Source organism: Bos grunniens, chromosome 3 (genome assembly GCF_055505025.1).
Source record: "Bos grunniens cultivar Pamir isolate PY7600 chromosome 3, Bosgru_T2T1.0, whole genome shotgun sequence".
NCBI lineage: Eukaryota > Metazoa > Chordata > Mammalia > Artiodactyla > Bovidae > Bos > Bos grunniens.
In genome coordinates, this window is record NC_141167.1 from 99043749 (window position 1) to 99187927 (window position 144179).

At 40.6% G+C, this 144179-nt stretch overlaps 1 protein-coding gene and 1 non-coding gene across 6 annotated transcripts; one reads left to right on the forward strand and one right to left on the reverse strand.

The window, feature by feature from the left end:
• Window positions 1-39032: 39032 nt before the first annotated feature.
• CHD1L (chromodomain helicase DNA binding protein 1 like) lies at window positions 39033-104619 on the forward strand. 5 transcript variants are annotated; one of them, XM_086392217.1, is made up of 23 exons: window positions 39033-39193; window positions 58264-58376; window positions 60979-61085; window positions 61651-61765; window positions 62358-62389; window positions 67106-67187; window positions 70162-70324; window positions 71630-71785; window positions 72429-72521; window positions 75384-75480; window positions 78110-78183; window positions 78454-78564; window positions 81688-81802; window positions 82420-82573; window positions 87710-87875; window positions 92075-92223; window positions 92958-93121; window positions 93671-93867; window positions 95247-95345; window positions 102229-102299; window positions 102406-102520; window positions 103255-103363; window positions 104248-104619. In XM_086392217.1, the coding sequence occupies exons 1-23, from the start codon at window positions 39061-39063 to the stop codon at window positions 104324-104326; spliced, it is 2694 nt and encodes an 897-aa protein (XP_086248343.1). In that variant the 5' UTR covers window positions 39033-39060; the 3' UTR covers window positions 104327-104619. The 5 variants fall into 5 exon arrangements, 4 of the variants coding, with proteins under 4 accessions (XP_086248343.1, XP_086248339.1, XP_086248341.1 ...); XR_015160867.1 differs by lacking the exons at window positions 39033-39193; window positions 58264-58376; window positions 60979-61085; ... (2 more) ...; window positions 67106-67187; window positions 70162-70324 and adding exons at window positions 71321-71518; window positions 97492-97657; XM_086392213.1 differs by lacking the exons at window positions 39033-39193; window positions 58264-58376; window positions 60979-61085; ... (2 more) ...; window positions 67106-67187; window positions 70162-70324 and adding an exon at window positions 71321-71518.
• Window positions 104620-109429: 4810 nt separating this feature from the next.
• Window positions 109430-109536, reverse strand: LOC147376236 (U6 spliceosomal RNA). Its single transcript, XR_015161761.1, has one exon. It is a non-coding gene; the product is annotated as a U6 spliceosomal RNA (small nuclear RNA).
• Between the last annotated feature and the right edge of the window lie 34643 nt (window positions 109537-144179).

Below are 144179 nucleotides of genomic sequence, written 5' to 3' on the forward strand. Positions count from 1 at the left end.
TTCCAGGCAAAAGTACTGGAGTGGGGTGCTATTAGAAATACTATTAATATTTATATATTGACTTTGTATCACATGGCCTTGCTAAATTCACTTATTCTAGTAGTCTGTATGTTCCTTGGATATTCTATGTACATGATCATGTCATTTATGAGTACAGTTTTACAATTTCCTTTGCAATTAAATTTTTTTCTCTCCTTATTATGCTGACAGGCACTCCAATACAGTGTTGAATAGAAGTGGTGATAACAGATAACCTTGTCTTGTTAGGGGAAAACTTTCACTATTTCACCATTGTGATGTTATTTGTAAGTTTTAGGTAAATAATTTTATCAAATTGAGAAAGTTTCCTTCTATTTTTAGTCAGCTAATAGTTTTTTATTATGAATGGGTGTTAAATTTTATAAAATGCTTTATCTTTTTTGGTTGTTGTTAAATTTTAACTAATTTATTTGTATTTTGACTGCACTGGGTCTTCATTGCTGTGTGGGCTTTCTCTAGTTTCATCGAGCAGGGGCTAATCTGATTGTGGTGCATGGGCTTCTCATTCTGGTGGCTTCTCTTGTTGCAGAGCACAGGCTCTAGGGTGCAGGGGCTTCAAAAGTTGTGGTATATGAGCAATGTGGTTATGGCACATGGACTTAGTTGTTCTGCAGCATATGAAATCTTTCTGGACCAGGAGTCAAACTCATGTCCCCTTCATTGGCAGGCAGATTCTTAACCACTGGACCACCAGCAAAGTCCTTTTCCATATCTTTTAAGATGATCACATTGTTAAAATTATATTGAATGATTTTTTTAAGTGTTAAGCCAGTTATGTCTTTCTAGAATAAACTCACAAAACCATGATATGCATCATTCTTACATAACACTGTATTTGATTTGTAGTATTTCATTTGGAATTTTTTTCCATCTATATTCTTTCTTTCTTTCTTTTTTAGTTTGGCCATACTGGGTCTTCACTGTGGCGCAAGGGCTTCTCTAGTTTTGGTGCTTGGGCTATAGAGTGCATGCTGGATCGTATGACTCAGTAGTTGCCGCTCACTGGCTTACTTGCCTCAAGATAGATGGGATCTTATTCCCCTTGTGTGTGTGCCAAGTCACTTCAGTCATGTCTGACTCTGTGCGACGCTATGAACTGTATAGCCCACCAGGCTCCTCTGTCCATGGGATTCTCCAGGCAAGAACACTGGAGTGGGTTGCCAGTGCCTTTCTCCAGGGGATCTTCCTGACTGAGGGATCCAACCCACGTCTCTGATATCTTCTGCATTGTAAGGCGGATTTTTTACTATTGAACCACCAGGAAGTCTCCAGGGATATTAGTCTGTAATTTTTTTTCTTGTAATGTCTTTGGTAGGTCTTTGGTATTAAGGTTTGTTGGCTTCTCTGAAAGATTTTTTCTAGAATTGTTCATCACTTTCCTTAAAGTTTGGTAGCATTTACCAGTGTAACCATTTGAATCTGATATTTTTGTTAACGGAATGTTACAAATTATGGACTTAATTCATTAAAAGATACAGGATTATTCAAAATTTTTGTAAGTTGTATTTTTCTAGAAAGTTTCCCATTTCATCTAAGTTGTCAAATTTATTAACATAAAGTTATTCATGAATCCTCATATAATTTTTTAATGTATGCAGCATCTATAGTGATCTTGCCTCTATCATTCCTTTTTTTAAAAAATTAATTAATTTACTTTAATTGGAGGCTAATTACTTTACAGTATTATGATGGTTTTTGTCATACATTGACATGAATCAACCACAGGTGTACATGTGTCCCCCCTTCCTAACCCCCCTCCCACCTCTCTTCCCACCCCATCCTTCTGGGTTGTCCCAAAGCACTGGCTTTGGGTCCCTACTTCATGTATCGAACTTGCACTGGTCATCTGTTTTACATATGGCAATATACATGTTTCAGTGCTATTCTTTCAAGTCATCCCACCCTTGCCTTCTCCCACAGAGTCCAAAAGTTTGTTCTTTACATCTGTGTCTCTTTTGCTGTCTTGCATATAGGGTTGTCATTACCATCTTTCTAAATTCCATATATATGCATTAGTATACTGTACTGATGTTTCTCTTACTGACTTACTTCACCCTATATAATAGGCTCCAATTTCATACATACACCTCATCAGAACTGACTCCAATGAGTTCTTTTTTTATAGCTGAGTAATATTTCATTGTGTATATGTACCACAACTTCCTCATCCATTCTTCTGCTGATGGACATCTAGGTTGCTTCCATGTCCTAGCTATTGTAAACAGTGCTGCAATGAACATTGGGGTACATGTGTCTCTTTCAATTCTGGTTTCCTCAGGGTATATGCCCAGCAGTGGGATTGCTGGGTCATATGGCAGTTCTATTTTCAGTTTTTTAAGGAATCTCCACACTGTTCTCCATAGTGGTTGTACTAGTTTGCATTCCCACCAACAGTGTAAGAGGGTTGCCTTTTCTCCACACCCTCTCCAGCATTTATTGTTTGTAAGCTTTTTAATGGCAGCCATCCTGACCGTTGTGAGATGGTACCTCATTGTGGTTTTGATTTGCATTTCTCTGATAATGAGTGATGTTGAGCATCTTTTCATGTGTTTATTAGCCACCTATATGTCTTCTTTGGAGAAATGTCTGTTTAGTTCTTTGGCCCACTCTTTTATTGGGTCGTTCATTTTTCTGGTATTGAGCTGCATGTGCTGCTTGTATATTTTGGAGATTAATTCTTTGTCAATTGTTTCATTTGCCATTATTTTCTCCCATTCTGATAGCTGCCTTTTCACCTTGCTTATAGTTTTCTTCATTGCGCAAAAGCTTTTAAGTTTAATTAGGTTCCAATTGTTTATTTTTGTTTTTATTTCCATTACTCTGGGAGGTGGGTCATGGCCTTGTCATTTTTGATATTAGGTATATCTGTTTTCCCTCTCACTCTTTTCCTTATTAATTCTGTCAATTTTATTAATCTTTTTAAAGAACCATCTTTTGCCTTCATTGATTTTCTCTATTTTATATCTGCTTTCTGTTTCATTAATTTCTGATTTTCTTTCTATCCTCTTTTTGCTTGTTGAGATCGTTAATTCATCAAGTTTCCATTGAAGAACTACTGCAGCTGCATTTCACAAATTTTGATATGTTGTATTTTCAATACTGTTACTTTCAAAATATTCTGTAATTTATATTGTAATTTCATCTTTGATGGATGAGTTATTTAGAAGTAAGTTACTTAATTTCCAGATGATTTGGGATTTTCTAGATATGTAACCAAGCAGGACCCTATGGGTCGTTCCTCTGACAAACCCCTTCCCTATATCCTCTGTTTTAGCTCCTCTGAAGTATTTAGATAATCATATCTGACACACATTTCCCAAGTTGCTTTACAGATGCTAAAACTCCCACCAAATGGAAGAAATTAACTTGATGACCATAAGCCTGTAACCTGCAGACCTACTGGGGCCTAAGGATTGATAATGTTAACCCCTGTGACACCACCCTGTTACCTCACCATCAGCCAATCAGAGAATTCTGCAGGGGCTGGTCATTTACCCTGGGTTGCCACTCCCTCACCTTGTCTTTAAAAATACATTGCTGAAACCCATCAGAGAGGTCAGGCTTTTTGAGCACTAGTCCTCGGTTCCTTATGTGCGTGCATGCTAATTAGGTTGCTTCAGTCGTGTGCAACTCTGTGAGCCCATGGACTGTAGCCTGCCAGGTTCCTCTGTCCATGGGGATTCTCCAGTCAAGAATACTGGAGTGGGTTGCCATTTCCTCCTCCAGGGTTCCTTATATGGCACCTTACAATACATGCTGCACTTTGCTTCATCACAACCTGGTGTCAGTAGATTGGCTTTCCTGTGTGTAGGCAAGTGGACCCAAATTTTGGTTCCATAACAGATATCTTATTGTTGTTGATTTCCATTGTAACTTTCCTGTGGCTAAAGAACACATTTCATGTGATTCTAATGCTTTGAAATTGACTACTAGTTTTATGGCTCAGTATATGATATATTTTGTTCATTGTTCCGTATGCACTTGGAAAGATGATGCAATCTACAACTGTTGAGTGCAGTTTCCTACAAGTATCAGTTGCTTGGTATTGTTACTCAAATGTTCTATATCCTTACTAATATTTTGTCTGTTTGTTCTATTGATTACTGGGGAGGTATGTTAAAATCTCCAACTCTAATTCTAGGCTTGTCTTTCCCATACAATTCTGTCAATTGTTTGCTTAATAAATTTTGAAGTTATATTATTAGGTGCATACACATTTAGGGTTATGTATTTCTTCTATGGAATTTACGTTCTAATTATTATGAATTTCTTTTTTTCCCTCTGTTACTTCTTCCTTAACATCTTCTTTGACCATTAATAATATAACTGCATTAGGTTTCATATGGTTGCTCTTTTCACAGAGTATCTTTACCCATGTTTTATTTCCAGTTACTTATATTTAAAGTCTCTTGTACTCAGGATATTTCTGGGTCCTTTAAAAAAATAGTCTGACAATCTTTTTCTTTTAAAGAGCTATTATTGTTGTTTAGTCACTAAGTCATGTCTGCTTCTTTTGTGACCCCATGGACTGTATTCCACCAGACTTCTCTGTCCATAGGATTTCCTAGGCAAGAATACTGGAGTGGGTTGGCATTTCCTTCTCCAGGGAGTCTCCCTGACCCAGGGATGAAACCCGTGTCTCCTGCACTGGCAGGCAGATTCTTTTACCACTGAGCCACTTAGGACGTCCTAAAGAGTTGCTGCTGCTAAGTCGCTTCAGTCGTGTCCGACTTTGTGCGACCCCACAGATGGCAGCCCACCAGGCTCCCCCGTCCCTGGGATTCTCCAGGCAGGAACACTGGAGTGGGTTGCCATTGCCTTCTCCAATGCATGAAAGTGAAAAGTGAAAGGGAAGTCACTCAGTCGTGTCAACTCTTAGCGACCCCATGGACTGCAGCCTACCAGGCTCCTCGGTCCATGGGATTTTCCAGGCAAGAGTACTGGAGTGGGGTGCCATTGCCTTCTCTGTCCTAAAGAACAATTAGTCCATTTAAATTCGCAATTACTGATATGGTTGGCTTAAAGTATACCATATTTGCCTTTTAATTTTTTCCATCAGTTACTTGTTGTTGTCTCTCCTTTTCAGCTTGCTTTCAGGTTAGTCAAGTATGTTTTAGTTCTCCATTTTCCCTCTTTTATTGTCTTTTTACGTATAATATATACTTAGTATTACTCTAATGATTACAACATGCATCCTTTATTACTTTCTATCTTGAAATGGTATTTAATCATTTGGCAGTGCACTAAAGCCTTACAATAGTATAATTATAATTTTATTGATCTTTTCTGAATATTGTGTTATCAATGTCATATATGTTATATCAACATGTTATGAACCCCATAATATATTGAAAGTATTGTTTTAAGCAGCAAATAGTCTTTTAAAAAGAGTATAAAGTGAAGATTTTGAAATGTTACCATTTATACCATATGAAAATATCAAATTCCTGGGGATAAACCTAACAAAAGACATACAAATCCTCTATGCAGAAAGTGGAAAAAATATTGGAAGAAATTACAGAGACCTAAATTAGTGGCATGAGATACCATGTTACGAGTCAATATTGCAAGGATGTCAGGTCACCGCAATTCAGTCTTCAGATTCAATGCAGTTCCAATCAGAATCTCAAGGTGTAGAAATGTGTGTGTGTGTCTGTAGCTGATTTTAAAAACTTAACCTAGGCACCTCAAAAAGAGCAAGGCTCACCAAAGAAGTTATGGTGTGAGTTGAGTGCTCAGTTGCTTAGTCATGTCCAACTCTTTGTGACTGAAGGACTGTAGCCCACATATCTCTGTTCATGGGATTTCCCAGGCAAGAATACTGAAGTGAGTTGCCATTTCCTTCTCCAGGGGATCTTCCTGACCCAGGGATCAAACTCAGATGTCAAATAAGCATATGAAAAGATGTTGTACATCATATGTCATCAGTTCAGTTCAGTTCAGTTCAGTCGCTCAGTCGTGTCCGACTCTTTGCGACCCCATGAATCACAGCACACCAGGCCTCCCTGTCCATCACCAACTCCAGGAGTTCACTCAGACTCACATCCATCGAGTCAGTGATGCCATCCAGCTATCTCATCTTCTGTCGTCCCCTTCTCCTCCTGCCCCCAATCCCTCCCAGCATCAGAGTCTTTTCCAATGAGTCAACTCTTCACATGAGGTGGCCAAAGTACTGGAGTTTCAGCTTTAGCATCATTCCTTCCAAAGAAATCCCAGGGCTGATCTCCTTCAGAATGGACTGGTTGGATCTCCTTGCAGTCCAAGGGACTCTCAAGAGTCTTCTCCAACACCACAGTTCAAAAGCATCAATTCTTCGGCATTCAGCTTTCTTCACAGTCCAACTCTCACATCCATACATGACCACAGGAAAAACCACAGCCTTGACTAGATGGACCTTTGTTGGCAAAGTAATGTCTCTGCTTGTGAATATGCTATCTAGGTTGGTCATAACTTTCCTTCCAAGGAGTAAGCATCTTTTAATTTCATGGCTGCAGTCACCATCTGCAGTGATTTTGGAGCCCAAAAAAATCAAGTCTGACACTCCTTCCACTATTTCCCCATCTATTTCCCATGAAGTGATGGAACCAGATGCCATGATCTTCGTTTTCTGAATGTTGAGCTTTAAGCCAACTTTTTCACTCTCCACTTTCACTTTCATCAAGAGGCTTTTGAGTTCCTCTTCACTTTCTGCCATAAGGGTGGTGTCATCTGCATATCTGAGGTTATTGATATTTCTCCCGGCAATCTTGATTCCAGCTTGTGCTTCTTCCACCCCTGCGTTTCTCATGATGTACTCTGCATGTAAGTTAAATAAGCAGGGTGACAATATACAGCCTTGACGCACTCCTTTTCCTATTTGGAACCAGTCTGTTGTTCCATGTCCAGTTCTAATTGTTGCTTCCTGACCTGCATACAGGTTTCTCAAGAGGCAGGTCAGGTGGTCTGGTATTCCCATCTCTTTCAGAATTTTCCACAGTTTATTGTGATCCACACAGTCAAAGGCTTTGGCATAGTCAGTAAAGCAGAAATAGATGTTTTTCTGCAACTCTCTTGCTTTTTCCATGATCCAGTGGATGTTGGCAATTTGATCTCTGGTTCCTCTGCCTTTTCTAAAACCAGCTTGAACATCTGGAAGTTCACGGTTCACATATTGCTGAAGCCTGGCTTGGAGAATTTTGAGCATTACTTTACTAGCGTGTGAGATCGGTGCAATTGTGTGGTAGTTTGAACATTCTTTGGCATTGCCTTTCTTTGGGATTGGAATGAAAACTGACCTTTTCCAGTCCTGTGGCCACTGCTGAGTTTTCCAAATGTGCTGGCATATTGAGTGCAGCACTTTCACAGTATCATCTTTCAAGATTTGAAACAGCTCAACTGGAATTCCATATGTCATCAAGCAAATGCAAATTAAAATCACGATAAGATAATACTACAAATCTGTAAGAATGGCCAAAAACCAAGAACATTGATGACACCAAATGCTGGCAAGGCTACAGTGCTACAGATAAGTTTTCATTGTTGATGGGAATGTAATATGGTACAACCACACTGCAGGTTACCTACAAACTATGCATATTCTTACCATGTGTCTGGCAATTATGAGTCTCAGTATTTACTTGAAGGAGGTGAAAACTTTCATCCATACATAAACTTGCACTCAGATTTCCATGCTGTGCCCCCAGCGTAATTGATGTATGTGTGTGTGCTTAGTTGCTCAGTCATTTTGGACTCTTCGCCACCCAATGGACTGTAGCCCACCAGGCTCCTCTGTCCCTGGGGATTCTCCAGGCAAGACTACTGGAGTGGGTTGCTATGCCCTCCTCCTTGGGATCTTCCCAACCCAGGAATTGTACCCAGGTCTCCTGCATTGTGCGTGGGTTCTTTACTGTCTGAATCACCAAGCAAATGAGGTATAATTGACAAATCCAAAGTTATATATATTTAAAGTATATACCATGATGATTTTCTGTATTTATACATTGTGAGATGATTACCACAATCAAGTTAATTAACACTTCCATCACCTAACATAGTTACTTTATGTGTGTGCCTGTGTGTGTGTGTGTGTGTGGTGAAGAATGCTTTACATTTACTTCCTTAGAAAATTTCAAGTATCCAATACAGAATTATTAATGATTACATATATTATATATATATATATTTATATATTACATATATATATTAATATTACATATTATATATATATATATATATACACACCATGCTGTAGGTTAGATCCTCAGGACGTATTCATCTTTTAAATGAACGTTTATGCCCTTTGACCAACATCTTCTCATTTCCTCTATGTTCTAGCCCCTGGAAACCACCGTTCTATTCTATTTGTATGAGCTCAACTTTTTTTTTTAGATTCCACATATAATAATTCCACATCACATTGTATGTGATAGCATACAATATTTATCTTTCCCTTCTGGTGTATTTCACCTAGCATAATGCTTTCTAGGTTCATCTGTGTTGTCACAAATGACAGGATTCCCTTTTTATGGTTAAATAATACCCTATTGTTATGTGTATATAACATAGTTTCTCCATTTATATGTTGGTGGACACTTAGGTTGTTTTCATACCCGGCCTATGGTAAATAATGCTATCATGAATATGAGCGTGCATGTCTCTTCCAGATACTGGTTTTACTTGCTTTGTATACATATGTAGAAGTGGAATTTCTGGATCTTATCATAGTTCTATTTTTAATTTCTTGAGGTGCTTCCATACTGTTTTCCATAATAGCAGTATGAATTTACATTCCCACCAACAATGTGCAAGAATTCCCTTTTTCCACAACCTGGCCAACACTTGTTATTTCTTACATATATTTCTTTTGATAATAGCCATTATAACAGGTATGAGGTGATATCTCATTATGGTTTTGATTTGCATTTCCCTGATGGTTATTGGTAATGAGCACCTTTTTATGTATCTGTGTGGTATTGGAGAAGACTCTTGAGAATCCCTTGGACTGCAAGGAGATCCAACCAGTCCATTGTGAAGGAGATCAGCCCTGGGATTTCTTTGGAAGGAATGATGCTAAAGCTGAAACTCCAGTACTTTGGCCACCTCATGTGAAGAGTTGACTCATTGGGAAAGACTCTGATGCTGGGAGGGATTGGGGGCAGGAAGAGAAGGGGACGACAGAGGATGAGATGGCTGGATGGCATCACTGACTTGATGGACGTGAGTCTGAGTGAACTCTGGGAGTTGATGATGGACAGGGAGGCCTGTCATGCTGCTATTCATGGGGTCGCAAAGAGTCGGACATGACTAAGTGACTGAACTGAACCAAACTGAGCTGACCATTTGTATATTTTCTTTGGAAAAATGTCTACTCAGGCTCTTTGCCTATTTTAAAAATGAGATTGTTTGCTTCCTTGCTATTGAGTTGCATGAGTTTCTTATATATTTTAGATATCAACCCCTCATCAGATACATGGTTTGCAAATGTTTTCACCCATTCTGTAGATTGTCTTCTCATTTCTTGTTTATTTCTTGCTGCATAGCTTTTTGGTGTGATGTAGTCCCAGTTTATTTTTGCTTCTGTTGCTTGCACTTTTGGATTATCTAAAAAATCATTGCCAAGACCTTCTCCCTATATTTTTTTCTAAGAGTTTTATGATTTCAGGTCTTACATTTCAGTCTTGAATCCATTTCAGGTTAGTTTTGTGAGTGATATAAGAGAGGAGTCCAATTTCGTTCTTTTGCAATGTGGATATCTAGCTTTCCCAGCACCATTTATTGAAGAGAGTATCCATTTCCCATTTTATGTACTGGGCACCCATGTCAAAGATTAGTTAACTGTGTATATGTGAGTTTATTTCTGAGCTTTCTATGCTCTTCCACTGGTCTATGTGTCTGTTTTTATGCCATTACCATTGTGTTTTGATTACTGTAGGTTTTTTAATATAGTTTGAAATCAGGACATGTAATTCCTCCAGCTTTGTTCTTTTTCCTCAAGGTTGTTTTGGCTATTTGGAGTCTTTTGTGAATACAAGTGTTTATAGCAGCTTTATTTGTAGTTGCTGCAACTTGGAAGCAACTTGGATGTCTTTCAGTAGGCAAATGGATAAATTGTAGTGCATCTGGACAGCAGAATATTGTTTAATATTAAGAGGAAATGAAATACCAAGCCATAAAAAAGACATGGAGGAAACTGAAATGCATCTTACTAAGTGAAACTAAAGTGAAAGACTACTGTGATGGTTAACTTTATGTCAACTTGACTGGACTAAATAAGGTATACCCAGATAGCTGGTAAAACACTATTTCTGAGTGTGTCTGTGAGGGTGTTTCTAGATGGGATTAGCATTTGAATTGGCAGATTGAGTAAAGAAGATCACCCCTTACCCATGTGGATGGGCATTATCCAATTCATTGAGGTCCTGAATAAGACATAAAGGTGAAGGAAGGGCAAATTTGCTCTCTCCTTGAGCTGGAATATCCATCTTTTCTTGCCCTCACACATGGGTGCTTCTTGTTCTTGGGCTCTTGGACTGCACTATGACTTAAATCACTGGGGCTTCCCGGGTTCTCAGGCTTTCAAATTTAGAACTACACCACTGGCTTTCCTATGCTCCAACTTGCATATGGCAGACATTGGGATTTCTCAGATTCCATAGTCAGTGAACCAATCCCTCATTATAAGTCTCTTACTATCTCTCTCTCTCTTTATATATATATATATACACACACATACATACATATATATGTATATTATATACATACGATTAGTTCTGTTTCTCTGGAGAACCCTGGCTAAAACAGCTACATACTATATGATTCTGACTATATAACATTCTGGGAAATGCGAAAGTATGAAGATACTTAAATGACCTGTGGTTGTCAGGGGTTTGAGGGAAAGAGGGATGAATGGGTGAAGCACAGAGGAGTTTTAGGGTAGTGAAAAGACTCTGTGTGATACTATAATGGTGTATCCATGTCATTATATATTTCTTCAAACATATAGAATATACAACACCAAGAGTGAGCCCTAATGTAAACTATGGACTTTGGGTGATAATGATGTGTCAATGTAGATTCTTTGATTGTAACAAATGTACCACTCTGGGGATGGTGATGATGAACTAGGCTATGCTTGTATGGGAGCTGGGAGTATAAGGGAAATCTCTATACCTCTTATCAATTTAGCTATGAAGCTAAAACTTCTCTAAAAAAGTAAAGTCTGAAAAAATGGAATCTTAAAAATATTTTTTCAGTAGTTCTCTGTTTAAAAAAAAGAAGACATGCTGTACTAAACTACAGTTATGTTGTGTTGGTGTAAGAATAGTCAAATAGTTGAATAGGACACCATAGAAAATCCAGAAACTGGTTCATGCACATAAAGACATTTGATTTATGATGAAGTTATCACTAGAAAGCAATTGGAAAAGTAGCTATCAATAAATGGTGCTGTGTGGAAAATACCCACAAAACTTGATTCTTATTTCATATTCTACAAAATATTGATTCCAATTTAGAAATCCTAGAAATATTAGAAATCCTAGATGGTGTAACAAAATAAGAAAAAGAAATGAGAGGTATTTAAACTGGAAGGAGGAAATGTCCCTACTTGCAGAGAATACATTTGTCCATGTAGAGGATTCCAAGGAATCTACACAAAAAGCTGCTGGAATTTACAAGTGATTAGCAAGGTCACAATATTAAAAAGGTCAACATATGAATATATAGAAATGCAGGTTGATTTTTGTTTATAAATGATTGGAATCCCAAAGTCAAAAACAGCACCAATAGCTCTTCATAAATGAAACAGGTATAATTATAATAGAATATGTAGGATCTTTATTTTGAAAATAAAAAAACTTGATGAAATAAATCAGAAGACCTTAATGAATGGTGAGACATTGAGGCATACCATTTTCAGTGATTGAAACATTCAGTATAGTTAAGATGTCCATTCTCCCTAAGTTGATATACTGATTTAATGCAATCCCAACTAAAAGCCCAGCAGGATTCTTTGCAAATCTTTACAAAAGATAATTCTAAAGTTCATGGAAATGTGAAGAAACTAAAGTAGTCAAAACAATTTTGAAAAGCAAGAACACAGTTGGAAGACTCACATTAAGATATATCATGAATCTAAATAGAGAAGACAGTGGTATTGGTAAAAGGATAGACACATAGATGAGTGGAACAGAACAGATTCCAGAATTTGACCTTTTATAGTGGGAATTTCTAATAATGTACTTTCACAGCCTTGAGAAATTTCATAGAAATAACACCTGGAAAAACAGCATATATCAAGAAACTGTATTGATTATTATTATTTTTCATGTTTTTCTTAGAATAATAGCCTTGTTACAGACCCCAAGGCCAGACCCAGAAGGAGTATGACGGGGATCATGAAAGCATGGAGCTTGGTTCATACCTAACGCCAACACTGTGTTGGCGTTAGGTACGAACACTGCCTACGCACTTGCTGATTGTTCCCAAGACTATCCCAGAAGAAAACAGCCTGGGGTAAAAACAAGGAGATCTGGACTATGTCAATGTAGCGTCTTGGGAAAGATGGATCAAAAAAAGTTTTGTAGTCTGCCATTAGGAATAAAAGCTGGACTCAGAGTGGACTCTGAACCTCAGCCCAATAGAGGCTGCTGGTCCGCCACCCAATGCACCAGATTTCGTGTTCTGTTTTCATTCTCATTGCTCACTCCTGGACCTTTAGGGCAACAACCTTTGTAAATTCAGTCTATTGATTTTTAGTGAAGGCATAGGGGCAATTCAATGGAGAAAAGACAGTCTTTTGCACAAATGATCCTGGAAAAATGAGACATCCATATGCAAAAAAAAAAAAAGTGACCCTTGACCTATGTCTCATAACTTATATAGAAAATGAATTCAAAATGGATAGTAGACCAGATATAAGATATAAAACTCTTAGAGAAAATATCGAAGAAAATCTTCATGACCTTGGATAGGGCAAAAATTTGATTTTGTTAAAACTTTTTCTCCTCAAAAGACATTGCTGCTGCTGCTGCTGCTGCTGCTAAGTCGCTTCAGTCGTGTCCGACTCTGTGTGACCCCATAAACGGTAGCCCACCAGGCTCCCCCGTCCCTAGGATTCTCCAGGCAATAACACTGGAGTGGGTTGCCATTTCCTTCTCCAATGTGTGAAAGTGAAAAGTGAAAGTGAAGTCGCTCAGACATGTCCGACCCTCAGCCATCCCACGGACCGCAGCCTTCCAGGCTCCTCCATCCCATGGGATCTTCCAGGCAAGAGTACTGGAGTGGGGTGCCATTGACATTAAGCGAATGAAAAGCCATGGACTGGGAGAAAATGTACTGATCATCTATTTGACAAAGAACTTTTACATGCAATATATAAAGAACTCTTAAAACTTGAAAAAAATACAATTGAAAAAAAGAGGGCAAAAGATTTGAACAGACACTTCCTGAGAGGGCTTCCCTGATCTCAGTTGGTTAAGTCTGCCTGCAATGCAGGAGACTCTGTTTCGATTCTTGGGTCGGGAAGATCCGCTGGAGAAGGGATAGGCTACCCACTCCAGTATTATTGGGCTTCCCTTGTGGCTCAGCTGGTAAAGAATCTTTCCGTAATACAGGAGACCTGGGTTCAATCCTGGGTTGGGAAGATCCTCTGCAAAAGGGAAAGGTTACCCACTCCAGTATTCTGACCCAGAGAATTCCATAGACTGTATAGCCCATGGGGTCACAAAGAGTCGGACATGACTGAGTGACTTTAACTCATTCACTTTCACCAGAGGAGATACACGGATGGCAAAAAACACATAATGAACCTATTAGTCATTACATAAATGAAAATTGAAACCAAATGGGAAACTCTTGCACACCTATTATAATGGCTAAAATTTTTTTAAATGACAATATCCAGTGCTGGTGAGGATCTATAGCAACTTGAACTCTTCTACCGAGAATGCAAAATAGAGTAATGGTTCTGGAAAATAGAATCTGGTTGATAGTTTCTAAAAAATTACACAAATACCTGCAATGTTACCCAGCAATCCTACTTCTATTAATAAATATTTATTCTAGAGAAATGAAAACACATATCTGCACAAAAACTTGTACACAGGTTCATAGCAGTACTATTCATAACTGCCAAAAACTGAAGACAACTCAAAATGTCCCTCAACAGATGAAAAGATAAACTGTGGAATTGTCATATGATGGAGTGCTACTCATCAGTAAAAAGAAATAAGCTATTAATACACAAACACCATGGATGAATCTGAAATGCATTATGCTAAGTGAAAGAAGCCAGTCTCTAAAAGTAACTTAATGTATATTTCCATTTGCATGATATTTTGGAAAAGATAAAACTATAGTAATAACAAACAGATCAATAGTTTCTAGGGATTAAGGTTGGGTTAAGAAACTGATTAAGGAGTGTTAGAATTGTTCTTTATCCTGCTTGTGGTGGTGGTAGTTATAAGAATCTATGTATTATTAAAACTCAAAAAACAGTTAATGAAACAAAAATCTTTATCCATTCATCTGTTGGTGGACATAAGCGGTAATTTAAAAATCTAGAAGAACAAACTGAATAACTATTTGTACTAAAATGACTTCAATAAAGGGGCAAAATATAAGATAAACATATACAAACAAAAAGAGTGAATTTGCTACATGTAAACTTTAAAACAATTAATAGATAAGTAAGTTGAAATATACTAGAGGTTGGACTCATCTTGGGTCAAACTGAAAGTCTACATAACCTAGAGTTTAATGGGTGGTAGTGCAATAAAATAGGATAGTTGCTATTTATCCAAATATTGTGCCCATATCTTTTATTTGTTATCTATAGTTCTGTTATTCATAGCTGATGCATTCTCACTCTGAAAACAAACTTATTTTACCTTTTAAACCATATACTAAAGATCACACTAACATGTCATAATATTTTTATAAGTGGAATTTTAAAAAATTCATTTTTAATTGAAGGATAATTGCTTTTCAATATTGTGTTGGTTTTTGCCATACAGCAACATGAATCAGCCTTAGGTATACATATGTCCCCTCTCTCTCAAACCTCCCTCACACCTCCTACCCCATCCCATCCCTCTAGGTTGTCACAGAGCCCTGGTGTGAGTTCCTTGGGTCATACAGAAAATTCCCATTGGCTGTCTGTTTTACATATGGGAGTGTATATGTTTCCATGCTACTCTCAATTTGTCCCAACTTCTTCCTCTACTGTGTCCACAAGTCTGTTCCCCACATCTGTGTCTCCATTCAAGAAGTGAAGTTGCTCAGTCATGTGAAACTCTTTGCAATCCGATGGACTGTAGCCTACCCGGCTCCTCTGTCCTGTCCTGCAAATAGGTTCATCAGTACCATCTTCTAGGTTCCTTATATATGCATTGATATGTGATATTTGTTTTTCTCTTTCTGACTTACTTCACTCTGTATAACAGGCTCTAGGTTCATCCACCTCATTAGGACTGACTCAAATGTATTCTCTTTATGGCTGAGTAATATTCCATTGTAGATTCGTACCACAGCACAGCTGCTTTATCCATTCATCTGTTGATGGACGGAAGTGGTAATTTTTAAAATCTAGAAGAAGCAACTGAATAACTATTTGTACTAAAAAGAGTTCAATAAAGGGGCAAAATATAAGATCAACATATACAAATTGGTATTTTTCCTATACATCAATTAGGAAAAGTAAGAGAATAAAAGATCCCATTAACAATAGCAAGAAAAACTAAACATCTCCTAAGAATAAACCAAAAAGTAATATGCAAGATCTATTTGAAGAAAACAGTAAACCTGACTAAAAGACATAAAATATGACTTGAATAAATATCATGTTCCCAGAGAGGGAGTCTTAGTATTGTAAAAATTATTGTTTGCTTGTCAGCATTAATTGGTAATGTCAAGGCAACCCAGTCAAAATTTCAGTGGAATTTTTCATGGGCCATGATGAGTTGATTCTCAAATTTATATTGAATACTAGAAAAGAAAATATTTGAAAAAATTAAAAGAAAGACAAAAACTGAAAAAAAATATTTAAAAACAAACTAACATTATAGTGATTGAAGCAGTGTGGTATTAGTTATATAAAAAGATAGCCTCATGTATAAAAAGGAATTTAGTTTCAATAAAAATGCTATTTCTAATCATTGTAAGAAAAAATAAATTATCAATAAATAATGTTTATTATCTATTTGGGGAAAAAGTTAAAGTTAGGTCCTGATTTTGCACTGTATCAAATTCCAGAGATAGACATAAAATACAAAACTATAGAAAAATGGGAGAACATATAGGAAAATATTTGTATAACCTGGGAGAAAAGAAAAGCATTCATAAACAAGACACAAAAATCTAAGAACAGTGAAGGAAAAGTCTTACACTTTTCCTTCAAATTCAAAACTTCAGTATATCAGTTCAGTTCAGTTCAGTCGCTCAGTCATGCTAAATAAGGAATTCAGGGACTTCCTAGTGGCCCAGTGGCTAAGACTCTGCATTCCCAATACAGGGGGCCCAGTTTGATCCCTGGTTGGGGAACTAGATTTCACCTGTCAGAACTAAGAGTTCACATGCAGTTTTGAGGGGTGGGAGAGCTCCCTTGTATCAAGGTTTTAACAGTGTCTCAGAATACAGATATGTGTGCAACAGGTGTGCTTATTTTTCAAACACAAGACCCAGCTTTGTGGGGTGAGGGCATGAGATGGCTTTGGGTTCTTGTCAACCACAGCAGAAGGTGGTTCTTAGGACTGTAGCTTCAGGTACCAAGTCCACCCTGTCTAAAGTTACTCAGTGTAGGCTGAGTAATGAGAAACATTTGACATCATGACTTTATTACTGAGATTTCTTGATCCTTCTGTGGAAATGTGACAAAAGTTAAATTCCAGGGTTGGAAAACTTGGAAGACTTTGGGGATTAGCTATGCATAAACATTATACTGCTGGGTGAAGAACAGAAAGAGTGAAATCACATGTGACTAATTTGAGGGCAAGGTATGACAGCCAAAGGACATTTATCTATAACTAAAAAGGAAAATAAACACAGTCCTGTCAACAAAAGGTCTGTGGGCAAGTTTTAGTGCATGGCTCAAGTTCACGACCTTTAGATTTTGTTCTCAAAGATTTTTTTAATAATATTTCAGTGTTTTTATGCCCTTACCCTTGATTGTAAAGGCTACCAACAATTTTCTGAAGTGACTGGGCAAGAGTCTTGTAAAGTAGACTTACTTTGTTGATATGCTAAAATGTGAAGCGTCTTTAATCTATTTCTCCCCCTGGAATTCTGGATTTTATTTTTTAAATTTTATTTATTTACTTTTCTAACTTTTTATTTTGTATTGGGGTATAGCCAATTAAGAATGTTGTGATAGTTTCAGGTGAACAGGGAAGGGACTCATACTTATACATATATCCACTCTCCCCCAGATTCCCCTCCCATCCAGGCTGCCACAGAATAGTGAGCAGAGTTCTGTGTGCTATACAGTAGGTCCTTGTTGGTTATCCATTTTAAATATAGCAGTGCATACGTATCCATCACAAACTCTCTAACTCTCCCTTCCCTCCATCCTCCTCCCTCCTTCATTCTGTAAGTCTGGCAGCCTCTTTCTGTTTTGTAAGTTCATTGGTATCATTTCTTTTTAGATTCCACATAAAAGGGATATCATAGGATGTTCCTCCTTTTCTGACTTACCTCACTTAGTATGACGCTCTCTAGGTCCATCCATGTTGCTGCAAATGGCATTACTTCCTTCTTTTTAATGGCTGAGTAATATTCTGGATTTTTTTGTTTACTGTGTGTTATTTGTGTCCCTAGTAGCTCAGATGGTAAAGAATCTGCCTACAATGCGGGAGACCTGGGTTCAATCTCTGGGTTGAGAAGATCCCCTGGAGAAGGAATTGGCAACCTGTTCCAGGATTCTTGCCTGGAGAATTTCATGGACAGAGGACCCTGGTGGGCACAGTCTGTAGAATTGCAAAGAGTCAGACATGACTGAGCCACTAACACACACACACATTTGATCCCAAAGTTGTATAATTACACTGAAAGGCAAAATACGGTATTTCCTTTCAAGGGAGAAAGGAAACCCAGTCTCTATCATCCTAGTGCAGTGATTTTTATTTATTTTTTAGTTACTCACTGACCTAATCCTAATCTGGACCCAAAGGTCTAAGTCCATGTGCTCAGGAAGAGATCTATCCGGACATTGACCCAGGATCACAACTTTCACTCAAGCTCCATATCTGACTCATTAGATGCTGCTAGCTGGTGTACTACTGTGATCCAACAGAGCAGGAAATATCAGACAGCAGACACAACTTTTTCATAACCTGTATTTGATCAAACATGTTTTGGTGGGGTTGGCATATGTGAAAATCCATCACTGGCACAGTTTGAATATCATTAATGTTTATTGGTTAGCTGTTAACAGAGGTTGTGCCTCCATGGTTTAAACAAAGCATTAATAAGCATACTGTGTTTATAGAACCTGAACTTACATAACTTGAATGAAACAGAAACTGGGGTTATACTTTATTCTGGAAGTCAACAAGATCAAACATGTTTTGGTGGGGTTGGCATATGTGAAAATCCATCACTGGCACAGTTTGAATATCATTAATCTTTATTGGTTAGCTGTTAACAGAGGTTGTGCCTCCATGGTTTAAACAAAGCATTAATAAGAATACTGTGTTTATAGAACCTGAACTTACATAACTTGAATGAAACAGAAACTGGGGTTATACTTTATTCTGGAAGTCAACACTGACTCACTGGGAAACATTGCACAAGTTGCCCAAACTCTGTGTGCCTTAGTTTGCCCATTGTGAAAGATCCTCTCTATACCTCACAGTTGTAACAATCCCATGGACTGTAGCCCACCAGGCTCATGCCAGGGATTCTCCAGGCATGAATACTTGAGTGAGTTGCCATGCTCTTTTCCAGGGGATGACAATCCTAGGTCCTGGCTTTTAGAACAGGCACCTCATTCAAACATTCAATAATACTTCTTATGTGCTAGACACTCTTCTGGGTACAGTCACATTTTTAACATATCCAAAAGTGATATCATTATCTTCTCTTCCTCAAACTAGCTTTTATTTCATCTATTTTCTGTCTCAGTGGTGGCACTGACATCCATCCAGTTGCCTGAGACAGAAATGCCTGGGAGTCCGTGTCAGTGTTTCTCTTTCCCTCTGTCCTCTATCCAGTCAATGACAGTCCTCTCAAGTGTACCCTCACCAATTAAAAAAAAATCTTTTACTCCCTTGCTAACCCCACCTCAATGTCTTAGCCCTTGTGGTCTCTCTGCCATGAACATGGCCCTTCCTGATTTCACAGAGCTGGCTTCTCATCATTCAGATCTTAGCCTAAATGTCGTCTTGTTAGTGACATGTTCTTCAACCCTTTCTATACAGAGCTGCTCCTCAGCCCTGCTCTTAATTTCTTTACCTGTTTTCTTAACCATCTTATTAGCACTAATACTACCTGTTAACTCATTTGTAGCCCCCATTTTGTATATCTCCATCACAGAATCTTTCAGGATTTGGAATAGCTCAACTGGAATTCTATCACCTCCACTAGCTTTGTTCATAGGGATGCTTTCTAAGGCCCACTTGACTTCACACTCCAGAATGTCTGGCTCTAGGTCAGTGTTCACACCATCGTGATTATCTGGGTCGTGAAGATCTTTTTTGTACAGTTCTTCTGTGTATTCTTGCCATCTCTTCTTAATATCTTCTGCTTCTGTTAGGTCCATACCATTTCTGTCCTTCATCGAGCCCATCTTTGCATGAAATGTTCCTTTGATATCTCTGATTTTCTTGAAGAGATCCCTAGTCTTTCCCATTCTGTTGCTTTCCTCTATTTCTTTGCATTGATCGCTGAAGAAGGCTTTCTTATCTCTTCTTGCTATTCTTTGGAACTCTGCATTCAGATGTTTATATCTTTCCTTTTCTCCTTTGCTTTTCGCTTCTCTTCTTTTCCCAGCTATTTGTAAGGCCTCCCCAGACAGCCATTTTGCTTTTTTGCATTTCTTTTCCATGGGGATGGTCTTGATCCCTGTCTCCTGTACAATGTCATGAACCTCATTCCATAGTTCATCAGGCACTCTATCAGATCTAGGCCCTTAAATCTATTTCTCACTTCCACTGTATAATCATAAGGGATTTGATTTAGGTCATACCTGAATGGTCTAGTGGTTTTCCCTACTTTCTTCAATTTCAGTCTCAATTTGGCAATAAGGAGTTCATGGTCTGAGCCACAGTCAGCTCCCAGTCTTGTTTTTGCTGACTGTATAGAGCTTCTCCATCTTTGGCTTCAAAGAATATAATCAATCTGATTTCGGTGTTGACCATCCGGTGATGTCCATGTATAGAGTCTTCTCTTGTGTTGTTGGAAGAGGATGTTTGTTATGACCAGTGCATTTTCTTGGCAAAACTCTATTAGTCTTTGCCCTGCTTCATTCCGTATTCCAAGGCCAAATTTGCCTGTTACTCCAGGTGTTTCTTGACTTCCTACTTTTGCATTCCAGTCCCCTATAATGAAAAGGACATCTTTTTTGGGTGTTAGTTCTAAAAGGTCTTGTAGGTCTTCATAGAACTGTTCAACTTCAGTTTCTTCAGCATTACTGGTTGGGGCATAGACTTGGATTACTCTGATATTGAATGGTTTGCCTTGGAAACGAACAGAGATCATTCTGTCGTTTTTGAGATTGCATGCAAGTACTGCATTTCGGACTCTTTTGTTGACCATGATGGCTACTCCATTTCTTCTGAGGGATTCCTGCCCACAATAGTAGATATAATGGTCATCTGAGTTAAATTCACCCATTCCAGTCCATTTCAGTTCGCTGATTCCTAGAATGTCGACATTCACTCTTGCCATCTCTTGTTTGACCACTTCCAATTCGCCTTGATTCATGGACCTGACATTCCAGGTTCCTATGCAATATTGCTCTTTACAGCATTGGACCTTGCTTCTACCACCAGTCACATTCACAGCTGGGTATTCTTTTTGCTTTGGCTCCATCCCTTCATTCTTTCTGGAGTTATTTCTCCACTGATCTCCAGTAGCATTTGGGCACCTACTGACCTGGGGAGTTTCTCTTTCAGTATCCTATCATTTTGCCTGTTCATACTGTTCATGGGGTTCTCAAGGCAAGAATACTGAAGTGGTTTGCCATTCCCTTCTCCAGTGGACCACATTCCCAAATAGGAAAAGGAGTACGTCAAGGCTGTATATTGTCACCCTGCTTATTTAACTTATGTGCAGAGTACATCATGAGAAATGCTGGGCAGGAAGAAACACAAGCTGGAATCAAGATTGCTGGGAGAAATATCAATAACTTCAGATATGCAGACGACACCACCCTTATGGCAGAAAGTGAAGAGGAACTCAAAAGCCTCTTGCTGAAAGTGAAAGTGCAGAGTGAAAAAGTTGGCTTAAAGCTCAACATTCAGAAGATCATGGCATCCGGTCCCATCACTTCATGGGAAATAGATAGGGAAACAGTGGAAACAGTGTCAGACTTTATTTTTCTGGGCTCCAAAATCACTGCAGATGGTGACTGCAGCCATGAAATTAAAAGACGCTTACTCCTTGGAAGGAAAGTTATGACCAACCTAGATAGCATATTCAAAAGCAGAGACGTTACTTTGCCAACAAAGGTTCGTCTAGTCAAGGCTATGGTTTTTCCTGTGGTCATGTATGGATGTGAGAGTTGGACTGTGAAGAAGGCTGAGCACTGAAGAATTGATGCTTTTGAACTGTGGTGTTGGAGAAGACCCTTGAGAGTCCCTTGGACTGCAAGGAGATCCAACCAGTCCATTGTGAAGGAGATCAGCCCTGGGATTTCTTTGGAAGGAATGATGCTAAAGCTGAAACTCCAGTATTTTGGCCACCTCATGCGAAGAGTTGACTTATTGGAAAAGACTCTGATGCTGGGAGGGATTGGGGGCAAGAGGAAAAGGGGACGACAGAGGATGAGATGGCTGGATGGCATCACTGACTCGATGGACATGAGTCTGAGTGAACTCTGGGAGTTGGTGATGGACAGGGAGGCCTGTCATGCTGCGATTCATGGGGTCTCAAAGAGTGGGACACGACTGAGCAACTGATCTGATCTGATCACAGAATCTAAGCTCTCTAAGTGCAGGTACATTTTCTGCCTTTGCTGTTGTTACTCAGTCACTCAGTCATGTCCAACTCTTTGTGACCCCATGGACTGCAGCATGCTAGTATTCCCTATCCTTCACAATTTCACAGAGTTTGCTCAAACTCATGTCCATTGAGTCAATGATGCCATCCAACCATCTTGTCCTATCGTCCCCTTCTCCTGCCATCAGTCTTTCCCAGCATCATGGTCGTTTCCAATGAGATGGCTCTTCCCATCTGGGAGCCAAAGTATTGGAGCTTCAGCTTCAGTATAAGTCATTCCAATGAATATTCAGGTTTGATTCAGTTTAGGATCAACTAGTTTGATCTCCTTGCTGTCCAAGGAACTCTCAAGAGTCTTCTCCAACACCACAGTTCAAAAACATCAATTCTTTGGTGCTCAGCCATCTTTACGGTCCAACTTGCACATCTGTACATGACTACTGGAAAAATCATAGGTTTGACTATATGGATCTTTTTTGGCAAAGTAATGTCTCTGCTTTTTAATATGCTCTCTAGGTTTGTCATACCTTTTCTTTCCAAAAAGCAAGCATTTTTCAATTTCATGGCGGCAGTCACCATCTGCAGTGATTTTGGAGCCCAAAATCACTAAGAGGTCGTGAGCTTAGTTTTTTGAATGTTGAGTTTTAAGCCAGCTTTTTCACTCTCCTCTTTCACCTTCATCAAGAAGCTCTTTATTTCCTCTTCGCCTTCTGCCATAAAGGTGGTATTATCTGCATATCTGTGGTTATTGATATTTCTCAATAATATTTTCCCAGTAATTAAGATTATTTCCCAGTAATATTTTTTTTAATTTTAAAAAATATACACGTGTTCCCCATCCTGAACCCTCCTCCCTGCCCGCTCCCCGTACCATCCCTCTGGGTCATCCCAGTGCCCAGTAATCTTAATTCCAGCTTGAGCTTCATCCACCCCAGCATTTTGCAAGATGTACTCTGCATATAAGTTAAATAAACAGGGTGACAATATGCACCTTGGCATACTCCTTTCCCAATTTTGAACCATCCTTTGTTCCATGTCCAGTTCTAACTGTTACTTCTTGACCTGCATACAGGTTTCTCAGGAGGCAGGTCAGGTGTTCTGGTATTTCCTTCTCTTGAAGAAATTTTCCATTGTTTGTTGTGATCCACACAGTCGAAGGCTTTAGCATAGTCAATGAAGCAGAAGTAGATGTTTTCCTGGAATTCTCTTACTTTTTCTATGATCCAAAGGATGTTGGCAATTTGATCTCTGGTTCCTCTCCCTCTTCTAAATGTAGCTTGTACATCTGGAATTTCTCAGTTCACATACTGTTGAAGCATAACTTGAAGAATTTTGAGCATTATCTTGCTAGCATGTGAAGTGAGTGCAATTTTGTCATAGTGTTAACATTCTCTGGCACTGACCTTGTTTGGGATTGGAATGTAAACTGACTTTTTCCAGTCCTGTGGCCATTACTGAGTTTTCCAAATTTGCTGGCATATTGAGTGCAGCACTTTCACAGCATCATCTTTAAGGATTTGAAATAGCTTAGCTAGAATTCCATCACCTCCACTAGTTTTGTTCATAGTGATGCTTCCTAAGGCCCACTTGACTTCTGAATCCAGGATGTCTGGCTCTTGGTGAGTGATCACACCATCGTGGTTATTGGGCATCAAGATATTTTTTGTATAATTCTTCTGTGTATTCTTGCCACTTCTTAATGTCGTCTGCTTGTATTATGTCCATACAATTTCTGTGATTTTTTGTACCCATCTTTGCACAAAATATTCCCTTGGCATCTCTGATTTTCTTGAAGAGATCTCTAGTCTTTCCCATTCTATTATTTTCCTCTATTTCTTTGCATTGTTCACTTGGGAAGGCTTTCCTATCTCTCCTCGCTATTCTTTAGAATTTCCATTCAGTTGGATGTATCTTTCCTTTTCTCCTTTGCCTTTTGCTTCTCTTCTTTTCCCAGCTATTTTTAAGGCCTCCTCAGACAACCATTTTGCCTTTTTGCATTTCTTTTTCTTGGGGATGGTCTTGTTCACCGCCTTCTGCACAATGCCCTCTTTCGGTTATTGCTCCCTGTTTTCTGTTCCCCTTTATAGCAAAACTCTTTGGAAGAGTGTAATGGTATGGTTAATAACTTAATGTTACTGCACCATTCGGTCACCATTTTGATGAAGCATGCACCAGATGGTGACCTGATGTATTGTGTTCATTGCTTGTACCCAAACAACTTATATACTTAAACATAACTTATACTTAAGCAACTATGTATTTAAACACAATAAAGAATGAGAACATCATGAAAACATCTGCCCAAAAAGGGGGAAAAGGTGTCAAGTAGATAAATTGACATTTGGGGAATACCGTTTTCCTTCTTTGATCTGGCTAATCAAAGTGGGGACCAGGTTATTTTCCACTACCCTCATGCATAAACTCTTTGAACTCCTTTGAGAACAAAGAACATTGTAAGGTATAAAATGGTGGGCCCCCAGACTCATGGCAAGGTCCCCTCCACGCATGGATGCATGTAGTGGATGGTGCTCCCACTGGGACTCTGGTGCACTGACCAGCTGCTGAGAGCCAGATGAAGGAGCTTTCCCCGGGACTGGTGAGATTCATTTACTAAGTGCTATTGTAAATTCACTTCTTTCCTTTAACTTTGATCCTTGATTTGTACTAGGCTAGTTCAGTTCAGTTCAGTTGTTCAGTCGTGTCCGACTCTTTGCAACCCCATGAATCGCAGCACACCAGGCCTCCCTGTACCTGATAAATTGGCATTAGCTACCAACCTGTAGACTATATCTTGAATTCTTTAAAAGAACCACTGAAGCAAAACAAACCAAAGAGGCGTGAGACATTTTGTCTCCACTTTTTCTCCTATTCCCTTTTTAAAAGTCCACTTCAATGTACAGAAATCATTCTTGTCAAGGTCATCAATGTCCACTATATTGCCCAGTCCAATGCTTATTTCTCTCTCCTATCTTTACTCCAGCTCTTAGCTACATGTGACACAATCACTTCTTCTTGAAACTTCTCTTCATTTGGCTCAGGGACACCACATTCTTAGTTCCTATACTATGTCACAGACTGTTCTTCTTAGTCTCTTCTGCTGGTTCTGCTTCATCTTTCAACTTCTAAATATTAGTTGTCCAAGGCTTAATCTCTTTTATAGCTTCAGTCATCTCTTAGGGGGACTTACCTAGTATCAAGGATTAAGGTCTATCCTAAAATGAGGATTTCCATATTTATATTATATATTTAGTTCCAATCTCTCCCTTGAATTCCAGACTAATCCAATTATCTAGTCAAACCCTACACTTGAATATCTAATAACCATTTCATGCTACTATGTCCAAAAACGAATTCTTCATGTTCCTCAAATCTCCTCATTAGCAGTCTTCTTTCCTCCATATATGGAAAATCCATTCTATCATTTTCTTTGACCAAATCCCTGAAATCGCCCTTTATTCATCTTCTCTTAGGTACTCAACGTATTTTATAGGCTCTACCTTTTCAATATATCTAGGATGTCACCACTCCTCATTACTCCACTCCATCACCACCCTGACCCAACAACTATTATCTCTTTCCCAGCCTCCTACAATAGTTTCCTAACTAGTCTCTCTGCATCCACTCTGCCCTCTTCTATAGACTTTTCATACAGCATTCAGAGTAGAACTTAATAGGTGTCATATCACTAAATGACTTAGAGTCTCTCAGCTACCTTTATGAAACAACAGACTGGTTCCAAATAGGAAAAGGAGTTCGTCAAGGCTGTATATTGTCACCCTGTTTATTTAACTTATATACAGAGTACATCATGAGAAACGCTGGACTGGAAGAAACACAAGCTGGAATCAAGATAGTCAGGAGAAATATCAATAACCTCAGATATGTGGATGATACCACCCTTATGGCAGAAAGTGAAGAGGAACTAAAAAGCCTCTTGATGAAAGTGAAAGTGGAGAGTGGAAAAGTTGGCTTAAAGCTCAACATTCAGAAAACAAAGATCATGGCATCCGCTCCCATCACTTCATGAGAAATAGATGGGGAAACAGTGGAAACAGTGTCAGACTTTATTTTTGGGGGGCTCCAAAATCACTGCAGATGGTGACTGCAGCCATGAAATTAAAAGACGCTTACTCCTTGGAAGGACAGTTATGTCCAACCTAGATAGCGTATTCAAAAGCAGAGACATTACTTTGCCAACAAAGGTCCATCTAGTCAAGGCTATGGTTTTTCCTGTGGTCATGTATGGATGTGAGAGTTGGACTGTGAAGAAGGCTGAGCGCCAAAGAATTGATGCTTTTGAACTGTGGTATTGGAGAAGACTCTTGAGAGTCCCTTGGACTGCAAGGAGATCCAACCAGTCCATTGTGAAGGAGATCAGCCCTGGGATTTCTTTGGAAGGAATGATGCTAAAGCTGAAACTCCAGTACTTTTGGCCACCTCATGTGAAGAGTTGACTCATTGGAAAAGACTCTGATGCTGGGAGGGATTGGGGGCAGGAGGAGAAGGGGACGACAGAGGATGAGATGGTTGGATGGCATCACTGACTCGATGGACGTGAGTCTGAGTGAATTCTGGGAGTTGGTGATGGACAGGGAGGCCTGGTGTGCTGTGATTCATGGGGTCGCAAAGAGTCAGACACGACTGAGCGACTGAACTGAACTGAGCTGTATTTTAGATGCCAGACTCAATATACCAACAGAACACTTAGCTTATAGCTAGTATCCTATCTCTGGTATTATAAGAAAACAAATGTACTTTAAGTTAAAAATAACAAACACCCTTTTGTTTGAGCTGCAGGTGGTTGTTATTGCAGCTTTAATGGATAAGTCTATCCACAGAACCTGGAGGGGAAAAAATAAGTCAAACACAGAGACTAGTTTGCAAAAACCACTCAGGAGTAACCACATAGGACAGAAGTTCCTCCAGGGAAGCTGGCAAAGGAGACAGGTCTGTGTTATGGTTTTGAGAAAACACCCAAGTAGGAAATCAATGTAGCCCCATCAAGTGACTCTTGTAAGGAAGGTATAATTCGGGCCGAGGCAGAAAAGAAGGAGAGATGACCTCAACGGAGGCAGGTTACCTTTATTCAGGCAAGGAGGGGTGACTGTTGGCCTAACGACCAGGCTGAGCACGAGAGGGATCAGGGAGGCTTCATATTTAAAGGGAGGTTTGTGGAAGCGATAAGGGAAATGTTACGCGGTTTGGGTAAGATGGCATTTGTAATTGAACAGGGGGTGGGAGGTTTTGGGCAGGGGGTGATAAATCCCCTGGATAGGGGGTGATAAGTCCCAGGCAGATGTAGGGGTGGGAGGTTTCTGGGCAGGGGGTGATTAGTCTCAGTAGATGCAACAGGTCCGGAGCATCAGGGTGGGACTTAAAGTTCGGTTTTGTTTTCTCCAAAGTTAGATGATTCAGCAAGGGCCTTTGAGACCGTTGTTTTCTTTTCTGGGCCCAAAGACTCCTTCATTCTAGACCCTGAAATCACAAAAAATTGGGGGAAAGGGCGCCATATCTCTCTGGCTACTTCCGCTGGTTAGGGGCGATGGTTTTGGGTCTGGAACAGAGGATCGTCCTAGGGCCCAGGGTCTCCTTTTCCTGATGTTGGAGGTGCCAGGCTCTCAAGAAGAATGGTCTTGACCTGGTCTCCAGAGATGGCCTGAATCCGTTCTTGGAGAAACCTTTGAAAGAGATTGAAGAGACAGGGTCCAAGTAAGAGGAATAAAATGATAAGTACCAGTGGTCCCAAGAAAGGGAGCAACCAAGGGAGGGCCTGTTGGAACAGGTTTTGGGAAGTGTAAAGGTTTTGTAACTCATTCCTGTGGCATTCGATCTGTCTCTAAGTTCTTTGACTCTGCCCTGGACTATGCCCGTTTCATTAACAAAATAGCAGCAGTCCTCTCCTAGGAAAAGGCAGGCCCCTCCCTTTTCCACGGTGAGAAGGTCTAGGGCTTGCCTATTTTGTAGGACCACAGAAGCTAATGAGCTAATTTGTCTTTGGACTGAAACGAAGGACTCCACTACCTGCTCCATATCCTCATTAAGTTCTTGGGACAGCTTGTAGTAGAAATGGGCCAAGGTTGAGATGCCCCCAATCCCGGTGCCTAGGGCCGCTGCTATGCCGGTCCCAATCAGGAGAGGGGCTATGGCAGCTTGTTTTTCTTCTGTGAAAAAGTTCCCCTTGGGGGTGAAAGGTTGTTGTTGAATCACACGAAGACACCAGGATTCTTGGCCCCCAGAGAAGAATTCAATCCGGGGCCAGAGATCAGGCTTGATCGCTCAGAGCTTTTGTGTAATAAAGTTTTATTAAGGTATAAAGGAGATAGAGAAAGCTTCTGACATAGGCATCAGAAGGGGGCAGAAAGAGTACCCCCTTGCTAGTGTTAGCAATGAAGTTATATACTCTCCAATGAATCCAAAGAATGTCTGGAGGTTGTAAAGACCTCACCAGACCTACTCCCATAATTTACATTTGAAGATAACAGAATTAGCCAGAAGGTTTAATCCAGAGACTGTCCTCAGGCAGGATACATTATTGTTATATAATCCTAAGGAATGTAGAGAAGGAAAAAAAGTTTGTCCTTTCTTCCTCCTTGAGAATTCCAGACCCCTCTCTCCTTGGGGACCCTAGACTCCTTATCAACCTGCCTAGGAAATGACTCTCTCAGGGGTAGACTATTTGTTCTATCTCTTCTTCTTTAAGAAATGTTAGACCCGGGGTCGGGAAGACCAAAATGCAAGGTCCAGAGGGGTCAAGGGGGAGACATGATTATGCATAGGTCCCGCAGAGAATGAAGATTCCTGAGTTGGTGCAATTATTTGTGTTGTTCCAGAGAACCCAAGTGGAACAGAAGGAGGGAGCGGAGTTTGTAAGACCAGTGTAGTTGGGACTAGAGTAGTTGATACACGTTAGGTTGGAGGAAGCTGAGAGTAGGACATTGTCAGAGACTGGCCCAATGAGTCATGTAGTTTTTTGTTGGGAAGGGGAGGTATAGTTGCCCTATGACAGCCAGGTTGAGGGTAAGGGAATTGCCATGTGTGGTGAGGGAGACTGATATGCATATCCAACACTGGGATGTATGTTGTGTGTACTGAATTGGAAAGAAGAATTGAAGAGAAGAGTTGAGAAGGCGGATAAGGTGTTGGTTGCCAAAGGGAGGTTTTAGGAGAGGCCGTAATTGGGAAAGGAGGTCTAGGCATTTAGAAGGCTCAGGGCTTACCTGTAACCGGGAAATTATGTTCTTTATGACTTGTTTCTTTTCCTGATTTTTAGTACCCCGCCCCAGTCTGAGTACCCTCAGTGGGTAATGGGATAGCAACATATGTTTCTTCCATTTGGCTTATGGCAGGTGCTCACGAAACTCCCTCTCTTTTGTACTTTACCAGTGAATAGGGATTTGGACTCCCCCTGCCCGCCACCTGCCCCAAGGTTCATGATGCATGGTCTTGGAGCCGTATTATAACATGAGGAATGAACACAGGAATAAATGTCTGAGCAGGGGCAGGGAGTAGCCAGAATGCAGGGGAGTGCAACAAGGATAAGGAACAGGGGAGTCATGGGTCTGTTAGTTAGGCAGTGCCGAGGAAATAGCACCCTAGGAGTAGAACACAGCTACCAATGTAGGTGATACCGACAAAGAGATGAAGGATAGGTGACCAGTCCTGAGGGGAGACAGTTACTAGGCCTATAGCAAGGACTAAGATTAAGAGTATAGTTATAGTTAGAGAGATGGGGAGAGCCCAGTCAGGGCGAGGGGCAGAAGGCCCCAAGTTGGTGGTTGCTTGAATATGAGGAGGAACAGTGTTCATAAGGATGAAGAATGACATAGAGAATGAAAATAAAGAAATCAATTTCATCTGGAGTCAGGTTGTAGAAGGTTCCCTGAAGCCATAGTTGAGACACCAGCGTGGTCAGTTCTTCGAAGGAGGTTCCTGTTGTGGCGCTGGTCCAGAGGTCTTATAGTAGTTGGATCAGGAGCAGTTGTAGGTTGAAGAGAGTCCAGGTCATTCAGTGTCCTCTTGGATGGTTGACGGGGGTTGTCACTGGGTGACTTTTAAGGAGGTAGGTCCTGTGAGGGAGACCTGATAGGTGTCAGTTAAGGAGGGCAGCGCAGAATCGGAGGTGACCCGTTTTAGGCGAGAGAGGTGTACCCAGGAGGTGACCTTCTCAGGTTTAGCTGTAGTCGGGGTAAGAAGGATGATTTTGAATGGTCCCTGCCACTTTGGGGTTAGGTCAGCCTGGGGATTATCAGCCAGATAGAGCATGTTCCCAGTTTGTAAATGGGGACAAGTCCCCCCCCCCCCCCCCCAAGGGGAACTTGAGGGTCAGAGGCAGGCTAGTTGTGGTTGACGTATTTCCAGAGGAAATTGCGGAGTTCCACCAGCAGAGGGGAGTGTAGGAAGCTTGGTATGGGAGGAGGTTCGGGGGGAGTCCAGGAGGGAGTGCGGGCCTTCTGTACATCACCTCAAAGGGGCTCAGCTCCAGAGGCTTTCTGGGCAAAGTCTGTACTCTGAGGAGAACAATCAGCAAAAGTTTAGTCCAATCCAGATGTACCTCGAGGGATAGTTTGGTAAGAGTTTGTTTGATTGTTCTATTCATCCTTTCTACCTTTCCTGAGGTCTGGGGATGATATGGAATGTGAAATTTCCAGGGTATCTGTAAGAATTGGACAAATTATTGGGTGACCTTGGAAGTATATTCCAGGGCATTATCAGACTTTAAGTATGAAGGTAAGCCAAACCTGGAGATAATTTCTGTGAGGAGGATTTGGGCCACGGTGTGGGCTCTTTTGTTTGTAGTGGGAAATGCTTCTACTTATCCTGAAAAAGTGTCCACAAGGACCAGGAGGTATCTGCCCTGGTCTATCTGCCAATCCTGTGCTGGGAAGCTGCCTCGCATTTGATGGGTTGGAAAGGATGTAGGTTTAAGGTTGGAATTGGGATAGTACAGTGACATGTCTGACAGGAGCGGGTAAGGTTATCTAAATATTGTTGGTCAGCAGTGGATATGGGGAAAGTGGTTACCGAGGAACTGTTGGAGTGTCTTGGATGAGGGATGAAAAAGTGAGTGTAGATAAAAGTGGATTTCTCTGGTGGTGGGAGGGTCAGATGGAGTCAGGGCTAAGATGACAGGCGACTGGAGAGAGGGATGGGACAGAGCTATCTCCTTTGCCTTCTGGTCTGCAGCATTGTTGTAGGCTGATATGAGACTTCCCTTTTGATGTCCCCTACAGTGGAGGATGGCGGCTTTGTTTGGTAAGAGTGCTGCCTCTAGAAGTTTGTGGATCAGGTCTGAATTAATAATGGGGGATCCCTTTTGGGTTAGGAAACCTCTTTCTCTCCATATTAGGATGTTTGAGTGAAGTATGTTATAAGCATATTTGGAGTCTGTGTGGATGTTAACCCTTAGATTTTTAGCCAGAGTCAAAGCTCTGGAGAAAGCTATCAGTTTGCCTGTTGGGAGGTGGTGTAAGATAGCAGAGGTCAAGCTTCAATTGTCTGGGTCCCGTGATTGTGACAAAGGTCCCCCTGGATGATGGCATATCCTGCCTCGAAGGGTGGGGATTCTTGAGAGCTGCCGTCAATGAACCAGTGTGGGTTGTCTGGGCCTAGGATGGGCTGATCTGTTAAATGTTGGAAGGGGTTTTGGGTAAGATCTACTTTAGGCTGTGGCTATTTAGGAGAGGGTCTGTTGTAGGGGATGAGGGTAATAAGCTGGAGGGGTTAAGGGGAGAGCAGGGGGAGAATGAGAGCTGAGGGTCAAGGAGAAAAGCATGTACCTGTACCCTGGAAGTGGGAAGAGAGAGGAAAGTCCGAAGTGATAGTAAGTCTTGGAAGGTGTGTGGAGAACAGACTGTTAAAGGGGCTTCCTAGAGAGTTTATTTGCTTCAGGTATGAGGGCTGCGATAGCAGCCATGGCCTGTATGCAGGGAGGCCACCCCTTGGTCACCATGTCAAGCTGTTTTGACAGATAGGCTATGGGAGCCCAGGTGTCTCTGGCCTGCTGACATAGAAGTCCCAGGGCGTGTCCTTGGTTGGAATGGTCAAAGAGAAAGGATGGTCAGGTGTGATCTGGCAGGTGGAGAGTTGGCACTCGGAGGAGGCTCTGGGTGAGCTGGCGAATAGGATTGGCCAGCGAGGAGGGGTTAAAGAGGGGCTCATCCAGACATCCTTTAGTTGCCTCATAGAGCGGCTTTGCAACGAGGGAGAAGTTAAGGATCCAGATACGGGAAAAGTTTAGGAGGCCGAGGATAGACAGGAATTCCCTTTTCATTTTTGGAAGTGGACAGTTAATCAGGGCCTGGATTCTATCTGGGGGAATAGTTCTCTGTTGGTGGGATATGGAGAGCCCCAGGTAGGTGACGTTTGTCCATACTTCTTAGGCCTTGGATCGGGACACCTGATAACTCCAGGATTCCAAGGCCCCAAGGAGTTTGGCAGTATGTTGGAGGCAGAGTTTTCAGGCTGGGCTACAAAGGAGGAGGTCATCTACATATTGGAGGAGATGACTCAGGACTAGGTTGAGGGTTTGTAGGTCCTTTTGCAAAGCCTTTCCAAAAAAGTGGGGGCTGTCTCTGAACCCCTGGGGGACAACTGTCCATGTTAGTTGTTGGGAAGCGTGAGTCCCAGGGTCTTGCCAGGTGAAAGTGAAAGGGGTTGGGGGAGGGGGTGGAGGGAGATGCTGAAAAAGGCATCTTTGAGATCTAATACCATGAAGTGGGTTGCAGTCACGGGTATGGCAGACAGAAGGGTGTAAGGGTTAGGGACTACTGGGAAGGTCGGCATGACGACCTCATTGATTTTTTCGAAGATCCTGGACCAGTCTCCAAGAGTTTGGTGCCTTCCTTACTGCCAGAATAGGGGTGTTGTGTGGCGAATGGGTAGGAATTAAGATAGAGTCTTGAAGAAGACAGTCTATGATAGGCTTAAGTCCCTTGTGGGCCTCCGGGGTGAGAGAGTACTGTTGTTGGGTGATTATAGTCTAGGGGTCTTTTAAGGTAATGTGGACTGGGGGATGATGTTTGGCTATGGATGGGTGATTAGTGTCCCAGACTTCGAAGTCTAAGGTGGGGGTAGATCCAAGGGAAGGTCAGGGGTGAGGGATAGGGACCGTCCAGGTGCCATCTGCATGCAGAATATAGAGACTATATTGAGGGGGGATATGGTAATAAAGACCCCCAGTTTGGATAACAAATCTCTCCCTAAGAGTGCTATTGGGCACTGAGGCATTATGAGGAATGAGTGTATGAGGGTTGATTTTCCAAATTGACAGAGTAATGGAGAGCTGATTTTTGGCCTTAGGGGAACTCCAGAGATCCCCTTGATTGTGAGTTCTGAGTCTTGAGTTGGGCCAAAGTAGGAAGTTAAGAGACAGAAAGCGGCTCCAGTGTCTACTATAAAGGAGATCTTTTTCCCGGCCACTATCCTGTCCACCCTAAGTTCTGAGCTCATGTCTGGGACATGGGCCGGGCGGCTGGAACCTGGGCCCCGTCATTGGAACAACTCTTGTAGGGCTGGACTGGGGTTCTGGGGAGAAGTGGAGATCTCCCCCGGTGTGCCAGGGTGTCCCTGTAGACACTCCACTCTCCAGGTCTGGGAGGTGGGGAACTCCCCAGGGGTGCCAGGGCGTCCCTGGAGACAGTCCATCTTCCAGTGTCCCCTCTGGCCACAGGTCGGGCATGCTTTTGTAGGGGGCTGTGGGTTTGGGCAAGTTTTGCCCAGTGTCCTGACTGGTTGCATCGGAAGCAGGGTCTGGCGGGGGAGGGTCTTAAGCCCTGGTCTGGGACTAGGGCGGAGGCTGATCTCTTCCCTTAGTTGCTGCTGCCAAAAAGGCATATTTCACTTTTCTCTCACAGTCTTTTTCTCTCTTAGCCTCCTTCTCTCTATTATTGAACACCTTGAAGGCCACTTCTAGAAGGTCTCTTTGGGGGGTCTCAGGGCCCTTCTCTAGTTGTTGAAGCTTGCATCTAATGTCAGGGGCGGACTGGCTGATGAAGACAAAGGTAGAGTAACCCAGCAGGGGTGGTGATATCTAGGTTGGTATACTTCTGTACTGCCTCTGTGAGGACTGCCAAGAACAAGGCTGGATTTTTGTCTGCCCCTTGGGTGATTTCCCTGACTTTATCATAATTGACATGGATATGAGTATTTTTCTGCATTCCTTCTAGAAGGCAGGTAATCATGTGATTGAGTCTCCTGATACTTGGGTCACCGGGCTGGTACATCCAGTGGGGACCTAATTGAGGCACCGCCTTATCAACAACTGGGCTATCCCAGTCTTGGTTATGCAAGTGATGGGCATGGGCTTTCGCCGCTTGCCAAATATGGTCTTTTTCATCTGGGGTGAGAGATGGCATGTAGGATATAATATAAGTCACTCCATGTGAGCTTATAGGCCTGGGAGAGTCTCAGGAATTCTTTTCTGTATCTGGTAGGATTTTCAGAAAATGATCCTAAGTTTTCTCCTATCTGGCTCATGTCTGAGAATGAAAATGGCACATGGACTCAGGTGGGGCCCTCTGGTCCTGCCACCTCTCTCAGGGGAAATATGTGTTGAGTATGTGACCGTGTGGTGGAGGTGGCGGGGGAAGGGGAGAGGGGGGAGGGAGAGTCGGGGAGATGGGGTAGCGGTCGAGGAGGAGTCAGGAGAGGTTTCAGAGTCAGTAGGTGTGTTGCATGAGTGGGGAGGAGAGGGTTGGCAGGGTGGTGGGTAGGGAGTCGAACTCTGGGGATGCAGAAGGTCGAGATGGGCGGTTAGTTGAAGAAGAGCCCTTTTGCTTGGGAGGCAAGGTGCATAGAAGGACCTCATGGTGGAGCAGGCCTTGCATAGGGGGGGCCTGCTCCGAAGGGCCCAAAACGCTTGGGCATAGGGGACCTCCGACACCACTTGCCATTCTGTTTAAGGAAGTCGGTGAGATTTTGAAGAACGTTAAAGTCAAATGCGCCGAATTCAGGCCAGCGGTCTTGATTGTCTAATTGGTATTGAGGCCAGATCTGTATACATAGTTGTTTTAAGCGGTTACCTTTGAGTTCAGTGAGTAAGAGCGATTTGAAATTTTCGAGAACACAGGTTAGAGGAGAATCTTTTGGGACACATTGGCCAGACCCCATAATTGAAAGGCAAGCAGAGGCTCCTATTGGGAGCTCGAGTCGTCACCCGTAGTCGCAATAGGAGTTATGAGAAGAGAGCTCTGTGTCGAGGTGGAGTGTCCCCCACCGTCACCTACAGAGTGGCCTTAGGCTGGGGGTCCCCAGGACCCGGAAAGGACTGGGTTCTAGAGCGCCTCTAGAACACCGTCCGGATCTTACCTTAATCTAGGGGCTGGCTTGAGTGGAGTGTTGCATGTAGAGCGGTCGAATGGCAAGAGTTCCCTGTTCCAGAGGTCGTCAGAGAGAGAGAGAAAGGGGACAGTGCCGGAGGCCTGGGGGTATGCAAAGCACCAATAAAACCTTAGGACAAGGCTTGCACCGCTCACGAAGGCACTGGGTATCCTCGAGGGGAACTTATGAGCCCTGGCAGAAAGTGAGCTCAGTGGGTGTTCCTGTTTCCAGACTCCAGGAAAAGGGAAAACGATGAGAGGCAGTGAAGAAGGAATTCATAGGGCCTGGACTCCATCTTAGGCCTGTTCATGTTGATCATGCTCGGCCACCTTTCCAATGGACTCTGAACCCTGTGTTTAGTTTAGCCTATGAAAACAACAACAGAAGGATAAGACCCCCTCCAGACAGGGGAACCTTGAAGATCGTATCTAGGTTACTCATCGCCTAAGAGAAAACATACACTAGTCACCCCTTCCTTCAGACAGGCCATAAATTTTTCTGTATCTATCGGAGTGTAACCTTGGGTTTATTGATTATTGGCTAATTGTTTGACTGTTTGAGCACATGAGCACATAGCACGTGAATGATGGGGTTATTGGGATTGTATTTTCCTTGGTTTATGTAAGTCTCGAGGAATTTGGAGTGGTGGGTTCAGACAGGTACACATGGGGTATAAAAGATTTTCACAAATGCTGGTCGGGGTTCTTGACTAAGAGGAGACTCTGCCTTGGGCCCGCCGGTGCAATAAACTGCACTCCACTATCTGCATTGTCCTTCTGAGTGAGTTTGTTTCCCGGAACCCGTGGCTACAACAGGAGGGAGAGTGAGAGAGAATGGGAGAGACGAGTGCCTCGCCCTCTCCGGGTTTCGGCACCAAGAATGTAAGGCAGAAAAGGAGAGATGACCTCAGTGGAGCCAGGTTACCTTTATTCAGGCAAGGAGGGATGACAGTCGGCCAAACGACCAGGCTGAGCACGAGATGGATCAGGGAGGCTTCATATTTAAAGGGAGGTTTGTGGAAGCAATAAGGGAAACGTTAGTCAGGCGGAACGTTTTGGGTAATCTTTGGTTGAGATGGCATTTGTAATTGAACAGGGGGTGGGAGGTTTTGGGCAGGGGGTGATAAGTCCCAGGTAGATGCAACAGGCTGGGAGCATCAGGATGGGACTTAAAGTTTGCTTTTGTTTTCTCCGAAGTTAGATGATTCAGCAAGGGCCTTTGAGACCATTGTTTTCTTTTCTAGGCCCAAAGACTCCTTCAACTCTGTTTCTCTTTCAACTTAACATTTATCTCTACCTGATTTTATTTGCTTACCTCTTATCTCCTCCTTTTAAAACATAACCCCCAGAAATGTCTGACTCTTTGTGACCCCGTGGACTGTAGCCCACCAGGCTCTTCCATCCATGGGATTCTCCAGGCAAGAATACTGGAGTGGGATGCCATTTCCTTCTCTAGGGGATCTTCCTGACCCAGGGATTGAACCCAGGTCTCCCTCATTGCAGGCAGAGGCTTTAATCTCTGAGCCACCAGGGAAGCCCATTCACTTTCACTATCTCCTCCTTTTAAAACATAACCCTAATTTAAAATACAAACAATATAATTTACTTAAATGTTCTATAGATGAAATTAGTGGCCTTTGTCTCCCGGGCCAAAAGAGTTCTTGGCACAAAGATGTTCAGTCAGACATCTTTGAGACAGAATGACTCAACATTAACTTTGCAATGCTTTGAGTATTTTTATGAATAAATCAACTGGAAGGCATGTCTTTTGTAGCAATTTTCACCCTTTATTTATAGGGCGTGGAGATATGGGGAGTGCAACTTTAATCTGTGTTTACTGAAGGTGGAAGCGCCAAGATTAACCTAAACAGGAATTTAGTATTTTCATATTACCCAGAGAATAGTATATGGGTCCAGCTCTGCTGCTGCTGCTAAGTCACTTCAGTCGTGTCTGACTGTGCGACCCCACAGACGGAAGTCCACCAGGCTCCCCCATCCCTGGGATTCTCCAGGCAAGAACAATGGAGTGGATTGCCATTGCCTTCTCCTATGGGTCCTGCTCAGCTTTGTTCAATTACCATTCCAAGTCAGTTTCCTCAGCTGTCATGTAGGGACAATTATGGTACCTATTTATAGGGTTATGGGTGGATTACAGGAGAAAATCACAGAAAGCTCTTAGGGGAGTAACTAACTGCATCAATAAATGCAGCAATTTGTACACTACTAATCATCAGTTCATGGGAAATAGATGGGGAAACAGTGGAAACAGTGTCAGACTTTATTTTTTTGGACTCCAAAATCACTGCAGATGGTGACTGCAGCCATGAAATTAAAAGACGCTTACTCCTTGGAAGGAAAGTTATGACCAACCTAGACAGCATATTCAAAAGCAGAGACATTACTTTGCCAACAAAGGTTCGTCTAGTCAAGGCTATAGTTTTTGGATGTAAGAATTAGACTGTGAAGAAGGCTGAGCGTGGAAGAATTGATGCTTTTGAACTGTGGTGTTGGAGAAGACCCTTGAGAGTCCCTTGGACTGCAAGGAGATCCAACCAGTCCATTGCAAAGGAGATCAGTCCTGGATGTTCTTTGGAAGGAATGATGCTAAAGCTGAAACTCCAGTACTTTGGCCACCTCGTGGAAGAGTTGGCTCATTAGAAAAGACTCTGATGCTGGGAGGGATTGGGGGCAGGAGGAGAAGGGGACGACAGAGGATGAGATAGCTGGATGGCATCACCGACTCGATGGACGTGAGTCTGAGTGAACTCCGAGGGTTGGTGATGGACAGGGAGGCCTGGGGTGCTGCGATTCATGGGGTCGCAAAGAGTCGGACACGACTGAGCTACTGAACTGAACTGAAGTGAATCATAAATTACTACACCTTGCTGCTGCTGCTGCTAAGTCGCGTCAGTCGTGTCCAACTCTGTGCGACCCCATAGACGGCAGCCCACCAGGCTCCTCCGTCCCTGGGATTCTCCAGGCAAGAATACTGGAGTGGGTTGCCATTTCCTTAACCAGTGTATTCAATCAAAGCTAATGCTGAGTCATGGTGACTCGCTAACACATAGCTTCAATTTGCTCTCTGTAATTCACTTGAGAAATCCATTGTGGCCATGACATTCTTCGTATGTTTAATTTACTACCATTCAGAGGTTCCGGCCTACAGACTACAGGGAGCAAGTAAGGATTTCAGGGCTCAAACCAATTTATTAATACTGTAAACTGAACTCTACAATGTTGCCGAAAATCGCTGGGGGGCAGAGCTATAACCCCAGAAGCCAACAGAGCACATTTAATGTTGATTAAATAACAAGTGAATGACGAGCGTTTCAGGTGATCAGTCGCCTAGAGCGGACATAAGCTCAGCCCAGAGACACACGTGTGAGCGGCCCCACATGCACCCAGCTGCAAGCATTCAACAGCGGGTAGGGGACCTTCGAGCACCCTCGGCTCTCAAAACTCAGAGCAGGAGCGCCCTCTGGCGGCGGCGGCGCCCGAGGGTTCTGGCCGAGAACGTCGGGAAGGACGCTCGAGGGGCGGGGCGGCGGCGCGGGGCGGTGCTTCGCCCGACTGGATGGAGCGTGTGGGAGCTGCGACCCCGGAGGGCGACATGCCCGGCTTTCTTATGGCTCTTCAGAGCAAGAGCCGAGCCGAGGCGCTGCGGGCGCGGGTGCAGGAGCAGGACTTGCGGCAGTGGGGCCTCACAGGTCAGTGGCTTCAGGCGAACTTCCGCCCACGCCGGCCGACTCGTTGGGACTCTCCTCGCCCGGGCCTCTGTACCCGTTGCCAGGAACGGTCCGGCGGCGCCGCGGGTGGACCTTCCCGTCGGTTTCAAACCTACAGACACCAGGGCCTTCCTTTCCCGCCCTTGCGGCGGGGCTGGGCGGAGAGGAACTCCGCCTTGTGCCGGGTGGCCTTTGCCCCGCCTGCGCAGCGCGCGCGGCCGGCGGACGCGGGAGAAATGGGATTCCCAGAGGGGAAGCCCGCTGCTCCAGCTACCCGGCGCGCCGGCCCTGGGGAGGGGGAACTTGTTGAGGCCCCAGTCGCTGAGGTAAGACGTTCCTCTCTCTCAAGAGGTGGAGACTGTCCTAGCGCCCCAAGGGTGTGGGTTTCAAGTTTGTGTTCTGGTGGGTTTGGAGGCCTAGCTTGGGGCGTTTAATTGGTTGCTTCTGTAAAACGATCAGAACTCGTCTCCGAGCTTCAGTTTTCTTCTTCGTTTACCCGGCTCGCACAGTGATAGTTCTCCACTGGTTAATTCTCCTCCAACGTTATAATTTGAAATATGAAGCTAAGCAAAGTTCATCAGCGCTTTTCTGCGTGCAACTATTTTATTTGTACTAGCCCTTCCCTAGAATCTTAGAAGCGCAAAGCTTGCATCCCCTTGAGGTCTTCAGGCAGGGAGGCTGATCGTGTTTCTGGATGGAGACCACAGGGTGGAGAGTTGTTGTTTGTTGTTGTTTAGTCGTTAAGTCGTGTCTTATTCTTTTGCGACCCCTGGACTGTAGCCCGCCAGGCTCCTCTGTCGGTGGGATTTCCCAGGCAAGAATACTAGAGTGGGTTGCCATTTTCTCTAGGGGACCTTCCCAACCCAGATATCGAACCCATATCTCTTGCGTCTCCTGCTTTGCCACCCGGGAAGCTCGTAAGGAATGTTATCCATGTTAAATGTGAATTTATGGTCTGATGCTTATGTGTTTGGTGTAAAGTTTATCTGTTTATAAAGCCAGAGTTTATACGTGCTTGTGTGTTTGCCTGTTTCCTTGCATGTGTTTTTGGGTATGATACGATGTGTGAGAGAAGGCTAGATCAAATGTGCACATTGATACTGGACTGTTGATAATTCACCTGGAGAAATATACACATGGACCAGTGCTGTTATAGTAAAATTGACAAGATAGGTACGAGATTGCAGGTTTGCCTGGAAGAATTAGAGTGAGTGAATGAAGAGGTAAATAGACAAATACGGAAGTTTGGTGCTGGGCATGGATAAGTGCGTAGTGTGGAGAAAGGAAAAAGTAGAAAAGTATACTCAGGGGAATAACCATTTAATATTGTAACTTGAAATTCCTATTTCTATTTGAATAAATTAATGTTCTGAGAAACTATTCTTTGGTTAAAAATGCTTACTGAATTTTCATTTTTTCGTTTTTATTTTTTGTATTTAAAAATTATTTGTGTTTTTTTTCCTTCTGATTTTTTCATTTTTAACAGAGTAGTACATGTTTTCTGTAAAACATTTAGGGTAATATTCTATGCATAAAGGAGAACAGTAATATACATAATTCTATGACATACTATTATGTTTCCTGCTAGTTCTTGGCCTTTGCATGCATGCATATGTTTGTATATATCATTTCTTTTTCTCTCTCTTTTCCATGGTGGGGCCAGGACTGAGGGAGAAGTGCAAAAATGGGCTTTCATTTTTATGAAACCATAAATTTTTTCCTTATTGTCATTTATTCTTCAATATATTTAGTGCGTATATGTGTGCTAAGTCACTTCAGTCATATCCAACTCTTTGTGACTCTGGATTGTAGCCTGCCAGGCTCCTGGAGTGGGTTGCGTATTTAGTAGGTACAGGCTGATTTTTTCATTTTTTATTTTTATTTTGGAGATTAATCTCATCATTTATTTCGTTTGCTATTTTCCTCCATTTTGAGGGTTGTCGTTTCATCTCATTTATGGTTTTCTTTGCTGTACAAAAGCTTTTAAGTTTAATTAGGCCCCATTTGTTTATTTTTGTTCTTATTTTCATTACTGTAGAAGGTAGGTCTAAAAAGATCTTGTGGTGATTTATGTAAGTGTTCTTCCTGTGTTTTCCCCTAAGAGTTTTACAGTATCTGGTCTTTAATCCATTTTAAGTTTATTTTTGTGTATGTGTTAGGAAGTGTTCTAATTCATTCTTTTACACGTGGCTGTCCAGTTTTCCCAGCATCACTTATTGAAGAGACTGTCTTTTCTCCATTGTATTTACATGCTTCCTTTGTCATAGATTAGGTGACCATAGGAATGTGGGTTTATCTCTGGGCTTTCTATCCTGTTGCCTTGATCTAATATTTCTGTTCTTGTGTCAGTACCATACTGTCTTGATTACTGTTGCTTTGTAGTATAATCTGAAGCCAGAGAGTCTGATTCCTCCTGCTCCATTTTGTTTTCTCAAGATTGCTTTGGCTATTTGGGGTCTTTTGTGTTTCCATACAAACTGTAAAATTTTTTTCTTTTAATTCTGTGGAAAATGCCATTGGTAATTTGATAGGGATTGCATTGAATCTGTAGGTTGCTTTGGGTAGTATTGATTCTTCCAAGAACATGGTATATCTCTCACCTGTTAGTGTTATCTTTGATTTCTTTCATCAGTTTCTTAATAGTTTTCTGAGTACAGGTCTTTTACCTCCTTAAGTCGGTTTATTCCTAGATATTTTATTTGTTTTGTTGCAGTGGTAAATGTTGTTGTTGTTTTTTTTTTTAATCTTTCCTATCTTTTATTGTTAGTGTGTAGGAGTAATAGAAATTTCTGTGCATTAATTTTGTATACTGCAGCTTTACCAGATTCATTGGCTCTAGTGGTTTTCTGCTGGCGTCTTTAGGATTTTCTGTGTATAGTTTCATGTCATCTGCAGACAGTGACACTTTTGCTTCTTTTTCTCCAGTGTGGATTCCTTTTCTTTTTCTTATCAGATTGCAATGCCTAGACTTCCAAAATTATGTTGAATAATAGTGGTGAGAGTGGACATCCTTGTCTTATTCCTGATCTTAGAGGAAATGCTTTTAGTTTTTCACCATTGAGAATGATGTTTGTGGTGGGTTTTTCATATATGACCTTTATGTTGAGATAGATTCCCTCTATGCCTACTTTCTGGAGGATTTTTATCATAAATAGGTGTTGAATTTAGTCAAAAGCTTTTTCTGCATCTATTGAGGTGACCATATGGTTTTTTGTTTTTTTTTTTTCTTTTCTGGTTGTTTTTTTCTTTAATTATGTCAAAGACAAATGTTCTGGGACAGATGTTACGAGAAATGGAGGGTGTGGTACTTTAAAATACAGATATAAAAACATCACCAGTAATAAAACATATCAACGTCATGTATCTTTCAGATATAATGAACTAAGAAGGGCACAACATCACTTCTGTGGTATTTTCTTCCCTCAAATGTGTAACACCTCAGTCTAACAGAAAACATCAGATAAACCCAAATTGAGGAACACTGTATAAAATAACTGACCAATATTCTTCAAATGTGTCATGGTCACAAAAGAAAGACTGAAGAAATATTTCTAAGGCAATGGAGATCTTACACTGGATCCTGGATCAGACACAGAACATTATTAGGAAAAGTAGTGAAGTCTGAATAAGGTTAATAGATTAATAGTATTTTATGAATGTTAATTTCTTGGTTTTGATAGCTGTATTATGGTTACATAAGATTAACGTTAGAGGAACCTGGGTGAAGGGTATATGAGAACTCAACAATTTTCTACAGAAAACTTACAACTTTAAAATTTTTTCAAAGTAGAATATTTGATATATATATATGTGTGTATATATATATAGTCAAGAAAAAATGTTCTACAGTTCACACAGGCATTGCTAGACAATGTTGTGACTGCATAAACTCTAGAATGCTACATACAGTGTTGGTGCAGAAGAAGGAAGCAAACACAATGCCACCCATCCTACCCTCTCTAAATTCAGAGACAGGGACGCTTTGTTTCATTAGGGAAGAAGCTCACTGCCTACCTCGCTCTGAATCAGAACGATCTGAAGAAATAGTTGATCCAATGCTGTCCATTCGTATTCGTTCCATCTCTTGAGGACCCTGCAGCTGTTCCAGTCGCCGCTTTAAAAATCTCTGTTCTCGTTCCAAATTCTCTAGCTGGTGCTGGCTCTTCCTTTCAGCTTCTTCAAGTTTCTTGATGTGTGCTTTGGCTGACCATATGGTTTTTATTCTTTAATTTGTTAACATGGTATATCGATTTGCATTTGTTGAAGAATCCCTGCATCCCCAGGATGAAGCCCACTTGATCATGATGTATGATCCTTTTAATATGTTGTTGTATTCTGTTTGTTGGTATTTTGTTGAGGATTTTTGTGTCTGTGTTCATCAGTGATATGGTCTGTAATTTTCTTTTTTTGGGATATCTTTGTCTGGTTTGGGTATTAGGGTGATGGTGGCCTTGTAAATTGAGCTTGGAAGTGTTCCTTCCTCTGCAGTTTTTTGGAAGAGTTTGAGAATGAGTGTTAGCTTGTCTCTAAATGTTTGATAGAATTCGCCTGTGAAGCCATTCTGGTCCTGGACTTTTGTTTGTTGTAAGATTTTTAATTATAGTTTCAATTTCATTACTGGTGATTGGTCTGTTTATATTTTCTATTGGTTTAGTCTTGGTTCAGTCTTGGAAGATGGTACCTTTCTAAGAATTGGTCCATTTTTTCCATGTTGTCCATTTTATTGGCAAATAGTTGTTTTAAGTAGTCTCTTTTGATCCTTGGTATTTCTGTGGTGTCAGTTGTAATTTCTCCATTTTTCATTTCTAATTTTATTGATTTGAATCTTGTCCCTTTTATCCTTGATGAGTCTGGCTAAGGGTTTATCAATAACCAGCTGCAGTTTCATTGATTTTTGCTATTGTTTTATTTCTACTGGGTTGGCCAAAAAGTTAATTCAAGTTATTCCATAGTATCTTATGGACAGACTCAAAGGAATTCTTTGGCCAACTCAGTATTTCATTTATTTCTGCTCTGATTTTTATGATTGCTTTAGGTATAAGGTTAGGTTGTTTGAGTTTTTTCTTGTTTGTTGAGGTAGGACTGAATTGCTATACACTTCGTTCTTAGAACTTCTTTTGCTTCATAGGTAGATTTTGGGTCATCGTATTTTCATTTGTTTCTATGTATTTTTAAATTTGCTCTTTGATTTCTTCAGTGATGTCTTGGTTATTTTGTGTCATATTGTTTAGCCTCCTTGTGTTTGTGGGGTTTTTTTGTTTTTTACATCCCCCCCCCCCACCCCCCGTTATTGACTTCTGGTCTCATAATGTTGTGGTCAGAAAAGATACTTGATACGATTTCAGTTTTTTAAAATTTACTGAGGCTTAATTTGTGACCCATGATGTTATCTATCCTGGAGAATGTTCCATGTGCACTTGAGAAGAAAGTGTAATATGCTGCTTTCGGGGAGAATGTCCTATAACTAGCGATTAAACCTGCCTGGTCTATATTGGCATTTAAAGCCGTGTCTCCTTATTTTCTGTCTAGGTGATGATTCCATGTGTGTAAGTTGGGTGTTAAAGTCCCCCACTATTATTGTGTTCCTGTCAGTTTTCCTTTTTATGGCTGTTAGCATTTTCATTATTTATTGAGGTGCATACATATTTATGTGTTATATCTTCTTGGATTTATCCCTTGATCATTATGTAGTGACCTTCTTTGTCTCTTTTAAGTCTTTTTATTTTTACGTCTGTTTTATCTAAGTATTGCTATTCCCGCTTTCTTTTGATTTCCATTTGCATGGCATGTCTTTTCCCATCCCCTCACTTTCAGCCTGTATGTGTCTTTAGGTCTGAAGTAAGTCTCTAGTGTGCTGTGTGCTTAGTTGATCAGTCATGTCCAGCTCTTTGCGATCACGTGGACTGTAGCCTGCCAGGCTCCTCTGTCCATGTTCGAGGCAGGAGTACTGGAATGGGTTGCCATTTCCTTCCCAAGGGGATCTTCCCAACCCAGGGATCGAACCCAGGTCTCCAGCATTGCAGGCAGATTCTTTACCATCTGAGCCACCAGGGATGAACCATACATTCAGATCTTGTTTTTGTATCCATTCAGCCAATCTGTTTCTTTTGGTTGGAGCATTTAATCCATTTACATTTAAGATAATTATCAATATACATGTTCCTATTACCATTTTCTTTATTATTCTGGGTGTGTTTTTGTAGGTCTTTTTGTTCTTTTGTGTTTCCTGCCTGGAGTTTAGCATTTGTTGTAAAGCTGTTTTGGTAGTGCTGAATTCTCTTAGCTTTTGCTTGTCTGTAAAGCTTTTGATTTCTCCTTTGAATCTGAATGAGATCTTTGCTAGGTAGAGTAAAGTAGGTTTTTCCCTTTCATTATTTTCAATATATCCTGCCAGTCTCTTCTGGCCTGCAGAATTTCTTCTGAAAAATCAGCTGATAACTTTGTGGAGATTCCCTTGTATGTTATTTTGTTTTGCATTTCCCTTGCATTAGTATTTTTTTTTTTTAATTTAGTATTTGTTTGATTAATATGTGTCTTGCCATGTTTCTCCTTGGGTTTACCCTGTACGGGACTCTGCTTCTTAAACTTGGATGGCTATTTCTTTTCCCATGTTAGGGGATTTTTCGGCTATAATCTCTTCAAATATTTTCTCAGACCCTTTTTCTCTTTTTTCTTCTGGGATCACTGTTATTCAAACGTTGGTGAGTTTAAAGTCTCTGAGCCTCTCATTTCTTTCCATTCTTTTTCTTTATTCTGCTCCTTTGCAGTTATTTCCACTATTCTACCTTTTAGCTCACTTATTCATTCTTCTGTCTCAGTTATCCTGCTATTGATTCCTTCTAGTGTATTTTTAATTTCATTTTTATTTATTTTAATTGGAGGATAATTACAATATTGTGATGGTTTCTGCGATATTCAATATGAGTTGGCCATAGGTACACTACACACATGTCCCCCCAATCCTGAACCCCCTCCCACCCCTCCCCACTCCACCCCTCGAGGCTGTTCCAGATCACTGGCTTTGGGTGCCCTGCTTCATGCATCAGACTTACAGTTGTCATCCATTTTACATATGGTAATGTATATATTTCAGTGCCATTCTGTCAAATCATCCTTCACTCTCCTTTTCCCACTGAGTCCAAAAGTCTATTCTTTACGTCTGTATTTGCTGCCCTGTATGTAGCATTGATCGTCGGTGTCATCTTTCTAAATTTCGTGTGTGTGTGTGTATGTGTATATATATATACATATGCATTAGTATACAGTATCTGTCTTTCTCTTTCTGGCTTATTTCACTCTATAATAGGCTCTATTGCTATTGCTAAGTCACTTTAGTCGTGTCCGACTCTGCGTGACCCTATAGACGGCAGCCCACCAGGCTTCCCCGTCCTTGGGATTCTCCAGGCAAGAACACTGGAGTGGGTTGCCATTTCCTTCTCCAATGCATGAAAGTGAAAAGTGAAAATGAAGTTGCTCAGTCATGTCCGACCCTAAGCGACCCCATGGACTGCAGCCTTCCAGGCTCCTCCATCCATGGGATTTTCCAGGCAAGAGTACTAGAGTGGGGTGCCATTGCCTTCTCTGATAATAGGCTCTAGGTTCATCCATCTCATTAGAACTGACTCAAATGCATTCTTTTTATAGCTGAGTAATATTCCATTGTGTATGTGTACCACAACTTTCTTGTCCATTCATCTGCTGATAGATACCTAGATTGCTTCCATGTCCTGGCTATTGTAAATAGTGCTGCAATGAACATTGGGGTACATGTGTCTCTTTCAATTCTGGTTTCCTCAGGGTATACGCCCAGCATTGGGCTTGCTGGGTTGTATGGCTGTTTTATTCCGAGTTTTTTAAGGAATCTCCACACTGTTTTGTATAGTGGCTGTACTAGTTTGCATTCCCACCAACAGTGGAAGAGGGTTCCCTTTTCACCACACCCTCTCCAGCATTTAGTGTTTGTACACTTTTTGATGATGGCCATTCTGACCAGCTTGAGATGACACCTCATTGTGGTTTTGATTTGCATTTCTCTAATAATGAGTGACGTTGAGCATCTTTTCATATGTTTATTAGCCATCTATATGACTTCTTTGGAGAAATGTCTGTTTAGGTCTTTTGTCCACCTTTTGACTGAGTTGTTCATTTTTCAGGTATTGAGCTTCGTGAGCTGCTTGTGTATTTTGGAGATTGTCACTTGTTTAGTTTGCTATTATTTTCTCCCATTCTGAAGGCTGTCTTTTCACCTTGTTTATAGTTTCCTTCGTTGCGCAAAAGCTTTCAAGTTTAATTAGTCCCATTTGTTTATTTTTGTTTTTATTTCCATTACTCTGGGAGGTGGATCATGAGGATCTTCCTGTGATTTATGATGGAGAGTGTTCTGCCTGTGTTTTCCTCCAAGAGTTTTATAGTTTCTGGCCTTACATTTAGGTCTTTAATCCATTTTGCATTTTATTTTTGTGTATAGTGTTAAAAAGTGTTCTAGTTTCATTCTTTTACATGTAGTTGATCAGTTTTCCCAGGACCATTTGTTGAAGAGGCTATCTTTTCTCCATTATGTATTTTTGCCTCCTTTGTCAAAGGTAAACTCTGCATAGGTGAGTGGATTTAGCTCTGGACTTTCTAGTTTGTTCCATTGATCTATATTTCTGTCTTTGTGCTAGTACTGTACTGTTTTGATAGCTGTAGCTTTGTAGTGTAGTCGTAAGTCAGGAAGGTTGATTCCTCCAGTTCTGTTCTTTCTCAAGATTGCTCTAGCTGTTCAGGGTCTTTTGTGTTTCCATACAAATTATGAAGTTGTTTGTTCTAGTTCTGTGAAATATACCATTGGTAGTTTTGATAGGGATTGCATTGAATCTATAGATTGCTTTGAATAGTAAATTCATTTTCATTATATTGATTCTTCTAATCCAAGAACATAGCATATTTCTCTGTTTGACTTCTTTCTTCAGTGTTTTAGTTTTCTGTATATGAGTCTTGTCTCTTTGGGTAAATTTATTCTTAAGTATTTTATTCATTTCAGTGCAATGGTGAATGGGTTTGTTTTCTTAATTTCTCTTTATGATTTTTCAATGTTAGAGTATAAGAGTGCAATGGATTTCTGTGTATTAACTTTATATCCTGTGACTTTACTATATTTATTGATTAGTTTTAGTAATTTTCCAGTGGCATCTTTAGGTTTTCTATGTAGAGGATCATGTCATCTGCAGTGAGAGTCAATTCTTTTCCAATGTGGATTCCTTTTATTTTCCTTCTCTGATAGCTGTGGCTAGGACTTACAAAACTATGTTGAATAGTAGTAGTGAGAGTAGGCACCCTTGTCTTGTTCCTGCTTTTAGAGAAAATGCTTTCAATTTTTTGCCATTGAGGATAATGTTTGTTGTGTGTTTATTATATATGACTTTTATTATGTTAAGGTATGTTCCTTCCATGCCTACTTTCTGGAGAATTTTTATCATAAATGGGTATTGGATTTTGTCAAAGGCTTTCTCTGCATCTACTGAAACAATCATATGGTTTTTATCTTTAAGTTTGTTGAGATGGTGTATCACATTGATTAGTTTGCAAATATTGAAGAATCCTTGCACTGGAATAAAGCCCACTTGGTCATGCTATATGATCTTTTTAATATGTTGTTGGATTCTGTTTGCTAGAATTTTTTTGAGGATTTTTGCATCTATGTTCATCAGTGATATTGGCCTGTAGTTTTCTTTTTTTGTGGCTTCTTTGTCTGGTTTTGGTATCAGGGTGATGGTGGCCTCATAGAATGAGTTTGGGAGTTTTCCTTCCTCTGCAATTTTCTGGAAGTTTGAGTAGAATAGGTGTTGGCTCTTCTCTAAATTTTTGGTAGAATTTACCTGTGAAGCCATCTAGTCCTGGGCTTTTGTTTGTTGGAAGATTTTTTTATTACAGTTTCGATTTTCATGCTTGTGATTGGTCTGTTCACATTTTCTGTCTTCCTGTTTCAGTTTTGGAAGGTTATACTTTTCTAAGAATTTGTCCATTTCTTCCAAGTTGTCCATTTTATTGGCATATAGTTGCTGATAGTAGTCGCTTATGATCTTTCGTGGAGAAGGCAATGGCACCCCACTCCAGCACTCGATCTTTTGTATATCTGTGTTGTCTGTCTTAATTTCTCCATTTTCATTTCTAATTTCATTGATTTGAGTCTTTTTTTCCTTGACAAGTCTGGCTAACAGTTGTGTACTTTGTTTATCTTCTCAAAGAACCAGCTTTTAGTTTTATTGATCTTTGCTATAGTCTCCTTCATTTCCTTTTCATTATTTCTATTCTGATTTTTATGATTTATTTCCTTCTACTAACTTTGGGTTTTTTGTTGTTGTTCTTCTTTTTCTAGTTGTTTTAGGATTAAGGTTAGATTGTTTGTTTGATGTTTCTCTTGTTTCTTGAGGTTGGCTTGTATTGCTATGAAGTCCCTCTAAGCATGGCTTTTACTAAATCCCATAGATTTTGCATTGTTGTATTTTCATTATCATTTGCTTCGATGCATATTTCTATTTCCATTTTGATTTCTTCAGTGATCTGTTGGTTGTTCAGAAGCATTTCGTTTAGCCTTCATATGTTTGTGTTTTTTATACTTTTATATTTTTCTGTAGTTGATATCTTAGTTGTAATCAGAAAAGATGCTTGAAATGATCTCAATTTTTAAAAAATTTACCAAGGCTTAATTTGTGGCCCAGGATGTGATATACCCTGGAGAATGTTCCACTTGCACTTGAGAAAAAGATGAAATCCATTGTTTTTGGGTGAAATGCCCTGTAGATACCAATTAGGACCAACTGGTCCAATGTATCATTTAAAGCTTGAGTTTCCATGTTAATTTTCTGTCTGGATGATCTGTCCATCAGTGTGAGTGGGGTATTAAAGTCCCCCACTATTATTGTGTTATTGTTGAGTTCTCCTTTAATAGTTGTTAGCATTTGCCTTATGTATTGAGGTGTTCCTATGCTGGGTGCATATATATGTTTACAATTTTTATGTTCTTTTCTTGGATTAATCCCTTGATCATTATGTACTTCTTTGTCAAAGTGTCCTTTGTCTCTTATAACTGTCTTTATTTTAAAGTCTATTTTATCTGATATGAGTATTGCTACTTCTGCTTTCTTTTGGTCTCCATTTGCATGAAATATTTTTCCTAGCCCCTGACTTTGAGTCTGTATGTGTCCCTAGGTTTGAGATGGATCTTTTGTAGGCAGCATATAAAGGGGTCTTGCTTTTGTATCCATTTGGCCAGTCTCTGTCTTTTGGTTGGAGCATTTAACCCATTTATGTTTAAGGTAATTATTGATAAGTATTATCCTGTTACCATTGTGTTTGGGGTTTGTTTCTATAAACCTTTTTTCTGTGTTTCCTGTCTAAATAAGATCCTTTAGCATTTGTTGAAGAGCTGGTTTGGTGGTGCTGAATTCTCTTAGCTTTTGCTTGTCTGAAAGCTTTTGATTTCTCCTTCGAATCTGAATGATATCCTTGCTGGGTAGAGTAATCCTGGTTATAGGTTTTTCCCTTTCATCACTTTAAGTATATCCTGCCATTCCCTTCTGTCCTGCAGAGTTTTTGTTGAAAGATTGACTGTTCTCCTTTCAAGTTGTTTGGTGCTTTTATTATTTTTTCTTTGTATTTAATTTTAGTTAGTTTGATTAATAAGTATCTTGGCATGTTCTCCTTGGGTTTATACTGTATGAGATTCTCTGGGTTTCTTGGACTTCAGTGGCTATTTCCATCCCCATTTTAGGGAAGTTTTCAACTATTACTTCCTCAAATATTTTCTCATGCCCTTTCCTTTTGTCTTCTTCTCCTGGGATGCTTATAATTCAAATGTTGGGGTGCTTAACATTGTCCCAGAGGTCTCTGTGACTGTCCTCATTTCTTTCTATTCTTTTATCTTTTTTCCACTCTGCTTCATTTATTTCCACCATTTTGTCTTCCAGTTCACTTACCCTTTCTTCTGCCTCAGGTACTCTACTGTTGGTTCACTCCAGAGTGTTTTTAATCTCAGTTATTGCATTGCTCATTGCTGATTGACTATTCTTTATTTCTCCTAGATCCTTGCTAAACATTTCTTTCATCTTCTCAAGCCATGTGTCTAGTGTGCTTATCTGTATCTCCATTTTGCTTTCAAGATTTTGGATCATCTTTACTATCATTATTCTGAATTCTTTTTCAGATAGACTCTATCTCCTCTTTGGTTTGGTTTGGTGGGTTTTTACATGTTCCTTCACCTGCTGGGTATTTCTCTGGTTTTTCATTCTGTTTGCTGTGTTTGCGGTCTCCTTTCTTCTGGCTGGAGGGTTGTAGTTCCTCTTAGTTGTGGAGTCTGCTCCCTATGGGTAGGGTTGGACCAGTGGCTTGTGAAGATTTCCGGACTGGGTGAACTTGTGTGTGTATTCTGGTTGATGGAGCTGGATCTCATCTCTCTGGAGGGCAGTGCAGTGTCCAGTAGAGAGTTTTGGGGTATCTGTGAATTTGGTGTGGCTTTGGGGAGCCTGTCTGTTAATGTTCAAGATTGTGTTCTGTTTTGCTGGAGGATTAGCTTGGGATGTCTTGCACTGGAGCTTGCTGGCTCTTGGGTGGAGCTTAGACTCAGTGTAGGTGTGGAGGGTTTTGGGTGGACTTTGGTGTATTAATGTTCTCTGTTGTCAGGAGTTTTATGATGGTCAGAAGTTCTGGAGTTGAGCCTCCTGCCTCTGGGTTTCAGTCCTGACATCTTACAGTAGCATCAAGACTTCTCCATCCACATAGCACAAAAGACAAAACCCATAGGTTAATGATGAAACAACTCTCCACAGCCAGGAACACCCGAAGGGAGTCACAGAGTTTATATAGAGAAGAGAATAGGGAGGAAGGAGAAAGAGGTGACCAGGAGAAAAAAAGAGTCAAAAGGGAAGAGCAATCAAGCTAACAATCAACTCCCTAAGTGAAAATGGGTACTAAAAATTAGGCTCTTAAAGATACAAAATTAATAACAAAAGATAGAAAAGCAAAAATTAAGAACCTGGAATAAAAATTAGACTCTCAAAAGCACGATGTAAAAATACGGAATTTATTTCAAAATTAAGTTGTTGTTTTTTTTTTAAAGTGAAATTAGGCTATAAAAACTAAAGGAGTAACAAAGAGCTGTATTAGGACAGTATGAGGGGAAAAAAGAAAAATAAGAGGGGAAGAAAGAAAAATAGGAATTGAAATATGAGAAATTAAAAAATAATAAAATTTTTGAAAATTAAAAAAATAATAATAATGAAGAAAAAAGTTTCTTTTAAATATTTCAGTAAGAAGCAGAAGGATATATATGGTGGTAGTGAGATGAATGTTCATTTGATTTCTCTGTGTTTCTGCTAGTTGAGTTGCCTACTCAGAAAGTCCTCCAGTATATCTAGGAATGTCTCTGGAGCTGTTGTGGGCAGTGTGGAGTCAGTTCAGTGTCAGATATTCCCTTATTCCAGCTGTAGTTGTTCCCAACGTGTACAGTTGCCCCTCAAATGCACAGTCTCAGTTTGACTGTGGGGTTTTAATCTGTTGCACCTGCTGCTTCTGGGGGCAGTTCCCCATTCTTTTCTTTGCTTAGGCTGGCCTCCTCTGTTTGCAAGTTTTCCTTCAGTGTCTGATCTCCACCCTGACATGAAGGGGTGAAACTGGCCACTTATTCAGGCTCACTTGTGCTGTGGAGACAGCAAGTGAAAGTGTCAGTCACCAAGTTGTGTCCAACTCTTTGCAACCCCGTGGACTGTACTTCAGACTCCTCTGTCCATGGGATTCTCCAGGCAAGAATACTGAAGTGGGTTGCCATTCCCTTCTCCAGGGGATCTTCCCACCCAACCCAGGGATTGAACCCAGGTCTCCTGCATTGCAGGCAGTTTCTTTACTGATTGAGCCATGAGGGAAGATGTGGAAAGGGAGGGACACTGCAAACAGGCACCACTGGTGTGTGTGGGGAGCCCTTGAAATGGATGGATCACCCAGGAATTGCCATAGTTCAAGGCGGTGTGCACCTGCCGAGTCCAAGTGCTAGGGCTCCCGAGTGCAGGGTGCACCGTGGGGGTACAGCCCCAGGTGGGCCATGCATCTCCTCAGGGGAGTTGGTCTCAGGCTGTGATACCCTCTATAGCTCTGTGGTGTTCAGGATCCTGGGAACACGTGGGTAGCGGCTGGTGGCTTGCTCACAGCTTGGGGGAGATGCGGTGTTTGGGGCTGAGATTGCAGCGGCTCCTTGCTTTCTGCCTCTGGCTGCTGCTCACCTGCCTCTCTGCCTCTGAGGAGAGTCTTCATTTATTGTGTTGTTCATCACTGTCTATTTGTTCTTTAATTCTTTAGGTCCTTGTTAAACATTTCTCGTATTTTCTCTATCCTTGCCAAGAAATGGGTCCAGCTCTGGAGTTTGCAGGCAGTTGGGTGGAGATGGGCCTTGGTGCTAGGATGAAGACCTCTGGGAGAGTTCACATTGATTAATATTTCCTGGATCTGAAGTTCTCTATTAGTCCAATGGTGTGGTGTCAGTTCCCCCACCACAGGGTCTCAGATCCAAGCCCTGGCCTGGGAACCAAGACCCTGCAAGTCATGTGGCATAGCCAAAAAAAAAAAAGCAATAAACAGAAAAAGAGCAGAACAATACCAAAGGACAAAAATAAGGTAAAATTAGAAAAATTAAAAACATATAGAACAAGAGAACCATAAAAATAAAAGTGGAACAAGACAGAACCACAACAGCAAAAAAATTAAAAAAAAATAATATAAAAATAAAAGATAAAAAAGAAAAAGAGTTCTCTGGTGCTTTCTCTAGCCATGTTCTTGCCCCCCATGGTGAGCTGTAGCCTATCCCTGCCTCCCCAGTAGACCTCAACACTTCTCTGGTTAGGTCTCTGGACTCTCTGTGTCAGCCCCACCTTTGCGTGTGTTCCTCTCACCAGCATCTGTTCCTGAAGCTGGCCTGGAGCACACGTGCCCGCACAGGCCTCCATATGCATGCTCAAAGGGTTGTTGAGCATTTTTTATTGAGGTTTGTTTTTGCTTTGTAGGCTCTTGCTTGCATTGAAAAATTAAATATTTGTCATGTATAATGGAAATATGTTTTCTGACGTGTTATTTGTCTTTTGATTTTGTTGCATGTGTGTATGTATATCAATGATGATGTTTAATAATTCTTTGTAGTCAGAACTTTTAGCCTTGTAGCATGTGAGTTTTGCCATTAGCATTCTGCTTAGAAAGGACTGCTATTCTGAATTTGTACTTAATGGCCTAAATGTTTTTCTTCTAGTATAATTATGGTTTTTCATTTTACATTAAAATTTTCATTTCCCAGAAATTTATTAGGAGAGAACTTGACTCTATTCCTTTCCCCCAAATATGGAACAAAGTGCCTGCTTTTTGGAAATTGCTGACTTAAATAAGTATTTTGTTCTGCGGTAAGCAGTCTTCTTCTTAATAGTGTCAGAGATACATCCCATTCATTTGGTGAACTTTAGAAACTCAAAATACATTGTATCATAAAGGTGTGTTTGGATTGCATTTTTTTTTTTTTTGGAATATGCAGAAAGCTGACAGTTGGCCTTCTGGTTTTTTCCTTCTGGTAATTTACGTCATTTGCCTCTGACTGCTTTTAAGATACTTTCTTTTAAGTTTTTAGAAACCTAATTATGATGTATCTTGGTATATATTTCTTTGGGTTTATTTTTTTATTCTCTTTGAAGTTCATTCAGCTTTTTGAATCTGTAGATCTTTTGCCAAATTGTGGAAATTTTTCCGCCATTCTTTCTTTGAGTACTTTTTTAGCTCTGTCCTGTTTCTCTCTCTTTCTGGGATGCCGATGAATGAATGTAGATATTTTGTTAGAGACTTGCAGTTCCCTGAAGCTCTGTTTTCAGTCTGTTTTCTCTCTGTTTAGATTGAGTAATTTCTGTGGTTCTGCCTTCCAGTTCACTAATTCTTTTTTCTAGTCTGCTATCAAGCCCATCTTCTGAGTTTTTTACTTCGGTTATTGTAGTTGTTAGTATATTATTTTTCTTTGTACTTTCTATTTCTTTACTGATGCTTTCAATTTTTTTTTTCAATTATTTTAATAAACATGTTCATAGTTGCTTGTTGAGGCACTTTTATCATTGCTGGTTTAAAATAAGTGTAACACCTGTATCATCTAGATGTTGGCATTTCTGGATTGTCTTTTTTCATTCAGTTTGAAATCTTCCTGGTTCTTGGTATAATGAATGTTTAATAAAACTGGACTTTTTTTTTTTTAATTTATTTTAGCTGCACAGGGTCTTCATTGTGGCACGTGGGCTTCCCTAGTTGTGGTGTGCAGAGTAAGTTTCCATATGTGGAATCTTAGTTTCCTCATCAGGGATTGAACCTGGGCTTCCTGCATTGGGAGCGTGAAGTCTTATCCCCTGGACCACCAGGGAAGTTCTTACTTTACATATTGAGACTCAAGGTCTCATTTAAACCTTTTGTTCAGTTGTCTATGCTGCTCTAGCAGGGAAAGGTGGTTGCTGCCTTGTTACTACCAGGTGGAAATAGAAATCAGACTCCGCCTCTGAGCTTTTCTTAATACCTGGAAATAGGGAGGGGTTGAGAATGAGAGTACTAGCTCCTAATCTGGTCCCCATGGGCACTGTGCTAGGGGTGGTCTCATTAACCCAAGGCAGTGATAAAAATCCTGAGTCTCCACTAGGCCTCCTTTAACACTGTAGGGCCAGTTGGGGATGGGGCTCATATGATCTAGTAGGAATCTAAGTTCAGGCTCCCTATGTGGTCTCTACTGACACTGTAGGGGAGGGAAAAGTGAAGTGGGACGGCTTCATTATTGGTGAATGGGATGAAGATCCTGACTGCCTGGTTAGCCGTCTCCAGTACCTTCCTCCTAGGGGTGATGGGAACTTCACTGAATCTCTTGAGGGTGGAGGTCTAGGCTCCCATTTGGACTTTGCTGGTGTGGATGGGGCCACAGATTTTTCCCTTTAGTGTTTGGCTTAACTAGAGTGGTTATTGTCCAGAAGTTATAAGTTTTGTCTCTCTAGGCTTTCTTTTCCCTTTGGCTATGGAAACAGGCTTTTGTTAAACTTTTCTTTACTGTGTACATTGGCATTTCTGGGTGGTTAATTTCTTCACCTCTAAGTCTGAGCTATATGAGGCAAAAAGAAACCCAGGGAACTCATAACTGTTGTTTGCTGGCTCCCAAGGTTACTAACCAGTCTGCCTTCTTTGGCCCCACCTTTTCAGAGTCATCTTGTTATGTTCATTTTCTTTGTAATATTCAGAATTTTTAGTTGTATTATCCAGAGGAATGATGAAAAGAACATCTCTATGTCCCCAAAAGCAGAAGTCTCCAAGGTTCATATTTTAATCTTCTTTAAATTTTCTGGATTTTCCCACATGCAATATGGGGATGATACCTAGCATGAGCTTGTTACTACTTTAAATTGGGTAAATTAATGTACATTGTTTACTACTCTCTCTGGTATTTAGTGGAGAAGGCAATGGCACCCCACTCCAGTACTCTTGCCTGGAGAATCCCATGGACAGAGGAGCCTGGTGGGCTGCAGTCCATGGGGTCGCTAAGAGTTGGACAGGACTGAGTGACTTCACTTTCACTTTTCACTTTCATGCATTGGAGAAGGAAAGGGCAACCCACTCCAGTATTCTTGCCTGAAGAATCCCAGGGATGGCAGAGCCTGGTGGACCTGCCGTCTGTGGGGTTGCACAGAGTTGGACACGACTGAAGCGACTTAGCAGCAGCTGGTATTTAGTAAGTACTTAATATCAAAAATAGTAATCCTTTATCTGCCTTACTTGCCATCAGTATCTTTTTTTCATTTGTCATTTGTCTTTTAAAAAACGCTTTATTTTTGTTTGCGCTGGTCTTTGTTGCTGCGTGCGTGTTTTCTCTAGTTGCAGTGCGGTCGCTAGTCGTGGTGCACAGCTTCTTACTGCAGTGCCTTCTCTTCTGCAGATCATGGGCTCTAGGGTGTGTGGGCTTCAGTGGTTGGCAGCACCAGAGTGCTCTCTAGAGTGCAGGCTCAGTAGTTGTGGCACAGGAGTTTAGTTGTTCTGCACTATGTGGAATCTCCCCAGACCAGGGATTGAACCCATGTCCCTGGTATTGGCAGGTGGATTCTTAACCACTGGACCACCAGGGAGGTCTGCCTTTTATTTTTATGGAGCGTTTTTTTTTTTTTTTTTAATGTACTAAATTATTGTTTCTTTTCTAAACAAAAATTACATATATAAAGTAAATGTTTTTATTTAAAAATTATAATTATATACCTACATAAAAAATAACTTGTTAATCTTTTAAATGTTTTACAATTGTATGTTGCCCAGTTTCTTTTTAAAGGTGATGAGTTCAAACCAGAGTTTTACTTTTGTTAATAGTTTTTCTATAAAGTATGTTTGGGATTTCCCCCCTTCGGAAGATATGGCTAGTCTCTGAAACTGAATTTCCCCCACCCCACCCCAGAGAAAGAGAGGCAGCAGGAGCTCTCTGGACTTCAGACATCTATTTTCTGCTGTCCTTGTACATTGGTAAACACCGCCGGTGCAACACTGTTTGCATTCTTAACAGCATTGCTTCTGGATTCAAACTTGATTTAATCTCATCCTGTCTTGATTTTGTTTCCTTTAGCATCCAGTGGCAGATTTAAATGGTTGCAGTTAAGCAAGCAGACAGGTGTATCACCCATGTGTTGTTTTTTGCTGTTACGTTGCATCAGTAAAACCTCATTTCCTAGAATGGACACTGGCATGAGACTCAGGCAGTCTGGAGGCCAGATCCCAGGTTGATTTTCTCATCTGCCAAGTGGATCCTGTAACACTGACAGGCTGTTTTAGGGCTTTGACTATAGTGGTGGCAAAGTTTGTTAAAAAAATAGTGTGAAAGTCAGCAAATATTTGCATATCTGTAACTTCTCAGCAAAAGATACGTCCAGTAGGCTTGGGGTATGGGTAATTAGCCTGTGTTCTTTGGTTGAAGGTCTTGAACATAGCCTGTGTGTGTGCTGAAATGTCTACTCTTCTGACTTGCTGTTTGTTTGTTTTTTTATTTCTAGGGATCCATCTACGCCCTTATCAGCTGCAGGGAGTCAACTGGCTAGCCCAGTGCTTCCACTGTCAGAATGGCTGCATCCTGGGGGATGAGATGGGCTTGGGTAAGACCTGCCAGGTATGTTACTGTGGAGCGAGTACTGTTTACCTCTACTGGAATACCTCCTTACAACTCATTCCTGTTTTTAGCTGCCAACTATTGGGATGTATTTTTATACTAGGAGGTATACAGGTATTTTTATACCTGAGCTTTTGTTACGAGATCATGACCTTGGACTTGGCTTTTCTCATTATGGGGGTGGTTTTGAACTGTCACTACCTTTGTTTTAATCTAACCCTTGACATATAGAATTACAATTAATGGGCAGGATTTTCTATATAAAGCAAATATACCTGTCCCAGGGATCAAATTGGCTCTTCCCTCTTTAGCAATACTTTACTAGTTAACTGGATCACTTTTAATATTAGTCTCCCTCAGTGGATGGTGGGGCTACTTTGCATTTCTCCGCCATGCTAGAGAATTACAGAGGAGGTACTCTGTTTGCTAAAATGACCTGGCCTTCCAGTGGTAGGAATCAGACCTACCTCCTTGGGTAGAATCAGACGTGACTTCCTTGGGCATGGATTACCAGGTTTTGTCTTGAGATTGATCCTGCCAGTAGGATAATCACCAGTACAGCTCATGTTGACAGAGGTCAGCGGTAGTCTTGGATTGATGGAAAGTCCAGACACAGATACCCCTTGGGTTCATCACACAAGGTTTATTCCTCTGTAGTGTACCAAAGAAAGTCAGTGCAGTCAGGGGATACAGCAGAGGCAATTGAGTAGAAACCATGGAAGTATAAGTTTCTTGATTCCAAAGGTTTCATCATTGAACCCACAGAGTGAGTGAAGTTCCCATTAGTCCTTTTAGAAGGACTAACCTCTCCCCTTAAGTCTGACCTCACATAGTAAACATCAAGCTGGAGCAATTCTGCTCAGAGTCTAGTCTGACCATGTTGAAAGTGAAAGTGAATGTTGCTCAGTCATGTCCAACTCTTTGTGACCCCATGGACTATACAGTCCATGGAATTCTCCAGGCCAGAATACTGGAGTGGGTAGCCTTTCCCTTCTCCAAGGGATCTTCCCAAACCAGGGATGAAACCCAGGTCTCCCACATTGCAGGTGGATTATTTTCCAGCTGAGCCACAAGGGAAGCCCAAGAATACTGGAGTGGGTAGCCTATCTCTTCTCCAGCAGATCTTCCTGACCCAGGAATCGAACCAGTGTCTCCTGCGTTGCAGGTGGATTCTTTACCAACTGAGCTATCAAGGAAGCCCCTGACCATGTTGGCGATGCCTTAATCTAGATGTACCTCATCAGTCTTGGGGTTTTTCAGGATACAGTATGACTTCTGAGCATGGTTCCCCAAGGTAGCTATTTATCACTCTCAGATGTCTCAGGCAGTAATCCTGGTTCTAGTATATTCCTGAACTGAGAGCTATGGAACAAAGAGAAGTATCCCAGTGTTTCTGGGAGGCAGGCCAATGGACTCTTAGATTCAGGTACAGAGCCCTCTGCGTAGTCTCCTGTGCAGTATCCATTTATCATGGCAAGCTTTTAAAGAAACTTCTCTAGTCAAAAATGTGTACAGCCAGGTCCTAAAATAGGCTATTAGGCTTTACAGAGATTTTCAATTTAGACCCTGACGTGAGTTTATGAGGCATTATTTTTTGTTTGTTTTCCTCACTGGAATGTGTGCCCCAGGAGAGCTAGGAGTTTTGTTTATTTTGTTAACTGTTCTACACCAGAGTTCAGAATAGAGCCCGGTGAACAGAGGGCACTCCATTAGTGCATGGGCTTCCCAGGTGGTGCTGGTGGTAATGCAATGCTTAGTCACTCAGTTGTGTTCAACTCTTTGCGAGCCCATGGACTGTAGCCCACCAGGCCTCCTCTGTCCATGGAATTCTCCAGGCAAGAATACTGGAGTGGGTTGCCATGCCATCCTCATGCTAGTGGTAAAGAACCTGCCTACCGGTGCAGGTAGACATAAAGAGATGTGGGTTCGATCCCTGGGATGGGAAGATCCCCTGGAGGAGGGCACAGAAGCTCACTCCAGTATTCCTGCCAGGAGAATCCCGTGGACAGAGGAGCCTGGCGGACTGCAGTCCCTGGGATTGCTGAGTTGGATAGACTGAAGCAGATTAGTGTGCAAGCATGCACGCATAAATCCATGTGGGGGGAAGTTAGGAAGGAAGGAAAACATCCTCCTTTAGGAGACCTGGCCAACAGCAGAGGCCAGCGTGTGGTTGGTCGTCTTCGCAGTCATATCTTGATTCTTCTTAGCATGTGTTTTTAGAGCATTCCTAACTTTGTGCCTCATTTGCCTTGTTTTCATTGATTTCTGCTGTCTGTCCCTGATACTTTCCTTTGTATGAAAGGTTCAGTTACATAAATTTTGAGCACTATTGCTTGTTGACTGTTGATGTAATTGAGTACCGTCAATGTCTTCGGCAATTGTATCAAATCTTACCTGATTTCACTCTAGGAATGGATGACTCTCCTAATGTGTGCTAGATTGTACATTATTTTTTTGTAAAGCCAGTCTTGTTTAATAGATTGTGTTTATACTGTATTCTTTTTGATGCAATTATAGGTGTTCTCTGCAAGGCTGTGGGAACTTTATAATTATTTCTCATGTGGAAAGGTGATCAAAACTGCCTTCTTTTTCTGTGTTCCAGACTATTGCACTCTTCATTTATTTGGCAGGAAGATTAAATGATGAAGGACCATTTCTGATTCTTTGTCCCTTGTCTGTTTTGAGCAACTGGAAAGAAGAGATGGAGAGGTACAGAGGAGTAGATGTAGTTGAAAATTTTTTTTTACTTTTTTTTCTGGGTACTGTGTGAAATATGATAAAACAACATATTGTCCTAAGCAGTGAGTTTATTTTTTCCAGAAAACTCTGACCTGAGGCAGTGTAGAGAAAGAATGAGGATCAGATGAGGGAGGGAGGGTCCAATGGATGTTTTTGTTGCCTTTTGGCAATTTGAAGGTCAGTACTCGTTTTTAGTAAATTTGCTGAACTGAGGAAGAAACCATCCTTTTCATAGTGATACAGTGACATTTCATAGGAAGTAATGAATGTGGGAAAATATTTTTCTTTTAAGAATTAACACAAGGTCCTTTTAGATGTTCATCTGACCCTTCTCCCTCTTCACATGGGGACTTAGTCACCCTTAGGTTTGTCCATTACTCTAGTTGGGGTTTCAGGGTCTCAGGACTCGTTCTGGCTGCAAAGCATCCTGAGGTCTGTACATCTGCAATCCTTCCATGAAATGTCATTTTCCAGACATGCACCCCTTGTCCGTGGCTCTGTGTTTGTGTTCATTTACCTCTTTTCTTGGATTCAGATTTGCTCCAGGTCTTTCCTGTGTAACATATGCAGGTGACAAGGACAAGAGAGCCTGCCTACAGCAAGACCTGAAGCAGGAGTCACGTTTTCATGTGCTGCTAACTACCTATGAGGTATCTGTTTGTTTTTCTACAGCCAGAACTCTTAACCTGGGACCTTAGAGGTTGTAGAATCCTCTGGAATTATATTTAGTTTTTTTGAGGGCTCATGTTATTCTAGGAGGAAAGTCTGAGGAAAGTCTGTTTTCATTTGATTCTCACAGAGGTCCTGTGAGCAAAGGGAGTGAAAAACTATTGTTAGTTCGATATCTCTCCCTCTTTCTTGGTGGATCAAGGGGGAGGGCTTCCCAAGGAGGCAGCACTTGAGCTGTCTTTTGGGCAATGAGTAGAAGAAGGTAGGATGGGCTGAGGCATCATCTGTTACTAGAGGATGGGAAAGGAAGATGAAGATACTTAGTTCTCGTCTCTGTTCTCGTTCTTCAAGCTAAGAATGTCCAGACTCCTGTAAGCAAGCCCTTCTACGCGTTCATGCCTCCCTTTGTCTGTAAGATGCTGCCACCCAGAGGTTATGCTCGGAACTCTTGTACATAGTCAATGAATGAGACAGCTAAATCCAATAGTTTAGGAGAGTTAATAAAAGACTAGCTTAGTAATGTCAGAAGTATATCAATATCAGCCTTTACAATGCGTTTTCCTTAATTTTCAGATTTGCTTGAAAGATGCATCTTTTCTAAAGTCGTGAGTATGTTGCACTACTTCAGAAATTGTCCTGAATGTGTCATGAGAGTAATGTCTTTCCTTCACATTTTTTCCCCTCGTTTGTCATCTGTGAGTCTTACCGGGTGTGTGGCACGGCAGGAGTCTTACAGTCCAAGCCCGTACTCTTTACTGTGTCTACGTAGATTCCCTGACTTAACCTCTGTGAACTTCAGCTTCTTTATCTGTAAAATGAGGACAGCTGCTGTGAGGATTAAGTGAGATAAGCTGTATGTGGTGGGTGGTTAGTAGATACCAGATTCTTTACATCACAGCTTGTATAGATGCCTGTCAGGACTGCTGTGTGGAAATTCTACTACAACACAGGGGAATTATTTGAGCTTTTTTCTGGAAAAATCCTAAAATAGCCATCAGTGCTATAAAGTTAACTTTTTATTTTTTAAATAATTTTATTTATTATTTTGGCTGTGCCTCGTCTTCATTGCTACACAGGCTTTTTCTTTTCTCTAGTTGTGACAAATAGAAGCTACTCTCTAGTTGCGGTGCACAGACTTCTCACGTGGTGGCCTCTCATCGCGGAGCACGGGCTCAAGAGCTGTGGCGCACGGGCTTAGTTGCTCTGCAGCATGTGGGACCTTCCTGGCCAGGGATCAGACCTGTGTCCCCTTCATTGGCAGGTGGATTCTTTACCACTGAGCCACCAGGAAAGCCCTAAAATTAGCTTTTTAGAGAGGGATTTTTAAGTAAATTTCTTTCCAGTTATTGGCTTACAGGTCTCAAATCAGCTCATAAAGTACAGGCAACTTAGGTGTAACTCTTATACTACCTGGTACTTATACAGTGGTAGGGATGCTGTGTTGCAGTATGTGGTTAAGCCAACACTTACCTTATAAATTAAACAAGAGCTCAGTTTTGGGTGAATAAGAAGATATATTGACAGTTTCATTCTCATAGCATGTGTACTTATGGTTAGGTGGGGTTTGTTTCTTTAATATTCAGGACCTTTACAGAGTGCTTTATCAATAATATAAATGTTATTTCATACCCAGGCTCTTCTGAGTTGGATTTTTATTTTCATCTTATTTTGAAACACTAAAGACTCAGTCACAGATTTCATGACTTCCATGTAGTGTTTTGTTTCATTCATGTTTCATTTAAATACGCGTATTACTTTACTTTTCTTAAAAAAAGGGTACGCTTTCCCTCTCACTTCTTTTTTATTGTCAACATCCAACTTAATATGTATTAAAGATCTCTTCTCTGGAAAGACATTGTTCTGGGAGTTACCAGCAACACCAGGAAAGTAAACCATACGGTGACCCCAAGTGAACATAAAACTCCAGTAGAGTTAATAAGAGGTATAGATATCCATAATATCCATAATATTAGGCAATATATGGAAAGTCTCAAAAGGCAAGAAGATTAGGACATAGATGTTATTGGGTACTTTCCATAAATTATCCTATTGAATCAGCATGAAAACCTTAATAAGTAGGTATCGTCATCCATTTTATAGATGAGAATGGTAAGAGATGAGGTGTGACCCATCCCAGGGCACATTGCTAGTAAATGGCAAAGCAAACCTCCAAACCCACTTTGTTGTAGAGCTTTTTAAAAGAGAACTTTCTGAAGTATTTAAATGCACTGGAGTTTTAGATTTTCAGTAGAAATATAATCTTTCTATATGAGATTATTATCTTAAATCCATTCGAAGTGAATTCAAGAAACTAAGTAGTAAAGGGACATTTATAATGTTTACTCATTATGACCCCTAAGAACACAGTTGTGTTCTTTTGATGTATTTGGCAGGGTTATACTTTGTATGACTGTACTGCATACTGAGAACAGCCTGAAAGTGTAATGCAATCTCAGCCCTAAAGAGGCTTATTAGGGAGGGTTGAGACTGTGCATGTAACAATATGAAAAATAGGAAAGTTTTTTGATAATAAACATAAAATCTTTGGATCAAGAGGATTAGAAACTACTTTTCCCACTCTCCATTCAGTCCTGGAATTCCCTCCACCCCTTCCTCTCCAGGGAGCATCCCTTGGCATGTCCTTTAGAGAGTAATTTGACAACCTTCTGTTACTGAGCCCAAATTCACCTCCTTACAGTCTGATTCATTAAACATGCTTTTTACTGGTTGCTTTTATATGTAAAAACCTGAATATTGAGACTTCCTTGGTGGTCCAGTGGTTAAGAACAACCCATGCCTCCATTGCAGGGCCATGGGTTTGATCCCTGGTTGGGGAACTGAGATCTCACATGCCACACTGTGTGGCAAAATGAATTAAAAGAATAGAAATTAAAGAAAAAAAATCTGAGTATACAGCTCTTAATACCATAATAATACTGTAATGATCTTAACAGATTAATACCTAATCTAAGTTGAATGGTCATTTAAACAGGAGCCAGGCACTGTCCTGTAGCCCCTTGAAAAGGGCTCACACCCTTGTCATGCTGTGACCAGCGTCCAAGATCAGCTGGACTCTTACTCCTCATGATCCTTCAGTGCAACTCCTGCTACCCGGCAGGAGTGACCCTGATTCCTGCACCCTCTCTTGGACCCAGTTCTTCCCTCTACCTGCACCACTCAGTAGGTGAATGGGCCTAAGTGTCTGTCTCTGTACCCATTTTCTGGATTTTCTCTGTGGCCTCAGAGGAAGAAGGCTTCCTCCTCTTTTAAGGTCAACCTCTGCTCAAGATCTTCCTCTAATATTTGAGGGATTTTAATTTCCATATATCTTTCCAGTGTTCTGCTTTACTTGTACGTACATTTAGTTGTTTTTAATATGTAAGTATGTATGTATTTTTGATCGTGTCAGGGTCTTGGTTGCAGCCCTCTGGATCTCTCATTGTGGTGTGCTGGTGCATGGGCTTATTGTTGCGATGTGCAGGCTTCTCTCTAGGTGTGGCTCACAGGCTTCAGAGCGTGTAGGCTCTAATTTGTGGCCCTTGGGGTCTCTATTTGAGATGCACAGGCTCAGTAGTTGTGGACCATGGACTTAGTTGTCCTGCAGCATGTGGGATCTTAGTTCCCCGCCCAGGGATTAAACCTGCATTGGAAGCTGGATTCTTAACCACTGAAACACTAGGGGAAGTCCTGTACATTTAGTTTTTTAAGTATAAGAATAATGTAATGGGATTACAGAATGTTTACAAATGAGATAAGAGCCTCATAACTTCCACTTTATTATCTTTTGCATGGTTTTTATTATATATATATTATATAAATATATAATATTTATATGTTTTTTAGTTATATAGGCCTTTTAAATTATAACATATTTATCATTTAAAATGCTGTGTTTCATCACCCATTATTGGACCTGTTATTATTTTCAGGTTTTTTGCTGTTTTAAATAATGCAGCTTTGAACATAGTAATACATACATATTTTAAATTTTTTTGTGGGCTAAACAGCTTCCCAGGAGTATATACAGAGGATATCTTCTTGGAAATTTGTGGTCATAACTATTATGCTACCAAAGGGCACTGGCATAGCCACCAGTGACTTCTACATTAACAGTGCCAGTGATGTATCTTCTTGTTGTAACATTTGATCTGTTCACCACATCCCCATTTTTTATAATTTATTTATTTATTGGTTGCACTGGGTATTCCTTGCTGCTGCTAAGTTGCTAAGTCACGTCAGTCGTGGCCGACTCTGTGCGACCCCATAGACAGCAGCCCACTGGGCTCCCCCATCCCTGGGATTCTCCAGGCAAGAACACTGGAGTGGGTTGCCATTTCCTTCTCCAGTGAATGAAAGTGAAAAGTGAAAGTGAAGTCGCTTAGTCGTGTCTGACTCTTCACGACCGCATGGACTGTAGCCTACCAGGCTCCTCTGTCCGTGGGATTTCCCAGGCAAGAGTACTGGAGTGCAGTGCCATTGCCTTCTCTGATTCCTTGCTGCTTGACAGCTTTCTCTAGTAGCAGCGAGCAGGAGCTACTCTTCAGTGCAGGGCACAGGCTTCTCATTGCAGTGGCTTCTCTTGTTGCAGAGCGCAGGCTCTAGGCACATGGACTTCAGAAATTGTGACTTGTGCGCACTAGAGTGTGGGCTCAATAGTTGTGGTGCAGGAGCTTAGTTGTTCTGCAGCATATGGGATCTTCCCAGACCAGGGATTGAACCTGTGTTCCCTGCATTGGCAGGCAGATTCTTTTCCACTGTACCACCTGGGAAGTCTGCCATGTCCCCATTTTAAAATCACACTTTTTTTTTTAGCTAACGTGACATCATTGTGTCTTGATTTTTCTTCTGGGTCTGTATCTTAGTTCTGCCTCATACTAACTTTATGACCTTAACTGAGCTTTAGTATCAGTCTTTTTTATCAGTATTTTTTATATTAGTAAAAAGGGCACAATAATGTCTACTCATTTTATTTTTGGGGGTTAAATAACATACCTAAAGCTCCAAACTTTAGGTATGTTAAAGTGGCACATAGTAAATGGTTGTGTTTCCTTCTGCTTTCTGTCTCCAGCGCCTCTTTTCTACCTTCAATGCATAGAACTTTTCCATCTCAGAAAATAAAATCCCTTAATTTTACTACATTATCCAGATATTGCCTGATGTACTTGGTCGGCTCTTGGAGAAGGCAATTTGGGTGTGTTTCTAACAGAATGGGCTTGATATTGGTCTTCCCAGAAAGAGTCTTAGTTTTGTAGTAAGACTTTTGGGTGTGAGATATGTGTTTGAGTTATATAAAACTGAAAACATGGATGTTCCCCTTACAGCTTCCCTTGGAGTGTTCTTGTTGTGGATGAAGCTCACAGGTTGAAAAACCAAAGCTCCTTGCTGCATAAGACTCTTTCAGAGGTAAACTCATAGGATGCTTTTAGTTTGTATATCACTCCCTTTTAAAAAATGTTAGTATTAGTTTGGTCCTGTATAGAGCCAATTAAATTGACACATTTTTTTCAGTGAGATTTCTGCAGGGTTCAGTGAACATTTTATGGTGACAGAAGTAATGCTTAACATGTCCTAGTTTCTCTTGTCTTTTACATAGGAGATAATGTTTATTAAAAATCTGGTTGTCAAATGAATAGGACTCTACCCCAGGATAATACATTGTATTTTTGGAAATGCTTCAACTGTCTTTTTGATTTTCAGTTTCTTTAAAAATAATCTTAATGTAGTTTTTCTGTCTGCAATAACAAACATATCTGACATATTTATTGTACCACTCCCCCATTTACCTGTTTAAAAAATTTGACAATTCAGAGTCATGAACAGACTAATTTCATGCCATTGAATATTCCCTTCAGTCTCACCTGTCTCTGTCATACTTTTTTGAGTATGAAACCTTTGATCTTACTCCATTCAGTTCTCTGGCATCATTCTGGCAAAGCAGATGAGAAATGTCATTGTAGCCTTACATTTGCCCTCTTTTCTGAGGAACCAGTTGAAGAGCTTATGAGTATGAAGTGCCCTTCTTGTTGCTGACCTAGTAAAGACTTATTAATTCCTGTGACCTGGTGTGCAAATTTCTGGGATTGTCATTGACTTTTGGTCCCTTTTCCTATAATAGATAATTAATGAATTTAGAGGTCATTTGGAGGAAAGTCTTAGATCTGAATTCTTTATTTACTGGTTAAAAGTTAACAGTTTTTAGTGTTTAAATGCAGATATGGCCACTATTATTATTATTACCCCGATCTCAAAGATTGCTGTCCCCTAGTAGGGCCCCCTCTGCTCTGTGGTGTCCTTTGCCTTCTTTTTAAGGACTCTTTAATACTGTCTCTTTTCCAAAAGATTGTCATATCCAGCACCTAAGAGACTCTAAGATACTGCTTCATCAGCTGCTATGCCAGTTTATTGATTTATAGTGGGAAAAGAGAAGCAGGAAAGGAAGTAAACACAGTAAAGGAAGCCTGTGTTTGGAGTGGGGAAGCTAAAGTCTATTGCTGGCTCCAGAGCCTTTTCTTCTTCTTGGTAAGGAAACAGGCTCAGAGGAGATTGTTTTATGTTTTCTGAGTATCCTTTTTAGGTGAGGTTTGAACTGCAGACAGCTAGTTGGTCAGGAAAAAAACACGTTTATTGATTGGGCTGAGAGGCGGGGAGAAGGGTACTGCCTTTTATTTTCTCCTCTTCCAAATACTGTTTTCAGCTTGTTTGTAAAATTTGGAAGAAACCTAAATGTCAATATAGGAATTGATTATACTGTACAATTTGTGGTATACCCAAACAGTATATTTACAGAGTAAGGCTGCCATGAAAAATTATGTAGAAGAATATTTAATAATGTAGGAAATATTTGCAAAATATTTTATACAAAAAAGTTTCCAAAATTTTAAATATAAGCAGAGATTGTCTCTAGGCTTCTTTTTCCCGATTATAACTTTTGATGCTGAATGAACCCTGCTTTGAATTAAAATGTTAATCCATGTGATAGTGTAATTTCATTTTAGTGATTGACAACCTTGGTTATCCTTGTTGACTTCATATTTTTTGGCCATTTTAGTTCTTTGAGCATATTGTAAAAATGTGATTTGGTTATTGGAAACATTCGTTGTTAACCATTTCCCATACTTGAAATATTGTGAATACGTTGCACTATAAGCAGCACGAGTGGGTGGGCATTGATTACACAATTTAAAAAGAAACAAACCAAGTGAAAGTGCTCCCCCAAAAGATTTTGAAAACAGTTTTCATTGATTGTATCATTTCATTTATCACCTTTGATATCTTCTTATGACCCCCTCCCAAATCAAATTATAGAAACACAAGAGGAAAAGTAAAAGCCACCAATAATCCTATTCCACTGTGTATGTTAACATTTGGTATATATGCTGCCACGTTCTTTACAGCGCATGTGTACACCCAAACCTAAATGTATATATGTGTGCATGCTAAGTTGTTTCAGTCGTGTCTGACTCTTTGCGACCCCATGGACTGTAGCCCTCCAGACTCCTCTGTCCATGAGAGTCTCCAGGCAAGAATACTGGAATGGGTTGCCATTTCCTTCTCCAATATTGTTAAAAAAATAAAAATATATTAAATACCAGAATTCAGTGTGTGTATGTGTGTATATATATATATATATATATGCATATATACGCACATAATGTATTTCCATGTTATATATATATATATATATATATACACACACACGTACAGCATATAGCTTTCTCTTTGTACTGTATTATTTAACTCAAGTAGTATAAGGTCTTTTTATGTTAGCTAAGAGATTGTCCTTTGCTTGACCTAACAACTGTTGTTACTGTTTTTCCTAACCTTTTACTTCATTAGTCTGTTATTCATGGGGTTCTTATTCCTCTGCTCAAAATTGAACAAGTGTCTTTCCATTTTGGGTGGTATATAGTCCAGAAACGTCCAGAATTCTTGTTGTCTTACATTGGCTACACGTGTTAAGTTTTACGAAAGGATGTTTTTAAAAAATATATCTTCTTTCTTATAGTGGTGGGTCCTGCTGCTGTAGTTTTGGGCTTCTCAAACTGCATGAGTATATGCTGTGTGCTTGAATTTCCACATAGGTTGCATAACAGTAACCATTTTGAATACTCATCGATACTTTAGGGTTCACAAAGTGATTTTACTTTATAAATGGTATCTCCTTCACAAGATTATTATCCCCTTCTTATAGTTGAAACTGAAGAGGTATTATTTCCTACATCAAACAGTTATATACATTTAGAATCTGAGCTTTCTGATTTCATGTCCCTGAATTCATTTCATTGAATCATGCCTCTCTGTGTTAAGGTTGTGATGGGTCACTCAGTCTTGCTTTCCAGCGTTACAGATTTTCATTTTATTCATTTGTATATTTGAGTTCTCAGTTGTCTTCAGCCTCCTGTTGACTGGAACACCCATCCAGAACAGCCTCCAGGAGCTCTACTCACTCCTCAGTTTTGTGGAGCCTGATCTCTTTTCCAAGGAGCAGGTGGAAGATTTTGTTCAGCGTTACCAGGACATTGAGAAAGAGTCTGAGTCAGGCAAGTTCCCTTCTTACAAATCATGCCCAAGAGGTCTGGGCCCAGCAACTTCCCTAGGGCATAAGGGTTACAGATAGAAAAGAAGGAGAATCTATAACCGGAGAACCCCTTCTGAGGAAGTAAAGAGCCTCACAAAGATAAGGTGCTGTCAGAGCCCTCCTGTTGTTCCCAGTGCCTGCTGTTCGTGATTCTCCTATTTGTTTGTCACATGACTCTATAATTGTGCTTATTTGGGTCATTATCAGAAGAAATAGTGTCTGCTGGTTTGCAGACTTTTTTTTCCAACGTATAATTTCTGTGAAGACTTGGATAACTTCCTATGGTACTTCTTGAGGCAGAGAAATATGTGGGTGCCGTATGTCATTCAGGGCTCCATAGCACTAGTGTTTCTTTTAACACTTTTATCAGTACATAAGAACCAAAAGTCTGGGCTGGATGGTGTTGGAAGTAAAGGAGGAAGCCATTCTGGTTTGTACAATGGTCATTTGTAGTTTTCTTCTCATACCTTTGCTCCTCTGCCTCTTAAAATTGTCTATCTATGTGATATTATCCCAGGCTCATTATTCAAAATAATTGATAGGCATGCCAACTAGTGGGTCTGTACGTACTAGCTGAGGAGGAGTTGGAAAGGCTTCTCACAGCAGAAATCTCCATTCCACAGATTGAATTTTACCTGGGGAACCTGCTCGGATTGTTCCCATGTTTAAGGTTGCTGTATAAAATATTCCAAGTCAAATATTACACAGGACATACTGATCTTCAACAAATTATTTGTTCATCAAATTCAAATTCAAATTTAACTTTTATTTTTATTTTTTGTTTCTGGCAATCCTGCATGCAGTGTAATTCTAGTTTAGGCTAGTTTTTAAAAGTTTCTGACAGCTCAGGAAGGAAAAAGGGTATGGAAGTCAAAGAACTAAGTGTGAGTACTAGCACCTTTATCAACCAGCTGTGTGACTTTGGATAAGGGATTTGACTTCTCTGAACTTCACTTAGTTTTACAAATAGGGACAATGTTACCACCTTGCCTACATTTCTGAGCTGTTATGCTGATCAAATGCAAAAGTATCCTGGAAAAAGAATAGTTCTATGCAAATGAGATTATTAAAAGAAACAGAAGAAGTTGGAAAGAAGAATCCAAGGAAGGACGAAATACTGTGAAGAATTACCTTGCTGGCCTAGAAGGCAGAATTGGTATGAAAATGAGAAACAAAAGTAAACTGTTGTATGTTCTCTAATAGTTCATTGCCTTGGTTTTGCTTTTGTCCCACTCTAATTGTGTGTGTGTTTTCTTTCCTTGTACAGCAAGTGAACTATACAAACTCTTACAGCCATTTCTGCTGAGACGAGTAAAGGCTGAGGTAGCCACAGAGCTTCCCAGGAAGACGGAAGTAGTGATATACCATGGCATGTCAGCACTGCAGAAAAAATACTACAAGGCCATTTTGATGAAAGACCTAGGTAATCAGAGGGTACTTGTCCATTTAGAAACTAATGAGAATGTGATTTTCATGCACTTTATAATCACACTCAGTTTGTATAGCAAGAAAATGGGATGGGATTTTTTATTCTGAGTAGTAGTCAGGTCAACTAGAGTGAGACTGGCAGAGTACCTTTTCCAGTCAAAGTATAACTCTGACTTTGTTGTTTGTTGACTTTGTGAGATTTCCTTCCCATCCCCCCACTCCTGGTTTTCCTTAAGGGCTTCCCCTGGTGGCTCAGATGATAAAGAGTCTACCTGCAATGCAGGAAACCTGGGTTCGTTTCCAGGATTGGGAAGATCCCCTGGAGAAGGGAATGGCAACCCACTCCAGTATTCTTGCTGAGAGAGTTTCATGGTCAGAGGAGCTTGGCAGGCTACAATAGGGTCACAAAGAGTTGGACACGACTGAGCAGCTAACACTTTTACTTTTCTGTCTTAAAACAAGGTGATGGTTAAGAAAACTTCTTATCAGTGTGCTGTTCTTAATGCACTTCAGTGAAATTTGGGAGATACAGATTTGAAAGATACATTATTGAAATGAGTAAGGTTATGTATGGAAACTTGCAGGGTTTTTTGTTGTTGTTCAGTAATCCATCTCTCTCTCTCTCTTTAAAATTTCAGATGCATTTGAAAATGAGATGGCGAAGAAAGTTAAACTTCAGAATGTCCTGTCCCAGCTTCGGAAGTGTGTGGATCACCCATATTTGTTTGACGGTGAGGCAGTGCCCTTTTTTCTCAGCATTACTTTTTTTGTCATTTTATGGCCAACCTCATAGAAAAGTTCTTAAAAAGATTTGCCTATATTTACTATCTATTTTTCCCCATTTTCTCTTGTTAATTTTTTATGTTGATTATCTAATGTATTGTTCATATTCAGATTTCTTCAGTTTTAAACGTCCCTTATTACTTTTTCTTTTATCTTTTTAAAGTAAATTTATTTTTATTTTAGATACAGTGGGAAAACACAGGAGAATTTTAATCAGGGGAGTGATAGGATCTGATCTGCATTTTGTTATAATTTTGAGCTATGGACACTTTAAAAAGAAACAATAGCAAAAACAAAAACAAACACTACAACCCCAAAACCGCAGGCCCAGAAATGATAGCATATCCATTCCCCCATCCCCTCCCAGCATGAACACCTCCTCCCTCTGCTAGAAGGAGAGTGACATGTTTATCCTCAAGGTCAGAAACTGGAGAATGAGAGAATTCTATGTAAGCTGACCTCGGTAAGAGTTGGATACGACTGAGCGGCTGAGCACATGAACAGACCTTGTTAAACATAATTTTCATTTTACTCAGCCTCCTCACATACTGTAGTTCCTTTTCCACAACTGCTTCTCTTTGTTCAGTATAATTGTTGTTCGTTGTTCAGTCACTATGTCGTATCCCGTTCTTTGTGACCCTACAGACTGCCGCACTCCAGGCTTCCCTGTACTTCACTCATGGAGTTTGCTCAAACTCATGTCCATTGAGTCAGTGATGCCATCCAACCATCTCCTTCTCTCTTGCCCCCTTTTCCTCCTGCCCTCAATCTTCCCTAGCATCAGGGTCTTTTCCAGTGAGTCAGCTCTTCGCATCAGGTGACCAAAGTATCGGAGCTTCAGCTTCAGCATCAGTCGTTCCAATGAATATTCAGGGTTGATTTCCTTTAGGGTTGACTGTTTTGATCTCTTTGCAGTCCAAGGGACTCTTCAAGAGTCTTCTCCAGCACCACAATTCAAAAGCATCAATTCTTTGGCTCTCAGCTTTCTTTATGGTCCAACTCACATCTGTACCTGACTATTGGAAAAACCATAGCTTTGACTATATGGACCTTTGTCGGCAAAGTGATGTCTCTACTTTTTAATATGCTGTCTAGCTTTGTCATAGCTTTTCTTCCAAGGAGCAAGTGTTTTTTAATTTTGTGGCTACAGGCACCATCCACGGTGATTTTGGAGCCCAAGAAAATAAAATCTGTCACTGTTTCCACTTTTTTCCCTTCTGTTTGCCATGAAGTGATAGGACCGGATGCAATGATCTTCATTTTTTTGAATGTTGAGTTTTAAGCCAGATTTTTCACTCTCCTCTTTCACTGTCATCCATAGGCTCTTTAGTTCCTCTTTATTTTCTGCCCTTGGAGTGGTATCTGCATATCTGAGGTTGTTGATATTTCTCCTGGCGATCTTGATTTCATTATGGTAGAAAAGCATTTTTAAATTTTGCCACTTTTCTGGGTCTTCATTTATTTTGGAGAGCTACTTATGGGAAATCATGTGAATACTTCTCTCCTGTGAATCTGCCTGTGTCCATCTTTGTTCTTTTCAAATTCAAGATCCAGTCAGAGATCTTACAGTGCATTTGTCATGTCTCTTTATTCTCCTATAATCTAGAAATGCTCCTCAGCTTTTTTTTTTTTTTTTTAATTTTTCATTAAATTGACAGTTTTAAAGAATCATGGCTCTATGTTTTATGGGATATCTCATAATCTGAATTTTTATGATTGCGTGTCCCTTTGTCTTGAACCCAGTCAGTGAACCTTTTTTGTCACCACCATTGCTAGTTTATCAGTGGTCTCTGTGTGGCTCAACTGATGGTTATCAGTTCACTTTTTTTTAATTCCATCTCTCAAAACCTTTGACACAGTTGATCACTTCTTGAAACACCTTTTTCCTTTGGCTTCTGGCACAATACTTTCTCTTGCTTTTCCATCTGCCTTATGTCTTCTCTGCCTCCTTTGCTGAGGGAATTTCATCTTATGGATGTCTGTAAATTTCCCTCTAAGTACTAATTTAGCTGCATTCTACACATGATATGTAGTGTTTTCATTTTCATTCAGATTTTTTTTTTTTTTAATTCACTCTGATGGGTAGCCTGTGGGACAGTTCCAGGCATTTTATGCTGTGAGGGCTCTAGTATTGACAAGATCAATGCAGAGGCTTTTCTGCAGTCATTTGAAGGAAGTTGTTGCCAAGTAGCCATATGAATTGTTTTAAAATGTCACAGGATCTTAATGAGGTGCATGTCAGAGCTTTTCTTTTATGCGAAGAGCTGTTGGGAACATGTAGATTTTAAAAGAAGCCTTCCAGTTTATTTTGTACCCTGCATGAGAATGACTAATTTATATCTAACCCTATGTCTTGATGTGTTTTCTAGAGTGAGAACCTGAAGGTTTCAGTTTTGGGTCTGTTTGGTCTTTAGCGTCTCCCTGTGCTTCAGTTTCAGCATGAGAATGACTAATTTATATCTAACTCTTTGTCTTGATTTGTTTTCTACAGTGAGAGCCTGAAGGTTTCAGTTTTGGGTCTGTTTGGTCTTTAGCATGTCCCTGTGCTTCACTTTCCCAAAGAGTAGATTTGTTCCTTGGGTAAACATTTCTTAGACATATTGGATGTGCCAGTCTCTGATTGATATTGGGTAGTGCTGATATCATAATATAAACAAATAATTATGAAATGCCTCAAAGAGATATGAGACTTGGGCTCATTATCAGTTAGAAGGATCTTGGCTTCTCTGTAGCCTCGCCATCAGCTTCTCCATTCAGAGTCTGCCCCAACTGGGAACACATTTACTGGGAGTGGGTTCTTTCTTTCCCAGGTGTGGAACCAGAGCCTTTTGAAATTGGAGACCACTTGATTGAGGCTAGTGGGAAACTTCACCTGCTGGATAAGCTGTTGGCATTCCTGTATTCCAAGTAGGTGATAGGTTCATATTTTCTATTCTGAGCTGGTGATTGTTGAAACCAGAATAATGTGCAACTCACTGATTTCTTGAGACTAATCCCAGTTCTCCTTTTTTCCAAGACCCTGATTCAGGTTCCACCTTTTCTGCAGCTATACCCTTCATCCCATGCCATCCCCTCTATGATCATCCTTTCCTTTCCTGAATTCCTATAGCACTTAGGATCCTAATCCAGCATTTGGCAGCATACTGCCTTAATCTGCTGTCTGGTTAATTGTTATATTAACCATGTCACTCTAGCTGTATTGTTTAGTTCAACAAAGACAAAGATACCATCAAACGTTTCTTTTTAAAAGGCCTGCTGGTGTACCTTGCTTTGAATTGGCACATATTAAGTACTTAGCAAATATTTACTCTTGTTAACTTGTGGGGCTTGATTTGAACTCAAGGAGAACTCGAGGACTCTTTCCCTGAGATGCAAGTTGGGTATTGGAAGAATTAAGCCACTTTTTTGGGGCCTGTAAAGATTTAGCTAAGTGTTCAGTGGCCTGGTGTCTGGCCTGTATCTGATCCTCTGGTTCTCGGAGGTACAGAGCAGTCTAGAAAAAAATCCGTTTCCCAAGGATTTCTAAGTTGTCCCTTAGGGACAACTGACCCAAGAAGGCCTGAACCAACCTAAAACCTGAGATTTGGCAAAAGTGTCCAAAATTAGGAATGTGCAAGTCAAACAGCTGCATGCCTGATTGTATTTTATAGGCTATGATGTATCTCCTCTAAGTGTCCTAGTGTTGGGAGAAGGACCCATAAACAGCTTCTCTTTGACCTTTTCATTTCACAGGTGATGAAACGGGCCCAGAGAGGCTTTGTGGCTTGTCTGAGGCCACCACAGCCAGCAAATGACAGAAATGGGATTAGATGAAGTTCTAATCTAATGGGATTACATGAGGATTAGATTTTAAGTTCAACACCTTTTCTACCAGTTTGAGGCTAGAGTCTTGAAGGAGTTTTTCATAATTGTTCATCTACACCTATCACAAACTCAGATTAAATTAGTTTTCCTAATAGAATGTTGTTTAGACATGTTTAGAGAGTGCCATACAGTACTTCTTTGTTTATGCAAACTTAATAGCTGATAACCATGGGCTGTAGGTTTGAACTTTTTTTTTTCGACCATACCATGGAGCTTTTGGTTGAACCCAGCCCTTGGCAGTGAAAAGTGCAGAGCCCTAATAACTGGACCACCAGGGAATTCCCTTGAATTAGTCCTTGACCTAATCCATTTTGCCACCTCCTTTCTTCTCTCCTCTCCCTACATAAGTTTTCTTATGTATCATGTGGGATTTGAAATGCCACCTGCCTCTTCCTTCTCTAAAGTGATGCTTCTCAAAATTTTCAACCAATAAAGCTATAATTGAAAGGATAGTGACTTTCACCCCAAAGTAGAGAAGAGCTATTGATTGCCAACCACAAGCTCTTTAAGGTCATCAGTTTTTGTTTCATTTTTTGTACATTTGAATTTTGCATTTTTCTCTTCACATATCTTTTATTTTGCTGTTAAAACTGTATGTTTCTTTCCATTTAGTAATTGCCATCCTGGAAAGAAGCACTGTCAGGAGCCACGTTAGGCATTACTGACAAAATGGAGGCACGGCCCCAACCCCCTCTCCTCATTCCGCAGGCATGGACCCAGGATGAAGGAGTTAGCTCTTGTGATTCTGACTTGTTTCTTCCTTTCGTCAGTTGGGTTGGCTGGAAAGAATGTTAAGGTGCTTATTATTCTTGAGAGAAGCGTGAGACAGCGCAAAGCCTTCTGCACTTGTGCCCAGAAAATAATCTATAAAGTAACCATTGTCATTTGTTCAAGGATTTTTGCAAAGAATGTCCCAGGATGAGCACATAGGCCACAGCTTGAGGCCATGGGAAGGATTGTTACATGAGACCTGTTTGTGAGGGGAATGTTTATGGCAAAAGAAGTTTGCTGAGTTTAGGGTTTAGGAATAATTAAGAATAGTTAGAAGCCTTTTTAGGAGATAGTGAGCTTTTATGCGGCCCAGACATAAGCATGAGTTACAATGTAATGACAAGTAAACACCATTCTGAGAGAATTGCTGAAGCAGGAACTCTGTTTGAAGGGCAACAATGAGACAATAATCTGGGTGAGGGGGAACTGAAAATGTCAAACCTCTGACCTAATGCTTTTGAAAAAGTATAAAAGAGAACCTGATGCTTGAAGTAAACATGTAGTCCTGTACCTCCAGTCAGAGGCTACATCATTTCCCTCGGACACTGCTCATCCCTTCAGGCTGATCCTCTGGCTGCTGGAGCTGGAGTCCTGCAAAACACCTTGGTTATCTAGGGCTTACTACGCCCTCTGGTGCATTGACGCAGACTCCTGGGAATATCCCAACACTTACAGCACCAGTGAGAAGTGTTGTAAGGACTCAGCTACTGGTGCAGTTACATGCTTGTATAAAACATTTCACATTACTGAAGAAGGCTCTGTAAATGATTATGACATTTATGTTTCTACTTCAGGATTTCATTTCTTTGTAAACTTGTATTCTTCACTAAGTTTCACCTGCAGGAAATCCACCCTAAATACTATTGGAGTTGGCAGTTTTTCCTTTTCTTTTCCTTGCCAGAGGCCATCGAGTTTTACTTTTCTCTCAGATGACCCAGATGTTGGATATTCTCCAAGACTACCTGGATTATAGAGGTGACATCCCTTGGCCATTACATTAATCAAGACTTTTAGACTTAACAGTCCAGATGGGTCTGTGAAGAATTATCTGGGGTGTGGGGATGTTACAGAGAAAAACATTATTAAGAATATTATTCAGAATCAAAGGAAGATAGCTTACAGTAGGGGCATGACTATATATGAGAGAGACAAAATTGGTGTTTGGTTTTGAGCAGACAGTGTTTTACTCCACAGTGAGTAATTGAAAATGGTTTCTATTTCTCTGTTTTCTCCCTCTGTGTGAAGGCTACAGCTATGAGCGTGTGGATGGTTCTGTAAGAGGAGAAGAGAGACACTTGGCCATTAAGAACTTTGGACAGCAGCCCATCTTTACTTTTCTCTTGAGTACCAGGGCAGGTAGGCCGCATCCCTATTGATGAAAGCAGACAAATGAAAGGGTGAAACAGTACATTTAAATTCTAATCATTAGATTTTTCCTTAATTCACTGAAAGGTGAGGTTTTTACTGAGGAGTGTAAAAAAAAAGGAGTGGGGGGAATTGAGGTAGGTTACATCAGTTTATCACTGTCCTAGACTTCTAGCATGGTACTCGTTTCTGTCAAACTGATTTAAGCTTTCATCTCATCAGAGAAGTAAGGTTAAAACCTGGGGTTGTTGGAAAGTAATTCTGATCTCTTTTGACCATTGACCTGTGAACATCCTGAAAGATTTCTATAATTTTGTATAGAAATTTTAGTTTTAGTCATGTTCAATAGAGACAGCTCTCCTTCCCAACCATGAATTTGGGAAACAAGATAGCAGCCTGCCTACTAGTTGTCCTTCTGACAGGTAGCTCTGAAAGTGTTGTGAAAGCTTAATAAAAAATCTGCTTTTAAAAAGTGTGATTGTTATGAAATTTCCAGCTCTTTAGAATTAATTGTAACATTGTCTGTATATGACTTAAGTCATAAATATTTTATATGACATTTGTAGTGCCATACCACTTATGGAGTGCTTTCATTTACTTAAATGATGTCAGCTCTTGGAGATGAAATTATTCTCATGTCACAGAACAAGCAGACCTTAAATTAATTTTGAATTCACAGAATCTTAAGTTTCTTTTTTTTCTCTCAGTCTCTTTTTTTTGGTAGACCTAAATCTTGATGGAATAGAATTAGGAGCTCTAAAGGGATGTATATCCTCTATTGTAAAGAGAGATCAGTATATTTATGAAAAGAGAGTTCAGTCTTATTTAGTAAACATTTATTAAGTCCCTGGTACTATAGGGTATTAAAAAGTAGTGTTGAATATAATCATTGACCATAAGGAGATTGTTTTACCTGTGTATGTCTCATCTCTGTATTAAAGAGATATAATGAAATTCATTTGGTCCTGCTCGCTTCTAAGATCATAGACTGCACCCTTGATCTCAGCCACTTATTCATGTCGCAGTTGTCTTAGGGTAGTCTTAGGAGAGACTGATTAGGTAACCTGATAATAAGTGGCTGAGATCGAGGGTGCAGTCTGTGTGATCTTAGAAGGAGATCCATTCAGTCCATGCTAAAGAAAATCAGTCCTGAATATTCATTGGAAGGACTGATGCTGAAGCTGAAACTCCAATACTTTGGCCATCTGATGTGAAGAACTGACTCATTAGAAAAGACCCTGATCCTGGGAAAGATTGAAGGCAGGAGGAGAAGCGGATGATGGAGGATGAGATGGCTGGATGTCATCAGTGACTCAATGGACATGAGTTTGAGTAGACTCCGGGAGTTGGCAATGGACAGGGAGGCCTGGCGTGCTGCACTCCATGGGGTCGCAAAGAGTCGGACACAACTGAGCGACTGAACTGAACTGAACTGATGCCTTACTGATTTCAACACCGTCATACTCAGCAGCATTGTTTGAAACATCTGAAATTAGGAAGAAAGATCTCTGCTTTTCAACTAATCTCCTTGGAGTTCTTGGAATTAGAACAGAGGGATCTCATAGGAGCCAAAGCAGTCCTGAGCCTTTTCCAAACACCAGCTGTCCTGTTTGCTGTCACATTTTAGTTGTTGATTTGCATCATTATCATTTATTCAAGTTTCTCTCCAACTTCCAGGTATTTCTTATTGAGTCATATTGCCACCAGGTGGCAGTGAGAGCTCATGAATATGTCTCAGACAAGTCTGGCTATAGCTTATTTATAAAATATCATCCTTTAATGAAGAAGAGCTGAACTTAACAGTAACCCAAGAAGAAGAAGAAAATTTTTATGAAAAAAACATTTCATAAAAAAATTAAAACACTTCAATGAAATAAGTGCCTGAAAGTATTATGGAATAGTGGGTAAAAAACATAGGCTCTGAAGCCAGACCATGTGGTACTGAATCTGGCTCCTTTCGCTTCCAGTCATCCCTCAACTTCTCCGTGCTTCCATTGCAACATCTATAAAACGAGTACCCGTGATTGTTGCGAGGATTATAGGAGTTAATATATGTAAAGCGCTTTAGAATGGTGCCTGCAGACAGTAAAGCATAGCACCTGGGTAGCTGTTGTTGTTATTCAGTATATTAGCATCTCTCGGTAATCAGTCTTTATTATCTGTTTATTCCAACTTTAATTTTATATAAAGGCTTTAATTAGAATGTTCCTGCCTGACTTAAGATCTAGCTTGGAGGCAGTAGCCCATCTCAGAAGTTGGTCCTTAGTTCTGGCTCCTGGAACAAGCCATTTCAGGCTTGCTTGTTTCAGCAACGAGCTGTAATGACCCTGGCAAGAGGGAGTCTATTTTGTGCTTGTTTCCACATTAATCAAAGAGAAGGCTGTAATTTGCCTTCATAGTTCTTCTCATTAATTCCCATAGTCCAAGGAGCCTCCACAGCCCTCTTCCTAAAGAAAGACTGGAAAGTTGTCCCAGGGAGTGTTTTTGTCCTTTGGTTGGTTTTGTTACCTTCTCCTTAATTAATGTGGACAAGTAACAGAAGAGAATACTAAAGTCTTCTCCAATCAGAGGGAGATAGCCCCCTGCTCCGCTTGGGGGTGTAATACATGGCATCTCCTCTTCTCATTAACTTGTGTCAGAGCCCATGCTGCCTGGTTGTACCTTGCAGTGAACATTAGGAGGTCTTCTCTTGATGGTGCCCACAGCAGACCTCGCTCAAATTTAAAACTGTTTCTGAAAGAGCATGTTTCCTTTTCCACAGACTATTCTAAACGAAGTTCAATGAAGATTTTTAAACTGGAGAGATTTAAAATGGATTCAGGGCGCTAACTTAAGTACCTACTTTTGCTTCTTACCTCGCTCCACTCACTTCCGTTACTTGCAGTTGTTAAACTTGCAGTTTAACTTGCAGTCAGGCAGCAAAAGCCCATGTAGGACTTTTAACCACTATAAAGCTCTGTCTAGAGTTGAGGATGGGGGTGTCAGTTTGAAGGATGAAGCCAGTCATTTTGGCTGCTTTCAATTTATCAGTCTGAACGCTGTGGCCTTGTGTCATCATAGTCTGGTCCTTAGCCCTTGTACTTCTGCCAACATTCTTTTTTGTATTGTTTTCAGGTGGAGTTGGCATGAACTTAACAGCAGCAGATACTGTTATTTTTTTTGACAGTGATTTCAATCCTCAGAATGACTTACAAGCAGCTGCCCGGGCTCACCGAATTGGCCAGAACAAGTGAGAGATTTAAGCATAGCTCTGGTTCCACTTCCTTGGCTCTTCAGTAGTTCTGGGTTCGGGGGGAAGGTGAAGAATGTGGGCTGGTGACAGTTCTAGACTGGGCGGTGAGAGACCGGTTGGTTTTAGCCCATCTCTGTTGCTGACTCCAGAGTAGTACTGGGCTGGGACTTGCTTTGGTAAAAAGAGCAAAGTCAAATTGTGAAAGGACTAGGAGGGACTCTGAGAAGTTATTTAACATCCTTCCTGAGTTAAGGTGTGATTCAGTTTAAAAATGAAGTTATGGGTTTATGGACCTAAGATAAAAAGATAAGTCTTACTCTCTGACCTGGTGATGATTTAGAACAGAGGTTTTCCTCTACCATGGATAAGGAACTCCAATCATGACCACCTCGTCATCCCTCCCTTGACTCTTTTGGAAAGGTTCAGTGAGCATTAGAGGCCAGATTCTCTCTAACAAATAACTCAGGTTCACATACAGCAATCCCCTGTTAGTTGTACCCTGAAGCTGGCATTTTAGATTTGTTTCCTTTTTTGCGTCTTGACCTGGCATGCTTGTGTGCTTCTTTGCGGACCCTTCTATTTTAGCACATTAGTTTTCTGTGATTTCTCTACAGGTCTGTTAAAGTTATTCGGCTGATTGGACGAGACACTGTCGAAGAGATTGTCTATAGGAAAGCGGCCTCCAAGCTGCAGCTCACCAACATGATCATAGAAGGGGGCCATTTCACTCTGGGAGCCCAGAAACCTGCTGCGGATGCTGACCTCCAGGTAAGATACACTGTTCTTCACTTTTGTTTTTTGGTTTTTTTTTAACTTATTTATTTATTTGGCCTTGCTGGGTCTTGTTTGCAGCATGTGGAATTTTTAGTTGCAGCGTGTGGGACCTAGTTCCCTGACCAGGGATCAAACCTGGGGCCCTTGCACTGGAAACATGGAGTCTTAGCCCCTGGATCACCAGGGAAGTCCCTGTTCTTCATATTAGAAGATGTCATGGTTTTAGTCAGTGGTTCCATCAGTGAGAAAGTAGATGAATTAACCACCCACTCTCTCCTGCTACACATTTGTTCCCTAGCCAGATTCCTTCCTGCCATAGGAAGATCCCCTGGAGGAGGAAATGACAACCCTCTGCAGTATTCTTGCTTGGGAAATTCCATGGACAGAGGAACCTGGCGAGCTGTAGTCAATGGGGTCACAGAGTCAGACCCAACTGAGCATGCATGCACATAATATATATACTACATGCAGGCTGCTATGGGAGTGAAAATGAATATGATAAATAAAGGCAGCAGAATACAGAATAAGGATGGACTGTAATGGCACCCCACTCCAGTACTTTTGCCTAGAAAATCCCATGGACGGAGGAGCCTGGTGGGCTGCAGTCCATGGGGTCGCTAAGAGTCGGACACGACTGAGTGACTTAGCAGTAGCAGTGGATCCCTTTTACTTGGATTCATATCCAAGCCTTGTCTCTTACTGGCTGTGTTGCTTTGAGCAGATAGCTTAACCTTTGCTTTCTGAAAATGAGGATACCACAGGTTCCATCAGGGGGCCTTAAGAGAATTAGGTAAAATAAACAACTCAGCATAATAATGATTTATCTTGTACCTCCATCTTAACCCCAGACCCTTTGATCAGTGCTTTGCATCACCTTCTTCACACTCAGAGGAGGGTAGACAAGATCAGGAATTCAGAATTATGCCGTAGGAAAAACAGATGAAAGAACTAGAGTTAATTGCTTAAAGGAGGAGACACCAGCTAGGAAGCAGATGCAGGCTTGGAAGATGTTAGAGAAAACTCTTCTGGGAGAGGACTTGGAGATATTCTGTAGCAGCCCTTGGGTTTAAATTAGAACCCATATTATCATATAGACCAGGTCCTCCCATTTGACCCAGGGATGAGGGGCTAGAAGCAGAGAGACTGACTTCTAGGATGCTGGAAAGATCCAGGCATGAAGTGAGTTATAAACCTCTGACATAGGCAGTAGCAATGGAAGGGTCTGGAACATTACAGAAGAAGAAATGACAGGAGCTGCTGCTTAGAGGTGGGGAGCTAGGGAGAATAGAAAATGTAAAGATGTCTATAAGGTCTTCAGCCTGGATAATGAGGAGGATAGAAATTAGGAAGCAAGAAGTTTAGGTAGAGATTTAGGAAGAGGAAGATAATTTAGGCTTTAGTCAACAGAGTTTGCAGTAAAAACGTATTAAAAAAAATACTGTTAGAGGAAAAGCTCAGAGATAAAAATTTCATTTGCAAAAGTTTGTAAGAGAGTAGACTTTAAAGGGACTAGTTTATCAAACAGAAAATACAACAAGTATTTAAAAGGAAAAATTACTATTAAAAGCGAAATAAAAACTAAATTAAAAGCGTCACATCTGATCCTCGGGAAGAACAAAGCGAAAGCTGCCTTTTGTCTGTTATTTTATTTTTTGAACTTTAAATAAAGTTTACTAGTTTTGACCAAAAAAAAAAAAAAAAGCGAAATTGCCAAGTGTTTGGTTAGTCTGGTTTTCCTCACATGGTTATTATATCCACAAAGACCAGTGCATACCTTTACACATCTGCTTTGCAGAAGACAGGGCTCACATTGGTTTTGTTAGGAAGTCAGTAACTTATGGGAAAGGCTCAAGGTTTCATTTATTTTGAAACTTGAACTAGAAAGTAACCCTGGATTTTGTGTGTTTACTTGTTTGGTTCTTGTTTCTCTTAAGGTGCAAAGTGTGGTTTTTTTTCGTTTTTTTTCTTTGGTTCCCAGTTGATGTGTGCACGCTTGTCCATGCTGGTGGCAAAGCAGATCGTACATGTGTTCACGTTATCCAAGAGGCAGTTACAAATGTCAGATGGCAGCTTGAGAGAAGGGTGTGGGCAGACTGCAGAGGCTCTTACAGTTCTCCAACCATGAGTTCCTGTAGAACCTCATGAGTGACAAGTTCAGTATTGGGTCTGGTGAGGGGAATGAATGGCTGAGCCTTGGCGTGCCCACATTCTGGGTGTGGGAGGAGGAGTTGTCAGTAAGAAGCTTGAACTCTCTCCCAATTGGAGAGGGGCTCAGGGGATTCAGTGATGGTGTCCCTGTGACGTAGGCTGCTGGGCATGTCCATGTAATTGTGTAAACATGTCTTTGTGCCATGGGCCAGATCCTAATGGGAACATAGACCCCCCCCCCCCCCAGCTGTTTGAGAGGGGCTCTGTCAGAATCTCACCCAGCTCATGGTTAGTAGAAGGTTACTTCTGATTTTTCTCTTAACCTACCAAGCCTCTGCAAGTTATCTCTGGTTGCCAGAAGCAAAGATAACACCCCAATGCCCTTATCTCCAGAGAAAGCAGGGTTTGTATAATAAAAAGAATCCGATAGTCAAAGATGTGACTGTGGTTCAGTAAATCTAAGAAGTACTGGATCATGAAATCCTCAAAGAAGGAATCGGATTCATTACCCTGCAGGAAGAACATTATAGGAAACAAAGGCAGAGGCAGATGGAGTGAACATTTACTGAATGCTCACTGTGTGCTAAGTATCCTATGAAGGGGTTCTTCCCGATTATTTCTGTGATATAAATAACAGAAGAATGAGGTAGGTACTCTCCTTATTCCCATTTCAAATAATTTGCCCAAGAATGTTAATTCATTAAGACTCCAATCCAAGGACTCTCTAACCTCCAAGCACATGCCCTTGCCTTTAATTACTGTAATATATTTCTTCTCTTGAGCTTCCCAGGTGGTGCTAGTGGTAAAGAACCCGCCTCCCAATGCAGGAGACATAAGAGATGTGGGTTTGATCCCAGTTTGGAAGATCCCCTGGAGGAGGGCATGGCAACCCACTCCAGTATTCTTGCCTGGAGAATCCCATGTATAGAGGAGCCTGACGGGCTATAGTCCATAGTATCATCATGAAAGGGTCAGACACGACTGAAGCAACTTAGTGTGCATGCACATTTTTTCTCTAAAAATACATGTGGTCCCTTGATAACTGAGACACGTCACAAGTGAGACGTAGACTAAAGGGAGTATCCCGGTGTGGACCAGTCTTTTCATAAATAGTGGCTTTTATTTTTGGTGCCAGTTGTTGAAGTGAAAATTGCTCAGCCATGTCCAACTCTTTGCAACCCCATGGACTATATAGTCCATGGAATTCTCCAGACCAGAATACTGGAGTGGGTAGCCTATCCCTTCTCCAGGGGATCTTCCCAACCCAGGCATCGAACTTCCCGCGTAGCTCAGTCGGTAAAGCATCTGCCAGCAATGCAGGAGTTCAGTTCAGTTCAGTCGCTTAAATCGTGTCTGACTCTTTGCGACCCCATGAATCGCAGCACGTCAGGCCTCCCTGTCCATCACCAACTCCCAGAGTTCACTCAGACTCACGTCCATCGAGTCAGTGATGCCATCCAGCCATCTCATCCTCTGTCGTCCCCTTCTCCTCCTGCCCCCAATCCCTCCCAGCATCAGAGTCTTTTCCAATGAGTCAAATCTTCGCATGAAGTGGCCAAAGTACTGGAGTTTCAGCTTTAGTATCATTCCTTCCAAAGAAATCCCAGGGCTGATCTCCTTCAGAATGGACTGGTTGGATCTCCTTGCAGCCCAAGGGACTCTCAAGAGTCTTCTCCAACACCACAGTTCAAAACCATCAATTCTTCGGCGCTCAGCCTTTTTCACAGTCCAACTCTCACATCCATACATGACCACAGGAAAAACCATAGCCTTGAGTAGACGGACCTTTGTTGGCAAAGTAATGTCTCTGCTTTTCAATATGCTATCTAGGTTGGACATAACTCTCCTTCCAAGGAGTAAGCAATGCGGGAGACCTGGGTTCAATTCCTGGGTTGGGAAGATCCCCTGGAGAAGGAAATGGCAACCCACTCTAGTATTCTTGCCTGGAGAATCCCAGAGGAGCCTGGCAGGCTACAGTTCATGGGATGGCAAGAGTTGGATACAACTTAGAGCTATGTTTTCATTACCAACTGAACTACTGGGAAGCCAGTTGCCAAATTCAGTTGCTTTTTTGTATATATCAGGGTTAAAGATAAGTATATCTAGGTTTGTTCAATTCTTCCAGTGAGCTATCTAAATTTTTTTCCAGTTGTTACAGAGTATTGTAAGATTTCCAAGTTATTCACAGAATAAACCAGCTAGAGATAGCTAACCCAAAAAGACAAGATGCAAATGAGCCAAAGTGTGAATGCAGCTTGGTTCAGAGCCTCAGAGTTAGCACTTAGGGAAGTACACAATTGAAAGGAGAAAACTACAGCTAGGAAAGATGATCTGAACTTTTTTAGGTGGTTCCTACAAGCCTAGGGAGAGGCTGAGGGTTCGTTAGAGAGCAGGTAAGAGAAGCAGGGTAGTGCAATGTCCAGGGTAGGCATGTCCAGCAAGCAGCATTAGAATTGAGAAACGGCTCTCCCGTCCAGTGGTCAGGAGATGTTGCTGGTCTTTAGTGAAGATGGTTTCCGCTGAGCACTGTGGTAGGAACAAAACTGCCAAAGGAAAGTCACTTAAGAAAGATGCTGTGTAGCCTTCTCATTCCAAGAAGTTTGGCAGTAGGAGGGGTAGGAGAGTAGCTAACAGGGTCTGTGATGTCTCACGTGACTGCTGGGGATACCTGTGAAACTCTGTGAGAAGTGCTAAGATAATGCTGGAAGTGACTCTTATTCTTCAGAACAAAGATTGGAGGGTCAAATTTTCTCTTTATTGAGAATTGTCAAAGTTAGGCTCTGACTGTCATTTATCACCTCTCTGCTCATCCATCATCCAATTACAGAACAGCCTTGTTGGTGTCATCTGTCACAGGGAGGGAAGAAAGGCTGAGCATCAGGACAGGGATGCGCCTGGTGTCTAAGCCACTTTGCAAATCACTGGTGCCCAATGTTTGTTTTCATGAGGGCCAACTGGACTTTTTTGTTGTCTTCATTCAAGTTGAGCGAGATACTCAAATTTGGTTTGGATAAACTGCTGTCCTCGGAGGGGAGCACCATGCATGAAATAGACCTGAAGTCTATTCTGGGAGAAACAGAAGATGGCCACTGGGTCTCTGATGCCCTGCCTACAGCAGAAGAAGGAAGCAGAGAGCCAGAGGAAGGAAGTAAGTGGGGGGTGAGAACAGAGCTAATGTCATGGCCACCCCAAGCTAGAGCAGGAGATGGGTCCCCATTTCTATTTCTGAGGTATTTGGATTTCTGATTTGAAATGTTTTTTTTTTTTCCCCACATGGTAGCTTTGTAAGGATGTTCCTTGATGTCTTAGGGTTATTTTGTAATGAATTTATTTGTCTGTACCAGTGGCAACACAAATTCAGTGTGGAATGGGGTGAGAGGTCTGCTAGTCTTCCTAGGCTTCTTGATTCGAGAGTACTTTATTCCATTCATGCAGAGGAGGGCAGTTTCTTTACCCGATGCTGCTTCCTTTTTTGAGTGGAGAGTAGGCCGGCATGACTTCTCGTTTTGTGATTCTTTTTCGTTTCCGCAGGACCCTGAATTTCCATCACCTGCTTCATTCTTTCCCTTTGCCACCAAACTGTCAAGGCACGACATCCAGAAGCAATGCCTTCCCAAATTGCTACCTTCAAGTACTTTCTAGTCTCTTTCTGTCAGTTCCTTAGCAGTTGCTTCTCTGATTTTCCCAGTTGCAGACCTTTCCTCATTATTTTCCCACTTGGAATGTGTCCTCCTCATGGGGGACAAATTTGATCTGTGTATGATGTTGTTAGAACTCTGCTGCCTCTTTTCCATGCAGTCTCTGCCTGACTCCACGTGGGCTTGGGAGCTAATTCAGCTCATTTGGGATGTTCATCTCTCTACCTTCCTGCAAATTGAGGTTTGTAGTACTCTCTGACTCCTAGCTTTTTAGAAGGTATGGGTTCAGGGTGGCTTTGTTGTCCTTGTTATTCCCTATGGTTTTTATAGGATGTTTGGAAGATCAGAATGTGGACAGCTGGCATTATTCTCTAAGACACTGCTCTTTAACTTTTCTCATTGTTTAGGTTTTACATTTTTGAATATTAGCATCCCATTTTTATTCTTCAAGAACCCTTTCTGATTCTCTGCTTGTTTTAATTGTGTCCTATTCTGTTTGCAGGGATAGAATATCCTCTCTGAGGACTTTTATTATAGCTTTTTAAAAAAGTATTCCTCTACGCCCTGTGTTGTGTATTTGTCTTGTCCTTGTTGGTAGTTTCTCTGAAATATCTGGTGTGCCGTGGCTATCTGTTCATGTTTGCAGGTGAAATGCAGAGCTGATGGGCAGGTCTGGCCTGAGCAAGTATGTGGATTCCTTGGGCTTATTCCAGCATCACTGATTGGTGAGCTGGCCTTCTCACTGAAGGGGCCCTCCCAGATGTCTGTATTTGGAGTCTTTTCTCTGGGCAACTCCATTTTTCTGAAGACTAATCCTTTAATATCTTTCTGGAAGAGGTGAATAGGGTCTGGAGTAACCTGTTTGCTCAGATTGAGGAGACAACATGAATGAAGGTGTTCAGGGTGCTCCTGTTACTTCTTTTTTTTTTTTTAATTGGAGTATAGTTGCTTTACAATGTTGTGTTAGTTTCTGCTGTAGGATGAAGTGAATCAGCCATATATATACATATATCCCTTCTTTTTTAGATTTCCCTCCGATTTGGGTCACCACAGAGCACTGAGTTCCCTGTGTTATACAGTCAGTTTTCATTAGTTATCTAAATATTTTATATGTAGTGATGTATATATGTCAATCCCAATCCATCCCACCACCACCCCCTTACTCCTTGGTATCCATATGTTTTTCTGTCTCTGTTTCTGCTTTGCAAATAAAGATTATCTATGCCTTTTTCTAGATTCCACATACATGTGTTGTGTGTGCTCAGTCACAACCCCATGGATTATAGCCCGCCAGGCTCCTCTGTCCATGGAATTTTCCAGGCAAGAATACTGGAGTGGATTGTTGTTTCCTTCTCCGGGGGAATCTTCCTGACCAGGGATCGAACCTGCGCCTTTTGTGTCTCCTGCCTTGGGAGGCGGATTGTTTACCACTGTGCTTCCTAGAAGCATATATGCATTAATGTGCGATACTTTTTTTTAGCTCCTGTTACTTGGTGTGCAGACTTTCTCTCAGTTATCCCTCCCTGCGATTCCTTGTCCATGGAAGTTCTGAGCTTTTGGAGGATTCAAAGGGTCTCTGCTCTCACAATCATCCCTTGACCAGGCACCTGTGTTTTGCTTCCACTGTTCTTTTAGCTCTGTTATCCCTTGAGCCACTGACAATTTTCTAAAAAGTTGTTGAACTTTTTGTCCACTGTCGTCTCATATATCTTTTTAAAATCCCTTTACTACCGTGTAGGTTTTAGGTGGGAAGAGAAATAGATGTATGTGGTCCTATTTTTAAGTTGCATTTTGATTACATTAAGTACTGAAGCCTGCACTCATTTCTGCACTCATCTAGATTAATTTTAGCTTATTTTGCTAATGTTTAGTAGAACAAAGTAAAATTTCACTGTTTTCCAGAAAGATAATTATATTTTTCAGTCAGTCCAACTGCCAAAAAAAATTATATATATTTTTTCAGGCAGTTCAGCTGCCGCAAAGATTTCCCAGTTGTATTAAAATTTGGAGTTCTGTCTTTGATCAGTGGGTACAGGTCCAGTCTGTGGTAGGTGGTTCCATTGGCAGGATGAGTGTCCATACCTATGGTCGCCAACCTTCTCTTGGCTGCAGAGTGAAGACAGAGCATGGTTAAAAGAAGAGAAATGAATATGAAAGACTCATAGCTACAGCATCCCCTATGAAAGGGGGCTATAGGAAAAAAAAGCAGGATAGCTTTTATCTTGAATGGCAGGATCTTTTTTTAAAGCATGTTTGTAAGTTGAGAATCGCGTGCAGCTACATATGTGATCATATTTGCCTCTTCTTGGCTCTTTTTTCCTCACTTGTTGATAGAGCACCTCATTGAAAGCCCCCTGCTGACTTAATTAGCAAATGCCAATTAGAATTACAGCTGGTTGGATTTGGGTACAAGTGTGAAGCAGTTGATCTCTTGAGAATGAAAATGTTTTGCTTTCGTACTCTCTAGAGAAAAACATACTTATATTCATAGCTGATTTTATAATGCTGTGAAAAGACATTCTTTGGTAACGTGCTATTAAATATGCTTCAATTTAGAATCGTTGTCTTACCTCTCTTAGTTACTAGGCTTGGCTTGTTATGACTTCTTTCTATCATGTGATTCATGGTCTTGGCAAATTACCCAACCTCTTTGAGTCTCTGTGTCCTCATCTGTAAAGTGGTGCTAGTACTGTGTATACCTTAGCCTTTTACACAGTTGCAAAAGTCAGATGTGATTATAAATGTGAAGGTGCTCTGACAGCATAACTGCTATTCAAGTTCAGACTATCGCCATTTGTGTTATTACTGTAGTTACTGTTTGCTGGCCTGTTATCTTTCCATCCTTCTATAGACACAGTTGTATACTGAAAAGAGCACATTGGCAGCAGACTCAGAAAATCCTGCTTTCTTCACTTATTAGCAATTTGAACTGGGGAGGCGCTTAATAACTCAGGAGTTTTATAATTTTATTTATTTTTGGTTGTGCTGGGTCTTCATTGCTGAACAGGCTTTTCTCCAGTTGTGGCAAGTGAGGGCTACTCTCTAATTCTGGACTAAGGATCAAAGCTGTGTCTCCTGCCTTGGCAGGTGGATTCTTTACCATCTGGGAGCCCCCAGGGAAGCCCTCAATTTTCTCTTTTTCTTAAGTGGGGTTAATTATACCAAGACTGTGGTGAAGCTCATGAAGATGCTTCATGAGCTCTACAAAGAAAGTTGTAAATCTAAGGGATTATTTTTGTGATTATTTCCTCATAGATTTTCTACTTGATCCTTGTAATATTACAGAAATGGGGGAAGAGCTGAGTGTTAAAAGTCTGTTTGTAATTAAAAAAAATATGCTGTTGGTTACCTTTATTTAGGAGATCTTAATGTTAGTGAGATTTGTGCTGGGGAATAGTGTGGGATGAATGAGTGATGAGTGATCCAGGACTTGGCAGGCATCAAACTGAGACTTACGGGCCACCTGAAGATAGACCAAAAGGGCTTTAGCCATGCTCGCTCCTTTAAAAAGTAAATATATGAAATCCCCAGGTGGATCCCAAACCCGTCAGCATTAGTGGGATGGGAATTCCAGTACCTTCATCACAAGCTATTCTTGGCCCATTTAGAATACAGGCCATTCTCTTGTTCACCCTCCTTATTGCTTTGACTAGAATCAATCCAGTTTTCTTTAGTATCTAACATTTCTCTCTGTGTTTTATGTTTTTAGAAAACCACATGTACTTATTTGAAGGTAAAGATTATTCTAAGGAGCCTAGTAAAGAAGACAGAGAATCATTTGAGCAACTGGTGAATATTCAGAAAACCCTTTTGGAGAAGACTAGTCAAGAGGGCCGGTTACTCCGAAATAAAGGCAGTGTAAGAACTGTTAATTTATGTGAGGATAAATTCTTCCAAAGTTTCAATAAAAATGAACAGAAAGTGATGCTGAGAATGATTTGTTAAGAAATAAGAATGTATCTATTTGTTGAAAAAAAGTATAAGAAGATGGCATAAAAATAATAACAAGGAGGTTATATTTTACCATTTATTGTGGGTGATAGTAAGCCACTCTTGAAGGGATCACTGTCTTACATCAAAATACCATACCCTGCTGCTGACAGTCATGACCTATGTCATTAAGGATGGATAGCAATCATAAACGATGTCTGTAATGTCCATAGCATTTGGCAGTTAGTCTGTATACATTAAATGCTAGTTATTGTTAAGGTGATCATGATGTTGGAATATTGTGTTTAAGACTGAAAGATAAAATACATTAAGGAGTATTTCCATTAAAATGAGTTAAACCTAAAACAGCATCCTTTCAATTAAAAAACAAGTTATTTTCTCAAGTACCTTATTCCTAATGAAATTAATCAAAATGACATATTGCTATACTGACATGCCAGTGCTTTGGTTGAGTTTAGAGCATAGTATCCTGGTTACCATGCCTACCAGATGTGTAAACTGAAGTATCTTGCCAGCACTTCCCACCACCCATGGTGAAATACTGTGAAATAATGAGCTCATTGCTCAGTGTGATGAATGAGACTCATGAAGGAACAGGTAGACCCCAGTTCCCCTGGTTATAGAGCTTGTTCTTCCTATAGGTTCCCATCCCAGGCCTTGTGGAGGGGTCCACCAAAAGGAAGCGGATTCTGAGCCCAGAAGAACGGGAGGACAGAAGGAAGAGAAGACAAGAAGCAGCAGCCAAGAGAAAGAGACTGTTAGAGGAGAAGAGGAAGAAGAAGGAAGAAGCAGAACATAAGAAAAAGTACGTGTGTGTTATTTGATGGTGTTATTAACAAAGCTGAAGGTCGCCGTTGGTAAAGGGATCACTACTGCATAGTGAGCCCACAGTCAAACATCACTTTAAAACTGCAGAAAGTGTCTGTAATGCTGGTAGTTCCCACTGGTAATAGAATACTTTTATAAAGATTAAACTTTCACCTTAGCAGTCCATCTACTTAAGAGAACAGTCCCGAGTGCCTCAGGCAGAGAAGATGCATTCAGCTGAAGCGAGAACATTTTAGGACTTGATTGCAGCTATCTGACAAGAGTAGTTTACTTGAACAGTCCCTTTTAGTCACATGTTCTTAAAAACAGTGACATCTGGTAGCTGCTCATTTTTGAAGTGTAGTCAGGAGGCAGTTAGGCTAATCAGTAAGGCTTCTTGTTTATTTACAAACAGGCAGAAGGACAGGGTGAGTTTCTAATTGCATCTCCACTTGCCACTCACCGTTTATGAATCACAGCCCAGGATGTGCTTTGAGGGAACTAGTGATAGGCCCAGTTAATTCCTCTCCCCTCTGGTTTCTCGAAGGATGGCCTGGTGGGAGTCCAACAATTACCAGTCCTTCTGCCTGCCTTCCGAGGAGAGCGAACCAGAGGACGGCGAAGATGAGAGCTCTGCCCAACTGGAATATGAGGACCCAGACTCAACCTCCATCAGATATGTAAGCGGTGACGTCACCCACCCCCAGGCTGGGGCGGAGGATGCTGTCATTGTGCACTGCGTAGGTAGGTAGACATGGTGGGGCCTCAATCCTTAAGGTGTCACGAACTGGGGAAGACAAGGCAGAGCCCTGTCTTAGGGGAGATTAATGGGCTTAGGGCAGCCTTGTGTGGTCAAAAAGAGTGTGAACTTTAGAACCAGGAGACTAGGGTGCTCAACCAGGTAAAGAAGAAAGGTAAGAGTCAAATCCAACTTCTTCAGGCCTCAATTCTCTTATATGTGTAATGGGATAATATCTGCTTTGTTCCCTGCACAAACTTTTTAAGAGAGTACACAGAGGCTACATCTATAAGCCAAATAAATGGTTTGAGAAAAAACAAAACTCCAAACATAGTCTCCCTCATGACCTTTGCACTTTTTTCCCCCAGGCAAGTTCCTCTTCCTAGAATGCTCTTTCCCCACTTAGCAACATCAAGCATTGTCCAGATGTCTACATCTCAAAGAGAGGTCTCCCCTGACTTCCCACACCCCATACTCACCCCTGTTTTTCTCTGTTTACTTTCTTACCTTATTTTACTTGATGACACATCACCACGTGACATATTATGTATGTATTTGCTTGTTTGTTTCATTGAGTGAACAAACAATGAAACAAGCAGATATATACATAATATATCACGTGGTGTTTCATTGAACTGGGCTTCCCTGATGGCCCAGACTGTAAAGAATCTGCCTGGAATGCGGGAGACTTGGGTTCAATCCCTGGGTCAGGAAGATCCCCTGGAGTAGGAAATGGCCACCTATTCTAGTATTCTTGCCTGAAGAATTCCATGGACAGAGGATTCTGATAGGCTACAGTCCAAGAGACTGCAAAGAGTTGGACACGACTAAGTGACTAACACTTCCGTTTTCACACTTTCATGGGAGCAGAGATTTCCCCCCTCCCCCCACTGGTGTAACCCTAGAGCATAAAAGAGTTCTTGACGTGTAATACTGACAAATATTTATAGTATGATCGAATGAATGACTGAATACAGAGTATTAACCAGCTGTATTAGTACCAGCTTGAATAAGTCATTTAACCTTTCCCCTTTCTTACCTATGAAATGGGAGTTGTAAGCTGTTGTATTATCAATGCTTCAACTCTTTCTGGTTTTACATCTACTCTACATCCTTCCTTAGCTATCTTCCAGGAATTACAGAAGGACTACAGAGCTTCTGCTCTTTGAGAACACTGATTCTTTTGATGCTTTTCTGTTATGATGGCCAGGTATATTCCAGAAAACCTAAACATACTTGACAAGTCCAGTGTGTAATATGCTTGGAGGTTAGATAGTTGTTTCTGCCCTTTGAAAAATCAAGTATACTTGGCATACCATTTTTTTTTTAATTGTGGACTGGATTTTGCCTCCTATAGAAGAAAATCTTCTCTTTCTCCTATCAGATGACTCTGGCCGCTGGGGCAGAGGTGGTTTATTCACAGCTCTGGAAACAAGATCTGCTGAGCCAAGAAAAAGATATGAGTTGGCTGGAAAAATGAAAGGTAAGGAGCAAAGCAGAGAGAAGGGTTAAGGATGGAATAAGAGGGAGAGGACATTAGGTGTGTTAAAAAACACTAGATGAGGAGTCAGAAGAGCTAGTTGGAGTCTGAATTCTGCCATTAGTTAAAGCTAGTTGATACGTGACTTTAAGGCAATCCCTTCCCCCTCCCTGTACCTGCCTTCTCATTTGTAATTTGAAAATAATACTTTTTCCATCTACCTCCTGGGACTATAATGAGGATAATGAATGTGTAAGTATTTTGATAAATGTCAATCCCTGCATGCATGTTGAAGTATTGTCTTGAAGTTCATTTCATTGTTTACCCAGTTCACTCTATCTTCTTGAGGGAATTTCTCCTGGAAATGTCAGACACCTGTGGGAGAGAAATCAGACATACCATTGAAGGGCTAACAGGAGCTGGGTGCTGAGAGGAAGGAGGTTGTATTATGAAGTTAGCACAGACTAGGGTGTAACACTCCCCGGAGACGGAAGCAGAGCTGTCTGGGGAAACTTGAAGGCTGAATGGTGTTCCCTCGGCAGAGAGAAGGGGCCGGGCACCTCGTTTTATGTGTGGCAATCACAAAGTGGCAAGAGGAGTAAAATGATTATTGTGATTATTTCCTGTGGAATTAAGAGGTTAAAGGATCTTGTCCAATAGAGAAGAGCTCTTCAGATTTCTTGGAGATTGGTTTTTCTGCTCACTTCTCTAACGTAGAAAGGGATGCAAGGACTTAGAGTGAATAGTCTTTCTACTAAAACACATTACAGGGTTTAATATGTGTTGCCATGATTAACCCAATCTAGATACTGACTGGGCAGTTTGAAAAGGAGAGAATTCAGGGGAGGCTGGAGCTAGAGATACAGACTGAGGAGTCTCCATTTGGATCCTTGTTTAAAACCCTGAAGGAGAGAGGATGGAGAAATGGGAGGGCAGAGAACACACCTCCATTTAGGAGAAGGAAGAAGGAATTGTCAGAAAAATAAGAGAACCTTGACAGTGTAGTGCTTTGGGGTACAAGGGAGGAGAAGTGTCAAGAAGTGGTCTGCAGTGTCAGACACTGAAGTGAGGATGAGCACTGGGAAAAGCCCACTAGATTTGCCCCCCAAGGGCAGTCACATCACCCTGGAGCATTTTGAAGAAAGTGTGAAAAGTAAAACCTGGTGGCACAGAGTAAGGTGTAAATGGTCAGTAAGGAATCAGAGATGGGAGTGTGCATTCTTTTCTGAAGGAGAACTGGAATAGTGTAGAGCAGGGTAGATGAAATGTGGGCTTGAAGGAAGTCGTGAAAGTTATCTTGGGCCTGGAAGGATGGGTTGAGATTAAATAGGTGGAGAGAAAGGGTAGGAGAGTCCATAACCATATCTCATTCTTCTTGGTATCTCCTGTAACCCCACCAGTCCCAGTATGGGGTATTGAATGACCCAGGTAGTTACAGTGAATGTTTTAGGGGAATGGTGTGTAGGCCGGACAGAGTGGAGTAGAAAGTTTAGGCTGAGGAATAAAGTTAGGTTTTAAAGAAGAGAGGTTTGGGCCACATTATAGAAGACTGCACATGACTAATGACTTGTCCAGGGAGATGGCATTCTAAGGCAGGACCTTATCCAATGTCTAGACATGGGAGATTTGGGTAGAAGAATGACATAGCAGAGCAAATACTGGGTTAGCCAAAAAGTTTGTTCAGGTTTTTCTATACCATCATATGGAAAAACCTGAACAAACTTTTTGGCCAGCCCAGTATTTTAGAATGACTTAAAAAGATTGGGGTATGCAGGATGGATTGAGAGGACAAAAGGTTCAAACTGAAATATTCGAGGCCTAGAATTAAAACATTTCTCTAGAGAATTTGATTTGGATGAGATAGGAAAATATACAAATACAAATATGTATAGTAGAATACAGTATTTGAATAATTTAAAACAAACATCAGACTCTTCTAAAGGAATTTTAAGTTCATAGTGACCCACCCCCTCCCAGCCCAGATACTTCTGGGTTTTTCATTCACTCTCCAGTGCCTGCAGGAATACTTCATAGGCAGTGTTTGAGGAGCATTGAAGTAGAAAAGCATAAAAATTCAAGAGTGAAGGGGGTGACATGGTACCGAAAGACATTCCTCTTTTTAATCCCTCTTTTTTACCCCATGGATTAGACATCCCCACCTGAACAAAAGTGCCTTGGTGGGTCTTTTAGAAGACCCAAGAGGAGTCTCACCCACCACTGTAACTGGTAAGACAGAGATAAATCTCCATACAGGCAAGAACCAGCAGAGTGTGAAACTGCCTAGACCCCTCTCACTGCAGTAGGGCAAAAAACAGGTGAGTGTTGCCCTTGCAGGTACTCACACATGGAACTTGCCTAAGTCCATCCTTCCTGAAGGGAGATCTGGCACATCATTGGAGAAAAGAGAAAAATATAAGTTTGTTTGCAGCATAGGTGGTAAGGGAAACTTTCCCAACCCCAACCCTGGCCCACCAAGGAAAACACTGCAAAGGGCTGATTTTTCTGGCAGCTACCATCACAAGGTGGAATGCAGCTGGAAAAACCTATTTCTCTCTGCCAGCATCTGGAGTACTAAGGTGGTAGCTCCCCATCCTGGGCGGAGGAAGGGTATTGGGAAAGAGGCAGATATGAATTTCAAATGGTGTCAAAGGCATGTGAAGGATATTGGGAAAGAGGCAGATACGAATTTCAAATGGTGTCAAAGGCATGTGCTCAGTAGAAAGTTCATGCACAAGTAACTGAAAATTTCCCTGCAGGTGTGTGGTAGTCCCAACACACTAAGTGTTAAACCCACACTTTCCCTCGGCTCTGCTGCCGGCTCCCTGGTGTATCCATGAAAGTGAACTCTGGTAGACCAGGATCCTACTCAAAACAGGTCATGTTGGCAGGCAAGGAAGAAACCACAGACTTGAGCTATAGCTCCACCTTCTGGGAAAAAAGGTACCCAGCCAGCCTGATGAATTGTAAAAGTCAGAGAATACACAAAAGCTTAAAAATTTGGCCACAAGACAGAGCAAGAAGAGTGGAGCACAAACATACAGGAAAAACTGAGATAATACCAATACTATATAATGTAATACCCTGTCTGCTGCTGAAGGTAATGAGCACTGAGTTAAGGAGATATCTGCTACTTCAAATGCAAAAGCACCAGTGCATAAGTACCAGGAATATGAAATCAGGAAATATGGCATCACAGAAAGAAGATGACAGTTCTCCAGCAGCCATGCTCAAAGGCACAGAATATTGTGATCTAACTGACAAAGAATTCAGAATAGCAGTTATGAAGAAACTCAGTGAATTACAAAAAGACTCGGAAAGGCAACTCAATAAAATCAGGAATAAAATATGTTAACATAGTGACTTCTTTTCAAAGAGATTGAAATTTTAAAAACCCAAACAAATTGTAGAGCCGAAGAAGTCAGTGGATGAGATGAAGAATGCAGTAGAGAACAAGGTAGGCTTCTCAGGTAGTGCAGTGGTAAAGAATCCACCTGCTGGTGCAGAAGATGCAAGAGACGTGGGTTCAGTCCCTGGGTTGGGAAGATTCTCTGGAGTAGGAAACGGCAATCCATTCTAGTATTCTTGCCTGGAAAATCCCATGGACAGAGGAGCCTGGTGGGCTAAAGTCCATGGGGTCACAAAGAGTCGGACATGACTGAGCATGCATGCGTAGCAGGGGAAACCATGTGGAAGAAAGAATAAGTGACTTGTGAGAGATAGGAATTTTGAAATAACAAATTTAAAGAGTGAAGTAAGCCTGTGTAAGCTATGAGACTGAATCAAAAAAACACAAATCAGAATAATTAGGCTTCTAGAAGGAGAAGGGGAAAACGAGTTTAAGAAATAGTAGCTGAGAACTTTCCCAACCTGGGGAAAGACAAAACATACATGTTCATGAAGCTAATAGGTCACCCTGCTATTGCAATGCTAAAAGACCTTCTTCAAGACTTTGAATGATAAAAAATCTTAAAGGAAGCTAGGGAAAAAAAGAATATAATGTACAAAGGAACCCGTATTTGATTATCAGCAGATTTCTTAGTAGAAACAGGTCCTGAGAGTAGAATAACATATTTGAAGTGTTGAAAGATCAAAATTGCCAACCAAGAATACTTTATACAGCAAAGTTATCTTTCAGCTATGAAGGAGAAATAAAGGCTTTCCCAGCAAACAAAAGCTGAGGGAGTTCACCACCACTAGACTTGCCTTGCAAGAAATGCTGAAAGGAGTTCTTCAAGCCAAAATGAAAAGGCACTAATCACTGATACGAGCACATGTCAAAGTATACAACACACTAGTAAAATATGTACAGTAAGGTTTAGAAAACCAACTTGGTATTAAGATGGTGTGTGAACCACTCAACTATAATATAAAGCTTAAAGGAAAACAGTAAAAGTAACTACAGCTACTATAAATTACTAATGAATACACAACATACAAAGAGGTAAATTGTGACATGTGAAATATAAAAGGGAGGAGTGAAAGGGTGGAGCTTTCATAGGCAATTGGATATAAGTTGCTGTCCTCCTAAAATACACTGTTCTATCTATAAAATGTTTCATGTAAAGCCCCATAGTAACCACAAAGTAAAAACCTAGATCAGATCCACAAAAGACAAAAGGGAACCAGAGCATACCACCGTAGAAAAGAATCAGTTTACAAAGGTAAGCAGAAACAGAGGGAAAAAGAAACGGGAATTACAAAACAACTGGAATGCACACAGTGGGATTAGTAAGTCCTTATATATAATTACTTTAAATGTAAATTGATTGAATTCATCAGTCAAAAGGCACAGAGTGTCTAGATGGATAAAAAACAAGACCCAATTATATATCTCAAAGTGAACGGATGGAAAAACATATTCCATGCAAGTAGAAACCAAAAGAAAGCAGAAGTAGTTATATTTGTATTACACAAAATAGACTCGAAGCCAAAAATGGTAATAAGACAAAGAAGGTTACTATATAATGATAAAGGGATCAATTCATCAAGAAGTTGTAACAAGTGTAAATATATGTGCACCCAACATTGGTGCACCTAAATATATTAAGCAAATATTACTACATATGAGGGGAGAAGTAGACAATACAATAATAATAGGGGACTTCAGTACCCCACTGTCAGCAATACATAAATCATCCAGACAGAAAACGAACAAGGAAATGATGGCTTGAACCAAACAGCAGACCAAAGGGACCTAACAAGTATCTATAGGACATTCTATCCAACAACAGCAGAATATAAATTCTTCTAAATACACATGGAACATTTTCAAGAATAGATCATACGATAGGGCAAAAAACAGGTCTTAGCAAAATAAGGTAATTGAAATCATACTAAGTTATCTTTTCTGCTCACAATGGTGTGAAACTAGAAATAAAATGAGGAAAACTGGAAAATCTGTAAGATGTGGAAACCAAATAGTATACTCCTGAACAGTGGGTCAAAGAATAAACCGAAAGGGAAAGCAAAGAATATCTCAAAAAAAAATATGGAAACACAACATCCCAAAACCTATGGGGCCCTGCAAAAACAGTTCTAAGAGGGAGGCTTACAGCAATAAATGCCAGTATTAAGAAATTAGAAAGATCATAGCCCTCAAGAAGATAGAAAAGAGGAACAAATTAAGCCCAAAGCCAGCAGAAGGAAGGAAATCAAGTTCAGAGGAGAAATAAATGAAGTAGAGACAGAAAAAACAATAGAAAAGATTAATGGAACTAAGAGGTTTTCAAAAAGATAGACAAAATTGATAAATCTTTAGTGAGAATAAAAAAGAGAAGACCCAAATAAAACCAGAAAAGAAATTATAACTGACCCTACAGAAATACATAGAATCATAAGAGATTATTATGGATAATTGTACACCAACAAACTAGATAACCTGGAAGAAGTGGATAAGTTTATAGAATCTGCAAACTGTCAAGACTGAGCCAGTAAGAACTAGAGAATCTGAACAGACCAGTGATGAGCAAAGAGATTGACTCAGTAATTAAAAACTTCCCAACACAGGAAACTTTAGGACCAGATGGTTTCACTGGCAGATTCTACCAAACATTTCAAGAAGAATTAACGCCAGTCCTTCTCAAACTCTTCCAAAAAATTGAAGAGGTGGGAACTTTTCCAAACTCATTCTATGAGGCCAGTTTCACCCTGGTATCAAAGCCAGATGACACTACAAGAAAACAAAACTATAGACCAATATCTTTGATAACTTCAATGCAAAAATTCTCAACAAAATATTAGCAGACCTAATTCAGTTACTTATTAATAGGATTACACACATGACCAAGTAGGAATTATCCCAGGGATGTAGGGATAGTTCAACATACACAAATCAATAAATGTTATGTATCACATTAATAGAATGAAAGATAAAAATGATCCTCTCAATAGATGTAGAGACAGGATCTGACAGTACAATTTCGTGATGACATACCCTCTGCAGATTGGTAATGGAAGGAACATACCTCAGTATGTTTTTTGTTTCGTTGTTCAGTTGCTAAGTCATGTCTTGGGGCCCACCAGGCTCCTCTTCCATGAGATTCTCCAGGCAAGAATACTGGAGTGGGTTGCCATTTCCTTCTCTAGGGGATCTTCCTGACCCAGGGATCAAACCCCAGTCTCCTGTGCATCTTCTGCATTGCAGGCAGATTCTTTTACCACTGAGCCAAAAGCTATATACAACAAGCCCACAGCATGCATTATATTCCACATAACTGAAAACTTTTCCTCTAATATCAGGAACAAGACAGGGCACCACTGTTACCTATACCTGAGTAGCTTTGGAAAAGGCACAGCATAGGGACAATTCAGAGTAGCCCTTCCTCAGGGGTCTCATTCTGTAGTGAACTTTATGTTCTTTCTGTTGCTTCGTCTTGTTTTACCTCAGATTTGAGTTTGGGAGGTGTCCTTTTATTTCCTATTGATGATAAAGAGTCAAGAAACGAAGGACAAGATTTGGTAAGTGAAAAAACCACATCAATTTATTGGAGCTAAACTTTGACTCCCATCACCTCCTCCGGAAACTGCCCCTGCTCCCACTCAGTAAATGGATTATTCCTCCTAGTTGGCCTTGATTGTGGCCCAGCACCGAGATCGTGCCAATGTCCTGTCTGGCATTAAGATGGCAGCCCTAGAAGAGGCCCTAAAGAAGATATTTTTAGCAGCAAAGAAAAGGAAAGGTAAGTCCTTCCACTTGCTCAGGAATAGATGAATTTCTGTTTCCAAGCGTAGGATGTGATTTTTAAAGGGACGTGAGAAATGCCAAGATCCCATTCAGTATATGTGGTGAAGGGAAGCCCCAGTATGAAAGGCCACACAAGTAACACTCTCCTCACCTTGTATTCTCAAAGTCCTTTTCCTTTCTTGATCACTTCTGTACCTTTGTCTCTGGACCACCTGCATTCTCTGGGTATTTGTATCATGATTTTACAGACGAGGAAGCAGAGGACCAGAGATGAGGTAAACTGGTCACATGCTGTTGAGAAACGCTTTTTATCCTGTCCCCTCTCGGAGAGTCACAGTCTGCATTAGCAGACAATTCTCTGCCAAAAGACCTGAGTTTAATTTTATTTCCAAACCCAGCATGTCTTAGAGTTTGTCAAACTGATGGACTTGTTAAAGAATCTTTGCTTTTTAAATTACATCTCAATCATCAATCATATTCTATTCCCATTGTACCTACTTATTACCATAGCCTGTATGTAGGTCCTCATGTTCTATAGAATTAGTTTTCCCATGTTACAGTCACTCCTCATATAATAATCATATGCTTTGAGTGGCACTCACCAAGATTATATACATTTTGTTCATTGGAAACAACAAAGTGACTCAGAATACATTATCATCTATGTATATCTTATACACATTACTCAATTTGATGAATGAAGACATCGTGAACTTTTTTTTTTAACAGCAAGTGTCCATCTTCCACGCATTGGACATGCCACGAAAGGTTTTAACTGGTATGGTACTGAGCGACTTATTCGGAAACACTTGGCCTCAAGAGGCATCCCAACTTACATGTATCCTTTTATTATCCTAATGGTGTACACTTTCAGCTCAGAAGGGGACAGTGTCTTGCATTTTTCTGGTGTCATTTTTTAATCCAAGGCCAGGTCCTCTTCTGCCATGTTTTTCACTCTACCCCCACTTCAATAAGAAAAAACTAAGAAGCATTTTCTTACTGTGTATATATCCAAGGAGATAAACACTCCCCAGCATTTGTACATGCCAACAGCTAAAAGATACATGAAGAGGGGAATTAATTGAACAATTGCCATTTGCTCTCATGTTGAATCTGTTTCACATCACTTTTCTGGAGATCCTTCAGGCCCATAGATCAAGGCCTAGTTCTAAGAACTTCACTCTGTTCACTAAAATAAGCAAACAAGTGACGTATTTTATTTCTGAGCCAATTCAGTGTATTCTTAAGCAGTATGAAATTCATTTTGACCATGAGGACATAATCTAGTTTTGCTAGACTAGTATTTTCTTCCAGTGATCTGCTTGCTGTAAGTTAGCATTGTTTGAACCACAATACTGAGTCCAGAATTATTAGAAGAAGCTGAATTTACCAAGTGCTATAATTATACAAAAACTTCCTCCTTTTACTTAGATAATTACTGAAATTAATTCACTTGGTGGGGATTTATTTAAATCACTATAAAAACTTAGCAGAGAAGTTTTATACATTTGCACAATTCAGACAGTATCAGAAGAGTTTTAGTATATCATCATAATTCTACAGTAATAAGTACTAACAATATTGAAAAGATTTATTACATGGTAAAAGGAAATTAAGGCGTATGCCTCTGGAGTGATTATTTCAGTAATTACTAAAGAACTAGTAGTTTTAGTAGAGTCGATTTTAAAGTGATGAAAAATATTCCTTGACCGCCCTATTCAGCTACTATTTTCCTAGAAGCAAGGCTGCCATCCTTCATCTACAGGCCTCATCTTCATCCTCAGGACAGCTAGTATCCTAACAATCAGCTCAGCATCAGATCCAGCCTTCAGCAACCAGCTGAAAAAGCTGGAAAAAAAAAGCTAGTTGGTCAAAGCCACTGTAATAGAGTATTCAAGGAATCAGGATCTGGTGGGCCTCTGAGAGGCTCTGTTTTCTGAATTCTAATTTTGTTCTCCTGAATGTGTTATACTGATGTGTAATACCTGTAATACAGCTATGCAAAAGTTATTTGGGAAAATCCTTTGGCAGTTTGCCAGTGCCCCAGTATGCATAGCTATTTGTATAATAATAAATACATTTTCTCTCTCTAAAGGTTTCTTAGCTTGCTTTCCCCTCAATCTAGTTTTCTTCCTCTCAGACTGATTTCTTTATGGTGAGAAAGGTAAGTGCATTAAGGAGAAAGGAAGGGAAATAGAACAGGTTGGTTCTGGCGGAAGGAAATGCCTTCAGTCAGTTCATGCCTTGGAAAGACAGGTCTATAGGGGAAAGACTGAGAAGAGAGATTGCTGATCCAGACAACCAGAGTCCCTCCTGCCTTCTGTTTATACAGTTCAACATTCAGATCCAGAGGAACACAAGTGGCTTCATAGAAGCCAAGGATCACCTTTCCCCCTTCCATTAAATTCAGTTCAGCTTCAATAAATGAAGGGACTGTGGGGACTTCCCTAGTGGTCCACTGGGTAAGTCCCTGTGCTCCCAATGCAGAGGGCCCGGGTTCAATCCCTGTCAGAGAACCAGGTCCCACATGCCACAACTAAGAGTTTGTATGCCACAACGAAGATGGAAGATCCCATGTGCTGCAACTAAGACTTGACACAAACAAAAAAAATAAAAAGAAGGGAATTGTGGAAGTGGCACAAAACTGACAGCAAATGTCAGATTGGGGAGGACAGAGAGATGAGAACCACCAGAGAAGGAATTGTAAGAGGAGATACCATAGAAGCTGTGACTTTTCACATTTTTGTACATGAAGTCTCAGTCTTGGCTGGCTGTCCTCAACCAACCTGGTTTCTGCTGCTTTGAGGCCCTTAATACCTAGAGAAGCCTCAGGCATGGGCTCTTGATTCAGGGAACCTTGGCTACTAGGGGGTCTCAGAGCTGGGGCCATGACCTTCTAAGGAAAGCAGTGATGTTAGCATCTGTGTTGTAGTGTTCTATTTGACTTCCTCCCTGGCTTCTTCACCTGTCAACAATTTAGAATCTGTGTTGAAGACCAATTTAGTTGAAGACTAAGTTCATGATTCCTGAACTTTTTCTTTTTTAATTTAATTGGAGGCTAATTATAGTATTGTGGTTTTTGCCATACATTCACATGAATCAGCCATGGGTGTACATATGTTCCCCATCCTGACTCTTCCTCCCAACTCCCTCCCCATCCCATCCCTCAGGGTCATCCCAGTGCACCAGCTCACTGCACTCTGTCTCATGCACTGAACCTAGACTGGCGATCTATTTCACATATGATAATATAATGTTTCAATACTATTCTCTCAGATTATCCCACCCTCACCTTCTCACAGAGTCCAAAAGTCTGTTCTTTACATCTGTGTCTCTTTTGCTGTCTCGCATATAGGGTCACTGTTACCATCATCTAAATTCTATATATATACATTAATATACTGTATTGGTATTTTTCTTTCTGACTTACTTTGCTCTGTATAATAGGCTCCAGTTTCATCCACCTCATCAGAACTGATTCCAGTGCATTCTTTTTAATAGCCGAGTAATATTCCATTCTGTATGTGTACCACAACTTTCTCATCCATTCGTCTGCTGATGGACATCTAGGTTGCTTCCATGTCCTGGCTATTTTAAACGGTGCTACGATGAACACCGGGGTACACGTGTCTCTTTCAATTCTGGTTTCCTTGGTGTGTGTGCCCAGCAATGGGGTTGCTGGGTTGTATGGCAGTTCTATTTCCAGTTTTTTAAGGAATCTCCACACTGTTCTCCATAGGGGCTGTACTAGTTTGCATTCCCACCAACAATGTAAGAGGGTTCCTTTTTCTCTGCACCCTCTCCAGCACTGTTTGTAGACTTTTTGATAGCAGCCATTCTGACCAGTGTGAGATGGTACCTCATTGTGGTTTTGATTTACATTTCTCTGATAATTAGTGAATTTGAGCATCTTTTCATGTGTTTATTAGCCATCTGTATGTCCTCTTTGGAGAAATGTCTGTTTAGTTCTTTGGCCCTTTTTTTGATTGGGTCACTTAATTTTCTGGAATTGAGCTGCAGGAGTTGTTAGTATATTTTTCAGATTAATTCTTTGTCACTTTCTTCATTTGCTATTATTTTCTCCCATTCTGAAGGCTGTCTTTTCACCTTGCTTATAGTTTCCTTTGTTGTGCAAAAGCTTTTAGGTCCCATTTGTTTATTTTTGCTTTTATTTCCATTACTCTGGGAGGTGGGTCATAGAGGATCTTGCTATGATTTATGTCAGAGTGTTTTGCCTGTGTTTTTCTCTAGGAGTTTTATAGTTTCTGGTCTTACATTTAGATCTTTAATCCATTTTGAGTTTATTTTTGTGTATGGTGTTAGAAAGTGTTCTAGTTTCATTCTTTTACAAGTGGTTGACCAGTTTTCCCAGCACCACTTGTTAAAGGGATTGTCTTTTCTCCATTGTATATTCTTGCCTCCTTTGTCAAAGATAAGGTGTCCATAGGTGCGTGGATTTATCTCTGGGCTTTCACTTTGTTCCATTGATCAATATTTCTGTCTTTGTGCCAGTACCATACTGTCTTGATGGCTGTGGCTTTGTAGTAGAGCCTGAAGTCAGGCAGGTTGATTCCTCCTGTTCCATTCTTCTTTCTCAAGATTGCTTTGGCTATTCAAGGTTTTTTGCATTTCCATACAAATTGTGAAATTATTTGTTCTAGTTCTCTGAAAAATACCATTGGTAGCTTGATTGCATTGAATCTGTAGATTGCTTTGGGTAGTATACTCATTTTCACTATACTGATTCTTCCAATCCATGAACATGGTATATTTCTCCATCTATTTGTGTCATCTTTGATTTCTTTCATCAGTGTTTTATAGTTTTCTATATTTAGATCTTTTGTTTCTTTAGGTAGATATATTCCTAAGTATTTTATTCTTTTCGTTGCAATGGTGAATGGAATTGTTTCCTTAATTTCTTTTTCTGTTCTCTCATTGTTAGTGTATAGGAATGCAAGGGATTTCTTTGTGTTAATTTTATATCCTGCAACTTTACTATATTCAGTGATTAGCTCTAGTAATTTTCTGGTGGAGTCTTTAGGGTTTTCTATGTAAAGGATCATGTCATCTGCAGACAGTGAGAGTTTTACTTCTTCTTTTCCAATCTGGATTCTTTTTCTGCTCTGATTGCTGTGGCCAAAACTTCCAAAACTATGTTGAATAGTAGTGGTGAGAGTGGGCACCCTTGTCTTGTTCCTGACTTTAGGGGAAATGCTTTCAATTTTTCACCATTGAGGATAATGTTTGCTGTGGATTTATCATATATGGCTTTTATTATGTTGAGATATGTTCCTTCTATTCCTGCTTTCTGGAGGGTTTTTTTTTTTTTTTTTTTAAACTTTACAAAATTGCAATAGTTTTGCCAAATATCAAAATGAATCCACCACAGGTATACATGTGTTCCCCATCCTGAACCCTCCTCCCTCCTCCCTCCCCATACCATCCCTCTGGGTCGTCCCAGTGCACTAGCCCCAAGCATCCAGTATCATGCATTGAACCTGGACTGGCAACTCGTTTCATACATGATATTTTACATGTTTCAATGCCATTCTCCCAAATCTTCCCACCCTCTCCCTCTCCCACAGAGTCCATAAGACTGTTCTATATATCAGTGTCTCTTTTGCCATCTCGTACACAGGGTTATTGTTACCATCTTTCTAAATTCCATATATATGCGTTAGTATACTGTATTGGCGTTTTTCTTTCTGGCTTACTTCACTCTGTATAATAGGCTCCAGTTTCATCCACCTCATTAGAACTGATTCAAATGTATTCTTTTTAATGGCTGAGTAATACTCCATTGTGTATATGTACCACAGCTTTCTTATCCATTCATCTGCTGATGGGCATCTAGGTTGCTTCCATGTCCTGGCTGTTATAAACAGTGCTGCGATGAACATTGGGGTACACGTGTCTCTTTCAATTTTGGTTTCCTCAGTGTGTATGCCCAGCAGTGGGATTGCTGGATCATAAGGCAGTTCTATTTCCAGTTTTTTAAGGAATCTCCACACTGTTCTCCATAGTGGCTGTACTAGTTTGCATTCCCACCAACAGTGTAAGAGGGTTCTCTTTTCTCCACACCCTCTCCAGCATTTATTGCTTGTAGACTTTTGGATCGCAGCCATTCTGACTGGTGTGAAATGGTACCTCATAGTGGTTTTGATTTGCATTTCTCTGATAATGAGTGATGTTGAGCATCTTTTCATGTGTTTGTTAGCCATCTGTATGTCTTCTTTGGAGAAATGTCTATTTAGTTCTTTGGCCCATTTTTTGATTGGGTCATTTATTTTTCTGGAGTTGAGCTGTAGGAGTTGCTTGTATATTTTTGAGATTAGCTGTTTGTCAGTTGCTTCATTTGCTATTATTTTCTCCCATTCTGAAGGCTGTCTTTTCACCTTGCTAATAGTTTCCTTTGATGTGCAGAAGCTTTTAAGGTTAATTAGGTCCCATTTGTTTATTTTTGTTTTTATTTCCAATATTCTGGGAGGTGGGTCATAGAGGATCCTGCTGTGATGTATGTCAGAGAGTGTTTTGCCTATGTTCTCCTCTAGGAGTTTTATAGTTTCTGGTCTTACATTTAGATCTTTAATCCATTTTGAGTTTATTTTTGTGTATGGTGTTAGAAAGTGTTCCAGTTTCATTCTTTTACAAGTGGTTGACCAGATTTCCCAGCAACACTTGTTGAAGAGATTGTCTTTTCTCCATTGTATATTCTTGCCTCCTTTGTCAAAGATAAGGTGTCCATATGTGTGTGGATTTATCTCTGGGCTTTCTATTTTGTTCCATTGATCTATTTCTGTCTTTGTGCCAGTACCATACTGTCTTGATAACTGTGGCTTTGTAGTAGAGCCTGAAGTCAGGTAGGTTGATTCCTCCAGTTCCATTCTTCTTTCTCAAGATCGCTAAAAATATGGAATGCTTCTTGAATTTGCATGTCATCCTTGTGCAGGGGCCATGCTAATCTTCTCTGTATTGTTCCAATTTTAGTATATGTGCTGCCGAAGCGAGCACCGGGTTTTTTTTTTTTTTTTTATCATAAATCGATAATGAATTTTGTCAAAGGCTTTCTCTTCATCTATTGAGATAATCATGTGGTTTTTATCTTTCAATTTGTTAATGTGGTGTTTCACATTGATTGATTTGCAAATATTGAAGAATCTTTGCATCCCTGGGATAAAGCCCACTTGGTCATGATGTATGATCTTTTTAATATGTTGTTGGATTCTGTTTGCTTGAATTTTGTTAAGGATTTTTGCACCTATGTTCATCAGTGATATTGGCCTGTAGTTTTCTTTTTTTGTGGCATCTTTGTCTGTTTTGGTATTAGGCTGATGGTGGCCTCACAGAATGAGTTTGGAAGTTTACCTTCCTCTGCAGTTTTCTGGAAGCATTTGAGTAGGATAGGTGTTAGCTCTTCTCTAAATTTTTGGTAGAATTCAGCTGTGAAGCCATCTGGTCCTGGGCTTTTGTTTTTTGGAAGATTTCTGATTACAGTTTCGATTTCTGTGCTTGTGATGGGTCTGTTAAGATTTGCTATTTCTTCCTAGTTCCGTTTTGGAAGGTTACACTTTTCTAAGAATTTGTCCATTTCTTCCAAGTTGTCCATTTTATTGACATATAGTTGCTGATAGTAGTCTCTTATGATCTTTTGGGTTTCTTTGTTGTCTGTTGTGATTCTCCATTTTCATTTCTAATTTTGTTTTGATTCTTCCTCTTTTTTTTTTGTTGTTGATGAGTCTGGCTAATGGTTTGTCTATTTTATTTATCTTCTCAAAGAACCAGCTTTTAGCTTTGTTGATTTTGGCTATGGTCTCCTTTGTTTCTTTTGCATTTATTTCTGCCCTAATTTTTATAATTTCTTTCCTCCTACTAACCCTGGGGTGCTTCTTCTTTTTCTAGTTGCTTTAGGTCTAGTAGAGTTAGGTTATTTATTTGATTTCTCTATTTCTTGAGGTAGGCTTGTACTGATATGAACCTTCCCCTTAGCACTGCTTTTACTGAATCCCATAGGTTTTGAGATGTTGTGTTTTCATTTTCATTCATTTCTATGCATATTTTGATTTCTTCTGTGATTTGTTGGTTATTCAAAAGTGTGTTGTTTAGCCTCCATATGTTTGTCTTTTTAGTAGTTTTTTTCCCGTAGTTGACATCTAATCTTACCACATTGTGATCAGAAAAGATGCTTTAAATGACTTCAGTTTTTTTTAATTTACCAAGGCTAGATTTATGGCCCAGGATGTGATCTATCCTGGAGAAGGTTCCGTGGGCACTTGAGATAAAGGTAAATTCATTGTTTTGGGGTGAAATATCCTATAGATATCGATTAGGTCTAACTGGTCTATTGTATCATTTAAAGTTTGTGTTTCCTTGCTAATTTTCAGTTTAGTTCATCTGTCCATAAGTGTGAGTGGGGTATTAAAGTGTCCCACTATTATTGTGTTACTGTTAATTTCCCCTTTTATACTTGTTAGCATTTGCCTTACATATTGCAGTGCTCCTATGTTGGGTGCATATATTTATTATTATTATATCTTCTTGGATTGATCCTTTGATCATTATGTAGTGTCCTTCTTTTTGTTTTTTCACGGCCTTTACTTCAAAGTCTATATTATCTGATATGAGTATTGCTACTCCTGCTTTCTTTTGGTCTCCATTTGCGTGAAATATCATTTTCCAGCCCTTCACTTTCAGTCTGTATGTGTCCCTAGGTTTAAGGTGAGTCTCTTGTAGACAGCATATATAGGGGTCTTGTTTTTGTATCCATTCAGCCAATCTTTGTCTTTTGGTTGGGGCATTCAGCCCATTTACCTTTAAGGTAATTATTGATAAGCACGGTCCCATTGCCATTTACTTTGTTGTTTGGGTTCCCATTTATAAACCTTTGCTGTGTTTCCTGTCCAGAGAAGATCCTTTAGCATTTGTTGAACAGCTGGTTTGATGGTGCTGAATTCTCTGAACTTTTGCTTGTCTTTAAATCTTTTGATTTCTCCTTCATATTTGAATGAGATACTTGTTGGGTACAGTAATCTGGGTTGTAGGTTTTTCTCTTTCATCACTTTAAGTATGTCCTGCCATTCCCTTCTGGCTTGAAGAGTTTCTATTGAAAGATCAGCTGTTACCCTTATGAGGATCTGCTTGTGAGTTATTTTTTTTCCCTTTCTGCTTTTAATATTTGTTCTTTGTGTTTGATCTTTGTTAAGTTGATTAATATGTGTTTTGGGTGTTTTGCCTTGGGTTTATCCTTTTTGGGACTCTCTGGGTTTCTTGGACTTAGGTGGCTATTTCCTTCCCCATTTTAGGGAAGTTTTCAACTATTATCTCCTCAAGTATTTTCTCATGGCCTTTCTTTTTATTTTCTTCTTCTGGGACTCCTATGATTCAAATGTTGGGGCATTTCACACTGTCCCAGAGGTCTCTGAAGTGGTTCTCATTTCTTTTGATTCTTTTTTCCTCCCTGCTTCATTTATTCCCACCAATCTACCTTCCACCTCACTTATCCTGTCTTCTGCCTCAGTTATTCTACTGTCAGTTCCCTCCAGAGTGCTTTTGATCTCAGTTATTGCATTGTTCATTATTGATTGACTTTTTTATTTCTTCTACGTCCTTGTTAAATTTTTCTTGCATCTTCTCAATCCTTGTCCCCAGACTATTTGTGTCCATTTTGTTTTCAAGATTTTGGATCATTTTTACTATCATTGTTCTGAATACTTTTTCAGGTAGACTCTCTATCTCCTCCTCTTTGATTTGGTGTAGTGGGCTTTTATCATGATCCTAATCTGCTGAATATTCTCTGCCGTTTCATCTTGTTTATATTGCTGCATTTGGGGTGGCCTTTCTGTATTCTGGCAGTTTATGGTTCCTCTTTATTGTGGAGGCTCCTCCCTGTGGGTGGGGTTGGATGAGTGGCTTGTCAAGGTTTCCTGGTTAGGGAAGCTTGTGTCAGTGTTCTGGTGGGTGGAGCTGCATCTCTTCTCTCTGGAGTACAATGAAGTGTCCAGTAGTGAGTTTTGAGGTGTCTGTGGGTTTGGTGTGACTTTTGGCAGCCTTTATTTTTGTGCTCAGGGTTATGTTCCTGCATTGTTGGAGAATTAGTTTGGTATGTCTTGCTCTGGAACTTGTTGGCTCTTGGGTGGAGCTTGTTTTTAGTGTAGGTATGGAGGCTTTTGGATGAGTTCTTGTCCATTAATGTTCCCTGGAGTCAGGAGTTTTCTGGTGTTCTCAAGTTTTGGATTTAAGCCTCCTGCCTCTGGCTTTCAGTCTTATACTTACAGTAGCCTCAAGACTTCTCCATCCATACATCAATGATAAAACATCTAGGCTAATGTCTTCTCACATTAGAAGAGTCTCCACAATGGGGGACAGCCAGAGAGGTTCAGAGTTACATGGAGAAGAGAAGAGGGATGAGGGAGTTGGAGGTGACCAAGAGGAGAAGAGGAGGAATCAAAAAGGGAGACAGCAATCTAGCCAGTAATCAAATCCCTATGTGCTCTCCACAGTCTGGAACACTCAGAGAGGTTCTTGGAGTTCCATAGAGAAGAGAGGAGGGAGGAAGGAGATAGAGGTGACCAGGAGGAGAAGAGTGGGAATCAAAAGGGGAGAGAACTATCTAGACAGTAATCAATTCCCTATTTGCTTGCCACAGTCTGGAACACTCAGAGAGGTTCACAGAGTTACATAGAGAAGAGAAGAGAGAGGAGGGAGATAGAGGTGACCAGGAAGAGAAGAGGGGGAATCAAAAGGGGAGAGAACAGTCTAGCCTGTGATCAGTTCCCTAAGTGTTCTCCACAGCCCGAAACACCCAAAGAGAGTCACAGAGTTAAGTAGAGAAGAGACAGGGGAGGGCGGAGATAGAGGTGACCTGGGGGGAAAAAATGAAAGTCAAAAGGGGAAAGAGCAATCAAGCCAGTAATCACACTCCTAAGTAAAAATGGGTACTGAAGATTGCATTCTTAAAGGTACAGAATTGATACCAAATATAAAAAGCAAAGATTAAAATATATCTAGGAATTTCTCTGGAGCCATTGAGGGCAGTGTGGGGTCTGTTCAGTTTTAGATAGTTACTTGTTCCAGCTTATACTTCTTAAGGTCTATAGGTCCCTTCCAGTGTAGCCAGTGCTAACTCCAGGGTTTTAATTTGTTGCACCTGTCACTTCCAAAGCGATTCCCTCTTTGTTTATTTTGGCTTCCTCTGTTTGCAAGTCTCTTCAATATCTAACATCTGCCCTGATACAAGGGTGGTCATTTATTTAGGCTAACTTGTTCAGTTGTGCTCTGGGGAGGGAGGAACACTGCAAACAAATATCACTGGCGTGTGTGGGGAGTGCTCGCAGTGTCTGGGCTGCACTGGGTTTGCCACCGCTCACGGCGTGTGTGCTTTCCCGGTCTACACTGCTCAGGCTCCAGGTTGCTCTGCAGGGGCACTAAGGTGGGCCCTGGGTTGTGTGCACTTCCCAGATATACGCTGCTCAGGTTCTGGTTCTCAGGTACTCCGCAAAGGCACAGACTCAGTTGCCCCGGCCTTTTGTGCCGTTTCCAGGTCCAAGCAGCTCAGGCAACCAGGTGCTTGGCCAGCAGTGCATCTTACTACCTCCCCCGTCCCAGCTGCTCAGTTTCCTGGGTGCACAGTGAGAGTGCTGTCCCAGGTGTGCCATGTGTCTCCTCTGGGGAGCTGATCTGGCTGCAACCCTCCTGGTGGATGTCAACCATCCAGGATCCCAGGATGACTTGATTAGCCACTGGGAGCCTGCTCGCAGTTTGGTGGAGGATGCCCCTTGCCTTCCAGCTCTGGCTGTTGCCTGCCTGCCTGCCTCCCTGCCTCCAGCGGGGGATGGGCCAGTCTGCTGCCAGCTAGCTCTCCTGTGGTATTCTCTCAGTCTTTTGTTCTGTGAGCAGGCCGGCAGTGCCTTCAGATCAGATCAGATCAGGTGATCAGTCGTGTCTGACTCTGCGACCCCATGAATCGCAGCACGCCAGGCCTCCCTGTCCATCACCAACTCCCAGAGTTCACTCAGACTCACATCCATCGAGTCAGTGATGCCATCCAGCCATCTCATCCTCTGTCATACCCTTCTCCTCCTGCCCCCAATCCCTCCCAGCATCAGTCTTTTCCAATGAGTCAACTCTTCACATGAGGTGGCCAAAGTACTGGAGTTTCAGCTTTAGCATCATTCCTTCCAAAGAAATCCCAGGGTTGATCTCCTTCAGAATGGACTGGTTGGATCTCCTTGCAGTCCAAGGGACTCTCAAGAGTCTTCTCCAACACCACAGTTCAAAAGCATCAATTCTTCGGCGCTCAGCCTTCTTCACAGACCAACTCTCACATCCATACATGACCACAGGAAGAACTGTAGCCTTGACTAGATGAACCTTTGTTGGCAAAGTAATGTCTCTGCTTTTGAATATGCTATCTAGTTTGGTCATAAATTTCCTTCCAAGGAGTAAGCGTCTTTTAATTTCATGGCTGTAGTCACCATCTGTAGTGATTTTGGAGCCCAGAAAAATAAAGTCTGACACCGTTTCCACTGTTTCCCCATCTATTTCCCATGAAGTGATGGGACCAGATGCCATGATCTTCGTTTTCTGAATGTTGAGCTTTAAGCCAACTTTTTCACTCTCCACTTTCACTTTCATCAAGAGGCTTTTGAGTTCCTCTTCACTTTCTGCCATAAGGGTGGTGTCATCTGCATATCTGAGGTTATTGATATTTCTCCCGGCAATCTTGATTCCAGCTTGTGTTTCTTCCAGTCCAGCGTTTCTCATGATGTACTCTGCATATAAGTTAGATAAACAGGGTGGCAGTATACAGCCTTGACGAACTCCTTTTGCTATTTGGAACCAGTCTGTTGTTGCATGTCCAGTTCTAACTGTTGCTTCCTGACCTGCATACAAATTTCTCAAGAGGCAGATCAGGTAGTCTGGTATTCCCATCTCTTTCAGAATTGTCCACAGTTTATTGTGATCCACACAGTCAAAGGCTTTGGCATAGTCAATAAAGCAGAAATAGATGTTTTTCTGGAACTCTCTTGCTTTTTCCATGATCCAGCGGATGTTGGCAATTTGATCTCTGGTTCCTCTGCCTTTTCTAAAACCAGCTTGAACATCAGGAAGTTCATGGTTCACATATTGCAGAAGCCTGGCTTGGAGAATTTTGAGCATTACTTTACTAGTGTGTGAGATGAGTGTAATTGTGCGATAGTTTGAGCATTCTTTGGCATTGCCTTTCTTTGGGATTGGAATGAAAACTGACCTTTTCCAGTCCTGTGGCCACTGCTGAGTTTTCCACATTTGCTGGCATATTGAGTGCAGCACTTTCACAGCATCATCTTTCAGGATTTGGCATAGCTCCACTGGAATTCCATCACCTCCACTAGCTTTGTTCGTAGTGATGCTTCCTAAGGCCCACTTGACTTCACATTCCAGGATGTCTGGCTCTAGGTGAGTGATCACACCATCATGATTATCTGGGTCGTGAAGATCTTTTTTGTACAGTTCTTCTGTGTATTCTTGCCATCTCTTCTTAATATCTTCTGCTTCTGTTAGGTCCATGTCCTTATCGAGCCCATCTTTGCATGAAATGTTCCTTTGGTATCTCAGATTTTCTTAAAGAGATCCCTAGTCTTTCCCATTCTGTTGTTTTCCTCTGTTTCTTTGCATCGATCACTGAAGAAGGCTTTTTTATCTCTTCTTGCTATTCTTTGGAACTCTGCATTCAGATGTTTATATCTTTCCTTTTCTCCTTTGCTTTTCGCTTCTCTTCTTTTCCCAGCTATTTGTAAGGCCTCCCCAGACAGCCATTTTGCTTTTTTGCATTTCTTTTCCATGGCGATGGTCTTGATCCCTGTCTCCTGTACAATGTCACAAACCTCATTCCATAGCTCATCAGGCACTCTATCTATCAGATCTAGGCCCTTAAATCTATTTCTCACTTCCACTGTATAATCATAAGGGATTTGATTTAGGTCATACCTGAATGGTCTAGTGGTTTTCCCTACTTTCTTCAATTTAATCTGAATTTGGCAATAAGGAGTTCATGGTCTGAGCCACAGTCAGCTCCTGGTCTTGCTGACTGTATAGAGCTTCTCCATCTTTGGCTGCAAAGAATATAATCAATCTGATTTTGGTGTTGACCATCTGGTGATGTCCATGTATACAGTCTTCTCTTGTGTTGTTGGAAGAGGGTGTTTGTTATGACCAGTGCATTTTCTTGGCAAAACTCTATTAGTCTTTGCCCTGCTTCATTCTGTATTCCAAGGCCAAATTTGCCTGTTACTCCAGGTGTTTCTTGACTTCCTACTTTTGCATTCCAGTCCCCTATAATGAAAAGGACATCTTTTTTGGGTGTTAGTTCTAAAAGGTCTTGTAGGTCTTCATAGAACCATTCAACTTCAGCTTCTTCAGCATTACTGGTTGGGGCATAGACTTGGATTACTGTGATATTGAATGGTTTGCCTTGGAAACGAACAGAGATCATTGTGTCGTTTTTGAGATTGCATCCAAGTACTGCATTTCGGACTCTTTTGTTGACCACGATGGCCACTCCATTTCTTCTGAGGGATTCAGAGGCAGTGCCTTAGGTTAGAGCTTTTCAAGGGAAAGTGCTCTCTCTCTCTCTCTCTCTCTCTCTCTCTCTCTCTCTCGCCCCTCTTTGTTTTCCTCTCTCTGGCTATCCCGTGGTTTGGGTTACTATCTCACATTAGCTCCCTCAGATTGCCCTCAGGGCATTCAGGCCTGGTCCTTGTCCTAAGCAGTGCAGCCCATGTGTCCCTGTTCACCCAGCGCTTGCTAGTGGCAGACGCGAGCGTCTGGGCTACTTCTCCGCTGAGAGTTGCAGTTAGGTGTGTAATCTGTGGGTTTTATTTATTTACTTTTTTCCTCCCAGTTATGTTGCCCTCTGAGATTCCAAAACCCCACAGACCCACCAGTGAGAGGGTTTCCTGGTGTTTGTTAACTTCTCCTCTTTTATGACTCCCTCCCTGGGATGGGTCTCCATCCCTAAATCTTTTGTCTCTCTTTTTATCTATTTTGTCCTGCCACCTTTTGAAGACAATGGGCTGCCTTTTCTGGGTGCCTGGTGTCCTCCAATGTTCAGGAGTTGTTTTGTGGTATTTGCTCAGCATTCAAATGTTTCGATGAATTTGTGGGGGAGAAAGTGGTCTCCCCGTCCTATTCCTCTGCCACCTTAGGACTGCCCCATTCCTTAACATTTTTTTCCTAAAAAATTTATTTTTTTGCCTCTTATCTGTTCCTCTTACTCTACTCCGTATAGTCAAAGCTATGGTTTTTGCCGGCAGTCATATATGAATGTGAGAGTTGGACCGTAAAAAAGGCTGAGAGCCAAAGAATTGATGCTTTTGAACTGTGGTGCTGGTGAAGATTCTTGAGAGTCCCTAGGACAACTAGGAGTTCAGTCAATCCTCAAGGAAATCAACCCTAATATTCCCTGGAAGGACTGATGCTGAAGCTCCAGCTCCAATACTTTGGCCACCTGATACAAAGAGCCAGCTCATTGGAAAAGATGCTGATACTGGGAAATATTGAAGGCAGGAGGAGAAGGGAGTGACAAAGGAGATGGTTGGATGGCATCCCCAAATCAATGGACATGAGTTTGAGCAAATTCCAAGAGATCATGAAGGGCAGAGAAGCCTGGCGTGCTGCAGTCCTTGGGGTTTGCAAAAAGTCAGACATGACTTAGCGACTAAACAAGAATCTATTACTCTTACCACCAGTCCTTGACACTTGGGTGATTATGATAACTTTAACCTCTTGACTGGCATCTTAAGTCTTAGAAGGAGAACTGGAACTCCAACAAGAGAGAACGTAGAGAAATTTAACCTAGTGCACAAATAAGCTGCCTGGTGTTCAAAAGCAGCCAAAGTCCAAACAGGTGAGGTATAAGCAGATGCAAAGAAAACTTGATTGTTTGAAAGCTGTATACCCTCCCAAAGATCTGTACTCCCTTCAGATAGCAAAGTGTGTAAGGCTAGCCACGGAGGTTTCTGAGCATCTGAGAGGGGCATCAGAACAGGGAACTCACTCCCAAAGGGAGCATAGCTAACCTTTTTCAGGGACACAGGCGATATTTTGAAAAAACAGGGGCTGCTTTTTCACCCTATACTGTCCCCCTTGCCCCAGCCACATGGGGTTTTTCTCTGGATCAAGGCTCTGTACATGACTGTCTGCTCCCTAAGGGGGACAGGGGGAAAACAACACAGAAGTAGATCAGAAAACTCAACATAGCATCTTTTCCCTTAAACATGGGCCCCCTGTTAGTGGCACCCCCCTGGTTTCCCTTTTGACCTCTCCTAGCTCAGAGTCAAAAATGCTGCTCTGCTTTATCTCTGTATGTCTTTCCTGTCTCATAATCCCCTTGCTCTTCTCATCAGACGGTATCACTCTCTGGGAAGGAAGAATGAGAGAAGCTACCTACTTTATTTATCCTAAGGGTTCTGTTCCGTTTCTTCCACAGTGTCTTTGATGCCATCTGGCCCTCCCCTCTGAGGAGGCCAAGATAGGTCCATGAGGATAATACAAGATTTTGTTCACTGGTGAGCTTTTGTGGGGAAGTTTATACCCTAAACATCAATAAAATTCTCTGCCTATTGAGATAGTGAGGAACTTAACTTTGAAATTTGCTATGTGTACCATCTCATATATTTTCTCAATTTTTAATAAACTCTCCTTCACTTTGCAACATGCCTGTGACTTTAGTTTTTGTTCCATCAACATAAACTACATTCTATTAAGTTAACTAATCCTTGAATTAGAGCTTGAATCAGCCATTTTAGAGCCCAGCCCATCTCTAGGCCAATGTGTTTTCTGTATTTTGCTGGCTACTTGGGGGCAGGAGGAAAAGGGGACGACAGAGGCTGAGATGGCTGGATGGCATCACCAACTCAATGGATATGAGTTTGAGTGAACTCCCGGAGATGGTGATGGACAAGGAGGCCTGGCGTGCTGCGATTCATGGGGTCACAAAGAGTCGGACACAACTGAGTGAATGAACTGAACTGAACTGAAGAATAAACTCACTCTAGCATTACATGTCTTCCTCCATAATTTAACCTTATTTCCCAGAGACATCCCACAGTTGTTTCCTTGGGCCTTTGCTCATTCTAGTCCCTTCCTAGACCATCTTTATCCTCTAAACCTCTTCCCTTATTTCCAGCACCCTATTGTCCCCTGTCCAGTCTAATTCTTTAAGAATCCAGAAAAATCTAATCTCTCTGTACTTGAATTACTAATGATAATTGGATTTGTGGCACTTAATTTGTTAACCTCATATTTTACTCATTGGTATATTTATTTAGTTCTCAGCTAAATCCTAAGGCCTTTGAGAAAGTTGATGTTACATTTATTTTTCACATCACACAAATCAATTAGTAAGTACTCAGATATTGAATTGAAATGGAATGCAACTGGGTAGCAACTTGGGAAGAATATTAGACTTCCTGAATACATTGTAAACTCCAGATGGCTTAAGTACTTAAATATAAAACTTGAGAATGTAGAAAGAAACTTGTCATTTTTATGGTGTCTGACAAGCAACTGCCCTTTGAAGCTTCTCCCAACTTCTCACTAAAATATCAATGGCATTAAGGTGAAGATTCACAATCACACTGAAAATAAGACAACCAACCAACCAACCAAATGCCAGAATATGAGAGGAAATGACACCAGTTATAAGGCAAAGCTGAACTGAGACTTCATTTTAGGAAACAAAGATTGCTTAAAAACCTAGGACCTTCACCAGCTAGAAAACGAGCAGCCAGCCTTCTATCCTTTCCTTATATTAACAAAAAGGTCAACTGCCACACATGCCTGCCCCATCTCTTCTGTGAACTCTGTCCCCACCAGCCTTCTCAATAATATTATCCTACCAATTACTCTTTCTCTTACATACTCGGTTTCTTCTTTGACTTAGAATGTTTCCATTGACTTATAAACAAGGTCAAGTCACTCATTAAAAAGAACTCCCTAAATCCTTATTCCCTCCCTGTCACAGCCAAACCTTAAAAGAGTTGTTCGTCTACAGTGCTCTATTTCTTCACCTCCCACTCACTCTTTAACCCAGATCATTCTGACTTTCTGCATCCTCACTCCACCAAGAGTCCGTTTGGATTAGGGCCTATCTTAATAGCCTCACTTTAACTTAATGCCCCTTTAAAGGCACTGTCTACAAATAGTCATATTTTGAGGTACTGGGGATTAAGGCTTCAGCATGCAAATTTTGAAAGACACAATTCAGCCCAAAACACTCAGCGGTTAACTGTTGGAGTTCCTCAAGGCTAATTCCCAGGCCCCACTCTCCTCCTCCCATTCTGAACTCTCTATCAAGGGTATTTCATCCACTTAGATCTGTGAGTTAGCCTCTCAGGTCTCCAGCTCAGCTGTCTTCTCTGAATTCCAAGCCTGTTATATTCAGCTGCCTACTTGACATCTCTTCTGAATATTTCAGAGGCACCACAAATTTACGTACCCCAAATCGAGTTATCAGTCCTTTCCCTTTCTTCCAAACAAATACATCTATTCCGTGTAAGGGTGACCTTTGATATTTCATCCCCCATAAATTCAACCTATCATCAAGATACTGCAATTTAACTTCCTAAGTATCTATTGAACTCATCCACTTTGCTCCTCTCCACCATCACCTTAGTATAAACCATTATACTTCACCTGGACAACCACAAGCTTTCTGACTGTCCTTGTTAGTTCTTCACTCTGACTGTTCACAGCCAGCATAGTCTTCTCAAAATTAAATCTATCCTGTCATCACTCATCTTAAAACTTACTATGGCTTCTCATTGTTCTTCAGGTAAAACCCCAAATCCTTAATATAACTTAGTATGAATGTTATGCATCCATCATTTGCAAGTTCCAAACAATTTGGACTGAAAATATAGAGGACATACTAGTCCCTGCCAAAATGTCAAATTAACCTGGGTACCTTCCAGAATCAACCCTGGAGGAACTAAAAATGGAAGCATGGGATCTAAGAAATAACAACATAGACCTGAACAAATCCCAGCGGCATGGAAAGTGTTTTGAACTGGTGTGTAGGGGTAGTTGACTGGCGTGGTTGTGGGAAGCTGTTCAGGAAGAGCTGTTCTAATCATGCCACCAGCCTTCCAGTCTGACCTTTCCTTTGATCCATTTTTTCCTGACACCTCTCTGCAGAAATCTGAAACAAGGACCCAGATACCCACTGGGGTAAAATCAGGGCAGGACAAAAACCTCTTGGGTCCCACAGACTGGGAATGAACAGCCTTGGGTATCTACTCATCTCTCCTTTCCCTTTGAATTCCAGGGCTGGTAGAGGACAATCTAGGGAGTGCTTCCTCCCCCCAGTACTGTTTTTTTTATATAAGATGTAGTTCAGATCTAAGGAACTACTAGGTAGAATAAAATTTTCTTTAAAGCATGACAGTGCATCTGTGATGTCTGAGGCTCTCTGCCCTAGGGCTATTCCCCTCCTCTCTTCTTAAGCTGAGGATCTAAACTTCTGGACTGAGAGCTGGACATCTAGCCTTTTCCACTGCATGTTAACATACAGAGTAGTCAAATATCCCTAGGGGAATATAGCTCATAACTGCATATCTGAGGATTTAAACAGCCTTAGTGGAAAACATTAATAACCTTAAAAGAAATTAGAACAGGGACTTCCCTAGTGGTCCAGTGGCTAAGACTCTGTGCTCCCAATGCAAGGGCCCCAGGTTTGATCCCTGGTCAAGGAACTAGATGCCACAACTAAGTTTGCTTGCCACAACTAAAGATTCCACATGCTACAATGAAGATCAAAGATCCTGCATGTTGCAACTAAGACCTGGTGCCACCAAATAAATATTAAAAAAAATATTACAACAGAAAAACTAAGAATTTATAATAAGTAAAATAGAAATATCAGAGACCTAAAGGAAGATTATCAGCAATATGAAATTGAAGTGTTGAAGAAGTCAAATGAAAATATTACATATGAAAAATAGATGAAAAAAAGAACTCAAGATTGGGTAAATAGTGGAATAAATACAGCAGATGAATGACTTAGAGTTTTTTAAAAAATTAGACAAACAGGAATTCTTCCAAAAGGAAATGGAAGAATAAAGAAATGTAAAAATTAAATATAAATAAATTATAGAGACTACTTTCTCATAATCACAGGGAGGAATCAAGATGACAGAATAGAAGATGTAGAGCTCACCTCCTCCCACAAATACATTAAAAAAAAAATACACCAATACATAGAAAACCTACTGAACTCTGGCAGAACATCTCAGACGCCCAAAGATGCAAGAAAGATCTTCACATAACTGGATAGGATGAAAGAGAAAGGGGGTGGGACCTACCCCACTGGGAGGGAGCTGGGAAGGAAGAAAGGTTCCTACATCCTAGGAAGCCCCTTCACATGTAGGGAGTTCAGCCAAGACAGACAGCTTCAGAAGCTCAGAAGAGAGTACAGCAGCCAGTTTGTGGCAGAAAAGAGAGAGACCTGCATAGATGCTCCATGCTACTGCCCTGAGTTCCCCAGCCTGAGATGCATATCTCCTTCTGCCTACACAGAAGAAGCCGATGCCTGCTATAAAAGGGAAGCTCACCTCACCTGGAGGGAGGGGTGGGGCACACGATAGGCACCTCACTCCTTGTGTGCTCACCATGGGCAAGACACCACCATTGATGACCCATTGTACCTGAAGGGAGGGGTGAGGCCTGCCATAGCAGCCTCTTTCTCAGCACACTCTGCATGAAAAGGATCATTCACCATGATCAAGTGGGATTTATCCCAGGAATGCAAGGATTTTTCAGTATCTGTTCCCTGACATCAGACTATACTACAGAGCTACAGTAATCAAGAAAATATCACACAAAAACAGAAATATAGATCAATGGAACAGGATAGAAACTCCTAAGATAAACCCACACACCTATGGTCACCCAATCTATGACAAAGGAAGCACAGATATACAATTGAGAAAAGACAGTTTCTTCAATAAGTGGTGCTGGAAAAAACTGAACAGCCACATGTAAAAGAATGAAATTAGAACATTCTCTAACATCATACACAAAAATAGACCCAGAATGGATTAAAGACCTAAAATAGTAAACACCATAAAACTCTTAGAAGAAAACATAGGAAGAACACTCTTTGACATAAATCACAGCAAGATTTTTGATCCACTTCCTAGAGTAATGAGAATAAAAGCAAAAATAAATGGTACCTAATTAAACTTAAAAGCTTTTGGACAGCAAAGGAAACCCAAAGACAACCCTCAGAATGGGAGAAAATATTTGTAAACAAAGCAACTGACAAGGTATTCATCTCCAAAATAGACTAACAGCTCATGCATCTCAGTATCAAAAAACAACCAGTCAATGGGTGGAAGATGTAAATAGACATTTCTCCAAAGAAGACATACAGATGGCTAAAAGACATGAAAGGATGCTCAACATTGCTATTTTTTAGAGAAATGCAAGTCAAAATGAGAGTATGGGGGGAAAGGAGCCCTCTTGCACTGTTAGTGGAAATGTAAATTAATATAGCCACTAGGGAGAACAGTATGGAAGTTTCTTTAAAAACTAAAAATAGAACTACCATATGACCCAGCAATCCTACTACTGGACATATACTTTGAGGAAGCCATAATTCTAAAAGACACATGTACCCCAATGTTCATTGCAGCACTATTTACAATAGTCAGGACATGGAAACAACCTAAAGTGTCCATCAGTGGATGAATGGATAAAGATGTAGCACATATATACAATGAACTAATACTTAGCCATAAAAAGGACCAAAATGGGGTCATTTTATGAGATGTGTGAGGACCTAGTGGCTGTCACAGAGAGTGAAGTCTGAAAGAGAAAGACAAATACTATATATTAATGCATATACATGGAATCTAGAAAAATGGTACAGATAAACCTAGTTCCAGAGCAGGAATAGAGATGCAGATGTACAAAACAGATATGTGGACACAGTGTGGGAAAGGGAGGGTGGAATAAATTGGGAGATTAACAGAAATACATGTGTGTATAATAGATAGATAGTAAGAACCAGCTGTATAGCACAAGGAGCTCAGCTCAGTGCTCTGTGATGACCTAGATGGGTGGCATCAGGAAGGGAGGTCCGAAACAGAAGGAATATACATATGTATACATATATCCGATTCTCTTCATTGTTCAGCAGAAACTAACACAGCATTGTAAAGCAACAATGCTCCAATAAAAAAAAGTTAAACACAATGAGAAAACAGCCATTTCAACACTTGAGATAGTACATGATGAAAATTGAATATCTAACTCTCTCATAAATTTTATGCCAGAATCATAATATGGTTTGCACATACATGGAAATAAAGTCAACTAACATTTGGATTGTCAGTCAGCAAGAACTGCACAGGTGCTGAACAACAATGTATTAAACAGCCAACTACCTCCCTTATTATAATAAGATAATAATACATAAATACATGCCAAGGAAATATAGCCAGAATCGGGATTGGCAAATGTTAATTTTAAATTAAATAGAATTCAAGACAAGGTATCAAAGAAAATTACCTCACATTGATAATTGGTGTAACATAAATATAGCTGTCCTTAACTGTTTTGTACTTAATGACTATAATTTCAAATTATTTCTCTTGCTATATCTATATGGATATATATTATAGTTTTATATGTCAATTGTATTTCAATAAGGTCAAAATTTTAAAAAGAAACTTAAAGTCACATGAAATAAGATGAACTATACCAAAGTATATATATGGCATAGATTGAGGTTATTGTCTCTATATTAACAATATTGAAGGAGAAAAACATAAGATTATTACCAGAGATGCCAAGAAAATCTTTAACAAACTTCACTATTCATTCTGATGTTTTTAAATACTCAAATTAGGGTGTTTCCTGCTAGCTCACTTGATAGAACAGGAGACTCTTAAAATACTCAAATTAAGAACTGATAGATACAGCCTGAACATGACAAAATATATACACCTTACTCCTACAGCTAGTATTTTACTAAATGGGAAAACACTAAGCCATTTTTACTAAGGTCAAGAACCAAGAAAGATACCTATTACCTCCTCTACTGTTTAATATTGTCCTGGAGATGGGACAAATTGAGAGAGTAGTATTGATTATACACACACACACACACACACACACACACACATATACTTGTAGTTTTCGTTTAGTAACTCAACTGTGTCTGACTCTGGCCTGAGGGACTGCAGCACACCAGGTTTCCCTGTCCTTCATCATCTCCCAGAACTTGTTCAAACTCAAGTCCATTGAATTTGTGATGCCACAGAACCATCTCATTCTTTGTTGTCCCCCTCCCCTCCTGTCTTCTATCTTTCCTAACAAGGTCTCTTCCAGTGAGTCAGCTCTTCGCATCAGGTGGCCAAAGTACTGGAGCTTCAGCTTCAGCATCAGTGGTTCCAATGAATATTCAGGGTTGATTTCCTTTAGGATTGACTGGTTTGATCTCCTTGCACTCCAAGGGACTCTCAAGAGTCTTCTCCAGAGGTGGTCCTAAGATGACAGAGGAATAGGATGGGAAGACCACTTTCTCCCCCACAATTTCATCGAAAGAGCATTTGAACACTGAGCAAACTCCACAAAACAACTTCAGAACGCTGGCAGAGGACATCAGGCACCCACTTCGAAAGGAGGTAGGACAAAATACAAAAGATAAAAAGAGAGACAAAAGAGTTAGGGACGGAGATCCGTCCCGGGAAGGGAGTCCTAACAGAGAAGTTTCCAAACACCAGGAAACCCTCTCACCAGGGAAGTTTTCAAATCTTGGTGGGCAGAATAACTGGGGGGAAATATAAATAAATAAAACCCACAGATTACATGCATAAAGGCAACTCCCAGCAGAGAAGTACCCCAGACCCTCACATCTGCCACCAGCAAGCGGGGGCTGAATGGAGAGGAGTGGGCTGCATTGCTTAGGGTAAGGACCAGCCCTGAATGCCCTGAGGGCAATCTGAGGGAGCTAATGTGAGACAGCAACCTAAACTGTGGGATAGCCACGGGGGATGTGGGGGGGGGGGGGCGCGGCGGGCGGGGGAAGGAGAGAGAGAGAGAGAACTATCCCGCAAAAAGCCCTAACCTAAGGCACTGCCGCCCGGCTCACAGAACAAAGGACTGAGCGAATACCAGAGGAGAGCTAGCCGGCTGCGGACCGGCCCATCCCCCGCCGGACACAGTGGGCAGGCGGGTGCCAGCCAGAGCCGGAAAGGGGCAAACTCGGCCCCAGAGAGGGCATCCCCTACCAAACTGCGAACAGGCTTCCAATTTCTAACCAAAGACTTCCTGAGATTCTGGACGGCTGACATCTACCAGGAGGGTCGTAGCCAGAGATCAGCTCCTCAGAAGAGACACACGGCACACCTGAGCGCTGGGACCAGGGAGGTGATAAGACGCACTGCACCTGAGGAGAGTGCATTCGCCAAGCACCAGGTTTCCTGAGTTGCTCCGACCGGGAACGGCACAAAACGCAGGCCCAACCGAGTCTGCGCCTCTGTGGAGTACCCAAGAACCTGAACCTGAGCGGCTTAGACCTGGGAAGTGCACGCAACCCAGGGCCTGCTCCCTGCAGAGCAACCTGAAGCCTGAGCAGTGTAGACTGGGGAAGCACACACGCCGTGAGCAGGGGCAAACCCAGTGTGGCCGAGACACTGCGAGCACACGCCAGTGATATTTGTTTGCAGTGTTCCTCCCTCCCTACAGCACGACTGAACAAGTGAGCCTGAACAAGAGACCACCTTCGCCCCCTTGTGTCAGGGCGGAAATTAGACACTGAAGAGACGTGCAAACAGAAGCAGCCAAATAAACAGAGGCAAGCGCTTTGGAAGTGATAGATTAAAATCCCTGTAGTTAACACTGACTACACTGGAAGGGGCCTATAGATCTTGAGACTTATAAGCTGGAACAAGGAACTATCTGAAACTGAGCTGACCCTACACTGCCCGTAACAGTTCCAGAGAAATTCCTAGATATATTTGTACTGTTATCATTTTTTTTTAATTAAAAATTTTTTTCTTTTTTTTAAATCCTCTATTACTCCTTTAATTTTCATTTTTATAACCTACTACTACCTTGCAAAAAAAAAAGACCCTATTTTTAAAGCAAACTTCATGTATATTTCTTATACATTTTGTAATTGTTTTTTAATATTGTATTTTTGAGAGTCTAACCTCTGCTCTAGATTTTTAATCTTTGCTTTATAGTATTTGTTATCAATTTTGTACATTTAAGAATCCAATCTTCAGTACCCATTTTTACTTAGGAGTGTGAACACTGGCTTGATTACTATCTCCCGCTTTTGACTCTCCTTTTTCTCCCCTGGGTCATCTCTATATCCTCCGTCCCCCTTCTCTTCTCAGCCCAACTCTGTGAATCTCTGTGGGTGTTCCGGGCTGCCAAGAACACTTAGGGAATAGTACTGCCTAGATCTATCTCTCTCCTTTTGATTTCCCCTTTTCTCCTCCAGCTCACCCCTATTTCCTTCCTCCCTCTTCTCTTCTCCATGTAACTCTGTGAACCTCTCTGGGTGTCCCTCACAGTGGAGAATCTTTTCACTATTAACCTAGAAGTTTTATTATCAGTGCTGTATGGATGGAGAAGTCTTGAGGCTACTGTGAGAATAAGACTGAAAACCAGAGGCAGGAGGCTTAAGCCCAAAGCCTGAGAACACCAGAGAACTCCTGACTCCAGGGAACATTAATTGATAAGGAATCATCCAAAAGCCTCCACACCTACACTGAAACCAAGCACCCCCAAGAGCCAATAAGTTCCAGAGCAAGACATACCACGCAAATTCTCCAGCAACACAGGAACATAGCCTGGAGCTTCAATATACAGGCTGCCCAAACAGCAAACCCATAGACATCTCAAAACTCACTACTGGACACTTCATTGCACTCCAGAGAGAAGAGATGCAGCTCCACCCACCAGAACACTGACACAAGCTTCCCTAACCAGGAAACCTTGACAAGCCACTCATCCAACCCCACCCACAGGGAAGAACCTCCACAATAAAGAGGAACCATAAACTGCCAGAATACAGAAAGGCCACCCCAAATGCAGCAATCTAAACAAGATGAAAAGGCAAAGAAATACTCAGCAGGTAAAAGAACATGATAAATGCCCACCAAACCAAACCAAAGAGAGGTTCACAGAGTTACATGGAGAAGAGAAGAGGGAGGAGGGAGATAGAGGTGACCATGAGGAGAAGGGGGGAATCAAAAGGGGAGAGAGCAATCTAGCCAGTAAACAATTCCCTATGTGCTCTCCACAGTCTGGAACCCTCAGAGAGGTTCACGGAGTTCCATAGAGAAGAGAAGAGGGAGGAAGGAGATAGAGGTGAGCTGGGGGAGAAAAGGGGGAATCAAAAGGAGAAGGAGTCTACCTGAAAAAGACTTCGGAATAATGATAATAAAAATGATCAAAAATCTTGAAAACAAAATGGAGTTACAGATAAATAGCCTGGAGACAAGGATTGAGAAGATGCAAGAAATGTTTAGCAAGGACTTAGAAGAAATAAAAAAGAGTCAATTAATAATGGATAATGCAATAAATGAGATAAAAAACACTCTGGAGGGAACCAACAGTAGAATAATGAGGCAGAAGATAGGATAAGTGAGTTAGAAATTAGAATGGTAGAAATAAATGAAGCATAGAGGAAAAAAGAAAAAAGAATTAAATGAGAACAACTCCAGGGACCTCTGGGACAATATGAAATGCCCCAAAATTTGAATCATAGGAGTCCCAGTAGAAGACAGAAAGGCCATGAGAAAATACGCGAGGAGATAATAGTTGAAAACTTCCCTAAAATGGGGAAGGAAATAGTCACACAAGTCCAAGAAACCCAGAGAGTTCCCAACAGGATAAACCCAAGGTGAAACACCCAAAACACATATTAATCAAATTAACAAAGGTCAAACACAAAGAACAAATGTTAAAAGCAGAAAGGGAAAATAAATAACACACAAGGGGATTCACATAAGGATAACAGCTGATCTTTCAATAGAAACTCTTCAGACAGAAAGGAATGGCAGGACATACTTAAAGTGATGAAAGAGAAAAACCTACAACCCAGATTACTATACCCAGCAAGGATCTCATTCAGATATGAAGGAGAATTCAAAAGCTTTACAGACAAGCAAAAGCTCAGAGAATTCAGCACCACCAAATCAGCTCTTCAACAAATGCTAAAGGATCTTCTCTAGACAGGAAACACAGAAAGGGTGTATAAACTCGAACCCAAAACAACAAAGTAAATGGCAACGGGATCATACTTACCAATAATTACCTCAAATGTAAATGGGTTGAATGCCCCAACCAAAAGAAAAAGACTGGCTGAATGGATACAAAAACAAGACCCCTATATATGCTGTTTAAAAGAGACCCACAACAAAACAAAAGACACATACAGACTGAAAGTGAAGGGCTGGAAAAAGATATTTCATGCAAATTGAGACCAAAAAAAAAAAGCAGGAGTAGCAATACTCATATCAGATAAAATAGACTTTAAAATAAAGGCTGTGGGAAGAGACAAAGAAGGACACTACATAATGATCAAAGGATCGATCCAAGAAGAAGATATAACAATTATAAATATATATGCACCCAACATAGGAGCACTGCAATATGTAAGGCAAATGCTAACAAGTATGAAAGGGGAAATTAACAATAACACAATAATAGTGGGAGACTTTAATAGCCCACTCACACCTATGGCTAGATCAACTAAACAGAAAATTAACAAACCCAAACTTTAAATGACATAATGGACCAGCTAGACCTAATTGATATCTATAGGACATTTCACCCCAAAACAATGAATTTCTCAAGTGCACACGGAACCTTCTCCAGGATAGATCACATGCCGGGCCATAAATCTAGCCTTGGTAAATTCAGAAAAAATGAAATCATTCCAATCATCTTTTCTGACCACAATGCAGTAAGATTAGATCTCAATTACAGGAAAAAAACTATTAAAAATTCAAACATATAGAGGCTAAACAACACGCTTCTGAATAACCAACAAATCATAGAAGAAATCAAAAAAGAAATCAAAATATGCATAGAAATGAATGAAAATGAAAACACAACAACCCAAACCCTATGGGACACTATAAAAGCAGTGCTAAGGGGAAGGTTCATAGCAATACAGGCTTACCTCAAGAAACAAGGAAAAAGTCAAATAAATAACCTAAATCTACACCTAAAGCAACTAGAAAAGGAAGAAATGAAGAACCCCCCCAGAGTTAGTAGAAGGAAAGAAATCTTAAAAATTAGGACAGAAATAAATGCAAAAGAAACAAAAGAGACCATAGCAAAAATCAAAAAGCTAAAAGCTGGTTTTTTGAGAAGATAAAATTGACAAACCATTAGCCAGACTCATCAAGAAACAAAGGGAGAAGAATCAAATCAACAAAATTAAAATGAAAATGGAAATCACAACAGACAACACAGAAATACAAAGGATCATAAGAGACTACATCGGCAACTATAGGCCAATAAAATGGACAACTTGAAAGAAATGGACAAATTCTTAGAAAAGTATAACTTTCCAAAACTGAACCAGGAAGAAATAGAAGATCTTAACAGGCCTAGCACAAGCACGGAAATCGAAACTGTAATCAGAAATCTTTCAGCAAACAAAAGCCCCGGACCAGACGGCTTCACAGCTGGATTCTACCAAAAATTTAGAGAAGAGCTAACACCTATCTTACTCAAACTCTTCCAGAAAATTTCAGAGGAAGGTAAACTTCCAAACTCATTCCAAGAGGCCACCATCACCTTAATACCAAAACCAGACAAAGATGCCACACACACACACAAAAAGAAAACTACAGGCCAATATCACTGATGAACATAGATGCAAAAATCCTTAACAAAATTCTAGCAATCAGAAAACAACATATTAAAAAGATCATACATCATGACCAAGTGGGCTTTATCCCAGGGATGCAAGGATTCTTTAATATTGCAAATCAATCAATGTAATACACCACATTAACAAATTGAAAGATAAAAACCACATGATTATCTTAATAGATGCAGAGAAAGCCTTTGACAAAATTCAACATCCATTTATGATAAAAACTCTCCAGAAAGCAGTAATAGAAGGAACACACCTCAAGATAATAAAAGCTATATATGACAAATCCACAACAAACATTATCCTTAAGGGTGAAAAATTGAAAGCATTTCCCCTAAAGTCAGGAACAAGACAAGGGTGCCCACTCTCACCACTACTATTCAACATAGTTTTGGAAGTTTTGGCCACAGCAATCAGAGCAGAAAAATAAATAAAAGGAATCCAAATTGGAAAAGAAGAAATAAAACTCTCACTGTTTGCAGATGACATGATCCTCTACCTAGAAAACCCTAAAGACTCCACCAGAAGTCTAGAGCTAATCACTGAATATAGTAAAGTTGCAGGATATAAAATTAACACAAAGAAATCCCTTGCATTCCTATACACTAACAATGAAAGAACAGAGAAATTAAGGAAACAATTCCATTCACCGTTGCAACGAAAAGAATAAAATACTTAGAAGTAAATCTACCTAAAGAAAGAAATCACCTCATGCGAAAAGTTGACTCATTGGAAAAGACTCTGACGCTGGGAGGGATTGGGGGCAGGAGGAGAAGGGGATGACAGAGGATGAGATGGCTGGATGGCATCACCGACTCGATGGACATGAGTTTGAGTGAACTCTGGGAGTTGGCGATGGACAAGGAGGCCTGGCATGCTGCAATTCATGAGGTCGCAAAGAGTCGGACACGACTGAGCAACTGAACTGAACTGAACTGAAAGAAATATAAGACCTATATATAGAAAACTATAAAACACTGATGAAAGAAATCAAAGAGGACACAAATAGATGGAGAAATATACCATGTTCATGGATTGGAAGAATCAATATAGTGAAAATGACTATACTACCCAAAGCAATCTATAGATTCAATGCAATCCCTATCAAGCTACCAATGGTATTTTTCAGAGAACTAGAACAAATAATTTCACAATTTGTATGAAAATGCAAAAAAACTTGAATAGCCAAAGCAATCTTGAGAAAGAAGAATGAAACAGGAGGAATCAACCTGCCTGACTTCAGGCTCTACTACAAAGCCACAGTCATCAAGACAGTATGGTACTGGCACAAAGACAGAAATATTGATCAGTGGAACAAAATAGAAAGCCCAGAGATAAATCCATGCACCTATGGACATCTTATCTTTGACAAAGAAGGCAAGAATATACAGTGGAGAAAAGACAATCTGTTTAACAAGTGGTGATGGGAAAACTGGTCAACCACTTGTAAAAGAATGAAACTAGAACACTTTCTAACACCACACACAAAGATAAACTCAAAATGGATTAAAGACCTAAATGTAAGACCAGAAACTATAAAACTCCTAGAGGAAAACATAGGCACTCTCCAACATAAATCACAGCAGGATCCTCTATGACCCACCTCCCAGAGTAATGGAAATAAAAGCAAAAATAAACAAATGGGACCTAATTAAACTTAAAAGCTTTTGCACAACGAAGGAAACTATAAGCAAGGTGAAAAGACAGCTTTCAAAACGGGAGAAAATAATAGCAAACGAAGCAACTGACAAAGAATTAATCTGAAAAATATACAAGCAACTCCTGCAGCTCAATTCCAGAAAAATAAGTGACCCAATCAAAAAATAAACCAAAGAATTAAACAGACATTTCTCCAAAGAAGACATACAGATGGCTAACAAACATATGAAAAGATGCTCAACATCACTCATTATCAGAGAAATGCAAATCAAAACCACAATGAGGTAACATCTCACGTCGGTCAGGATGGCTGCTATCCAAAAATATACAAACAATGAATGCCAGAGAAAGTGTGGAAAAAAGAGAACCCTCTTATACTGTTAGTGAGAGAGCAAACTAGTACAGCCACTATGGAGAACAGTGTGGAGATTCCTTAAAAATCTGGAAATAGAACTGCCTTATGACCCAGCAATCCCACTGCTGGGCATACACACCGAAGAAACCAGAATTGAAAGAGACACATGTACCCCAATGTTCATCGCAGCACTGTTTATAATAGCCAGGACATGGAAGCAACCTAGATGTCCATCAGCAGACAAATGGATGAGAAAACTGTGGTACATATACACAATAGAATATTACTTAGCCATTAAAAAGAATGCATTTGAATCAGTTCTAATGAGGTGGATGAAACTGGAGCCTATTATACAGAGTGAAATAAGCCAGAAAGAAAAACACCAATACAGTATACTAACACATATGTATGGAATTTAGAAAGATGGTAACTATAACCCTATATGCAAGACAAGAAAAGAGACAAAGATGTATAGAACAGTCTTTTGGACTCTGGGAGGAGGAGGGGGTGGGATGATCTGAGAGAATAGCACTGAAACATGTATATTATCATATGTGAAACAGATCGCCAGTCTAGGTTCAATGCATGAGACAGGGTGCTCAGGGCTGGTGCACTGGGATGACCCAAAGGGATGGGATGGGGAGGGAGGTGGGAGTGGGGTTCAGGATGAGAACACATGTAAACCCATGGCTGATTCATGTCAATGTATGGCAAAAACCACTACAATATTGTAAAGTAATTAGCCTCCAAGTATAATAAATCTTTAAAAAAAAAGAACAAATCATAAATAAATAAAGTGTTGAGTTAAAAAAAAAAAAAAAGAGTCTTCTCCAACATCACAGTTTGAAAGCATCAATTCTTCAGCATTCATCCTTCTTTATGGTCCAACTCTCACATCCATAATTACTACTGGAAAAACTATAGCTTTGACTATACCAACCTTTGTTGACAAAGGGATGTCTCTGCTTTTTAATATGCTGTTTAGTTTGGTCATAGCTTTTCTTCTAAGGAACAAGCATCTTTTAATTTCATTGTTGCAGTCACCATCCATAGTGATGTTGGAGCCCATGAAAGTAAAGTCTGTCACTGTTTCCATTGTTTCCCCATCTGTTTCCCCTAAGTGATGAGACTGGGTGTCATGATCTTCATTTTTTGAATGTTGAGTTTTAAGCCAGCTTTTTCACTCTCCTCTTTCACCTTCATCAAGAGGTTCTTTCATTCCTCTTTGCTTTCTGCCATTAAGATGGTATCATCTGCATATCTGAGGTTATTAATCTTCTGTCAATCTTGATTCCAGCCTGTGCTTCATCCAGCCCAGCATTTCACATGATGTACTCTGCATTTAAGATAAACAGGGTGAAAATATATAGCTTTGATGTACTCCTTTCACAATTTTGCATGTTCCATGTTCCAGTTCCATGTCCAGTTCTAACTGTTGCTTCTTGACCTGAATACAGGTTTCTCTGGAGGCAGGTAAGGTGGTCTGATATTCCCATCTCTTTAAGAATTTTCCATTTTGTTGTGATTTACACAGTCAAAGGCTTTAGTGAAGTCAATGAAGCAGAAAAGTGAAAATGAAAGTTGCTCAGTTGTGTCTTACTCTTTGCAACCCCATGGACTATACTGTCCATGGAATTCTCCAGACCAGAATACTGGAGAGGGTGGCCGTTCTCTTCTCCAGGGGATCTTCCCAACCCAGAAATGGAGCCAGAGTCTCCTGCATTGCAGGTGGATTCTCTACCAACAGAGCTATCAGGGAAGCCAATGAAGCAGAAGTAGTTTTTTTTTTTCTGGAATTCTCTAGCTTTTTCTATGATCCAACGGGTGTTACAATTTGATCTTTGGTTACTCTGCCTTTTCTAAATCCAGCTTAAACATTTGACAGTTTTTGATTCACGTACTGTTGAAGCCTAGATTGGAGGATTTTGAGCATGACCTTGCTAGCATGTGAAATGAGTGCAATTGTGTGGTAGTTTGAACATTCTTTGGCATTGCTCTTCTTTGGGATTGGAATGAAAACTGACCTTTTCCAGTCTGGTGGCCATTGATGAGTTTTCCAAATTTGCTGGCATATTGAGTACAGCACTTTAACACTACCATTTGTAAAATAGATAGCTAGCGGGAAGCTGCTGTATATCACAGGTAGCTTAGCTTGGTGCTCTGTGATGACCTAGTAGGGAAGGGCTGGGAGGGAGGCTCAAGAGGGAGGAAATATATGTATACATAGCTGATTCATGTTGTATAGCAGAAACACAACCCTGTAAGGCAATTATACTCCAATAAAAAAATGTAACTAGAAAGCAAAAACAATTAGAGACATAAGAATTGGAAAAGATGATGTGAGACTATCTATGTTAAAAGGTATTATGAGAGTTTACCTAAATACTCAGTTATGCATAGGTGCATGCATGCTAAGTCCCTTCAGTCATATCCAACTCTTTGCGACCTTACAGACTGTAGCCCTCTAGGCTCCTCTATCCATGGGGTTCATTCAGGGGAAGAATACTGGAGTGGCTTTCCATGCCCTCAAGGGGATCTTCCAGACCCAGGGATCAAACCTGGGTCTCCCACATTGCAGACTGATTCTTTACCATCTAAACTACCAGATGCAGGTTTACTCAAAAATGTCCTCTGAGAAATTAAATGCAATCCAAATGAAAACACCATGTATTTTCACCTAGAGTTTCATACTGAATTTCACAGTATTTAGTATTTAGTGAAGAAGGCCTAAATAAGAAAAGAAGATTTAAAAGTATAGGGTAAATTTTCTATAAATAAATGTCTTACTGTTACTTGACAATAGAATTGAAAGTCTAAAAGTAGGTCCTTGAAATATAATGAAAATTTGTATGATTAGAGTAGAATCTCAACTTACTGGAAATGATGAACTTTATAATAAATAGTATTGGGACAACCAGATAACCATTTGGAAAAAGAAAATTGGAAGCATATCTCACACAAGAAAAAAAACCAAACAAACAAATCAGATCTAGATGAAAAAGACAAATACTGTATGATTTCACTTTCATGTGGGATCTAAAAAAACAAATAAACAGACATAACAAAGCAGAACCCTTCCCTCTGGCAAACAGATTTGTTACTAGTGGCAGGGGTGGGGGGTGGGGTGAGGGAAGGGGGAACTGGGTGAAGGGAGTCAAAAGATACACTTTCAGTTATAAGATAAATACTGTGGATGTAAGGTTATTGTTTAGTTGCTAAGTTGTGTCCAACTCTATAACTCCATGAACTGCATGCCAGGATCCTCTGTCCTCCACTATCTCCCAGAGTTTGCTCAAATTCATGTCCATTGAGTCAGTGATGTTATCTGACCATCTCTCATCCTCTGCCACCCTCTTCTCCTCTTGCCTTCAATCTATCCAAGCATTAATGTCTTTTCCAGTGAGTTGGCCCTTCACATCAACTGGCAAAAGTATTGGAGTTTCAGATTTAGCATCAGTCCTTCCAATGAATATTTTGGGTTGATTTCGTTTAGAATTGACTGGTTTGATCTCCTTGCAGTCCGAGGGACTCTCCAGAGTCTTCTCCAGCACCACAGTTCAAAAGCATCAAATCTTTGGCACTCAGCCTTCTTTATGGTCCAACTCTCACAGCCCTACATGACTAATGGAAAAACCATAGCTTTGACTACATGGACCTTTGTCAGCAAAGTGATGTCTCTGCTTTTTAATATGCTGTCTAGGTTTGTCATAGCTTTCCTTCCAAGGAGCAGGCATCTTTTAATTCAGCATCCTTTTTTTTTTTCAATGATGTAAGGTACAACATGATAAATTTAATTAACATTGCTGTATGCTATACATGAAAGTTGTTAACAGAGTATATCCTAAGAGTTCTCATCACAAGGAAAACTATTTCTTTAATTTTGTATCTATATGAGATGAAAGTTTTTCATTAAACTTACTGTGATAATCATTTCATGATATGTATAAATCAAATCATTATGCTGAACACTTTAAACTTACATAGTGTTATATAATAATTACACCTTAATAAAACTAGAAAAAATGAAAATATATAAATACTAGAAAAATGTGAGAGAGTTCCTCTGTAAACTGGGTTTTGAAAAGTCTTCCTAACTAGAGTTCAAAATCCAAAAAAGATAAATATTGATAAATTCAAATACTTAAAACCACTCATGACAAAAAATAAGCAAAATCAAAACAAGTGATAAAGTGGCAGAAAAATATTAATAATACCTGTGAGATAGACATATACCAAAAATTCTTAAATACCAGGGTAGAAATGGACAAGAGATATGAGCAGATAACTTACAAGAATTTTATTACAATAACCCTAAAAGATACCCAACTTCATGCATGATTAGTGAAATTCAACACTCCTTTATGAACCATTTCTCACTTACCAGATTGGCAAAAATGTAAATGCTTGACGACAAGCTTTTTTAGAGATATAAGTAAATAGGCACTATTATTATATTGCTAGTGGGAATACAAATTACCTGTATATGGCAGTATCTAACAAAACTACATATTCATTTACTCTTTAAACAATTAATCCCACTTCTAGAAATATACCCTGAAGATATATGTCTGAAGAAAATATAAATGCTCGTGATTCATTTTAATCGTTATTTTTAATTGCAAAATACTGAAGCCACCTAAATATTCATACATAGAATACAGGATGAAAAATTATGGCACAACCACACAATGAAATAATATGCAGCTATAAAATTTTTTAAAACTGGTTCAACTAATGAAGAAGAATGAGCTGAGTGGCTATTGAACTGGAGTGACTGAGTTCCTGATTTCTTTCCATACCTAAGACTTGGAAAGCTTAAGGAAAGCAAGGTAAAGAAGCTTCCTCATAGTAACCTGACTGGAATCAGACAACAACCTGTCTTACTGACCCACAGGGACAGATACTTTTATGCCTTCTACTATTCCACCACTTAAGGCAGAAGAACACAGCTAGTTTAAGGAGACAAGAGAAGTAACACCACACCTATGAGGGACCAGCAGCCAGAGAGAGGGAAGGATAAGTAAACATTCTGAATAAGCCCCTTACTAACTACAGCAGCCGAAAGAGATAGATAGACAACAATTTGAAAATAAAAATAATTAGAATGCCCCCCCAAATATTTCCTGGAACTAACAGTATGGTTTTTTGAACTGAAATTTTATAATACATTTTAGGATAGGATGAAACTAAATGATAGGATGACCTGTAAGATCAAATGAAAGAAATACTCCAAACTCAGAGATATTATATTAAAAGATGGCTGCTGCTGCTGCTAAGTTGCTTCAGTTGTGTCCGATTCTGTGCGACCCCACAGACGGCAGCCCACCAGGCTCCCCCGTCCCTGGGATTCTCCAGGCAAAAACTGGAGTGGGTTGCCATTTCCTTCTCCAATGCATGAAAGTGAAAAGTGAAAGTGAAGTCGCTCAGTCGTCTGTGACTCGTAGCGACCCCATGGACTGCAGCCTACCAGCCTCCTCCGTCCATGGGATTTGCCAGGCAAGAGTACTGGAGTGGGTTGCCATTGCCTTCTCCATAAAAAATGGCATACATTCTAGTATAAAATTATTGAACTCCAGGCACAAAGGTGTGTGTGTGTGAGTCACTCAGTCATGTCCGACTCCGCAACCCCATGGAATGTAGCCTGCCAGGCTCCTCTGTCCATGGAATTTTCCAGGCAAGGATACTGGAGTGGGTTGCCATTGCCTTCTCCAGGGAGTCTTCCCAACCCAGGGATTGAACCTGGGTCTCCTGCATTGCAGGTGTATGCTTTACCATCTGAGCTAAAATTCTTGAACTCCAGGCATGAAGGTAAATCTTATAAATTCCCAAAGAGAAAAATCAAGCTGTTCTTAAAATGAAAAGATGAGACTTGTGTCAGACTTCTCATCTGCACACACACCCAACATACTGCATGTTCCCATTCTGTGAGATTTATTACATAGATATGAGCACAAATATGTAACGATATGTTTACATATATGTATGCAAAGAGTTGACTCATTGGAAAAGACTCTGATGCTGAGAGGGATTGGGGTTAGGAGGAGAAGGGGACGACAGAGGATGAGATGGCTGGATGGCATCACTGACTCATTGGACATGAGTCTGAGTGAACTCCGGGAGTTGGTGATGGACAGGGAGGCCTGGCGTGCTGCGATTCATGGGGTTGCAAAGAGTCAGACACGATTGAGCGACTGAACTGAACTGAACTGATGCACAGATGATTTTCGTCACTGAACACTAGAATGGTCATACTGTTTGTGTACAGCTAGTATCTATTAGAGTTAGCAAAACTTCTGGCTGGTTGGGTTTTATGTCATACTGATTACTACTGTTTCTAACATCACTCCAGTAAAATCTTCCTGGTGGCTCAGATGATAACAACCTGCCCGCACAGCAGAGGACCAGGTTCTATCCCTGGGTCATGATGATCCCCTGGGAAGGTAATGGCTTCCCACTCCAGTATTTTTGCCTGGAGAATTCCATGGACAGAGGAGTGTGGCAGGCTACAGTCCATTGGGTCACAAAGAGTCAGACACGACTGAGCAACTAACACTATAATATAATCTCACCAGAAATTAGAGTGATCATGTCTACTGCCAGCAGTTTGTACATCTCTCTCTCACACACACCCACATACAGTGCTGGCAGAGACTTTTTATATATTTGCTAACCACTTGGACTTGCTCTTTTTTCTATTTACTTTTTTTCCTATGGTCTAGTCTTGTTAGTCTTGGAGAAGGAAATGGCCGCCCACTCCAGTATTCCTACCTGGAGAATCCCATGGAGAGAGGAGCCTGGAAGCCTACAGTTCATGGGATCGCAATAGTCAGACATGACTTAGCACTATCTTTCTTTCTTTCTTTCTTTCTTCTTTCTTAGTCCTGTTTATTCTAGCTTTTTACTTCTTTCTTTTTAGGTCAAAGTTTTGGTAATTAGTATTCTCATGAAAATCATCCCTTTTCTTTGTTGCTGTAAAAGTAAAGGAAAGTGTTAAGTTGCTCAATCGTGTCTGACTCTTTATGATCCCGTGGACGGTAGCCCACCAGGCTCATCTGTCCATGGAATTCTCCAGGCAAGAATTTAGTTGTTGTAAGGTTGGACATTAATATCTCAGATACATGTATATATATGACAGAATGTATGTATGTAAATTAGGTTTGTAGTGACAAAAACCAAACCAAAACAAAAAACCCAAACTACAGACAAGTGTCCACTAACAGAGGAGGAATGGACATATAAATGATAATATTCACATTGTAAAACACTTTGCAGCCATTTAAAAGTTTTATATTATTGATAAAAACAAGATAAAGAGTTATAGCAGGAACTACTAGTTGCCAAAATATTAATTCTTCCTTTCCTCTATTTTCTCCATGGAACAGAATACTGTTTTATTGGGAATCTATGTATGTGCATAATGTATTCAGTTAAACAATTACACATTCCAACGGCCTTTGCAGTTAGAAACAGCCATGTAATGACATGTTCTGGCTAGTAATAATATAGGTGGAAGTTCTTAGATGAGCTTTAAGAGAAATAGCTCCAAAAACTGGGAGGCTTCTTCTGCTTCTGATCATGAGTGAGAAACTGGGTCCAGAATTATGCTGCCAGAATAGACAATTAGAAAACTGGAAAAAATATAGGAAAAAAACTTTTCAGACATCAGACAACAGGAAGCTCTGAACTGTGATCTCTGAAAGAAATAAGGTGAAATCTACCACACCTAAGTTTTCTTCTTAAAGACAATTCCTGGGATATGGCACAGGGAAGAAACAAAAAAAGCATGGAAAACTGTTGAGTTAAATTAAAAAAAAAATTTTTTTTAAAGACAAGGAATCTTGGATTTTTGCACAGAGTAACTGGCAGGAGGAAGACACACAGAAGAGTTACCAAAATATATATAATGGGCACCACGAATCAATAGCTGAATAGAAGTCTGTGTATGGTAGGGTAGTGGGAAAGAACAGATACCAGGCAAAGAAGAGTGACTAGGAGAAGGCAAATAATTCCTAGAGATTACACTGGGTTGGAGATCATTACAGTCACAGTAGAAAATGAAGGAAAGGGCCAAGATTTAAAAGTGGGTCCAAGTGCCCTTGAGCAATGACTACTATAGACTCATCCTGAAAGAATTTTAAAACAACTCTCAAAAGAATCAAACTGAACACAAGTAACTTCTGAGAACAAATTTCAATAATCTTTAAAAACAAAATACAGTAAGGACAGGAAAATATGACCCAGAACCAGGATAAAATTCAGACAATCAAAACAAACTCAGAAATGAAAGAGATGATGGAATTAGGCAAAAACGTCAAAACATATATTTTAATTATTCTTACATGTTCAAAAAGGAAAAGAAATATGAGCATAAGGAGAGAAATGGAAGATATACTATAAATGGAACTCCAAAAGATGATAAAATATCATAAATAGAAATATTACTAGATATGGTTCATAGGCTATTAGAGAGTGCAGAAGAAATTTTCATTAAACTTGAGACATAGAATTTATCCAAAATGAATCAAAGAGGAAAAAAAGACTGAAAAAAGAAGTTGTAGTGACTTTTGGGACAATGTTAAAGATGTATAGTATATCCCAGATTTTTAGTGTCAAAGACAGAGAATGAGGCAGAAAAATATTTGAAGAAATAAAGGCTCAACAGTTTCTAATTTGGGGGGGAGGGTGGGGAATAAACACACAGAATGAAGACTATCAATGAACTCTTAAACAAAACACACACACCATTCCACAATCAAATTACTGAAAACTAGAAAACTTATCAACTAGAAAAAGACACCTACTTTCAACAAAATCACAAGGTACATTAAAAGACAAAAAAATTTAAAAATCTGAAGAGACAAATCATGCATCATAACCAGATTCAGATATTATACATATTTTGGAATTATTGAAGAGGGAACTTAAAATAACTGATTAATAGGTTAAGGATTCTAGTGGAAAAAGTAGAAAACATGCAAATAACTGATAAGTAATATAAGCAAGGAGAAATAAACTCTACAAATCAAAGGAAATGCTATAAATCATTTGTTTTATAACCTTATTTTTTATAAAAAATATTTTATTTCTATTAATGCTATAAATGCTATAAATCATAAATCAAAAACACTGTAAGAGAAGTGAATAATGCCTTTGAGGGTAAACTGGATACTGCTGAGGGGAGAGGCAATGAGCTTGACGAGAAGCCAGCATACTACTTACAGAGCTCTGCCACTTAAGACAGTTGTAGTGTGCACTCAGTGTAAGTATAATCGAGTATCTAGGCAATTTTTATCTCTAGGGCCCATGATTTATCAGTATATTCTATATTTAACAAGTAAATAACAGATTCATTAAAAGCTACTCTGAAAACGTTTATAGCAGCAATGTACATTTTGTTCCTTCAGATCTGTTGTCACCAAGTTCTTCCTTCAGAAATGGATGAAGTGTCACCTATTTTGCCTTCTCAAGTGATTCACAAATAAAAAGTTTTAAATTCTATTGATATAAAGGCTATTCTAGATCAGAACCATACCATTTACTTCTAGAAATTTCTCACCTGTCTTTGCTAACTCTATTAGCTTTGGGCCTTTCCAGTTTTTCTTGTTTTGTGCATGTCAGCCAGAGAGGAATGTAAAGGGTTAAACAAAAAGCAATATATATTAATTTAGTAAATAAAAAATAAAACACAAGAGAAAAATTTTATAAGAGATGGGAGGGAGGAATTGGGAATACTTTGTTATAAGATACCTCCGCTAAGCATGAAGAAACAGGCAAATTAATTGTAAATGCGTGCTGCAAACTATACCCACTCCAGTCTTCTTGCCTGGAGAATCCCAGGGTTGGTGGAGCCTGGTGGGCTGCCATCTATGGGGTTGCACAGAGTCAGACACAACTGAAGCGACTTAGCAGCAGCAGCTGCAAACTATAGAGCAACCACTAAAAAAATACACTCAATTACACAGAAAGTGAGTGTAATTGGTATGCTAACAGAGGAGATAAAATAGAATCATGCAAAATACTCAGTTAAAACCAAAATAGGCAGAAAAAGAGGGGCAGATAAAAAGAACAAGTTCAATAAATAAGCCAATTATAAACATCAGATCAGATCAGATCAGTCGCTCAGTCATGTCCGACTCTTTGTGACCCCATGAATCGCAGCACACCAGGCCTCCCTGTCCATCACCAACTCCCGGAATTCACTGAGACTCACGTCCATCAAGTCAGTGATGCCATCCAGCCATCTCATCCTCTGTCGTCCTCTTCTCCTCCTGCCCCCAATCCCTCCCAGCATCACAGTCTTTTCCAATGAGTCAACTCTTCGCATGAGGTGGCCAAAGTACTGGAGTTTCAGCTTTAGCATCATTCCTTCCAAAGAAATCCCAGGGTTGATCTCCTTCAGAATGGACTGGTTGGATCTCCTTGCAGTCCAAGGGACTCTCAAGAGTCTTCTCCAACACCATAGTTCAAAATCATCAATTCTTCGGCACTCAGCCTTCTTCACAGTCCAACTCGCACATCCATACATGACCACAGGAAGAACTGTAGCCTTGACTAGACGAACCTTTGTTGGCAAAGTAATGTCTCTGCTTTTGAACATGCTATCTAGGTTGGTCATAACTTTCCTTCCAAAGAGTAAGCATCTTTTAATTTCATGGCTGCAGTCACCATCTGCAGTGATTTTGGAGCCCAGAAAAATAAACTCTGACACTGTTTCCACTGTTTCCCCATCTATTTCCCATGAAGTGGTGGGAC

Bases quoted from the DNA above. Each gene is read 5' to 3' on its own strand.
- CHD1L (XM_086392217.1), top strand. From the start codon at position 39,061: ATGGAGCGTGTGGGAGCTGCGACCCCGGAGGGCGACATGCCCGGCTTT. The intron at 102,521-103,254 runs GTAAGTCCTTCC...TTTTTTTAACAG, and splicing joins AGCAGCAAAGAAAAGGAAAG to CAAGTGTCCATCTTCCACGC. The intron at 103,364-104,247 runs GTATCCTTTTAT...CGCCCTATTCAG, and splicing joins AGAGGCATCCCAACTTACAT to CTACTATTTTCCTAGAAGCA.